This window comes from Apodemus sylvaticus, chromosome 10, assembly GCF_947179515.1.
Source record: "Apodemus sylvaticus chromosome 10, mApoSyl1.1, whole genome shotgun sequence".
In the NCBI taxonomy this organism is placed as follows: Eukaryota; Metazoa; Chordata; class Mammalia; order Rodentia; family Muridae; genus Apodemus; species Apodemus sylvaticus.
Genome location: NC_067481.1, coordinates 71488202 through 71627622, shown reverse-complemented (window position 1 = coordinate 71627622; position 139421 = coordinate 71488202). Strand labels below are relative to the sequence as shown.

General features: G+C 42.3%; 5 protein-coding genes, 1 non-coding gene and 3 pseudogenes across 10 annotated transcripts; 5 read left to right on the top strand and 4 right to left on the bottom strand.

Annotated features, from left to right (window-relative positions):
• The first annotated feature begins 2215 nt into the window (after positions 1-2215).
• Positions 2216-6239, top strand: LOC127694445 (stathmin-like; annotated as a pseudogene).
• Positions 6240-13623: 7384 nt separating this feature from the next.
• Zcchc10 (zinc finger CCHC-type containing 10) lies at positions 13624-21012 on the top strand. Its single transcript, XM_052197307.1, has 4 exons — positions 13624-13685; positions 16726-16884; positions 19744-19785; positions 20574-21012. Exons 1-4 carry the CDS (start codon positions 13645-13647, stop codon positions 20845-20847), a joined length of 516 nt encoding a protein of 171 aa, XP_052053267.1. The 5' UTR covers positions 13624-13644; the 3' UTR covers positions 20848-21012.
• A 15931-nt stretch (positions 21013-36943) lies between these two features.
• On the top strand, positions 36944-113083 carry Aff4 (ALF transcription elongation factor 4). Of its 4 annotated transcripts, XM_052197278.1 has the most exons (22): positions 36944-37313; positions 55429-55520; positions 56026-56152; positions 59574-60353; positions 64268-64312; positions 68951-69037; positions 81758-81794; positions 84203-84251; positions 87409-87463; positions 88558-88595; positions 88966-89128; positions 89725-90642; positions 92949-93037; positions 94054-94297; positions 98181-98275; positions 99267-99330; positions 99445-99581; positions 99802-99873; positions 101202-101295; positions 101557-101600; positions 103631-103851; positions 107168-113083. In XM_052197278.1, the coding sequence occupies exons 3-22, from the start codon at positions 56030-56032 to the stop codon at positions 107293-107295; spliced, it is 3483 nt and encodes a 1160-aa protein (XP_052053238.1). In that variant the 5' UTR covers positions 36944-37313; positions 55429-55520; positions 56026-56029; the 3' UTR covers positions 107296-113083. The 4 variants fall into 4 exon arrangements, with proteins under 4 accessions (XP_052053238.1, XP_052053239.1, XP_052053237.1 ...); XM_052197279.1 differs by lacking the exon at positions 55429-55520 and having other exon boundaries at positions 98184-98275; XM_052197277.1 differs by lacking the exon at positions 55429-55520.
• Positions 40670-46679, bottom strand: LOC127694443 (small nuclear ribonucleoprotein G-like; annotated as a pseudogene).
• LOC127694442 (60S ribosomal protein L10-like) lies at positions 53745-54585 on the top strand (annotated as a pseudogene).
• A 1258-nt stretch (positions 113084-114341) lies between the features above and the next one.
• On the bottom strand, positions 114342-115170 carry Leap2 (liver enriched antimicrobial peptide 2). The gene is made up of 3 exons (XM_052195965.1): positions 115114-115170; positions 114608-114744; positions 114342-114378 (listed from the first exon to the last, which is right to left on the bottom strand). The coding sequence occupies exons 1-3, from the start codon at positions 115168-115170 to the stop codon at positions 114342-114344; spliced, it is 231 nt and encodes a 76-aa protein (XP_052051925.1).
• A 5620-nt stretch (positions 115171-120790) lies between these two features.
• Positions 120791-122801, bottom strand: LOC127695271 (cytochrome b-c1 complex subunit 8). 2 transcript variants are annotated; one of them, XM_052197312.1, is made up of 3 exons: positions 122756-122801; positions 122498-122664; positions 120791-120988 (listed from the first exon to the last, which is right to left on the bottom strand). In XM_052197312.1, exons 2-3 carry the CDS (start codon positions 122649-122651, stop codon positions 120894-120896), a joined length of 249 nt encoding a protein of 82 aa, XP_052053272.1. In that variant the 5' UTR covers positions 122652-122664; positions 122756-122801; the 3' UTR covers positions 120791-120893. The 2 variants fall into 2 exon arrangements, with proteins under 2 accessions (XP_052053272.1, XP_052053271.1); XM_052197311.1 differs by lacking the exon at positions 122756-122801 and having other exon boundaries at positions 122498-122749.
• A 2721-nt stretch (positions 122802-125522) lies between these two features.
• On the top strand, positions 125523-130404 carry Gdf9 (growth differentiation factor 9). The gene is made up of 2 exons (XM_052197304.1): positions 125523-125919; positions 129169-130404. The coding sequence occupies exons 1-2, from the start codon at positions 125523-125525 to the stop codon at positions 130098-130100; spliced, it is 1329 nt and encodes a 442-aa protein (XP_052053264.1). The 3' UTR covers positions 130101-130404.
• On the bottom strand, positions 126837-126945 carry LOC127695631 (U6 spliceosomal RNA). The gene has a single exon (XR_007980014.1). It is a non-coding gene; the product is annotated as a U6 spliceosomal RNA (small nuclear RNA).
• Positions 130405-139421: the final 9017 nt, after the last annotated feature.

The following is a 139421-nucleotide window of genomic DNA, read 5'->3' as shown; positions in this document are numbered from 1 at the left end:
CATTTTCTACAGGGCCAATTGAGGTAGGAGGACCCAGCTCAGTGTGGTTGTTTCTGTGGGTGGGCATATGGGAGGAAGCTGCTCTCTGTGCACACTGTGAACACAAACACATCCAGAGGAAGGCTTTATCAGTTCTGGAGTCTGACCCAGGGAGTTTGCTAACTAACAATGGGACCTTTAATAGGGCCATATCTATGTCAACAAGCTGAGAACTGTGATGGCTCCGTGGTAAAGGTACCTGCCACCTCACTTGACAATTTGAATTGAATCATGAAACCTACATGATGGAAAGAGAAAACTAACTCCAACAAACTGTCCTTTAACTTCCCTGCATCTGTGTGTATGCAAGCACACACACACAGACACACACACACACACACACACACACACATGCACGCACGCACGCGCACTCACAAGTGCATACACAGGATTAAAATGCAAATTTTTTTTCCTTCTTGCTTTAGCCCTGTTAACTCTGACCCTGCTCCTCCCAGAGCAGAAGATCAGAAGACTTAAGACTTAGTTAGTTATTTAGCTAGTTATTTTTTTATTTTATCATTATTATTATTGCTGTTGTTGTTGTTATTATTATTATTTTGGTTTTTTGGATTTGGTTTTTTCGAGACAAGGTTTCTCCGTATAGCCCTGGATGTCCTGGAACTCACTCTGTAGACCAGGCTAGCCTCGAACTCAGAAGTTTGCCTGCCTCTGCCTCCCTGAGTGCTGGAATTACAGGCGTGCGCCAATACCACCTGGCTGCTATTCATTTTAAAGATTTATTAGCCCAGCAGTGGTGGTGCATGCCTTTAATCCCAGCACTTAGGAGGTAGAGGCAGGTGAATTCCTGAGTTTGAGGCCAGCCTGGTCTAAATAGTGAGTTTCAGGAGAGTCATGGATATACAGAGAAACCCTGTCTGGAAAAAAACAAAACAAAACAAAAAAAAACCCAAAAAAAACCCCCAAAACAAAAACAAAAACAAAAAAACAAAAAATAACCTAATGACAACAACAAATAAATAAATAAATAAAGACTTATTTTATTTATATGAGTACAAGGTTGCTTTGTCAGGGTTACCACTGCTCTGCTATGATGAAAAAGCAAAACCACAGGTCTATGTAGTAGTTTGGGCTGTCCCGAGTTTTGACATGTAGACCAGCCTGGCCTTGAACTTTGAGAGCTATGTCTGCCTCTGTCCCTAAGTGCTAGGATTTAGGACTATGCCTTCACACGCAACTTGGCCTTCTTTCTCACAGAACCCAGAACAACCAGCCTAAAGGTGGCCCCGCCCACACTAATCACTAAACAAATGCTCCAAAGGTTTGCCTGCAGCCCAGTCTTACAAAAGACTCACTTCTAAGGGTTCTCTGGTTTGCAGTTTTCTGTGTACCTGAGGCTTAGAGCTCGTAATCATGGGATTACAGGTGTGCACGGCCACACCCAGCCTTCCATTCTAATTGTCTTTCTTTAATGAATAGTGTTCATAAGGAAGATAGAAGGAAACCTTTGAGAGAAGGTTGTCTCCTCCGATCCCATGGGTTCTGTGGATCAAACAAAAGTCATTAAGGTGGGCAGCCAGAGCCATCCATCTTACCAGCTCTCTTGATACTTTCTATGTAGCCCGGGCTGACCACAAACTCACCATTCGCCTGAAGAAGCCTAAGGAACATTGGGATTGCAGCTATCGATCACCACAACCAACCAGAAGCTTTGGAATCAATTACTTGTTTTGTTTCAAGACTGGGTTTCTCTGTGTAGTCCTGGCTGTCATGGAACACACACACTCTGGAGACAAGGCTGGCCTTGAATTTACAGAGATCCAACTGCCTCTGCCTCCAGAGTACTGGAATTGAAGCAGCACGTTGGCTAATTCCTTCTTGGTAAATAAACTTGCACCACCATCACCACCATCACCACTACACACACCACACACACCACACACACCACACACACTTGTGCTCCTTCGCTTTTCTCCCCACCCCTCCCCCACCCCTTTCTTCTCACCCTATGCATTGGCTCCCAAAGTATATGCAGACCCAGCTCGAAATAAGCATGGAAATTGAAGACCTGTGATTGTTGTTTTCCTGGAAGAGGGTCTCACTCTGTTACTGCTCCACCTGACCTGGAACTTGGTATGTAAAGTGTAAAAAATGTAAATCTTTGCCTCACCCCCAGAACAAGTGAGTTCCAGTGAGAGAGTTTGATTCAACAGCGGAGATGAGTCAGGCTGGTCTCATCAAGTGTAAGTGGGGGTACAGGGTGAGCTACACTCAGTTTTGTTATCAAGAACTAGAAGAAGCCGGGCGGTGGTGGCGCATGCCTGTAATCCCAGAACTCTGGAGGCAGAGGCAGGTGGATTTCTGAGTTCGAGGCCAGCCTGGTCTACAGAGTGAGTTCCAGGACAGCCAGGGCTACACAGAGAAACTCTGTCTGGGGGGGAAAAAAAACCAAATCCAAAAACAAACAAACAAAAAAAGAACTAGAAGAAAACAACTCCAAAATGCGTGACAGTTACTTTAGGAAGAGAAAGGGTGTGCACCGGCTTTCAGCCAGCTAAGGAATCTAGACAGGCCTAAGCAGGCTCTGAAATAGCCTGGGATGGGATGGAGACTCAGACTGCCCTAAGATGTCAGAGGGGACGAGTGCAGGCAGAGGCCTGGGAAGTGGAGAAGACTTGATTGGAGGAGAAATACAGAGGGGCATTGAGACTCAGAAGCAGGAAGCAGGGGGTGGCATCTGCCTCCAGACGACCTTTCTCTGCAGCTCACATATAAAAACCATGCAGTGCTTGGATTTGTGAGAACAGCAAAGTAGTATCCAGCTTCATATCTGGATGAGACCTCGGATAGAAACAGATGCCTAGAGGCAGGCAGATTTCTGAGTTCGAGGCCAGCCAGAGTGAGTTCCAGGACAGCCAGGGCTATACAGAGAAACCCTGTCTCAAAAGACCAAATCAAATAAATAAATAAATAAATAAAATAAGCATGCTAGCTGGGCATGGCAGAGTTCGTCTCTAATCCCAGCACACCACAGATGGAGGTAGTCAGACCACTGTGATTGAGAGGCTAGCCTGGTCTATATTAGTGAGTTCCAGGACACCCAAGGATAGGTAGAGACTGTCTGGAAAAACCAAACATAAAACTAAGTATGATGATGGCTCATACCTGTACCCCTAGCATTTGAGAGTGGGAGATCAAGAGATTCGTGAGTTCAAGGACAACCTAGTCTAGAAGTGAGTACACACACACACACATACACAGAGAGAGAGAGAGAGAGAGAGAGAGAGAGAGCATTTGACAGGAAAGGCCTCCAGCTTATTACAAACACAAGCTCTTCCTCATTAGGTCAGCATGCCCTGGCGCCCTGCTGACCTGTGTCAGACTAGACACAGACACTCCAAATTCCCTTTCCTTGTCTCATAAACTGTGTAAACCATCAGCTGAACTGTTTGTCCTCTGGAACTGGCTAGACTTGAAGATAAATATTTCCTGTCTGGCTGACAGACTGAGACTCCCCCTGAGTACAAAGCAGCTAAGTTGCTTATAGCTACTAAAGAAACAGAACGTGTTAACTATCCAGAGCCAGTTTTGAGACTACACAGAGAAGCTCCTCTATGAACCCCAGACCTAGCACATGCTAGGCCAGGGCTCTACCACTGAGTCATATGGTCCCTGACCATCTAGAGTTAGCAGAGCTTCGTAAATCTATTTATAATGGGAGATAATATGCATCTTCCCCTGAACTAATTTCTCAAAAAAAAAAAGGTTAAAAATATATTTTCTTTGTATGACTGTTTTGCCTGTATGTATCACATGCTTACAGAAGTCCAGTAGAGGGATTGAAAGTCTTGCATATAGAGTTACAGGTTGTTGGCCACCACATGGGTGCTGGGAATCAAACCCAGGTCCTCTGCTAGGGTAGGAAATGCTCTCAACTGCCAAGCCATCTCTACAGCCTGCGGTTTGGTTTGGTTTTTATCCTAGCACTGAGGAGGCAGAGGCAGGCAGATCTCTGTGAGTTTGAGGCTAACTTGGTCTGCAGAGTGAGTTCCCGGACAGCCAAGCTATTTACAGAGATCCTGTCTCAAAAAACAACCAAACAAATAGTCACAGAGATGCAAATTAGAATAAAGTCATTAGATCTCCCAGGCTCACGTTGCCTTGGCGTGAATGACCAGTAAAGTGCAAAAACTGGGAATGAAATGTTCACAGACTTCAGTGAGCATCACATCCCTGATTTGGCAAATCAAATGCCTGGATAAGGCATACAGAGCTGGTTGTCCATGCCATGAGGAGTCATCAGGGGCTTCCCCTCGGTCAGCTGGCTTCCTCTTCTGCATGCCGGATTAAACGGTTTGACTGAGAAGCCTTTGCTGCACAGTGTCACCTCTCTGCCTTTGTCATTTCACACACACAGATTTCTCACAGAAAGGTCCTCTTCCAGCATACAGTGGGCCTCCTTGGATGTGTTGGACAGCATTTTAATCCTGACACGTTTCTATACTTTTCCACATTTCAGTAACCTGCTATTAAATGGAACCTCATGCCTTGCTATAGGATGAATGACAGTTTGAGGCAAGCCTGGTCTACCAACCTAAACTCTCTTTCCAAAAGAAAAAATAAATAAATAAATAAATAAAAATGGAGGGCTGGAGAGATGGCTCAGCGGGTTAAGAGCACTGATTGCTCTTCCGCAGATCCTGAGTTCAAATCCCAGCAACCACATGGTGGCTCACAACCATCTGTAATGAAATCTGATGCCCTATTCTGGTGTGTCTGAAGACAGTTACAGTGTATTTATATATTGAAGCAGTATTCAGCAAAACCAGAACGGGAAAGTGGGAAGGGGTGGGTGGGAGGATAGGGGGAAAGAAGGGGGCTTACGGGACTTTCAGGGAGTGGAGGGGCTAGGAAAGGGGAAATCATTTGAAATGTAAATAAAAAATATATCGAATAAAAAAAAATTTTAAAAAAATGGTGCATACCTTTAATCTCAGTACTCAGGAGGCAGATATCTGTGAGTTCAAGGTTACTCTGGTCGACACAGAGGGTTCCAGGATAGCTAGGGCTACTTCTCAAAATTATTTTCATTAAAACAAGAAAAAACAACAACAACAAATACAACAACAAAAACTGGGTTGGACACATAGCTCATCTGATCAAATGCAAGGCCAGCATGCAGGAAGCTCTAAGTTCAAGGAGGGAGAGATGGCTCAGCGGTTAAGAGTACTGACTGGTCTTCCAAAGGTCCTGGGTTCAATTCCCAGCAACCACATGGTGGCTCACAACCATCCATAATGAGATCTGACTCTCTCTTCTCGAGTGTCTAAAGACAACTACAGTGTATTTACATATAATGATAAATAAATCTTAAGAAATATTTTTTTGGGCTGGAGAGATGGCTCAGTGGTTAGCACTGACTGCTCTTCCAGAGGTCCTGAGTTCAATTCCCAGCAACCACATGGTGGCTCACAACCATCTGTAATGAGATCTGATGCTCTCTTCTGGTGTGTCTGAAGACAGTTACAGTGTACTCATATACATAAAATAAATAAATCTTAAAAAAAAAAGAAATCATTTTTTTAAAAAAGCCCTAAGTTCAATCACCAGCTCCAAACGAATTTAAAATCATTGTTGATTAAAGTAATCCAAGCCCAGGTGTGGAGGCAGGAGATTCAGATTTTCAAGTTTATTTTGGGACCGTCCTTGCCAGCGGATTGTGTGGAGTGTACAGTCACTCCCTTGTCTTCTGTCCGACGTGGCATCTTCTGATAATGAGGTGCAAGATCGAGAGAAGCATGCTTCAGGCCAGGCTTTGGAGCTGATTCTCAGCCCTCAGTCAAAAGAATCTGTCCCCGATCCCCCCACCCCCAAAGAAGAAGAAGGCTCTTTCCCTGGAGGAAATCCAGAAGAAAGTAGAAGCTGCAGAAGAAAGACGCAAGTCTCATGAAGCAGAAGTCTTGAAGCAGCTTGCTGAGAAACGGGAGCATGAAAAAGAAGCACTCCAGAAAGCCTTCGAGGACAACAACAACTTCAGCAAAATGGCAGAGGAGAAACTGACCCACAAAATGGAGGATAACAAAGAGAACCGGAAGGCGCAGATGGCTGCCAAGCTGGAGCTTTTGAGAGAAAAGGACAAGCACGTTGAAGAGATGCAGAAGAACAAAGAATCCAGAGACCCCAAGGACAAGACTGAGGCTAAGTCGTTCCGAGAACTGACTTTCTCCCCGACCCTTTCCTAAACATCCAAAGACTGTACTGGCCAGGGTCACTTACTTCATCCCTCCTAACAGGTATCCTAGAAACTGATGTAGGACCGTACAGGTAGATCCAGACCGTGAGATGTTTTAGGGGATCATGGGGAAAAGCAAAGTGTTTTACTCTTTTTTAAAGTGTTGGTCTTTCTAGCGTAGCTATTTTTCTCATTGCATCTTTTCCACTGGGGCACACTCAGTGTGCTGGGTTAATGGCTAGTACTGTATTGGTTGTGGAAGACATTTGTGAAGAGTATGTAGTGGCTTCTTCCTACCCATTAGATGCTGAATATCTGTTCATTTTGCAATTCTGTTCGTGAACCCAATCTCACCAGATGCTACTGTACTTGAATGGTTTATAAACAGCACGGTGCTGTTAAAAAAAAATGAAAGAAGAAATAATGTATCGTAAGGAAGTTGTGATAATTAACAATCACAGGACAGGACAACCAAGTTTAGGAAGATCTATGTCTTTCTGTTTCTTTGGCATGTCAAGCTTTGTAGATTTTTTTTTTTTTTTTTTTGAGGCTGGGGCTCAATTAGTTCCAGCTGGCCTCAAACTCAAGCTCATTATGCAGTCAAAGATGACCACGGATCCCTAATCTTTAGAGACCTGTATACCACCCGGGCTCCACAGACAAGCCCATCCTAAGCTCATTCCCTCTGTGCAATGCCTCTATGCCGCAGAGGGCTGCAATATAATTCAGGGACTCCGAGGAGCAGGAGCAGCTGCATCTGAAGAGGAGAGACTCGGTTACAACCTTTTGTGTATTTTGCTTCCAAGGCTCTCGTAGAAAGCAGAAAGCGTGGAAAGGCAGTACATGCCTTTAGTGCAGCTTCAGGAAGCAGAGACACAGATTTCTGTGAGTTCCAGGCGAGGGGGAGATAGAGAGCTGGACACCTTCTCAAATAAAGTACAGAAGGAAGGAAAGTGGTTAAAGCAAGATGTCACCGCACTCGAGGAGGTTCAAGTTCCACTCCACCTCTTAAGCCAGAGAGCCTCATCCCTACCCCAAGGCCCAGGATAGCTATCCATTTTCCATTTGCCTACCACTGCTTTAAAATTTATTAATTAAAGTCCTACTTAGGGTTTCTGTGGATGTAAGGAAACATCATGACCAGAAGCAAGTTGGGAAGAAAAGAGTTTATTCAGCTTACATTTCCACATTGCTGCTCGTGACCAAAGAAAGTCAGGATGGAGACTCAACAGGACAAAAACTTAGAGGCAGGAGCTAATACAGAGGTCATGGAGGGGTGCTGCTTTTTGGGTTGGTCAGCCTGCTTTCTTATAGAACCCAGGACTACCAGCTCAGAGATGGCAGCACCCGCAATGGGCTAGGCCCTCTCTCAAGCAGAGCTTGAAGCCAGCTGGAACTAATTAAGACCCAGCCTCAAGAAAACGCCTTACAGTTGGATCTCATGGGGACATTTTCTCAGCTGAGATTTCCTCCTCTGTGATGACTCTATCTTGTGTCAAGTTGACACAAAACCAACCAGTACAAATAATTAATTAAATCTTTATTTATCTGCATAAACAAATTTTATTTTTATTGTTTTACTTTATTTATTTAATGTATTTATATTTTATTTACACATGACTACAAGTGTCAAGGTGTGCTTGTGGAGGTCAGAGACTAATTTGTCAAATCTCTCCTTCCACCATGATTCAGGGGTCAAACTCAGGTCAGGCTTGTTGGCAGCAAGTGTCTTTAGCCTTTAAGAAGTGGGCTGGGCAATGGTGGCAGTGGTGGCACACGCCTTTAATCCCAGCACTTGGGAAGCAGAGGCTGGCAGATTTCTGAGTTCAAGGCCAGCCTGATCTACAGAGTGAGTTTCAGGACAGCCAGGGCTAGACACAAAAACCCTGTCTCGAAAACTAAACAAAACAAAAACATCCTATCAACCTCGAGGGAAGAGGTTGGTTGTGAATTCTTGAAGTTAATTCTTTCCTTTTCCCACACAGGGTGGCAGCAAGAATCTTTATCAGCTGAGCCTTGTTACCTTCTTCTGATCCTGGTGGTTTACACTGTGCTCAGGATCTCACAGGGTCATCCAGAAACTTCTTTGTATTAGGAATGGCTATATCACTTGTAGGGACTGCAAAAGTTTTAAAATGCAATGCCTCTTTCAATGGTGACACATGCCTTTGATCCCAGCACTTGGAAGGCAAAAACAGGCAGTTCACTGTAAATTCGAGGCCAGTCTAGTCTACAGAGTGAGTTTCAGGATACTCAGGGCTACACACTGTCTCAAAACAAAACAAAAAAGTAAGAATGTTGAGCTCCTGGGGCTGGAGAGATGGCTTAGAGGTTAAGAGCACTGACTGCTCTTCCGAAGGTTCTGAGTTCAAATCCCAGCACCCACATGGTGGCTCACAACCATCCATAATGAGATCTGACACCCTCTTCTGGTGTGTCTGAGCACAGCTACAACGTACTTACATATAATAAATAAATCTTTAAAAAAGAATGTTGAAGCCGGGCGGTGGTGGTGCAGAGGCAGGCAAATTTCTGAGTTTGAGGCCAACCTGGTCTACAAGAGTGAGTTCCAGGACAGCCAGGGCTATACAGAGAAACCCTGTCTCGGAAAAAAAAAAAAAGAAAAAGAAAAAAAAAAAAGAATGTTGAGCTGTATGGTACATGTCTTAATCCCAGCAATTGAGAAACAGAAGCAGACAGATCTGTGTGCGTTAGAAGCCAGCCTAGTCTGCATAGTGAGCTAGCCAGGGCTGTGTAGAGAGATCCTGTCTCTCTCTAACAAAACAAAACAAAATAAATCAAAGAGAATGACTAGGGGAAGGTAGCAGAACATCAAATAAGGTACAAGCATTCTTACTTCTAGGGCTCTCTTTGACTGCATTATTTACCTCTCAAGAAGACCTCCTGAAGCCAGGCCCAGTGGCCCATAACTCTAATCTGAAATCCCAACACTTCAGAGGAAGGCAGGAGGACCAGAAATCAAGGTCATCCTTAGTTACATGGCAAAATGCCAGACCCGCATGGACTTTAAGAGACCCTATGTAAAAATAAAATAAAAACCCAAAACAACAACAACAAAAATTGGCCTTTTTTTTTTCTATTCAGCTTTCATCCTAACCACGGAATGTGTAATAGGTCAGAAACGAAACTACCTGTCCCCAAGGCCTTTCTATCCTCACTCTGTTTTTATTAAGGTATCTTATAAAATCAGAATACACTTTAGGAGGCCACCCCCGAATAAAGAACGAGTCCACTTTATGTCTAGTTAAGTATTCACTCATGCTACACAGAAATTGTTTGTAGCATCTTCATGGGATTTTTAATTTTTTAAGCAGCATTTACAAAATCATTGTGTCCAAAAATTATCCTTGTTCTTCTGAACCAAACCTCTGGAAAACAGCTACATTGGGTTAGTTTTCCCCTGAGAATACACATAATTGTTGTGTTTGGATATATGTGTGGTTAACCTCTAGGCTAAACTGTCTAGGAGGGCTCTTAGTTAATTTTCATAGTCTTTCCAAACTGTGCAACTCAAATATTTTTTTTAAAGATTTATTTATTTATTATATGTAAGTACACTGTAGCTGTCTTCAGACCCGAGAAGAGGGAGCCAGATCTCATTACAGATGGTTGTGAGCAATCATGTGGTTGCTGGCATTTGAACTCAGGACCTCTGGAAGAGCAGTCAGTTCTCTTAACCGCTGAGCCATCTCTCCAGCACCCTGTGCAACTCAAATATTACAAGAACATCTGCCTCCTCTTTCCTATTTATTACCTCATTCTGTCTTTTGCATTCTCATACTTGCTTTAATAGAAATCCTTTTAAAACTGGCTAACAAGGAAGGGCTAGATGATTCAGTGGGTGAAGCTGGTCACAGCCAAGGGGGACAACAGAGATTAATTCCTAGGCCTCATGGGGTGGAAGGAGAGAAATGTCTATAGTAAACTGTACTCTGATACCCACACAAGTGGCAAGGCACATTTGTGTTCACACACATACACACATAATGAATAAGTAAATAAATAAATAAATACTTTTTAGAAATCAATAAGAGCAGGGTGTGGTGGCACATACCTATCCCGGCACTCAAGAAGCAGAGGCAGGCAGACCTGGACGATTTTGAAGCCAAACTGATCTACATAGTGAGTTCTAGGATAGCTAAGGGTACATAATTAAACTGTCTATAAAAAAGTCTTAATATTATTGTTAATATTAGTTGGTGTTTGTATTGCTATGAAGAGACACTATGACCACAGCAACCCTTATAAAGAAAAACATTCCGTTGGGGCTGGCTTACACTTTCAGAGGTTTAATCCGTTATCATCACTGTGGGAACCATGGCAGCATACAGGCAAACATGCTGGGGAAGGAGCTGAGAGTTCTAAAACTTGATCCACAAGCAGCAGAAGGAGACTGCCACACTAGGCCTACTTTAAACAAACGAGTTTCCTCCAACAAGGCCACACTTGCTCCAGCAAAGGCACACCTGCTAATAGTGCTATTCTATGGGCCAGCATTCATATACATGAGTCTTTGAGTGTCATTCTTTTTCAAACCATCACAATTATTTTATAGGAACCTTGAAAGTTTTATACTGGTGTGTGTGTGTGTGTGTGTGTGTGTGTGTGTTGCTAGGGAGATGAAGCCAGAGCTTTACACATTCTAGTGGCTATTCCTAGTTATCAACTTGACTATATCTCGAATGAGCTATAATCCAGAGCTGTGGAATATAGCTCACCTGTGATCCTAATCTGGAGGCGGGGAGATACAAGCTTCCGACCTGGATCTCGGCATGGAGATCTCGAGGCATAGTGACTATGAATCCCAGAAAATTAAATCAGGGAGATCTCTAAATTCCAGATCTTCTGGGATAAAACAAGTCACAGATCCAGGTGTGGTGGCACACACCTTCAATCTGGGCCATACCTTCTGCTGGAGACCTACATAAGGACATAGGAAGAAGGAAGACTACTCACTCTTCTTTGCCTGCTTGCTCTGTGGGACTGAGCAACTGCTAGATCCTTGGACTATTGTTGGGGAGTTGGACTACAGACTGGAAGTCAACAAATTCCCTTACTATATAGAGATTACTCATAAGTTCTGTGACTCTAGAGAACCCTGCCTCCTGCCTCCCAGCGCTTGGGAGGACAGCCAGAGCTACACAGAGAAACCCTGTCTCAAGAGGAAAAGAAAAACAAACTTTGTATTAATACAAGTTCTCGTGTAGACCAGGCTGGCCTCAGATTTGCTATATAGCCCAGGTTAGCCTTGACCTTCTTGTCCTTTCTCTACATCCTGAATCCTGGGGTTAGAAACTTGTGTCATAACTTCACAATTAGACTAGTCTGAGCTAAGTTTCTGGCCAGCCTGGAAAATTAAAGATCTTACCTTTAAAATAAAAAATAAGAGGGACTTGGAGAGATGGCTCAGTGGTTAAGAGCACTGACTGTTCTTCCAGAGGTCCTGAGTTCAATTCCCAGCAACCACATGGTGGTTCACAGCCATCTGTAATGGGATCTGATGCCCTCTGCTGGTGTGTCTGAAGACAGCTACAGTAATACTTATAAAGTAAGTTAATTCTTTAAAAAGAAAAGAAATAGGGAGCTGAGAGCTGGGTCAACAGTTAAGAGCACTTGCTGTTCCTGCAGATGTGAATTCAGTTCTCTGCACATAATCCATAATTCCAGTTGCAGGTAACCACTGCTCTGTTCTGACCCCCTCAGCACCAGCCATGCATATATGATGCACAAGCACATACATCCATGCAGACAAAACATCCATACACATTAAAAAAAGAAATCTAATAAATAAATACCAACAGTGAGACAAATACTGGTCTGAACAGAGCTGTAAATGTATTTTTTTTATTTACCAGCTGTGATGGTCATCTCAGAGGTTTACTTCTGAATAAACTCATCCTTTTTTTCTTTCCTTTTAAAGATTTATTTTATGCACTAGTACACCACCATTGCTCTCTTCGGACACACTAGAAGAGGACATCAGACCCCCTTGCAGATGGTTGTAAGCTACCATGTGGTTGCTGTGAATTGAACTCAGGACTTCTGGAAGAACAGTCAGTGCTCTTAACCACTGAGATGTCTCTCCAGCCCAAACTCATCCTTTCTAGTTCCTTCTGAACTCTGGCTGGCTGGTTCAGCCTAAACTCCTCTGAGCTGACAGGTTAACTTGCTTTTCTCAGTTTCTGACAGAATTGCTCTGCTTTGCCGCTTTGTCTCAAACTAACTCTGGCAATCTGTCCTAATCTTCTGGTCCTTCTTTCTCAGGCTCATTCTGTCTTCACTTGCAACCTGTCTCTGTAAAACTGCTCGATTCATCTCCACCTCTCTGTCTTTTTATCTCCCTCTCCACCCTCCCCTCTACCCCGCCCCCCTTAAGCCACTGACTCAACCAAACTGACTAGAATTCAGAGATCTGCAAGCCCGTGTCTCCTGAATGTGGAGATTGGATGCATGTGCTACCACACCTGGAACTAAATTTCTTTACCTGAAACTTGCTCTGTACCATGCTGGTCTGGAACCCAGGTCTACATTCCCACCAGAAAGAGCAATCTCTTTCTAGAGCAGCCATGTTGCTAGATTAAAATTCCTCTACAAAGATCTTTGAAGGGGGAAAAAAAACAGTAACAACAACAAAAACAGGATGATCCAGTCATCATGATGACACTTGTAATTTCTTGTGGTTTTTGTTTTGTTTTTTTAGAGACAATTTCTGTGTGGGTCTTGCTTTTCCTGGAACTTGCTGTGTAGATGAGGCTGGCCATGATTCTCAGCAAGTGTTGGAATCAAAGATGTGGGCCAATACTGCTTGGCCTTTTTGTTTTTGGTTTGGTTTGGTTTAGTTTGGTTTGGTTTGGTTTTGGGCTAAGGGCTTATGTTTGCCCAGGTTGGCCTTGAACACATAGCAATCCTCTAGCCTCAGCCTACAAAATCCTGGGATTACAGTTTATTTATTTATTTATTTATTTATTTATTTATTTATTTATTGGTTTTTTGGATTTGGTTTTTTGGAGACAGGGTTTCTCTATATAGCTCTGGCTGTCCTGGAACTCACTCTATAGACCAGGCTGGCCTCAAACTCAGAAATCCACCTGCCTCTGCCTCCCAGAGTGCTGGGATTACAGGCATGTGCCACCACCGCCCGGCACAGGATTTTTGAATACTACAGAATTCCACTGCATACAGATTACAGACCCCTGGTTTGAGATCACCCTTCAAAGCCCTATCATACTGAACACAAGACCCACATTAGAGAAGACAAACTAGCTAGTGACCACCAGTCGCCTCACCTGGGATGAGCTCGTCTGGCCCCGCCCTGGACCGCAGAGGTTTCTAAGGACCCGCCCACCCGTCTGAGTTTCCCAAAAACCCGTGCGGCAGACTCCGCCCGCTACAAGATGGCGACTCCCATGCATCGGCTCATAGCTCGGAGACAAGCGTAAGTAAGATGCTTGTGGGGTCTGCGGGAGGGCTAGGGGCGTGCAGACGCCTATCCGCTGGCTAGTGAGCGGCCTCAAGTTGCTGGACTGAGAGGGATCTGAAGAGATTCCTAAATGAATGCAAGAGTTGGTCGCTGGGTGGTTTGTGTGTCCCTGTCTTCACCCGTCAAGGGTAGCCTGGCTGCATGGTCCTCCTTCTCCAACTTTTCCCTCATTAGCGTTCCTTCTTCCTTCCTATCGCCTTTCCTAGAAATAAGGCTGTCTGCAATGCCTATTCATTTCCCATCTACCGTCTTACTTTCTGCAGTTCTCACAGGAAATAATTGTAGTATAATCACTCATTGACACTTTCTCTCTGAAGAAAAATGTATTCAAGTCACGCAGCTTACAGTTTTATTGTGGAACCTGTTGATACTCTAAATAAGTTCAGCTAGTGGTTTAAATAGCTTTGTAGGAGCCGGACGGTGGTGGTGCATCCAGCATTCAGGAGGCAGAGGCAGGCAGATTTCAGAATTCAGGGCCAGCCTGGTCCACAGAGTTTGAGTTCCAGGACAGCCAGGGGTACACAGAAAACCCCCGTCTCTCTAAAAACAAAACAAAATTAAACTTTATAGGAAATTAGAAGCTGTGATGGGGAAAGGCAAAGGCCCATTTCAAGTTAGTTGTCCTAGAAATGCATCTGCGGAGGAGTGACATTTGAAGACAGACTAAAAGCCATAGAAAGGACTGAGTCACCAAGAGGATTTGGGGAAAGATGCAGTGGTATAATTGCTCTGAGTCTGTTAGAATTGCGGGGGTGGGCAGTTTTAGAGATAGGATGTCTCTGTGTAGCCCTGCCTGTCCTGGAACATCTGTAGACCGGGCTGGCTTCAAACTCAAGCTATCTGCCTGCCTTCTATGTGCTGAGATTAAAAGCATGTGCCACCATGCCCAGTTTAACTTTTAAAAAAGGGGGTTTTTTGTTTGTTTGTTTTTGAATCTTAGTAACTCTCAGTCCCGGTGGCAGATGCCTTTAATCCGAACACTGGAGAGGCAAAAGCAGGGGGAGCACTGTAAGTCAAAGCCAGCCTGATCTATATGGCAAACTGCAGGCCAGCTGCGACTGTATAGGGAGACCTTGTCTCCAAAAGGAAAAAACAAACCAGCTCAGTAACTACCTGTTCAGTGGTGTGAGCTACGGAATGGGGTTGAGACCAGTTACTTTAACATGAGTTTGAGTCCAGCCTGGGCAACATAATAAGACTTCATCGTAAAACAAAACCCCCCAGCAATGTTCTACCCATTCTCTGTATGGTCGTGTGAGGGGGCATGTTGTGTTTCTCAAACCTATCAAAAGTCATAGGAAGTTGAAAACACTGTTTATGGGTCTAATACCTGCATGCTTTTGACCTGAGCTGTGGTTTGTAAGTTTAAAACCTGAGTGTTGGGCCTGATGTGGTGGATTATGCTTTTTAAGCAGTCAGGAAGCAGAAGCAGGTGGATCTGTGAGTTCAAAGCTAGGCCATCCAAGGCTACAAAAGAGACCATGTCTCAAAAGCAAAAAACAAGGAGTGTTTTCCAGTTAAAAGTCATGAGTCTTTCCTTGTTTCATATTGCTTCTCTTGTTGGTTTTTTAAGACCTACCAGCCTCTGCCTCCTGAGTGCTAGGATTAAAGGCATGTACTTGTATTGCTTTTCTTAACAGACTTATCTTCATCTTTGCTATTTTTTTTTTTTTTTTACAATATTGTTAGATTTAATTCAAAGTTCCATTGTCCAGGCCTTTTGGTTTCTGGCTGGTCACCCATCATATTCCCTGTCCCATCTGTTTTGTTTGCAACAGATCTCTATGTCACTGTGTTCCCAGTCCTGCCTCTCCCCTCAGGATCTTGGGATTATGGGAGTGCACCATGTCCAGCTTTAAAATAGCTTATATATAATAATAGCTTATATATAAAATAGCTTACATATAATAGTTATGTATATTATATAACTTTCTTTATATAATATTTCTAAACACTGAACGGAGGAGTAATGTATGCCAAGCAAAAGCTCCACCACAAAGCTGTCTCCCTGACTTTCTTCCCAATGTGCCAGTCTTTAAAAAAGTTTTTTAAAGACACTTTATGTGTATGAGTGTTTTGGCTGATTGTCATCTCTACAGCATGTGTGTGCCTGGTGCCCTTGGAAGTCAGAAGAGGGAGTCAGATCCCTTGGAACTGGAGAGACTGATGGTTGTAAGCCACCATATGGAATTTGGGACCCAAACCATTGGTCCTTTGCAGTAACAGCAAGTGCTCTTAACTCTTGAACCTTTTCTCCAGCTCTAAACATGCTTGTTTTTAGACTGTTGGGTATAAAGTTTTCCATTTGTGGTGTTTTGGTGCTTAAAAAAAAAGTGTTACATTTTAAAGTATTTAGGTTTGAAATGTCTGTATTAGGAATGTTCAACCTGTACTGCAGAAGGATCGCACCCATAAGGCTTTTTTTTTTTTTCTTTCTTTTTTGGTTTTTCCAGACAGGGTTTCTCTGTGTAGCCCTGGCTATCCTGGAACTGTAGACCAGCTGGCCTCAAACTCAGAAATCCGCCTGCCTCTGCCTCCCAAGTGCTAGGATTAAAGGCATGTGCCACCACTGCCCGGCAAAATAAAGATATTTATTATCCTTTGTATTCTGAGCTAAAAATGTTGGTCTGAATACATCATTACTGGAATGGAAAAACTTAAAATTTTTGTTTTTCTTATTTTGCTTTGTTGAGACAGGGTCTCTCCCTCTGCAGCTCAGGCTAACTTTGAACTCAGAGCCATCCTCCCACTTTGGCCTGAAAAGTGAAATAATCTTTCACAAGCATGAAATATGGTGCTAGGCTTAGAAAAACAAGTCTCAACTCCTTGAGCCCCGGGTTGCATGCATTGATCACTTAAGTATACTGTTTGTGTGCCTACTAGAATCAACATCACATGATACTTTATGCTCTTTCAGGTTAGAAAGTGTCCCAAAACAAAACTTCTAAGGCTTGTATTCTGTTTTTTTTTTTTTTTTGTTTTGTTTTATTTGTAGTGAAGCCAATAAGCAACATGTAAGATGCCAGAAATGCTTGGAATTTGGACATTGGACTTATGAATGCAAAGGGAAAAGAAAGTACCTACACAGGCCTTCAAGAACAGCAGAGCTGAAGAAAGCTTTAAAAGAAAAAGAAAATAGATTACTGCAGCAAAGGTAGGTTTACATGTGGTATCCAGGGGAACTTACAAAATATTTACAGAATCAGTTAAGGGGCTGGAAATTTCATTATAATGCTATCTGATGTTGTTGTTTATTTTGGGTTTTGGAGACCTTCTCACCACATAGCTCAGGCTGTCCTCAAGTTTGCAGTCTTCCTGTCTCAGTCTCCTGAGTGCTGGGATTACAAGTGTGCACCGCCACATCCTTCTTACAGTCCCATCCGCTGATTTTTAATGAATGTTACTCTGTGTCCAAACCCTATGTATGCTCTTTGTAAGTCTTAGCATATTTAAACCTAAAATCTCTACTAGTAAGGTAGCTATTATTAACCTCTTTGTATGCTTACATATATATGAACGTGTACACACACACACAAATTAAATTAAAAAAAAAATAGATCATTGAATTAATGCATGCTTTTTCCAAAAAGAAATCTGTGAGAACTTGTCTCTTGGTTTTCTTTTTTTGACTTCCTCATCTCCTACACCTTATTATAAGTTAAAAATCTGGAGCGGCTCTTAGTCCTATACCAAGATTCTATTGAGAACAGTGAAAGATGACATCCTGTAGGTACTGGTCCCACTTTTACAAGATAGGAAAATTCTCACATGGCCAGTGAACTGGGCTTATAAAATTAGTTACCATGCAGAATTTACAGGAAGGAATAAGAGTGAATTGTCCTTAGATAATACTCCTGACTGAATTCCTATGCTTTCAAGTGCAGAAGACACTGAGCATTTCTGTTTCATCCACTTAATCAAAGTCTCCAGAGTTGACAAATAGAGCCAGGTATGGTGGTCTGATCTTTAATGTTAGCACTTGGAAGGCAGAGGCAGGTGGATCTCTTAATTTGAAGCCAGCCAGTATTATATAGTGACATTCTATCTTCAAAAACACCCCCCTCTCAAATTGACAAGGAAGACGTTATAAAATTAAAAATCTTTTGGGCAGTAAAGAAAATCACTAAATGAGTGAGAAACAAAACAAAAAACCCAGTCTACCAATTGAGCCGGGATCTTTGCATGCTAAGAACTGATATTTAGAGTGTGCAAAGAACTAAAATCACTACACAAGAAAATATTTTTAAACTTGGACTAAGGAATTTAATAGTTACAAAAAATACCAATGGCTAATGAATATTTTTTAAAAGTGCCCAACATCCTTAGCCATCAGGAAATGCAAATTAAAACTAGGTTGATCTTCGGTCTCACCCCATACCAAATGGTCACCCATGATAGACAAAGCTGGCAAGGTAAAGAGCAGCCTTGTTCTCTATTGATGGGAGTGTAAACTGGTGCTGTGGTTACTGTGGAGATCAGTGTGGGCTCTAGAAGTAAAAAAAAAAAAACTAAATAGACTCTCCATGTGACCTAGTTATAGTATTCTGGGCATGTACCCAGATGGCCTTAATCCTACCTCAGAGATGCTTTAATTTCCATGTTTATTGCTGCTTCATAACAAGCAAATAGAATCACCAGTGGAGGAAGATAGATAGATAGATAGATAGATAGATAGATAGATAGATAGATTGATTGATTGATTGATTGATTGTATGGCTTTGATAAATTTTGTATCAAAACTTCATCTCTTTGGGCAAGTTATGTTTCTCACGAATTCATTCTCAAGAATGAATGTAAAAATTATAGTTAGAAACTTGAGTTAATACTAAACTTTGCCAGATTCTAACGATAAATATCTACCCATCCAGTATGGTAGTTCACACCTTTAATCTCAGCACTCAGGAGACAGACACAGGTAGATTTCTATGATTTCAAGGTCTAACTGGTCTGCATAACTAAATCCATGTTATCTGGAGCTATGTAGTCAGACCCTGTCTGGAATTAACTCATTAATCATCTCTGCCAGGTCTGATGTCTACACACTGAGGATAGTCTAATGTTTGACCTACAGCTGAACACTTTTTTGTAATGTGGTCTCTCACAAAACAAGGCAAGGCTGCTCCCTCACTAATAGAATCACCTTCTATTATACCTCAGAAAATGGAAACGGACACATCTCTGCAAACTTTGAATGAAAATTCTCTCATGAGATTGGTTAGAATGGAACATTACGTCTGCAGGGCCTGCAGTGGTTCTCTGTGGTGACTATGTCTGTGGCTGTGTCAAGCCTACTTTCCTAATCAAGGAGCAGAAACTTGTTTTGAAAACCTATAAGGTGCGAGCACAGGATAGGAGTGGGCTGGGATGTGGCTCGGCATGCAGAGTGCTTGCCTAGCGCACACAAGGCTCTGAGTTCCATCCATGACACTGCATAACAGGGAGCAGAAGAGTCAAGAGTTCAGTGTCAGCTTCAGGTAACAGATGAGTTCAGGCCTAGCCTAGGCTACATGAGACCTTGTCTCAGAGAAGAAAAAGAAGACATTTCACTATTTAGAATTAATTTGAAAAAGAAAAGAGTGAAATTGTTTTGAACAGTAACTAAAATTTTGGAAGCTATACAGAAATGAAAATTACTTTTTGTGAAAGTTTACACATGGAAATGGCCATGTGTAATTCTAGAAAGCCAGATTACAGCTGTTGTGCTGTTGTCAGCCTTGCTTGTTCATTAAGTAATGAAAGTTCTAAAAAAAAAAGAAAGAAAGAAACCAGTCTGTGTGTTCAATCATCTTACCTTCTAACCGGCTTTGATGGTACAGGAGATAGAGTGTGTTGCTGGAGCCTGAGGCCGGCCATGTGCACTGTGTACCTCCTGTCCTGGGAGCGGGACTTTCCACTTGGTCCGAGAAGGCAACCTGTGCCCTTGAGCATCTACAATGGACCAGGCTCTGAGGCTAGCAGAGGAGTCTGTGATCACTTTTATTAATAGGAGCTTTTGTTTCCCTTTGTCCCTTAGCGTTGGAGAGACCAACATAGAGAGAAAGCCCAAGAAGAAGAGGTAGGTGGCTTTCGGTGACACTACCTGGGGGAGGAAGGCTGCTCTGAAGTCTTTGTTTGCAATTTTTTTAAAAGATTTATTTGTTTTATATATATATATATATATATATATATATATATATATATATATATATATATATATATATATATATATGAGGACATTGTCACTGTCTTCAGACACACCCAAAGAGGGCATCAGATCCCATTACAGATGGTTGTGAGCCACCATATGATTGCTGGGAATTGAACTCAGGACCTCTGGAAGAGCAGTCAGTGCTCTTAACCACTGAACCATCTCTCCAGTCCCCTTCTTTTTTCTTTTCTTTTTTCTTTTCTTTTCTTTTTTCTTTTCTTTCCTTTTCTTTTCTTTTCTCTTTTCTTTTCTTTCTTTTCTTTTCTTTTCTCTTTTCTTTTCTTTCTTTTCTTTTCTTTCTTTTCTTTTCTTTTCTTTCTTTTCTTTTCTTTCTTTTCTTTTCTTTGTGTGTGTGTGAGAGAGAGACAGACAGACAGAGACAGACAGATTAGCCTTGACCTTACTGCATTGCTGAGGATAACCTTGACCTCCTAACCTTCATGCCTCTACCTCCCAGAACCCCAGGCTTGTGCCTACATGCTCAGTGTAACGTAGTATGTGAGGAACACCTTAGGAACTCCAAGAGAGCTGCCGAAATGACAGAGTTAGGTAATCCCCAAACATTAGACCTAGGACTAGCTGTAGCTCAGTGTGAGCCTTTCTAAGCACTGAGTTAAATGTCAGTTTCCCATGTGTGCACTTTGTCACTTCTATAGGTCTAAGAGTGTCACGAGTTCCAGTACCTCCAGTAGTGGCAGCTCAGCCAGCGAGTCTTCGTCTGAGAGCGAGACATCGGCCTCATCCTCTTCAGAGGACAGTGACTCAGATGAAAGCCTCTCTAGCTCCTCCTCCTCAGCCTCCTCCTCCTCCTCCTCTTCCTCCTCCTCCTCCTCAGACTCAGACTCCAGCTCCTCCAGCAGCAGCAGCAGCAGCAGCAGCACCGAGAGCAGCTCTGATGATGAACCAGTGAGGAAGAAGAGGAAGAAATAGAACTCCTACACTGGAACAATGGATCCACAGCATCTGTGACTCCCAGGGGAACTGAAAACCTGCTCAAGCAAGCAAGCTAGCTGGTCAGAACTTTCAAAGGAAGTATTCACCATTGTATAGGATATTAAAAAAAAATGTTATATATAAAGATGTTTATTTTAGGAATATGGATTTTTGCTGTTGCTTTTCTTTTTGTAAAGACTGGGTCTCATTTTGTAGGTCTGACTGGCCTTGAATTTAATATGTAGAACAGACTGGCCCTGATTTCAGAGAGATCTACCTATCTCTGCTTCTAATGTTGGGGCTAAAAATATGTGCCACCATGCTCGGCTTTTGTTGTTAACTTTATTTTTTTAATATTTGAAGTCTATCTGTAGTACATAATCAAAGCTGAAAACCAGGACAGACACTGCCTTTCAGTGACAGACAAAAATCATTATTTTTCCTGCCTATGAAATGAATGCTTTATATGGGTATATGTTAAGGTGTGTGTGGGACAGTCTTTGACTATACTGCATCAGAATGTCTTCTTGTTCTCTTTTGGCTGTGTTTATTATGTGAGATTTAATGTGGAGGAGGAGGCTGAGGAGGAGGAGCTAGAGAGGCTTTCATTAAATCTCACATAATAAACACATTAATGTTATTGTAGGTACTTTTCCTACTGTTAATAAATGTGCTCTATTTTTATGTTTATATCAGATAATTATTCTGATTTTTCTATTCTGAATATATAAATTCAAAGAACCCAAAACAGTACATTGGAATGATGTAAGTCTCAGGTTTTTCTTTTTTTTTTTTTTTCTTTTCAGATTTCCTTATTTGTATGTGTGTGAGCCTATGTGAGTTTGTATGCACCACACTTCTGGGCTCCCTGTAGTAACTGGAGTGACAGGTATTTGGAAACCGGATGCTCAGAAGCAATCCTGGGTCTTAGGAAAGAGCAGCAAGTGCTCCTAACTGCTGAGACTTCTCTCCAGCCCACGTTACGGTGCTTTATCATTCCTTTCCTTCTGGTTTCTTGAGTTCTTTTTTATGTGTATTTTTCCACATCTACCAGTTACATTTTATTAGCCATTAGTTCCTAGTAAGGATATGAAGATTGAGCCTTAGTTGAATTCTTCAGGATCGGAACTGGGCCTTTGGTTCTTCCGGAGTGCAGAGTCCTCTCTAATGACCCTTCTGGGACCTGCACATCGCTGATGTGTGAGTGTCTGCTAAGAAGACAGCCGCGGGAGAACACGTGGTGCCAGCACTGGGTTAACCCAGCCGTGCTCTTGCCTCTTGTTGATGGACTTGTTCGGCATAATCTCGGTGTATACTATTGGGTATATAAACTCTGCTCCACTGCATACCTTTGGGTTGGGATGTCTCCCAGTTTAAAATCCGTGAGTTTCTTTGGAGTCTTGCCTGAAGAACCACACATCCCAAGGAGACTCTTGGGACGTTTTTGAGGCAGGGTCTTATAACCCAGGGGGGCATCAATCCCCTCCATAATGGGATGACCTTGAACTCTCCCACCCACCCTCACCTTCCAGGATATGCCACCACACCTGGCATTCTTTTTAGTTTTGCTTGTGTGTGTGTGTGTGTGTGTGTGTGTGTTGCCCAGGGAGGCTGAAAGGAGATCGTGGGAACTAGAGCTGGAGTTACAAACTGAGAGCTGTGGATGCAGAACTGATGAACTGATGAACTGCCTCTAGCTACTAGTTACTTTATATTTAGAAGATAGGTTTTTTTAAAAAATTAAAAAAAAAGATTTACTTTATGTATGTGAGTTACACTGTAGCTATCTTCAGACACTCCAGAAGAGGGCATCAGATCCCATTACAGACAGTTGTGAGCCACCATGTGGTTGCTGGGAATTGAACTCAGGACCTCTGGAAGAGCAGTCAGTGCTCTAAACCACTGAGCCATCTCTCCAGCCCCAAAAGATAGTTTTTTAAGGGTGAGAACAGGGCTGGAGAGATGAGATAGATGGCTCAATGGATAAGAGCACTGACTGCTCTTCCAGAGATCCTGAGTTCAAATCCCAGCAACCATATGGTGGCTCACAACCATTTGTAACAAGATCTGATGCCCTCTTGGTGTTTGAGGACAGCTACAGTGTACTTACATATAATAAGTAAATAAATTTTTTTTAAAAAATATTTAAGGGCAAAAGCAATGTCTCAGTCAAGTAAAATGCTTGCTAGGCATCTGAGTTTGGTCCCCAGCACTCACATAAAGGGCACGGTCACCTCGTCTTGTAGCTCTGGCACCAGGAGGGATTGAGGTAGACAGCTCCCAGCACTCATGGGCCGACCCAGTGAGCTATTGGGTTCCAGCCTCAGTGAGACACTGCCCTGCACGAAGAGGAGGAGGAGAGCGGAGCGATTAACAGCATACAACACTGACCTCTGGCCCACACATCCTCGTGCACATGTACATACAAGTAAGCTTCCGTAAACATCAAATCTTAGAAATGGTTTTTCCGTGTTAGGGTTAGGACCCAAGGCCTGTCGAATGCCAGCAAGCCCTGCACCACTGAGACATCCCCAGGTTTGTCTCTTAATAGTTCCCATATGACAGTTTAGATGATCACTGATCCTATATGACTTTATAAATGTGAATGACTAGGGAGAAGATGGTGCTCCAGCCAGGACAGGGAAATACTGTACAATATTTTAAAAAGTAAGCTGTAATGTACTATAATGTGAAGTTTAGCCACATTATTCTGTGGCCTCAAGCTTTTTAGAAAAGTGGTATGGTTTGTTCAGCAGTCATGATTTGGGGACACGGATGCGGCTCAGTGGGTGGAGTGTTTGCCTAATATGCGGGAAGCTCTGGGATCCGTTCTTAGCGGTCATATACCGGGAATGGTGGCCTATGCTGGTTTTTGCTTTGTTTTTTGAGACAGTATCTCTCTGTAGACCAGGCTGACCTCCATCTCACAGAGATCCTCCTGCCTCTGCCTCCTGAGTGCTAGATTGCAGATGTGCGCCATCACATCCTTCTGCTGCAAGGCTGTGATGATCGCAGCACACTGGAGATGAAGACAAGAAGGCCAAGAATTCACAGGATACCATCAAATTAGATGTATACAGAATATAACAATGTAGTGAGAGCTTTGGGTTCTTTTAAAACTCAGTTAATGAGGGGGCTGGAGAGATGGCTCAACTGTTAAGAGCACTGCTGCTCTCCCAGAGGTCCTGAGTTCAGTTCCTAGCAACCACATGGTGGCTCACAACCATCTGTAATGGGATCCGAGGCCCTCTTCTGGTGTGTCTGAAGACAGGGACAGTGTACTCACATACATAAAATAAATATTCAAACAAAAAAAATCAGTTATGTTTTGGTTTTAATTCTATATAAGGATGCTTTCAGTTTGTCCACAGCCATTAACTATGATTATCTCCTGCCCTAGGGGGGGGACACGAGGGGGATGACTTTTACCAGCTGCAGATAGTTTAATTCTGACTGGAGGCCTGTGGCTTTTCTCCTAGGTTCTGCTCCAACTGCTATCGTTCCTGCCCTGCTTCCCCTGTTCCCCATTGCTGTTCCCCACTTCTACCCTCTACCCCCTCCTGCCCTCCTCCCACCGCTGCTGGTTCCTGTGGTTTCCATTGCTGGTTTGCTAGCCTCCTGACAACAGATGGGACTGGACAACCAGACAACCCTAATCATCAGGAAGTAGTAGCCCAGCCGGGCAGTGGTGGCACACGCCTGTAATACCTGCACTCTGGAGGCAGAGGCAGGCAGATTTCTGAGTTCAAGGCCAGCCTGGTCTACAGAGTGAGTTCCAGGACAGACACTACTACACAGAGAAACCCTGTCTGGGGAAAAAAAAAAAAAAAAAGAAGTAGCAGCCCCTAGAGGCCTAAGCACCCCCCACCCCCAATCCCCTCTAACCTTCTCTCTCTGCTACCTAGTGTTGTGGGTGGAAGAAATTAGGGTGGGTAAGTGTTGGAAGAGAGGAGGAGGTTTAAGAACCCAATAAAATAATGAAACAAATCTACCAAAGGAAGGAGGAATAAACAAGGTCATTTGTTTAATAAAGCAGTCAGGATTTTAGAGGTCTTGTCTTCCATTTAGCCCAGCCTTTGAGTACTAGGATTAACATTCAACACCACACCCAGCTTGGAAAGTTATGTTAAATAATGAATTAGAAAACTCAAAAGAGCCAGGCGGTGGTGGTGCACACCTGTAATCCCAGCACTCTGGGAGGCAGAGGCAGGCGGATCTCTGAGTTCGAGGCCAGCCTGGTCTACAGAGTGAGTTCCAGGACAGCCTGGGCTACACAGAGAAACCCTGTCAGGAAAAAACCAAATCCAAAAAAAAAAAAAAAAGTAGTAAAACGTATAAAACGTAGAACCCTGAATCTCATTTTTGGCTTTTGTTGTTCTTTTTGACCCAGGGGACTCACCCTCTTTAGTGTCAGGATGAAGGATATGAGCCGTTTTACCTGGTTGTAACTGTAAATTCTAGGGGGGTGGAGGAGGATGGCTAAAATAAATAACTTCAGTTTGTATCTTTAGAAATTAGGAAAATAAAAATAAATCCCTGAATAGGCAAAAGGAAGGAAATAATAAACACCTGATTAAGGCCAGGCCGTGGTGGCGCACACCTTTAATCCCAGCACTTGGGAGAGAGAAGCAAATGGGGCGCTAAGTTCAAAGCCAGCCTAGTCTACTACAGTGAGACCCTGTCTTGAAAATTTTAATTATATTAAAAATCAATTAAATAGATGAACTGGAAAGATAGCTCAGCAGTTAAGACTGCTATCAGTAGACATGAGGACTAGGGGTTCTGGTACTGGCACCCACATAACAAACCTCCTGTGTTCCTGTAAATGCCTATAGGTCTGCCTTGGGGAAGGGTACAGGGGCCTCACAGAGGCCTGCTGGCTCCAGCCTAGCTAAGACTCTGCCTTGGGTTCAGGAAGAAAGCCTACCTCAGAGGATCAGGTGGGAAGATGCAGGGGGGTCTCTGCATACATAGCATGGAGTGTACTTAGCAGGGTGTGTCTAGCATGCATGAGGTCCTGGGTTCAAGTTCCACCATCACATTCATCAACTGCGGTAAAGCAAACCAGTTATCCCAGCACCCTGAAAGAGGAGGGTCAGTAGTTCAAGGTCATTCTTGGCTCTCAAGACCAGCCTCAGCCTGGTGGTGGCAGCGGCTCAAGCCTTTAATTCCAGCACCCAGGAAGTGTATTTCTGTGAATCTGAGACCAGCCTGGTCTACAGAGCAAGTTCCAGGACAGCCAGGGAAACAGAAAAACCCTGTCTTGAAAAGAAGAGACCAGGCTGGGCTACATGAGGCCTTATCTAAAACGAAAGAGAGAGAGAAGAAAGGAAAAGTCAATAAATCTAAAGACGTTTTTATGGCTGGAGAGATGGCTCAGGGGTTAAGAGCACTGACTGCTCTTCCAGAGGTCCTGAGTTCAATTCTCAGCAACCACATGGTGGCTCACAACCATCCCTAATGAGATCTGACGCTCTCTTCTGGAGTGTCTGAAGACAGATACAGTGTACTCACATATAATAAATAAATAAATAAATAAATAAATCTTTAAAAGGAAGCTGGGTTGCTGATACTGTGAGCAGCTTTTCTGGTTGTTAATAACAGTATTAAATAATAATAATTAAAAATAAATATTTTTTGTTTTGTTTTGTTTTTTGAGACAGGGTTTCTCTGTATAACCCTGGCTGTCCTGGAACTCACTCTGTAGACTAGGCTGGCCTTGAACTCAGAGGTCCACCGGCTTCTGCTTCCCAAGTGCTAGGGATTAAAAGTGTGTGCCACCACTGCCCGGCAGTTCTGGTTTTTCAAGACTGGGTTTCTCTGTGTAGTTCTGGCTGTTCTGGAACTTGCTTTGTAAACCAGACTGGCCTCCAATTCAGATCTGCCTGCCTCTGCTTAGCAAGTACTGGGATCAAAGGCATGCCCCACCAAGCCTGACAATTGTTTTCCTTACAAGAGGCCTCTGGATACTACCTACCCTACCTTGAACTGCTGTGCTGTGATCTTTAACTGATGTGATCAGATGCTTCTCATTCCTCGCCCTCCGGAGTAGCTGGGGCAGTAGCTATGCACCTCTGTGCCTGGCCCTGGAAAAATTCCTCGAAAGACAGTCTCCCGAGACTCACTAAAACGCAAACAGGTACTGACCTAGATTAAACTCAATCTACAGTTTAAAACCTTAGCCACCAAGAGCTCCACTTATTACATGTAGTTTTGGAATTTAAAGTTAAACACACACGCAAACACACACACACACATTAAGAGGAAATAAATAAGCTTTGGCCTGGGAGTAATAACAATGTACATAGAATAAGCAGACACAGGTAGAAAAAGAAATAATTTGCTTTTAAATAAACCTCTTTGTTGGAGCCATGTATATGAAAGTCAATAACCAGCATACCACCATATAATCTAACATTTTCTTCATTTTTCCATTATCTATTTTTGTTACCTTTTTAAAAACATTTAAAAAAAATATTTATTCATTCATTATATGTAAGTGTACTGTAGCTGTCTTAAGACACACAAGAAGAGGGTTTCAGGTCTCATTACAGCTGGTTGTGAGTCACCATGTGGTTGCTGGGATTTGAACTCAGGACCTTCAGAAGAGCAGTCAGTGCTCTTAACTGCTGAGCCATCTCTCCAGCCCCAATTTTTCTTTTTAAGAAATGGAAAATAATCCTGACAGTGGTGATTCACACCTTTAATCTGAGTTCTGGGAGGCAGAGGCAGGCAGACCTCCCAGTTTGAGGCCAACTTGGTATACAAAGTGAGTTCCAGGAAAATCAGAGCAAGAAACCCTGTTTGAGAGGAAAAAAAAAAAAAAAGAAAGAAAGACTGTGGGTGTGTCTCTGTGGCTCCAATGGTTGCCTAGCACTCACAAAGGCCTGGGCTTTATCCCTCATATCTCATAAGTAGAGCATAGCATTGAGTGATAGAGACCAAGAGGATCAGGGGCTCAGGGGCCAAGTGGGCCCCATGAGACTGTCCCAAAACAACAATGGTGTTTACAAGTGCATCTTCTGTTGATTCACTTTCCTTCCTGGAATATTGTGGTAGATAACCTTTGGCGATCCCTGACCCCTGACACTTTCCATCCTCTCCCATACCCAGTACAGCTGACTCACACAACCAATAGGAAATAATGAAATGTGACTGAATCATAAGACTGAGAATTCTCATACAATGTCATAACTGAATTTCTTTACAAAAAGTAAAAAAGAACAGGCTGCTTTCTTTCTGTCCTTTTTTTTTTTTTTTGTTTGAGACACCGTCTTATTTTGTAGCCCAGGCTACCTTTGAACTTATTACGTAATCTAGGCTATCCTCAAACTTTCCATCTTCCTACCTCAGCCTACCAAGTCCTGGGATGACAGGTGTACACCACAGTAAGTTCCTGAATGACTCACTTGGTAGCCAAATAATGATAGCCATTTACTGATGCAGAGTTAATCATTAAATCATATTAGATTGCAACATCCAGAAAGTACATGTCCACACACAATATTCTTCTTAAAGGCAGGCCAAATGCAAAAGTGTCCTGGCAGAGTAGTTAATATATTTATTTTGAAACTGCTACTCTTTAGCTATAGAAAATAAGTGAGATCTGAAGTTCTTAGAGCTATCCCACCACTGTTACTGGATCCTAAATAATTGTGGAAATTCACTTTTGCTGAAGATGTGAAGTATTTGTTTAGGACTTCAGTCTACAAATCAAAATATTCCTCTGTGAAGCTTTTGCTGGGGTAATGAATGTCAGTGTAGCAGCCAACCAGTTTGACTCACAGGACTGTTGAGTTGCTGTATACGTTTCTTGCCACAGTCAAAAGAAGAATATGCCCATGCCACATACTCACTTCGGGCATATTTTTAGAGCATACACTATGGTGCACATAGCCGGTCTTAGGCATAAAGGAGGTGGCAACTGGAGAATCAGGAATCCAAAGCCAGGGGGAGCAACATAACAAATTTGAGGCCAACTTGGGCTATGTAAGACTTCTCATAGAATGAGAAAAAAAAAGTCCATTTAGCTATATATATATATATATATATATATATATATATATATAATATTTTTATTTTTATTATTATTTTTTTTTGGTTTTTCGAGACAGGGTTTCTCTGTGTAGCTCTGGCTGTCCTGGATCTCACTCTGTAGACCAGGCTGGCCTTGAACTCAGAAATCCGCCTGCCTCTGCCTCCCAAGGGCTGGGATCAAAGGTATGCACCACCAACGCCCAGATTATTATTAATTATGCACAGGTGTGTACGGCCACATGCATGTTGATGCCTTCAGGGGCACCCCAGAGAGCTGGTGCTGCCCCTGAGAAGGAGCTGCGTGGTGTGGGTGCTGGGAACTGAACCTGTGCCTTCTTGAAGAACAAACAGTACTTTTAAGTGAGCCTCTACTCTTTTTCTTTCTGATCCTGGCACTGAACATAATGATGTGATTGCAGAGAGAACTATAAAATGGATTTATATATCTAAGTGGAAATATATCAAATGGAAATCCGTCAAATGCAGTTATATGTACTTATGAGCCCCTTAGCCAGTATTTCATGCCTGTGATTGGCTCGCTGACTTATATCTCATTATTTTGGTAGTTAAGAGGTTTCCTGTTTGGTTTGTGTCTAGCCTTCTGTTCATGTTCAAGGTCAAGAACTTTTAACTGCTTCCAGATTACTACTAACCTCTGAGCCTTCTCTCCATCTCCCCACCAGTTTATATTTGGCGTTGATCATTTTGCCACGTACTATGTGCTGATAAGAAGAATCTGAGAGAGTTGGACATTTTTCTTTCAAGCAAGAGACATTCTTAGTATTGGATGCCAGTGGGTTAATAGTAGATATCTGGTGGTTTGTTTTTGTATATAAACCTATTTCAAAAGTGAAATGCAGAAGTTGTCTACGCTCCCGTGAATAACCACTCACCCATGCTTCTGTAAGCAACACTAAATTAAACTCATCAGGCCTCACAGCTCTCCTCCTCCCCCAGAAAAGGCCGTCAAAGTAAGAGGGAGGACTGCTTTGGAAGAGAAAGGCAATTAGTGAGAGGGGGAGGGTCACAAAAGAGGGGATATGGATGAATATGATCAGAATATACCCAGGAGTGAAATGTCATTAGAGATAATTAATTAGATATAATGTCTAATTAATACATGCTTATAAAACCTGTAGTGCTCTACATGTGGCTTAGTTGGTAGAGTGCTAGCCCAGCATGCAGGAAGCCCTGGATTACAGCCCACTATGTCAAGAGGGAATAGGGGTATGAGACAGGCAGTTGGAACCCCAGCATTCTGGAGCTGGAGCAGAGGTTCAAGATCCACCTTCAGTTACGGCAGGAGTTTGAGCCTGTCTTAGAAGAACAGTCTCATTGTAATTCAGCCTTTGTAGAAGAAATGAAATCATTTTTCTTGTGTGTGTGTGTGTGTGTGTGTGCACACGTGTGTATGCATGTTCCTGGGTATGTGGGCACACATGTGGAGGCAGAAGTTGAAGTTAGATGTTTCCTTTGATGCCTTCCCCACTTTATTTACCGAGGCAGAATTGTTCAACAAGTCTAGAGCTCACCAATTCCAGGCAGTCCGACCAGCCAGTCTGCCCTGGGATCTCTTGATCACCCAGGCCACCATGCTCACCTGTTCTAGGAGTGTTCTGGGATCCAAACACTGGTTCTTACACTTGTAGCAAGTTCTTTATCCACTGAGCCATCTCTCTAGCCTTGAAATCACTTTTGATGTGGTTGTTGGTGGTGGGGTGGTGATGGTGTGTGAGTGTGTGTGTGTGTGTGTGTGTGTGTAGGTACATGTACAACAACATATGAGTGGAGGTCAGGGGTCAGTGTGTGTGTGTGGGGGGTCAGTTCTTTGTGTTCACATGGATGGGATCCAGGGATTAAATTCAGCTTCCCTGCTTTCTCCGCAAGCTCTTCTACCCACTGAGCCATTTTGTTGCCCTTCCTTTTTGTTGTCGTTGCTTCTTTTGTTTGTTAGTTTTTATTTTGAGACAGGATCTTGACAGATGACCCTAGTTGATCTTTACTCAGTAAGTACTCCAGGATTTCCTCAGCCTCTGTCTCTTGAATATTGGGATTATAGGTACAAATGAACCACCTCCCTGATCTTAACATCACTTTCACTGATAGGAAACATTTTCTTGGAATTTTAATTAGTGGCATGTTTTCACCTGATAAAACTGCTTCTTTTTACTCGGTGGTCATACTGAATTACCAAGCTTAATTGGCTATCATATTGTGTATTTATCAATATAGATTTTTGTGGAACTGTTCACACTATTTATAATTAGCTGCATAAAAATCTTTGGTTTTTTTTTTCCACTTGGCTTTAAAAGTTTAAAGTATTTTAAAGCCGTTTCATGTGCATCGTGTATGTGATGTGTTGTGTATGTGATGTGTTGTATATGTGATGTGTTGTGTATGTATGTCTGTGTGGCCAAAGAGGATGCTGGTATCATTTTCAGCCTCCTGTGGAAGCAGAGTTCTTGTTCTGCTTGTGAGCCTATAACAGCTGAGCCACCTCTCCAGCGCTGGAGCTCATGCTTGGTAACTAGGTTGGCTGCTGGTCTCCTATGCACCCTCTTCCTTCCTCCTGTCTCAGTGCCAGGACTACAGACTTTGGTGGGACCATACTTAGCTTTTTACCGGAGTGCTGGGATCTGAACTTCCATCTTCACAATTGTGCTTCAAGTGCTCCTGAGTTCTCTCTCCAGCTATCATAAAATATTGTAGGCCCAGAGTGCATGGTGATACACTCCTGGAACTGACACTTGCCAGACCTAGTTATGAGGATTGCCAAAAGTTTGAGGCAACCCTGGAGTACAAAAGGAATCCCACACCTTACTGAATTACACCCTGTCTCAGGAAGATAAAAAACAGGACAGACTATACAATTCACCAGCACATATACAAAATAAGTAAGTAAATAAAAAGGTATAAAAAAAATTAAATTTGGGCCTGCAAGATGGCTCAGTAGGACTTGTTGGCAAGTCTGTCAACCTGAGTTCAATCCCTGGGACCCACATGGTAGAGAGAACTGACACCTGCAAGCATTTCTTCTATGTCTACACATAAACAGACACAAACACATAAACGTGCCTTTTTAAAGTTGCCCCGGATTTATTGAAAATATTGCTTACAGACTAGGTTCAAACAGCTTCACAAGGCATTTGGAAATTCATCCCAACTGCAGGCTGAGTGACCTGCAGGTTGGGGAGACCGCCCAAGTCATTTCAGCCATTCCTCAGAGTCAGGATTTACCTCCGCTATCTCTTGATCTAGGGCTGGAAGCCTGCAGAACATGCTAATGCCCCAGCTCTCTTTTCCTACTGCAACTTGAGTTCTCGCAGGAGCTCTCTGAATCTGCTTCATCAGCTGTGCGACAGCCTGCTATCTTGTTGTGGGAAGGCGGCTGGGGGGCGGGGAGGGAACAGGACGTGGCACACAGTATAAAGGCGATCTCCTTCCTCCCTGATAGTAGGGAGGTCATTCCTCAGGCTTGTTCTTGGTGATGACCCCCCCAGCTGCCCTCTTCACAGTCTTTGTGTGAACATTCTCTCACGTTGGTGGGTGGGGGGGGGGAGGGGGAAGAGTGTTTTTTTGTTTTGTTTTTTTTTTTAGAAAAAAAATGTAGAAGAAAGAGACACTACTGAGTCTCAAAGAAGTAATGATAGCATTTTAAAAAAGTACTAAAATTTTTAGGCCTTTTTTTTTTTTTTTGCTTTAGGCCTTTTTAGAAAAATTTTGCTAACCCTGGTATCTAAAGATAAAGATAACATGGAGGAAAGAGAAAAAGTCTGAAGATAAGGCCTAAGTCACCTCTGATAAATCAGAAACAGAGGGAAGAGTGCCAGCAAGTAAGAAGCAGTGGGGGAAGGCAAACGAACCCACAGGGTGTGGTACCCGGGCTGGACAGAAAGACCTGGACGGCTCAGAGGAATGAGAAGGAACAGGCTGGTTCATCTGAAGCTGCTTAAGCTGATCCTGTCATGGACTGTGAAGAATTCTGTCAGAAATAAGCAAAATCCACCATCAAGATTGTCTAAGTTGAGTCAGGATTTTTTTTAAAGATTTATTTATTTATTTACTTATTTATTTTAAGTATGTGAGTGCTGGTCACTGTCCTCAGACATACCAGAAGAGGGCATTGGACCCCATTACAGATGGTTGTGAGCCACCATGTGGTTGCTGGGATTTGAACTCAGGACCTCTGAAAGAGCAGTCAGTGTTCTTAACCTCTGAGCCATCTCTCCAGACCTGACAAGATTCTTTTTTAAATGAATGTTTTTAGTTTGGATTTCTTTGAACAAGTATCTTACTGTATATTCTTGGCTGACCAGAAAGTCATGGTGTAGACCAGACTGGCCTTAAACTTAAGACTTTCCTGTCTCTGCGTCCTTATTGCTGGGAGGCACTTGGCAAGTCTTGGCAAATAAGACTGTTAAAACAGCAACAATCACACTTGAGGCCTAACCTAATGTAATCTTTAACTCAATTACTTTCCCATTTGTGACCTTGTAACTTTCTGAAAATCTCACAATCAAGACTGCAGACTTTTTTGATGGTTGGAACACATCTGAACTGTGACCAAGTATGGCAAAGATTGCTTAGATCCGTGACCCATGGATTGCCATTTTTTTTAGATTGGTGAATGTGTGTGTGTGTGTGTGTGTGTTTGTGTGTGTGTGTGTGCGCGTGCACGCGCTATGAATGTTCTGCATGTATGTGTAGCTGTGCACCACAGGCATACAGGCAGGCCCAAGAAAGCTAGAAAAGGGTGTCAGATCCACTGGAATTAGAGTGATGGTAGTGAGGGGCTATGTGGGTGTTTGAAACCAAACCCGAGTCCTCTAAAAAGAGCACCCAGGGATCTTAAAGGTTGGCTGAGTCATTTCTGCATCTCAGGTCTGTAGTTTTATCTCATCAGACTCTATGTATATCTAGGGCATCTCAGGAACCAATCTAGGATCTGATTAACTAAATGAAACAAAGTTCCTTAGAAACTTTTTAAACAATGTATCTCTAGAAAATGTTGCCATTGTATATGCCACCATTGATAAATCTCTTAAAGCTAGGCATGGTGGGGTGTGAACTCAATCCCAGTCGCCAGGAGGTAGAGACTGAAAGATTAGGTGTTGTAATACCCGTACTACACAACTACAGGAGACTATTTCAAACAAACAAAAACCGTTTTCAATTAATTCACTAACTTGACTCTGAACTGATATCTTTAAAATCTCTTTTCTGTAGGAGGAGGTTAAGGTGTCTCTGATGACCTAACTTGCCCTTGAACTTACTCTGCACCTGAAGAAGACATTAAACTCCTGCTCCTTTTGCTTCCACATCTGAGTGCTAAGATTGTAGGCATGCAGTGTCGCACTTGCTTTTGCCTTGTTGGGGGTAGAATACATGACTTTCATGAGAGGCAAGCACTCTTCTCCCAGCTTTCCCACTATGCCTCCGTCCAGACTATCCAAGCCTACTGGAACTCATATGCGTCATTACAAGCTCTGCATGTGAACACGGAGCTGCAAGAGTTGACACTAGCTCTGCTGCGTTTTGGTCTTGCTTTGGTCTGATCCTTTCTTTCTGTTTTCCTGTTCCCCACTTCTGGAATGTGAGTGCTTTCTCCACACCACTGTTTAATGGAAGAATATAACTTATTTTTCACTTTACAGGAGCATCTAGGAAGACTAACCTGAAGTCTCAGATCTATGAACAATGTTAGAATTGTTAAGCCAAGCATAAGGATGCATATCTGTAATGCCAGCACAGGGATACAGAGGCGTCAAATCCATTCTCAGCTACATAGTGGGATCTAGGCTCTCCCGAGGCTGTGTTTCCCAGGTGTTGGGATTAAAGGTAGATACCATCACACCGTGCTGCGTTAATTTTTATTGTTAACTTGATTAGATTAAGAAATAAATACCTGGGACATTTTTGAGGAATTTTGGGTGTGTCTTTGCCTTATGTTTCCAGAGATGATTAAGTGAGGAACAGGAACCTTCATGAATGTAGCTGGCACCATCTCATGGGTTTGGGTACCAGAGTGAATAAAAAGAGGAAAATGAGACAGTAGCTGAGTCCCAGCTTTTCTCTCTCCCTCCTGATCTGCCTGCATATGCACAATTGCAATAGGCTTTAGCTACCACATCTTCCCTGGCCAACACTGTACTGTCTTAAATAATAAGCCAGTCATCTCATCAAGCTGCTTCATCACAGCAACAAGAAGCTTAACCATGGGAAGGCAGTGGTGGTACACGACTTTAATCCCAGCACTGTGGAGGCAGAGACAGGCAGATCTCTGAGTTGGAGGTCAGTCTGGTCTACAGAGGGAGTTCTAGGAGAGACAGTCAGATGAGCACAGAGAAACTGTCTTCAACTCTGCCCCCCAAAGTAGTAACTAGCCTCTTCTCGTGCCTTCTTTTTCCTTTTTTAGTTTGAAACAGGGCTTTGTTACATTACTCAGGTTGGCTTCAGACTTGCTATATAGATAGCTTAGGAATATTTGCTGAATTTGCAATCCTCCTGCCTCAGCTGCTGAGTAGCTGAGATTACATCCATGTGTCAGCATCCTCAGTTTGAAATCCAATTGTATCGTTCAGTGGGTGCCTATGTGTATGTGATATGCAGGTACACCTGTTGGGGCGTATGTGTTTGTGTACAGGGATTGAATCTAGGTTGTCAAGATTGTATGGCAAGTGCCTTTAAGATACTGAATCAATTGCCACCACCAATAGTTTTCATAAGAAAGTAAAAAAGATGGTTAGGCACACTGACACGTCTTTAATCCCAGCACTTGGGAGGCAGACAGATCTCTGAGCTCGAGCCCAGCATGGTCTACAAAGTGATATCCAGGACAACCAGGGCTACACAGAGGAAACCCTATATAAAACCCAAGATTTATTTAGGTTTTTTTTTTTTTTGAGGTCGGATATCATTATATATCTTTGGCTGGTCCAGAGCTGGACATGTATGTATATCAGGCTAAGCTCAGACTCAAGCAATCTTCCTGCCTCTGCCTCCAGAGTGGAGGGATTAAAGGTATGCACTGCCAGGCCATACCTATTTTGTGGTTTTGAGACATGGCTTAGAACTCAAGTGTGTAGCTGATTGGATTTCCAAGATGTGAGATCAGAAACTACAAACTCAGTTTAAAAATAATGAGTGGAGTGTTTCAAGATTTTAGTGGTGGGGAATCTTCATAAGGTGCCATCAAATAAAGAAAGCAGGTAAGAGACATGCCACACCAAGGATAGGATTGCATGTTTTTCAGATGTAGAGGAAGAGGACACCTTTCTTGCACTACTATTACTGCGTTCTAGGAGACCTTAAAACCTTGTCTGTCTAATCACTGATTCCAATTAAATTATGGCTTGTCTCGACTAGCAGGATGTTAAGAGTTGAAGGCGTGTATACGTGTGTGTGTGTGTGTGTGTGTGTGTGTGTGTGCGCGCGCGTTGTTTTGACAGGGTTTTGTTAGTAGCTCAGACTGGCCTTGAATCCACTAAGTAGCCCACAGAGGCCGAATTCATGGAGATCCTCCTGGCCTTGGCTGCCCAAGAGCTGGGATTACAGGCCTGCCACGACGCCCGGCTTCACCAGGGGTTTTTTTTTTAGATGATGCAGGGCCGGCTTATCCTCCCAACAGTAAGTCACACGCAGCAGTGGACGACGTGCTGCGGACATCCACGTCACCCTTCCCTCCCTACCCCTGCGGAGCGCTGCGGGACTCAGGCAGCCCGCCCGGCCTTCACCTGCACCCCAAAACCGGTCGGCCGGGCTGAGCCCCGCCCCGCCCCGCTCCGCGGCGCCTCCCTAGCGGGCTGCGCAGGAGGGCGTGTGCCAGGGGCCGGGTTCGGTCCAGGAGTCTGACGCGGGTGCGACCCCGCGGAATCTGCTGCGGCCTGTGCTTTGCATCCCGCCCCCGGCCGCGGGCCCAGGCGCCCCGCACGTCAGCCCGCACGTCAGCCCCGCGGACGCCGCCTCCGGAGCAGCCAGGCCCGCAGCCCCCGCGCTGCCTGCGGGAGGGGCGCGGCCTGGTCACGTGACGCTCGCAGCAGCCCGGCCCCGGTCACATGGGCCGCGGCCACTGCGTCAGTCCCAGCCTCGGCTGCGGGAGTCGAGTCGTCTTCGCCGCCGCCCCCAGCGGACGGGGCGGGGATCTCGGTGCCAGGGCTCCGTCAGCCCGCCCCCGCCTCAGTCACCCGTCCGGGGCTCGGCCGGGCCGTCATGGAGCGGGGCGGAACCGTGGCGCCCGTCGTGTGAGGTGCGCCGCCTCGGCTCGCCGTGGCCTCCGGATCCACCGCTGCCCCTCGCCCTAGGCAGCCGATCGCCGCCTCCTGGGCGGGCCCGAATGCGCGTCCGGTGAAGGTGCAGGCCGGGCGCCACCGCCACCGCCGCCGCCGCGGCCGGGAAATGGTTCGGGCCTAGCGGAGCGGGGACTGGAGGTGAGAAGCCGCCCGACTGACTGACTGACGTCTGACTGAGGCGCGGCCGCGCCGCGGGGAAGGCGAGGCTCGGGCCGCTGACGCTGGTGGAGACCCGCGGGGCGGGGGGCCGCTTGGTCCGGCTTCGCCCTCTGTCTTCTTGTCCCACTTTCTCTCCGAGATAAATTCCAAACAAGAAAAATAATTTTTCTTAAAGGCCAACCCCATTCCCACCCAACATTCTGGACGCCCATCATCTGGCCGTTTCTTTTTCTTTTTTGCCCCCCCCCCCCCAACCCTGTCGTCCCTTCCTCCATTCCTCTCTTAGATTCGATCGGCGGATTTAACCTTTGAAAAATGTATCCTTCGTCCGACTCAAGACATTCCTAGTTAAAGAGAAAATAGGCCCAGATTCTGGCTATCATTTCTCAACTAGTTCTCGCCTTCCTTCTCGCGATCCTGCGCACCTCCCCCCCCACCCCCACTCTCCCATCTCCCCTCCACCGAAAGAAAAAAAAGGGGGGAGGGAGGGTTGGGGGGAATTTCCGTCCTTGATGGTCGATGGGGTTTGAGTGAAAAAAAAATGGGAACCTGGGTTGGAATAGGAGAAAGCCTCCTTCCCACTCGGAACCGGCCCGGTACCTGGCGATCGCAATGGCCGGGCTTTGGGTATTGCTGTTTAGGCCTCCCCAGCTGCCTGTGCGCAGGGTTAATCTCGTAATTGACGTCAGGGCTTTGTTCCTTCCACTTTGCTGTTGCTTCCACTCTCTGAGAACGGATCCTGGGGTCTAGGAGTCCAGGGTGTTTGTGGGGTGTCCTTATTAGCCTTTTCATTCACGGATGACACCTTTATTGGGAGTCGAGAGCCCTGCTCTGAAAATGGTTGTGAGTGAAGTTCGAACCAAGAGTTCGATTTAGGGTTCTCCCGAGTTTCGTCAGTTGCAAGTCAGAATTCTGCTTTTTCTTCCCCGCTGAGGTTTTAAACTGAAGCTAGCCCCCCTTTCCAGTGCCGGAATCTAAGCCCTAGGTGCCCGTGAATAGGCTGTTTGTGTGACATTTAAAATGTGTGCTTTTTGTGGGGCCGAGGGGGAGGGGGGGAGGTTCAAATTGTGAAAAGCTTAAAGCTTTGTTTCCATGTTGATTCTCCGAAGCTTTATAAAATCTTTTGTTTGGACGGTCCTTTTAACTTATCAATATTGAAATGTTTATGAGATCCTTCTTAATTCGAGATTTGATGAGAAGCTGATGTGGACCAAGAGGAAACCTAGACTCTTTGGTCACATATGCATAAAGAAGTGTTGGCAAGTGGCCACTTGGTTCTTAACAAAGCTGGCTTCTTCACCTTCTTCAGGTTTATGTTCCTTATTATCACTACCTTTCTCAACCCTCAGTCTCCAAACAAAAAGTCTCAAAAAGTTATTTTTAAAAGTTATTTTCAAAAAGTTGCCTTTCATGAAGTTCCTGAAAACCTAGAAGCAGTCTTTTTTTTTTCTTTTCTTTTTTAATTAATACCAGCAGTTGTCATTCAGTTTGTAGCCATCTGCAGACTGATTTTTGTTGGCTCTGTAGGAAATGTAGGCACATTTTAAGTAAAATTTTGCTTCAAGTGGAGACAAGGTAGGGTGTATTGAGAATAGCCAAAACCCAAATCTCTGCTATTTGGTTGGGGTGGACTTAGCTGTGTGTGATTTGGATGGAGCTGGATAGTTTGGGGTTGTAAGGTGACTTACATTGCTTGGTGAAGATGTATGATTAATTCCTATGAAAAGAACGTTTTTATTTTCATTAATGTTCTGTATGTCATAGTTTTACATTTGGATTCATGTAGTCTCTTCTGTCTTCAGGTTACTGTATCCCTCTGGGAACAATGAATCCACTTGCATGTTGTAATTTTCTTAAAGATCTATTGTAGTGTCTTCAGAATGAGTTTATTCTAACTCTTTATGCGCTCCAGTATTTATGTTGTTAGATTGAATTTGATAGCATTTTGAGGTTGAAATTGTTTATCTGATGTAAGATTTTACAGATAACCTAAAGTTATATGAACAAGTGATCAGTATCTGAAAGGGGAAACTGGGGATTAGCTTCAGAAAGTGCTATGGAAGATGAAGTCTGCTAAAAGCTATAAATCTACTTTTTTTCGGAGGTGGTAAGATAGAAGTTATGTTTTTATGTGTACCTGAAAAGAACAAAGAAAACAGGTGTTTAACAGGTATTTCTTCTTTTTGACTATTTACTGGCTTAGAATGGAGTTCAAAATGCATGGAAAGTTCCCCCTTTTTTTTATAGTACCTTTCATAAAAATCAAAGGTTTTTGTTTTGTTTGTTTTTGAGACTGGGTCTCATTTTGTATCCATGACTGGATTGGAACTTGCAGTATGTAGACCAGGCTAGCCTTGAACTCATAGAGATATACCTGCCTCTACCTTTAAAGTGCTGAGATTAAAGGTTTGTGCCAGTATACTCAGCTTGTAATTTGGCCTCCCAAATTACAAGCATACATTTTACATTTCACAAACATTCTAGATAAAAACCTTTGCTGCATGTTATAAGGTTTTACAGCTTTCTGTAACTCTCATATTTTTACTGTTTCCTTTTTTATTTCCTCTGATAAATTGAAACAATGAATTCATTTCTGGGAGGGTATTTGCTAGTCTGTTACCGTGAATACATTGTAGTTAAAGGTTCAAATCTGAGTAGATACACTTCTTTGTTGTTACTTTGTTACTCTGTAGGCATCTCGGTGCATTTGGAGTGACACTGTCTAGTACATGGAGTAGCAATAATAAATATCCCTCTTACTAACTCTTGCTTTACCACCTGATCCATTTCTCTTGCTGTTCATTTTCACAGGCAGTTTTTGTCTTGTTTGTTTTGTTTGATACCAGTCTCCTGTGGCACTTTGACTGGCCTCAGACTTTCAGCTGACTTCCTGTCTCAGCCTCTTTTTTGAGTTGTAGGATTATAGACATGTACTACCATGCCTGACTGCACCTTGAAAACTTTAGTGATACTGACACGCAGAGAGGAGGAGCACCAAGTACATTTAGTTTCAGTTACATTTAGTTTTCTTTTAATGTTGGAATTAGCGTTTAATCTTAATTGTAAATTAAAAAAAATTTTTTTGAGACAGGGTCTTATATAGCCCAGGCTGTCCTCAAACTGGATGTGTTGCTGGTGCTGGCCTTGAATTTCTCTCTTCCTCTCTTGCTCTCTCTCTCTCTCTCTCTCTCTCCATTTTGCTTTTGTTCTTTGTTTCCCCCCACCCCCTTTGAGTATCACAAAAATATATTTAGTTAAAAGTTTCATATGACCCAGTTCTGTACCACAGTCTGATGGGCGCTTTGGGGAGGCTCTTAGGGCCCAATGGCCATTGTTTAGACTCTTTCCAAGGCATCTGACATGATGCTGCTGTCTCCTTGTATGACTACCATTCTGATGTTATCCTTCTGTCTACGAGGTGTCATATCCACACACTCAATCACAAGATTCAGAGAAGGGCCCAGTAGTATTTCTTGAACATGTCTGCCAGCATTATCTTCAATGATAACTCCTTATCTATAAATTTCTTCAGTTTGGGACAGTGGGTCTTGTTTATGGTAACTCACGGTTTAGCAAGATGTGGAAGGACTGATTGGCCTGACTTTGAATTTCTGATCCTCTTACATCCACCTCTTAAATTCTGGGATTACTATGAACCCCCATGGTTTAAGATTTGTGGATTTTTTTCTTTAAACATTTTTTTTTAATTGGTTATATTTAGACAGGGTCTCACTATACATGTTTGGTTGTCCTGGAACTCATGGAGATCTGCCTACTTCTCCAGCGCTAGGATTAAACATATTCATTACCAAGCTAGGCTTTTGAAATCCCACAGCTTGGGTTGTGCTGAATGTATTCCTTTGGTTTTATAAAGTATGTTCTTGTGGTCCCTGTATTTTCTATATATTATAATTATATGAATAAGCTAGATTTAGCTCACATGAGTTTTTTATTTTTCTTGGTGGCTTTTTGAGATCAGGTCTCATGTATATCATAGGCTGACTTGAACTCATTTTGTAGCTGAGGATGACTTTGAACCCTAATCTTCCTACCTATGTCTCCATACTTTTAATGGGCAGAAGAGGTAACCTTGTGCACTTCTCACTCCTGAGCCTTCAGGCTGGTTTCTCACTCACTCATCTACCAGTTGATTACCAAGCCCTGTAATCTTGTGTGGCCAAACTATGCGCTCACTGCTTAGACCCTAACTTCTTACCATCCTGGATCTCATCTTATTTCCTCTATAGTTGTTTTCTTCCTTCACTTCTGAGACTCCTGTTGTTCCTTAGAAGTCCCTCTCCTGTTTTTGGTTTTGTTTTTTTTTTTAATTACTTATTTAGAGACAGTATCTCTCTATATATCCCTGGTTGTCCTAGATCTTTATGTAGATCAGGCTGGCCTCAAACTTCTGCCTTCTGGTATTAAAGATATGCATCACCATGTCTACTCCTTTGTAGATTCTTCATTCTCTGATTAACCCTTTGATTTTGATAGGTCTGGATTTTTTAAAATTTCTTTTAACATTGATGTTCTGCCTTCATGTATGTCTGTGTGAAGGTGTGAAAGTGTCAGATCCCCTAGAACTGAAATTATGGACAGTTGTGAACTGCCATATGAGTGTTGGGATTGGAACTTTTTTTAAAAAAGATTTATTTATTTATTTATTTATTTATTTTAATGTACACTGTAGCTGTCTTTAGGCACACCTTCGGATCCCATTACAGACGGTTGTGAGCCACCAAGTGGTTGCTTGGAATTGAACTCTGGAAGAGCAGTCAGTGCTCTTAACCACTGAGCCATCTCTCCAGCCCCAGCTAGTGCTTTTTTTGTTTGCTTGTTTGCTTGTTTTTGTTTGTTTGTTTGTTTTGAGACAGGGTTTCTCTGTGTAGCCCTGGCTGTCCTGGAACACCCTCTGTAGTCCTCAAACTCAGAAATCCGCCTGCCTCTGCCTCCCAGATGCTCAGATTAAAGGCATGCGCCACCAGTGCCTGGTTTAGGAGTAGTTCTTTATCATGTGAGATGTCTTCAATTCTCTATTGCTGCAACCTGAATTTATCATCTGAATTTAAAATTTTAGATTTCCTGTTATCATAGTGAGAGTAGGCCTAGGTCTTAGTCCCAAATCCATTTTCATACTGTCCACTTATTTTAGTGGTCTGTCTTGTATTAACATATAGCTACATCACATGAAAGAAATAGCGTAAAAGGCATTCTATACCATTTATTTCTTATCTGTCCAATATACATATACAATCCTTTTTCCCATATGGAATAAATCTTTAACATATTCTATATGAATCAGCAAACTTCATTCTTTTGTAGGCTATTACCCAAATGTAACTTAACAAACACATTTAAAGGTTACTGTTCTCTTAGATATTGATGGTAATATCCTCTTAAGAGTTTATTTTTATTATTATTTGTTTTTGTTTTTGTTTTTTTGTTTTGTTTGTTTTAGAGACAGGGTTTCTCTGTATAGCCCTGGCTGTCCTGGAACTCACTCTGTAGACCAGGCTGGCCTCGAACTCAGAAATCTGCCTGCCTCTGCCTCCCAGAGTGCTGGGATTACAGGCGTGTGCCACCACTGCCTGGCTTTATTATTATTTTTAATTATATGTGTGTTGTGTCTGTTCCCTGAAGCTGGAGTTAGAGGCAATTTGAGCTACCCAACATGGGTGCTGAGAACCAAACTCTGGTCCTTTGGAAGAACAGGTAACCATCTCCTCAGAACCTGATGTCCTCTTACTTACAAGACTGAAACTGAGCTAAAATGCTAAGTGTAATTATTTCTGATATAGCTGATAAACAGTAGTGGGGGGAAATTTTGTTAGGTTGGATTGGGTTTGGTTTTACAGTATTGAAACTGCTCAGGATTTCTATATGGTAGGGAGGTCCTCTTCCTCTGAGCTCCCTCCACATTTCTGACATAATCTCTATCAGGGAATTATCTCTATCTGGTATTATTCTCAAGATCACACTGATCTTGATGGTAAGAAAGCCACCATGACATAAGCAGCAACTTTACTGACTTTCTTGCAAATAGAGTGACTTTGGTTAGTCAAGTAAAGAGTTTCAATTCTGTCAACTGAAAGATTTTCCTTGTTTTTGTTTTTGTTTTTGTTTTGTTTTGTCTTACATTAAAATTAACACTGAAAGGATATTTGGAAAGATTAGGTGAGTACAGTTCTATGTTGTTTTAGTAGTTAGCTGACAAGGGTCAGTGAATTATAGTCAGTAAACCCAATGTAACCTGCTGCCTGTTTTTGTGCTGCCTATGAGGTAAGAATGGCTTTTATATTTTTATTTTGTTTTGTGTTAAATAGAAGCAGAGTCAAAAAAGAATGTTATTTGGGAAGAGAATATTATAGGGAGCTCAAATTTCAGTGTCCATAAATAAGATTGTATTGGAACACAGTCAACCCATTTGTTTCTGTATTATTGACTGTGGCTGAGTTTTGCTGCTTTGAGAAGAGGGTTGAGTAACTGATCCTATGGACTGCCAAACTTAATACTTGGTCTTAAAAAGGTTTGGTGATTCTTACTTTAGCAGATCAAATAGGTTATAATGGATATATGGCTCTGAGGTAAGTTATCAGGTCCCTAATTTACTTTAGAGGCTGTTGGGGATTTTGTTTATAAGATATACATACACATATATACATATACACTATTTGTACACATAATATGTATCATGTAATATAGTAGATATCTTACATAATATGTAATATTGAGTATAACATTTTATACTAAATAGTATATATAAAATTTATAGCTATGTATCATAATAGGTATTACTATACCATATACCATATAAAACAGCATTGTTTTAGCTATCTGCTGTATTCTTAGGGTAGGGTCATAGTACATATGTCTGCTTTTAGTACATCTCTGTGAATTGGGTGCAGTCCGGAAAGCCTGAGGTTGAGAAAAGGCTAGAAGTGATCAGATCATTGTGTGCATATAGCTATTCCATCTCTTTACGCCTTCACTTTCAAATTCTCCTCTTTTCTTTGCTCTGTGGAATGCCACCGCTGTCATCATTTTTTCCTATAAATTATCCCTCTTCTGTCTTACTTCTCACATCTGACTGGAATCCAAGATTCTACTTCCTTAGCACACTTGAATTCAACATCTTTTCAAGATTAAAATAAGTTTTCATTTCTTTTTTTTTTTCTTTTTCTTTCTTTCTTTCTTTTTTTTTTTTTTTTTTTTTTCTTTTTTTTTTGGTTTCCCAAGACAGGGTTTCTCTGTGTAGCCCTGGCTGACCTGGAACTCACTCTGTAGATCAGGCTGGCCTCGAACTCAGAAATCCACCTGCCTCTGCCTCCCAAGTGCTGGGATTAAAGGTTTGTGCCACCTCCGCCCGACTGTAAGTTTTCATTTCTTAATATTCCTTTCTGCTTTTAAAATTTTTTGTCCAGCTATAGTGGTGCACACCTTTTATCCCAGTATTTGGAGACAGGCAGGAAGCTATGAGTTGGGGCCAGCCTGGTTCACAGAGTGAGTTCCAGGTCAGGCAGGGCAGAGAAACCCTGTCTTGAAAAACAAAACAAAAGTTTATTTTTATATGTCTTTGTTAGCATATTATCTAAGACTTATTGAGCATAAATAAGTTCTATGAAACTTCTGAAGAAAGACTTTATAGTCTCATATTCCCTCACAGCTTTTTTTTTCCATGTTTAGATTTTGTTATTGTGTTTGTGATGTCTTAGTGCACTGAATTAATGATTTTGTAGTGACTTCTACTGGGAAGGGTGTTGGATAAAATTGGATTATGACATGGAATGTATTACTTATTGCAGATAGAACAAGTCCAAATGAACCCTGGCATAGCATTTAGCGACATGTTTTTGATGTGTGTGGTATTGGTCATTTTTGTGTATAATAAACTTTGAAACAATTTGTTTCTACAAAGTGTTTGCTAACAAACTTTAGCAGTATACTAGAAACAGTCTGGCTCTTACTCAGAAGTGAAAAAGTGGAGCACCTCAAGTAACAGGTGAAGCCTCTTTATAAATAGGTGATTAAGAACTGCCAGCCATCCTGGCATGGGGTGCAAGCCCAGATGGAGGAAGTCAAGAGATTAGCAGTTCAAGGCCAGCTTGAGTTATGTGAAACTGCCTCAAAAGAACAAGAACAGACTAAGAATTACTGCTAAAGCCGGGTGTGAGGGTGAAAGCCTAGGACCCCAGTGCAGTGGAGGCTGGAGGAGGAGGCTGGGGAGCGTGAGGTCAGCCTAGAGTAGCAAGGCTGTCACACCGCCACCACAAAAAACCTTTGAAGCTGACGTGGTAAGGTCATATTAGATTTCCATGAACATGTATGTAGAGGTACAGTTATTATTGTTAAGACAGGGTTTCTCTGTGTAACAAACAGCTCAGGCTGTCCTGGAACTCACATTGTACACTATTCGAGGCTGGCCTCGAACTCAGAGATCCACCTGCCTCTGCCTCCTGAGTGCTGAAGTTATGCACCACCATGCCTGCCTGCCTGCCTGCCTGTCTAAGGCTTATAGCTACTAAACTTGTTTAATGCAATATTTATACATGTTAAATATTAATATTATTGAACCCAGGGCTAGGAGTATAGCTCAGTGATAGATTACTTTTCTTTTCTTTTTTTTTTTTTTTAAGATTTATTTTATTTATTGTTATATGTAAGTACACTGAAGCTGTCTTCAGACGCTCCAGAAGAGGGCATCAGATCTTGTTAGGATGGTTGTGAGCCACCATGTGGTTGCTGAGATTTGAACTCGGGACCTTCGGAAGAGCACTCAGTGCTCTTAACCGCTGAGCCACCTCACCAGCCCTAGATTACTTTTCATATGTGTGTGTGTGTGTGTACATATGTATATGTGGGAATATGTGTATATATATATATATGATATATAGATATTAAAATATATATTCAAATATAATATATATTATATATAACATTTAAAAATATAAAATCAGTCCTAAAGCTACATATTTTCATACTTAAATGTTGGTCTAGTTTTTGCAAATGTCATTTGTTACACTCTTATTTTAAACTTGGGTTGGAAGCTTAGTTATATAAGCTATAATAATGTATTTATGGCTATTTGAATATGTATACTATCTTTAATCATTGATGTCAGCACTTAGACTCTGGGATAGACAAACCTACTGGTCAGTTCAGGCCCTGAATGTTCTCATTCTTGTCTTTTGTTTTGCATCTCTGTTCCTCAAACCTATTTCCTACCTACACTTGGTCCCCATGCATTCTCTGGGTATGCCTTCCTTCCTGCTCTTCATATTTGTTGCACAGGTTCTGTGCTTACAACTCACATAGTTCTCCCTCTTCTTTCCTCATGCCTTTAATCATGCTAGCTGCAACCAAAGATGCTAGCTTTCATCTCAAAGATGAAAGGAACTTTTTTTCTCTTCTCTCTCTCTCTCTCTCTCTCTCTCTCTCTCTCTCTCTCTCTCTTTTTTTTTTTTTTTTTTTTGGTTTTTCGAGACAGGGTTTCTCTGTGTGGTCCTGGCTGTCCTGGAACTCACTCTGTAGACCAGGCTGGCCTCAAACTCAGAAATCCGCTTGCCTCTGCCTCCCAAGTGCTGGGGTTACAGGTGTGTGCCACCATACCCAGCTTCTCTTTCTCTCTCTCTTTTTAAAAGATTTATGTATATGAGTACACTGTAGCTGTCTTCAGACACACTAGAAGAGGGCATCAGGTCCCATTATAGATGGTTGTGAGTCACCATGTGGTTGCTGGGAATTGAATTCAGGACCTCTGGAAGAGCAGTCAGTGCTCTTAACCACTGAGCCATCTTTCCAGCCTCCAGAACGTTTATTTCTTAAATTTTTAGTTTAGTACAGTATTTGACCTAGTATATGCACTAAGTAGTTGTTGAATTAAGTTCAGGGTTAACACTGCTTTATATTTCCAGGCTGGGGATGTAGCTTGGCACTTCAGCCAGCAGAATGTAAACCAGGTTTGGTGATGCATGTTTAATCCCAGTTCTCCCACAATCTGAGAAGTGAAGGCAGGAGGATCAGAATTCAAGGTCTTTAACAACAAATCTAGTTTAAAGCTGGCTTGGATTATATGAGACCCTATCTCAAATAACAAATAATCCACATTTATCTGTATTCATCTATATATGTGTTAAATGTTCAGGTGTCCTGGAGAGGCAGCATTTATTTGTATTTAGTGAAGTTTTGAAAACTTAATTTTACACGGTTATTGTTTTTCTTTTTCTTTTCCTTTTCCTTTTTTTTTTTTCTCCTGTTTTGAGACAGGTTCTCTCTCCTCTCCATATCCCTGGCTGTTCTGGAATTCATTATATAGGCCACATAGGGATTTAAAGACATTCACTAGCATGTCCCAGCAAGCATAGGTCGTTAAGAAAAAGTAAAAATTGATTATTTGTATCCTTTTCTTTTTTCTCTAAACATAGACTCTGACAACTTTTGACTTTTTTATTGGTTACCCTGCCTGGCTTGAGTGCGTGTGATATCACACCTTACCTTACATGTACTTTTTTTTTGTACAGATGCTGATTTTCTATTAGGTATAATAGAAACTTTCAGAACAGTTGCCTAAAAAACAAAATTTGCAAATTATTATTGTCAATGCTTTTATTGGATAATAATGATTTTAGCAAAGCCTTACCTCTCTTCCTCAGGTGTTGTGGAAGAGAAGAAGAGTGACATGGTGTTCTGAACCCAGCCTTAGTGAGCACTCCTTACCTGTCTGACTTTTTGAGGCAGTAACCCTTCAGTTGTGACTTTCATAAAAATCAGTTGGTTTTTTTTTTTTTAATTTCTGTATGCTAGTTATTAAGTTAAGCATTGGAGGGAAGAAAGTAGAAATTAAAATAATAGCCACTTGTTCTCCAGAACCTGTGATATGGGAATGGGTTCCTACTAAGGAGATAGACTAATAGTAAATACAGTAACTCTACTGGCACTAAGTGTCATGTCAAAGAGATACAAAGAAATGCTTTGGGAATTAAGTGATGTTAGTGACACAGAAGTCTTCAAAAGGTTCTTAGAGGAAGAGAGTATGTGGTGTTTGTGGTGGATGTATTGGGAACTGGGAGGATGAAGACATTCATCTCAGTAGAGAGAAAAGTCTCAGTGCAGATGTGGAAAGGAATGGATGTAGGTTATTTTCAGACTCATACTTTTTTTATATTTTTTATTTTTCGAGACAGGGTTATTCTGTGTCACTCTGGAACTTGTTCTGTAGACCAGTCTGGCCTCGAACTCAGAAATCAACTTATCTTTGCCTCTTGAGTGCTAGGATTAAAGGTGTTCACTACCACTACCCAGCCAGACTCATAAAATTTAAAGGGTTTATAAAATAGGTAAAGTTGAATAATGAGAATTTTGGACTTAAGTTTTAGAGCAGAATAACTTTCTCGTTTTGATACAAGGTCTCACTGTATAATAGCCCTAACTGGCTAAGAACATGATCTTTCTGTTTCCACCTCCAAAGTAACTACATAAATTTGTGTTATAAATGTCTCAAATGAGACAATTTTTGTTTTGTGTTGTTTTTACTTTTCCTTTTTAGAGAAGATCTGTATATGTAGCCCTAACTGGTCTGGAGTTCTCTGTATAAACCAGGCTGGCCTTGAACTCATTGAGATCTGCCTTCTGCCTGTCCAGTGCTCAGATTAAAGATATGTACCACCATAAAGAAGAAACATATATTTAAATGCCTTTTAAAAGGGTTCAATAGAGAGAAAGACGGTGAAGTTGTTTCAGAGATGGCAGGAACTATTGAAGATCCAGAAGATAACAAGTTGGAGATTGTTTTGTTGTAACCTGGAAGAAAGAGGAGACCAGGCTCAGATGATGACACTTTGAGAACTGATAGGCGATAAGGTATTGTTCCAAAAAAAATTTTTTTTCAAGGCAGGGTTTCTTGTATAGCCCTACCTGTCATGGAACTGGCTCTGTAGACCAGGCTAACATTGACCTTAGAGATCCATCTGCCTTTGCCTCCTTGGTGCACCACAGCCTGGCCCCTGCCTTTTATTTTTAGTATTCTGTTTCTTGATCTTTGTCTCATAAGAGAAGTGATTTGTGGAATAAGTTAGGATCAGGGGAAATCATAGGACCTAATGGGATCCTTTTTGAAATAGGAAAGAGAAAGACTGTGCAACTTTGAGGAGGCCTTGAACCTGGCGGAGAAAGATTCATGCGATAGGCTAATAGAAAGTTGAGGTGACACACAGACATCTGATTAAGAGCTGGGTGTGGTGCTGCAAATGTGTTTTCCCAGCAGTTGAGAAGAGGATCAGGAGTTCATGGTCATCCTGAGTTCTGTAGCCATTTTGAGAACAGCCTGGGCTACATGACACCTGACTTAAAAAAAAAAAAAGAAAAGAAAAAGAAAGTAAGTTTTAATTAAGAAAATAGAAATGACATGCTAAGGAGATAACTCAGTGGGGAAGTTTCCCAGGATTGGGGAATAATGTAAAAAGCGATTGAGAAAGTCACCCAGAATTGACCTCTGACTTCCAAAGACACAAGTACAACACATACAATGGCAAAATACTATAGAATCATTATCTTTGTTTTAATATTTTTTATTGTATTTTACATCTGAAGGTGAGAGAGTAATGGTAAGCTCAGTAGTGGATTTTTTTCTTTTCTTTACTTTTTTTTTCTGAGCATTACTGAAGCACTAGGTTAAATCTCCAGCACCGAGAAGACAAAACTAAAGGCTGTAGACTTCTCAGTACTGGCTCAGTACAAGAGCCCTTCTGTATGAAATAGTGTCTTGGGACTTGATGTTTTGTTAGTTTGGCTTTGATCTCCAGGTGTGCGCTCTTTGTTTCCTTACCTGGTAGGAAGTGATCTCTTCACAAGTTCTCATGGGTAGAGAAATCCTGCAAATGAGGCCAAGAGGGGTTTTGGGTCCATAAGGCTTTGTGCTTTAACATAGTACTTTGTAGTAAAGTTAAAGTCAAGTAGCAGTTGTTTGAAAGTAATTGAAATAAATATCAGCTCAAGTCTCATTTTTGACATTTGGAGTTTAAATCATCAATAATCTGGCAGTTGAGTGGCCCTTTTATTAGTAGGATAATTGTTGTAAGATAGTAATGGGTTGGAGACATAACAGATTCTGAGCTTCATTTGAAAGGCATGTTAAAGCAATATTTTACTTGTTTGTTTGATTAGAGACAGGGTCTCTCTATATAGCCCTGTCTGCTAACTATATTTGCCATGCCAGCTGAACTCAGATATTCGCCTGCCTCTGCTTTCCAAGTACTGAGATCAAAGGCTTGAACTGCCACGCTTCGCTCAAAGTTATTTTAAACTATTTAAAATTTTTAACTTAAATATTTTATTTTATTTTATTTATTTATTTATTTATTTATTTATTTATTTATTTATTTATTTATTTATTTATTTATTTCGAGACAGGGTTTCTCTGTGTAGCCCTGGCTGTCCTGGAACTCACTCTGTAGACCGGGCTGGCCTCTAACTCAGAAATCTGCCTGCCTCTGCCTCCCAGAGTGCTGGGATTAAAGGCATGTGCCGCCACCACCCGGCAACTTAACATTTATAAAAAAAAAAATTATAAAATTAATGTCATTATAAAAAGTAGATTATTTCTGATTAATATGGAGTGCATATTTAGATTTTTATTTTTGCCGTATGCTTCTTGGATTCTTTTCAATTAAAAAAGCTTATTTTGGTAGTTAGAGTGATAGCTCAGGGGTTAAGAGCACTGTCTACTCTTCCAGAGGACCCAGGTTCAATTCCCAGCACTCACATGACAGCTTCACAACTGTCTATAATTCTAGTTCCAGGGGAATCAAGTGCCCTCATCGCTTCATAGGATCCTACTTGGCGTGGGCACTTAAGGTCACACAACCACACACATAAACACATCGAAATAGAGAAATTATTCTTTGGTAGTTTCATACATACAATGTGTTTCTATACATAATGTACTCACCCCTGTAGGATTAATTATGGGAAAACACACATAGTATAAAATTTCACTATGTTAGTCATTTTATGTATAGAATTCATGGTATATTCACGGTATTGTACAACCATCAGCACTGTCCTTTTCTAGAACTTTTTCATCATCTCAGACAGACATTCTGGCATATTATAGAATGGTATTTTCCCAGCGTTCTTACCTCTATTATTCTGGTTTTTATGAATTTGTCCATTCTGGGTATCCTATTAATTGGAATTATATGCTATATGTCTATCAGAGTCTGCCTTATTTCACACAGCCTAATGTTTTCAGGGAACACTTTTGTTGTAGCAGAGTTTCATTCATTCTTATGGCTGCAGATATTCTATGTATATGTCACAGTTTGCTTATGTTAATGGACAATTACCTTGCTTCCATCTTTTGACTATTATGAATGATGCTTCTGTGAATGTTAGTGTACAAGGATCTCAGTGTCTACTTTGTTTCTTAGAGTATATACCTAGAAGGAAAATTCCTACACCATTCTGAAATTCTGTTAAAGGCTTTTAAATTTTTAAAAAAATATTTATGTGTATGAGTATTTTGCTTACATGTATGTATATGTACCACAATATGTGCCTCATGTCCATGGAGGTCAGAAGAGGGATCGGACCCCTGAACTTGGAGTTATAAATGGTTGTGGATCTATTATGTGAGTTCTGGGAACTGAACCTGGGTCCTCTGCAAGAGCAGTGAGTGGTCTTCACCATGGTACTATTGCTCTCTTGCCCTCATATTAAAGTTTTGTTTTCTTTGTTTTTGATTTTTAGGTTTTATTTACTTTTATGTGTTGACCAGAATGTATGTCTGTGCATCATGTGTGTGTAGTACTTGCAGAGACCAAAAAAAGGACATTGGACCCCCTGGGACTGGAGTTACAGATATGTTAGCTGCAGTGTGGGTCCTCTGGATGAGCAGCTAGTGTTCTCCCTCTCCCTGCCAAGACAGGGTTTCTCTGTGTAGCCCTGGCTGTCCTGGAACTTACTCTGTAGACCAGGCTGGCCTCGAAATCTGCCTACCTCTGCCTCCCAATTACATGTGCCACCACTGCCCGGCCAGGTAGTGTTCTTAATGGCTGAGCCATCTCTCCAGTCCCTATGCTGAAGGTTTTAAGGGATCACTAAACATTGTTTTTCATAGCGGCTGCTTCGCTTATGTATTCTCTCACATCAGTGCACAAGGAATACCAGTTCCTCTGTATCTCATGAGCACTGACGTGGTCTGAATGAGAATGGTCTCCATAGGCTGGAATGCTTGGTCCCCAGTTGGTGGGACTGTTTGGTTTTTGAGGTTTCAAATGCCCTAGCATTTTCTATTTAGCACTCTTCCTCCTAATTGCGGATAGAGAGGAATGTAAGCTCGGAGTTACTGCCGCAGTCCCACGTCTACCTTTCTGCTGCCATGCTTCCTACCTGATGGAAGCGTGGACCCAAAACGAAGCCTTTGTCTTGGTCATGGTCTCTCTTCATAGCATAGAAAAGTGGCTAAGACACTTGACTGTTTTTGGTTTTTGGGTTTTTTGGTTTTTCTAGACAGGGATTCTCTGTGTGGTCCTGCTGTCCTGGAATTCACTCTGTAGACCAGGCTGGCCTTGAACTCAGAAATCCGCCTGCCTCTGCCTCCCAAGTGCTGGGATTAAAGGTGTGTGACACCATTGCCAGGCATGTGAAATTTTTTTAATGCTGTTTGATATTTAACGTTAAATTTGCTTTTCTTTTTTCAAATACTCTGACCTTTGTCTTTGGTGAGGAGGCTGAAGCCACAAGCTAAGGCATGATGATGTGCACTTCCCTGGTGGTCTCCACCCCAGCCTCATTTGTCAGGATTTGAATTTAAGAAATTGGTAGTTAAACTGCTCTTTAGACTCTAAATAGCTTTGTATTTGGGCAGTGCCTTAACTTAAGAGTCCTAAATGAAACTTGATTGTTAATGCAGTAACATCAATTTGTTAAAATATGCTAAAAGATATTTTCTTTGGTTTTATCCTTTGACAACAGTATTTATCCTCTATGACAGAATTTTTTTATACTTCAGTAGGTTATATATAAGCTACACCAGAATATTATACACAGATATAAGAAACAACTTGAGGGCCAGGGAAATGGCTCAGTGGGTAAAAGCACTTATTCCCAAACTTGGCACTTTTAAGGTTTATCTCTGGAACCCACCCAGTAGGAGAGAACTGACTCCCGTAAGTTGTCCTCTAACCTTTACATGTGTGCATTAAGCCCCCCCCCCCATGTAAAAAATCTTGTATTAAAAACAACTTTCCGGGCAGTGGTGGCACAGGCCTTTAATCTCAGCACTCGGGAGGCAGAGGCAGGTGGATTTCTGAGTTCTAGGCCAGCCTGGTCTACAGAGTGAGTTCCAGGACAGCAAGGGCTCCACAGAGAAACCCTGTCTCGAAAACCAAAAACCAAACAAACAACTTATCTCTTTTCCTCCATTGAGCCACTGAAGATCTTATTATCATGGGCAGCTGCCCTGCCCGTGTTAACTGGTATTGTAAGAACAGACCATGCCCAAAGTTTCCCTTCTGATGAAGCCCCTGATGCTAAGATCTGCATCTTTGACTTGGGACAGAAGAAGGTGAAAGCTGATGAATTTCTACGTTGTGGCCACAGGGTGTCAGATGAATAGAGCAATTCTCTTCTGAAGCCCTGGAGGTTGCCCATATTTGTGCCAACAAATACATGGTAAAGAGTTATTGCAAGGATGGCTTTCATATTCGAGTGAGACTCCAACCTTTTTATACCACCCAAATCAACAAGATGCTGTCCTGTGCTGGGGCTGAGAGGCTCCAGACAACTATGTGTGGTGTCTTTGGGAAGCTCCAGAGCACAGTGGCCAGGGTTCACATGGCCAGGTCCTTCTGTATGCACCAAGCTGCAGAATGAGGACTCTGTGATTGAGGCTCTGAGTAAAACCAAGTTCGAGATCCCAGACCACCAGATCCCATCTCAAGGAAGTAGGCTTTACTAAGTTTAATGCAAATGAATTTGAAGATATGGTCACTGAGAAGTGGCTCCTTCCTGATGCTTGTGGAGTCAGATCTATCCCCAGTTGAGGTCCCCTGGACAAGTGGCAGCCCCTGTACTTCTTAGGGATTCTACAGTGCTTTCCTGTACTCTACCAAACACAATTTGAAACCCTTGGAATCTCTCTCTCTCTCTGTCTGCTCCCCTCCCCCCCGCATTATTGTTCAGAAATGTGTGATTGTGTGTACACTCTGTGCAGTTGGTGTTTGATGAGGCCAAAAGAGGGAGTCAGATCCCCTGAGCTATAGGTGCGGACATTTGGGAAACACTGTGTGGATTCTGGGAACTGAACCTTGGGCCTCTGTACAAACAGTGCTGCTCGTAACCACAGAGCCTTCTGATGCCCTCCAATGGACTAGTTGTACTGCTCATCATAGATGAGTCAAGCGTCCCCGTATGATTGACTTCAGTCTTCTTTTTCCTTGCTCTCGTCCTTTCTGTCTCCCTAAACTCACCTATTGTTTGTTGTTTTGTTGTTGGTTGGTTGGTTTTTGTTTTGTTTCTTTTGAGACAGGGCTTCTCTGTGTAGCTTTGGCTATTCAGTAGACCAGGCTGGCCTTCAACTCAGAGATCTACCTGCCTCTGCCCCCTAAATGTTGGAATTAAAAGAGTCTGTCAGACTTGACTTCTGTTTTCTTATTTGGTTTAAAATAGGTTCCACAGATATATGCTGATTTCCCCTTTGCTTTGTTTCTTTGTGCCTCCCTTTTTTCTCTTTTAAAACAAAATCAAGATTAATCCCTAATTCAACTGCAGGGACAAGAGCAGCAGTAGTCCTGGTGTCACTTGCTTAGCATTTTATAATTTCTTTCATTATTGTCTATTCAGACAAAAGTTTCTGCTGTTCATAAATACATAAGCATTCCTCTCGGTTTATTCTGGTGACAATATAGTACTATCAGAAATTACAGTCCCATTTTTTTCCTTTGACCACAAATACGTTTTCGTTTTCCTTTTTAATACAGTTTTAGTTAAATGTACTAACACATGCTAATTTTAGATTCTATCACTGAAAGCCTCAGTTTGCCATTTATTAAGGCATTAATTGAAATAATATATTTAGAGCAGAAATGTCGTTTTTTAGGGAATCTAGAACAACAGCAGAGCTGAGGTCACACTGCCATAAGGATGGACATCAAAGGAGCTGTGTTTGGGACAAAAAGAAATCAAGATAAGGTAGATGCAAAGGAGAGCCAGGAGTCGGGCGTGGGCGGGGTCGGAGGGAGCCGGTTATAGGTTATACACCGCCAGGGTGCGGCCAGTCAGCTTATGAACAGGAAAGACTGACGGGGTTGGAGTAGGAAATTCTTTCCCTCTTAATGTACAGGTTTTAGCTCACTTTCAGATAGCAGAGTATTTGATAAATTGTCATGTTTAGGGTAGAGGCGTTGAAGAATGCTTGCCTAGAATGGGAGAGGCTCTGGGTTCAATTCCTAGCACTGGAAAAAAATGAGGTTGTTTTGATGGAGTAATGGTTTCTCATATTGTAGCTAATGTTTTCTTTCTGGGTGACTATTGAAGATGATAATGCTCAGAGCCAGAATCCCATTTCAGCACTAACGCCTGTTAGCTACCCAGAAGTTGACAGAAATTAAAACCTCCATTTGGAGTTAAATGGACAGTCAGTACAGAATGTTCAGTTTTTATTTTTGTGATGTAAAAATTGTGCTTCTCCTCATAGCAACATGAACCGTGAAGACCGGAATGTGCTGCGCATGAAAGAAAGGGAAAGGCGGAATCAGGAAATTCAGCAGGGTGAAGACGCCTTCCCACCTAGTTCTCCTCTCTTTGCTGAGCCGTACAAAGTAGTAAGTCATCTTTCTTTGAATAGTTTTTCACCCTACTCATTTATGCTTCTAGGGTTTTTTTTTTCTTTTTAAAGATTTATTTGCATGCATGTGCCTGTATGTGGTTTGGTTTTTTGTTTTTTGTTTTTTGTTTCTTGTGTTTTTTGTTTGGTGTGTGTGTGTGTGTGTGTGTGTGTGTGTGTGTCTTCCAGGCCTACTCTCAGGTCTCTGCAGAGGGCAGAAGATTTTATCAGGTACCCTGAATCTAAAGTTACAAGCAGCTTTGAGCCATCCTACATGGGTGCTGGGAACCAAACTCGGGTCTTCTGGAAGAGCAGAACATGCTCGTAACTATTGGGCCATCTCTTTAACTCAGTGCATGCCTTTAGTTGAAGCATTCTGTGAGGTGGAGGCAGGCTAGATCTCTGAACTCATGGCAAGGTAGGCTATATAGAGCAACTCTGTCTCAAAAGAATTTTTTTTTTGTCAGTGACTATATTATCTACTGTTTATTAGGTATTCTGTATTCTTTGGTTATAACATCAATCAAAGATATGACTTTCACAGATGCTGTGTTTCTTCCTGTTTCTTGCCTTTGCTTATTTAGTAGGTTTCATTGAGTGTTAGTATGTTAGAATATTTCTTACATATGTTCAACTATGTAATCATAGATTAAATTCTCTGATATTTCTTCTAATGTATTTACTCATTATCAATTACATTGAAGCATGTTGTTGAAGGCATTCAATAAATTGAAAGGGGGCTAAAGAGATGGCTCAGCAGTTAAGAGTATTTCATTTGTTCATTTTGTATGGGACTCAGGTTCAGTGCTCAGCACTAACTTAGAGGTTCATAACCATCCGTAACTCCACTTTAGGGGCTCTGAAGCACTCTTCTTCTGATCTCTGCAGATACCAGGCATGCATGTGGTACACATGCATACATGTACAAAACACACAACAAAATGAATAAATAAAATAAATGAATTTTTTTTTTAAGCAGGATCTCTTTATGCAGCTCTGGCTGTCCTGGAACTCACCATGTAGAATAAATCTTTAAAAACACATTAAAAAAATAAGTTAGAGCAATTGCTATTTTAATTTTTAAAATATTTTGCTTGTTTTGTTTTTATTTTATGTATATGAGTGTTTATACACCCAGTATGTCTGTGCACTCCATGTGTTTATTGCTAGAAGAAGCCAAAAGAGGGCATCACATATGGGACTGGAGTTAGAGACAATTGTAAGCTGCCATGTGGGTGCTGAGATTTGAACTCTGGTCCTTTGGAAGGACCAAGTACCCTTAATCACTGAGCCATCTCTTCAGACCCAATAGCTATTTTTTCTTAAATTCATTTATTTTATGAATATGAGTACACTGTAGCTATCTTCAGACACACCAGAAGAGGGCATCAGATCCCATTACAAATGGTTGTGAGCCACCATGTAGTTGCTGGTAATTAAACTCAAGACCTTTGGAAGAGCAGTCAGTGCTCTTAACTGTTGAGCCATCTAGCTAGCCCCTGATTGCTATTTTTAATTCCTATCATTGCCCTTAATTTGAAATTACTAAGAAAGAACACTAAATAGTAATAATTGTCATGACTCTGATGTAGCTTTAGTAGTGACATCTTTCTAGCATTTCATTTTTCATTTCAACAGTTGTTAAAACTTTAAAGGCTTATGCTATGCATGCTAGCTTTAGTACTTATTATACATTATGAAAGTAATGGCCATTGCTGGTTTATAATAAGAGATTGAAAGTACTTTGATTTCTCCTCTCCCTCCTTCCTTTTCTCCCTCTCTCCTCTCTCCTTCTCTCCTTCTCTCCCTCTCTCCCTCCCTTCCGGTCTGTTCATCTGTCTGTACTTCTGTTTTTTCAAGATTGTATATTTCTGCATAGCCCTTGCTGTCTGGGAACTCACTCTGTAGACCAGGCTGGCTTTGAAATCAGAGATCTATCCACCTGCCTCTACCTCTGCCTCCTGAGTGCTGGGACTTAAAGGCATGGACCACCCCTGCCCGGTTTAATTTTATTTTTCTGATGAAATATTGACAGGCTAGAGAGATGGCTCAGGGCTTAAGAACAGTTACTGCTCTTGTAGAAAACCTAGTACCCACATGACAGCTAGCACCCTTCAGTAATGCTAGTTTCAAGGGATCTGATTCCCTCTTATGACCCCCTTTTCTGACTTCTGTACATACTTAATGCATATAAATTCAGGAAAAAAAAGTCATACCTAAAATAAAAAAAGAAATATTGACAGTAATAACATATCCTTTTTACCCCTAGATGTTTGGTATATATAGAAACCCATTATACACTATATAAAGCCATATAGTCACAGCTTTTAAAGGCTATTCCAATTTAAAACCTGTCATTGACGTCATTTATTTGAGTCTAACACAAAGCTTATAGTATTATGGATTAAATCAGAGATAAAAAGCTTTTTGTTGGTTTGGTTTGATTTGGTTTTGGTTTTTTGAAACAGGATTTCTCTATGTAACCTCGGCTATCCTAGAATTCAATCTGTAGGTAGGCTGGCCTTGAATTCAGATATCCTTTTACCCCTGTCTTCAGATTGCTGCAACTAAAGATGTGCACCACCACTGCTCAGCTAAAAAATATTTGGAACAAATTAAGAGCTGTGAATCACACTACTATTCACTTCATAATTATAAAAATAATAAATTAGACTTGTTTTTTTGATGTTGATGTTTTCAGCAAGTAGCTGTATATGTATCTTGATTCTTCCAGATCTACATATTTTCAAACAATCTAAAGTTATTATTGTTTTTCCAGTCTCAAAATAGTGGTAGTTAAGTTGGCTTTTTTTGTTTTGTTTTCCTTTTTTAGGATAACATTGCCCATTTTCCAGGCCTAAAACTCACTCTTGTGGCCAGGGATGACCTTGAACTTGTGATCCTTCCTAGTGCTGAGAATATGTTACCAAATCAATCTATTTGTTGCTCGGGATTGAACCCAATCCAAGGTTACATGCATGTGGTGCAAGCCCCCTAGCATCTGGCCTTCATCCATAGCCTTGTTATTTAATCTTTGTTTTACTACAATCCTTAGACTTTCTTTTATATTTTAGAATGTTATTTTCATATACTTTATTGTGGGTTTTTAAATTTTAGATACTTTAAAAAAATTTTTTTCACTATGAAAAATATATATGTGGACTAAGAGTATATGTGGTAGAGTCTTCACCCAGTGTGTGAGAGAGCTCACCCAGTGTGTAAGAGGTTCTAATGTGTGTGTGTGTGTGTGTGTATTTAGTGATTATTTGTAGATGTTAACTTTGATATAAAAAGTGAGATTTATTTTTAAAAACACTTCTGTCTGAAGATTATAAAGTGAGTTTGGAAGATATTTTGTTTTACATAATACTAATTTTATATTTTACTTTTTCCTTTCCTTTTTTTTTTTTTGTTTGTAGACTAGCAAAGAAGATAAGTTATCAAGTCGGATTCAGAGCATGCTTGGCAACTACGATGAGATGAAGGATTACATAGGAGACAGAGCTATACCAAAGCTTGTTGCAATTCCCAAGCCTGCAGTACCAACGACCACAGACGAGAAAGCAAACCCAAATTTTTTTGAACAGAGACATGGAGGATCTCATCAGAGTAGCAAATGGACTCCTGTAGGACCTGCCCCCAGCACCTCTCAGTCTCAGAAACGCTCCTCTGGCTTGCAGAGTGGACACAGTAGCCAGCGGAGCAGTGCAGGTGGGAGTGGTGCTAGTAGTAGTGGCCAGAGGCATGACCGTGACTCCTACAGCAGTAGCAGGAAAAAAGGCCAGCACGGGTCAGAGCACTCCAAATCCCGATCCTCCAGCCCTGGAAAACCCCAGGCTGTTTCTTCATTAAGTTCTAGTCATTCCAGGTCTCATGGGAATGATCACCATAGCAAGGAACATCAGCGCTCCAGATCACCTCGGGACCCTGATGCCAACTGGGATTCTCCTTCTCGAGCACCTTTTTCAAGTGGGCAACATTCAAGTCAGTCGTTCCCACCTTCTTTGATGTCAAAATCTAGTTCAATGTTACAGAAACCCACTGCCTATGTCCGGCCCATGGATGGACAGGAATCTGTGGAAGCAAAGCTGTCCTCTGAGCACTCCAGCAGCCAGTCTCATGGTAACAACATGACTGAACTGAAGTCCAGCAGCAAGGCACACCTCACCAAGCTGAAGATTCCTTCTCGACCTCTGGATGTAAGTCTGACATGTATGGTGCTTACTTAGCCTTGTGTCTGAAAAAACAGGAGTTATACAAGTTTCAGTGAGTTGCACCTGTCTTTTTGCTTTAATAGTAAGAAACATAAAAATTTGTAAAAGCTTAAGTAGAAAAACTTTTAAGAACACCTTAGGAATTAGCCCCCAAGCGGATCCATATCGCTGTGCACTTTCCTTCTTGCATAATAGAGAAAATATTCATAGTTTCTTTTTTTTTTTAAAGATTTATTTATTTTATGTACACTGTTGCTATCTTCAGACACACCAGAAGAGGGCGTCAGATTCCATTACGAATGGTTGTGAGCCACCGTGTGGCTGCTGGGGATTGAGAACCTCTGGAAGAGCAGTCAGTGCTCTTAACCACTGATCCATCTCTCCAACCCCATTCATAGTTTTTCAAGTATTAAAATGACAAGTCAAATTATAGACTAAAAGTAAAATTTATCAATAGCTTGCTTTTATGGGATAGTATAGCTTATTTCTTTTTACTTAAAAAGAAAATTACCTTTCTTATTATAGGATTACAGATAAATGCAGTTTATCCTTTTTTGGTTTTTGGGTTTTTTTTGTTTGTTTTGTTTGTTTTGTTTTTGTTTTTGTTTTTTTTGGTTTTTTGGATTTGGTATTTTTCCAGACAGGATTTCTCTGTGTAGCCCTGGCTGTCCTGGAACTCACTCTGTAGACCAGGCTGGTCGAACTCAGAAATCCTCCTGCCTCTGCCTCCCAAGTGCTGGGATTACAGACGTGCACCACCAATACCCAGCTGCAGTTCATCCTTTATGGTGATAAATGTTGAACTTCTGAATCTACAGAAATGATAATACTGTGTAGTTCTGATGCTGCTTTCCCTTTCCCCCAGCTAAAAAGCTGAGACAGCCACCATAACTGTGTATAACAGTTGGCATTCAGAATGACCAAAGAATTAAGATGAAAATGTTCTTTATTAACATATACTAAATTGTTAGAATAACAGGTTTCTTTCCAGCTTCTGGCTATTATAAATAAGGCTACTATGAACATAATGGAGCCTGTGTCTTTATTGCATGCCAGGGAATCCTTTGGGTATATGCCCAGGAGAGATATAGCAGGGTCCTCCGGAAGTGTCATGTCCAGTTTTCTGAGGAACCACCAGACTGATTTCCAAAGTGGTTGTACCATCTTACAGCCCCACCAGCAGTGGAGGAGTGTTCCTCTTTCTCCACATCCTCACCAACACCTGCTGTTTCCTGAGTTTTTGACCTTAGCCATTCTGACTGGTGTAAGGTGAAATCTCAGGGTTGTTTTGATTTGCATTTCCCTAATGACTAATGATGTTGAGCACTTCTTAAGGTGCCTCTTGGCCATCCGAATTTCTTCAGGTGAAAATTCTTTGTTTAGATCTGTACCCCATTTTTTAATAAGGTTATTTGGTTCCCTGGGGTCTAACTTCTTGAGTTCTTTGTATATATTGGATATTAGCCCTCTATCAGATGTAGGGTTGGTGAATTCCCGAAGCTGGAAAGAACCCAGATGCCCCTCAAAGGAGGAATGGATACAGAAAATGTGGTATATTTACACAGTGGAATACTACTCAGCAATTAGAAACAATGAATTCCCAAAATTTTTAGGCAAATGGTTTGATCTGGAAAATATCCTAAGTGAGGTAACCCTGTCACAAAAGAATACACATGGAATGCAATCTCTGATAAGTGGATATTAATTAGCCCAGAAGCCCTGAATACCCAAGGCACAAATCTCATAACAAATGACTCCCATGAAGAAGTATGGAGAAGGTCCTGATCCTGGAAAGGATTGATCTAGCTTTGGAGGGAAATATAAGGACAGAGAAAAAAAGGAGGGAGGTCATTGGAGAATGGATGGAGAGAAGAAGGTTTATGGGACATATGGGGAGGGGGGATCCGGGAAAGGGAAAATCATTTGGAATGTAAATAAAGAATATAGAAAATAAAAATATTAAAAAAAAAGAATAGCAGGTTTCAGTAAAACATTGTCAAATAGGCAAGATTTATTTTATTTTATTATCTTATGTGTATGAAAGTCTCCTCTGTATGTATATTGATTCACCTTTGTGTATCCTGGTGTCCATAGAGGACAGAAAAGGCCTCAGATCCCCAGGAGCTGGAGTTATGGATGTTGAGAGTTGACATGTGACTGCCTGGAATCAGACTTGGGTCCTCTGGAAGAATAGGCAGTACTCGTAACCACTGAGACATTTCCCCAGCACTTCAGGGTTTATCTTTTAATGTAGTTTATACAATAAAAAAGTTGAAAAGACAACAGGCATAGCTCAGAGTTCAGAATGGCAGAAGAAGGAATCAAAGTTATAAAAAATGTTTGATAACATTTAGGAATCTTGGGTCAGCAAGCTAGCTCAATGGACCAAGTATAAACCTGATGACTTGTTCAGCACCTGGATAGCACAGGCACTGTTCTCTGCTCCACATGACCCGCCCTTACATATACACACACACACCACACACATATACAATAATAGAATTAAATAAAAAGAATTCTGGGGACTGAAGAGATTGCTTACTGGTTAAGGGCACTTTCTACTCTTGCAGAGGACTTGTGTTACTTCCCAGCACATCGGGAAGTGGTAATTTGTTCTTTCTTCAAACACATCAATTTTGGACTAAATTTGAGATTATTTTTTTGATTTTTGTTTATACCTTAAAATTATCAGCCTGCCTTCTACAGTTTATGAAATGCTAGGTAAGTATTATAGCCCATATCACTCACTAATCTTTCAAAAGTTCATTTTACTAAGTTTGTGAGGAACTTTGTCTCTACGTCATATTTTTAGGAAGTCTGATTATCTAAAAAAAGTTATATTAAAAACAGTTGTAGGGCTGGTGAGATGGCTCAGCGGTTAAGAACACTGACTGCTTTTCCAAAGGTCCTTAGTTCAAATCCCAGCAACTACATGGTGGCTCACAATCATCTGTAATGAGATCTGATGCCCTCTTCTGGGTGTCTGAAGAGAGAACTACAGTGTACATACAGCATGTTGTAAAAAGATTTGCAACATGCATAAATCTTTTTAAAAACAGTCGTAGGAGTTGGAGCGATGGTTCAAGGGCCAAGAACAGTGGCTGGAAGATCTGAGCTCAATTTCCAGCACCCGCCTGGTGGCTCATAGCTGTCTAACTCTATCTGGTTTCATGGGGTCATATTCCCTCCTCTGGCTTCCATAGGCACTAGGTACACATGTAGTGCACAGACCTACATACATGCAAAGCACTAGACACATAAAATAAAAGTGAATAAATCTAGGTCCTAGAAAGGGGCTCAGTGGTTAAGATCACTGGATGCCCTTCTAAAGGAAGAGGCCCACCTTCCATTCTCGGCATAAGCCAGGGCTTCACAACTGTCCACAACTCCAACTTTGGGGACTTTAGGGCCCTCCTCTGGCCTCTGCAAGACTAGGCAAGCACACAGCATGCATGCACACACATACATGCTCAGCCCTTTTTTTTTTTTTTTTTTTTTGTTTTGTTTGTTTTGTTTTTTGTTTCTTTTGGTTTTTTCGAGACAGGGTTTCTCTCTCGAAATACAGAGAAACCTCTGCATACAGCCCTGGCTGTCCTGGAACTCACTCTGTAGGCCAGGCTGGCCTCGAACTCAGAAATCCGTCTGCCTCTGCTTCCCAGAGTGCTGGGATTATAGGCGTGTGCCACCACCACCCGGCAATAACAATTTAAAAAAGTTTTGCATAGGAAAGCTATTTCAAAAATTCTAGCTAGTGTTCTGACTTAAAATAATGAAATCATAATAATTCCTTAAATTTTATGTAATTTCTAATAATGTTTTTAATATGTTTAGTACATACTAAAAATCTAACGACAAATTACTTCAAATTTAATGTCTTGTTTCTTTTTCTCTGTCTTAAGGCATCAGTTTCTGGTGATGTAAGCTGTGTGGATGAAATACTTAAAGTAAGTTTCTTTTTAATTATTTATTTTGATAATGTTTAATAATGATAATTTAATTATGCCTGTATTACCAACTATTTCATATTCCTAATTCCTTTGTAACATAGATTGCTTATATGTGTAGCTTGATTATGTCATGTCCATTATAAATAACTGACTCTTCTGAGGTTCTAGTCACATACTTTGTTGACTGGGTGTAAATAAAATAAATCCTAGTTTTACTCTTGAAAAGAGGAAGAAACACATTACCACTACATTTCTTTAGATTTATCAGCTAGTAATTTAAAGGCCTAAAAAATAAAACAACTCAATAGTTACCAAGCCATTGGTGACAGTAGTTTGGTTTGTAATTCATCTGTGCATTCTGGTCAGATTAAAGCTGTCCTCTGAGTATTCATCTGGAGTTGTTATTAGACACACTCGAAAAATTTATGATGACCAAAAAAGTGCATTCCGCTACTGGACAGAAGGGAAGAAAAGTTAGGGAGTGACAGACAGTGACTGCTTTTTTGCTCCTAAGAGAAAAACATCATAACTTGTACTGCTTTTTGGAAGCTACTGAATTATTGTCTGTACTTGGGTTTTACGGCATTTTCCTCTGAGACTGCCTGCCTTGGCCTGTTTCCTATGCTGTGTTCTTACCATTGACTGTCCCACTCCTTTCCTTAGCTGCTATAATCTATCTCCCTTTACCATTTTGCTGAACCTGTTTTTCTCATGTCCTTCTCTTGTCCTCTGCCTGGGGTATGATACATATAAGAAACCATGTTCTTATTTTCTTTCTTGTCTCTGCTGTTTGAGAGTTTTACATTTTTCCTTTGGGAAACTTTGTTCCTTCTTTGTCATTGCTTCATTGTCTGGTTTCCTGTCTGCCTTTCCCACTTCCTTTGGCTCGACTGTGGTTTCTCTTCTCTTTCCTAGCCTCTTCTCAGTCTCTTTACATTCTTCCTTCCCTTGTCCACCATCCTTAGCTTTATCAAATGACTAGCTATTTAGTCCTCCTCTCCTCCTTGAGCTAAAGGCTTTGGTTTATGTCTCTTAGGTCTTTCCTCTTAGTCCATTTGCCCATACTTATAAATGTAGAATCCTCATTATCTCTAAAGTAGGATTAGACTTAAAATTTCTTTGAAAATCTTTATTCTTTCCATTCTTTCCAACTCGAGCTTCAGTAGTTTTAAAAATCCTCACTTGGGCCAGTAAAATGGCTCAGCAGGAAAAAGTGTTTTTCACACCAGCCTGATAATCTGAATTCAACCCTCCAGAGTGCACAGTGGGAAGATCGGCCATTCTCACCGCCACGTGGCACTCTCTGACATCAAGTGTGTGCCGTAGCCACATGCCACACACAATAGTTTTGTTGTTTTTGTTTTGTTTTGTAGTACTTAAAGATGAGGTATGTAGCCCTGGCTGTCCTGAAACTTGCTCTGTAGATCAGGCTAGCCTTGAACTCCCAGAGACCCACCAGTCTCTGCCTGCTGCATGCTGGGATTAAAGGTGTGTGTCACTACTGCCCAGCTCACAAAGTGGTAGTAGTAGTACTAGTACTAGTACTAATAATAACAAAAGTTACAACAATCTTAATTATTTTTGTTTCTATCTTTAAAATCTCCCAACTGTCTTTTATATTGCCTCAAGTCTTCCCTTACTCCCTGGCCTACATAGCTTGACTTTTTTGCTAGACGTAATCAGTGGCTCATCTCTCTTGAGACTGAGATGGCTAAGACCACTATTCAGAGGAAGAATGTGATATCTCAGACATCCCATAGCCGCTCCTCAGGTCTCTGCTGCTGACTGACCACTTTGCCAAATTAGTTTTCCTAAGCCATACTTTTTCTTTTTTAAAAAGAGGCTTTTTCATAGTGGGGTGCTGGCTTTGACCTTCTGTCCTCCTGCCTCATCTTGCACTGGTAGTAGAGGCTTGCAATTCCGCAGTAGATTTTATACTCACTTCTCTCCTTTCTCTGTATAATAGTACATACTTAGTTATCTTCTTTTGAATGTCAGGGAAATTCTACTTCTTCCTGTGTCAGGGCCACCATTTTCTCCTATAATTCCCCCCTACTCCCTAAATTTATTTAATTGATGTCTTGTCTGCATATATGTTTGTGCATTGTGTGTGTGTGTTGCCCAAATAGGTCAGGAGGGGCTGACAGATTCACTGCAGTTGGAGTTACAGACAGTTATTAGTTGCCATATAAGTGCTGGAAATTGAACCTAGTACTTTGGAAGCAGAGGCAGTGCACTTAACCACTGAGCCATCTCTTCAGTCCTAAGCATTCACTTTTTGAAGACACACACACACACACACACTCACACACACACTCTCTCTCTCTCTCTCTCTCTCTCTCTCTCTCTCTCTCTCGTGCATAAGAAATGCTAATGTGTATGTATTTTGTTATTGTTTTTTGTTTGACTAGTTGTTAGGGTGTGGTGTGTGTGTGTGTGTGTGTGTGTGTATTCTAAGGGAACATACATGTTTCCTCCTTAAGTTTTAGCAGTATATGAAACTTTAGTACCTGGAAGACTTTCTCTGTCTCTTTGTTCTTACTAAATATTTGGCCTACATTTTATATGTATGACCTTGACACATGGCCTTGAGTGTTTTAGTGCCCAGCCAGCTTGATTATTGAAACAACCAGCAGTTGCACATATTTTGGTATTTGATTTATGAAATGCCAATACTAGAGAAGTTTCCATGTTCTTCTCATAGCTTTTGTTTCCATTCAACTTGCAACCATACCATTTCTATCAACTCTGTTATGAACATAAGGAAGAAATCTATCTAAAAAGAATAAATGCTTATTGAAAAAAATCCCTTGTCAGTTATTTACCTGTTCTGTGTCAGTGTTAGCAGTGTGGCAGTGATACTAGCTGTACTGTTCAAGCTGCCCTTCTAAGCTGAGCATAGGAATTAATAGAGGAATTTGAGGAGAATAGAGAGCAAGTCCTGCAAGTGGCTAGTGCTTCATTGCTGTTGGTTTTGTTTTTCTGCATTTTATTAGTTCTTTGTATATTTTGTGTAATGTATTTTGATCATGCTCACTTCCCAGCTTCCCCTTCCCCACCAACTCAACTTTAGCTCTTTTTTCTTTTTCCCAGCATGTGAAGTTTGCGCTGCTCATATACTTTTGGACATGTGGCCAACCACTGGGGTTTGGCTGACCTGCCAAGGGCCACACCCTTAAAGAAAACTGACTCTCCCAGCAGCAGCTATTTGTTGTTGGTAGCTCCTCAGCTCCCTCAGTACCTCCCTCTCTGCCCATGCAAAAGGCTGCTTGTAAGAGGCTGTAGTAGACACTGTTTCTTGCCCCTTCTGTCATTCTATTGCCTAAAGATAGCCACTGTTAGACACCCTTCCAGATGCTTGGCTTTTCATATATAAATATTTACTAGGGTGTAGACTGTGATTTGTGTTTGACACTAATATGCTATGGGTATCATTTCATATCATAGTTGAATTTCTCATTTTAATGTCTGTCTGGTGTTCCATTTTTTGTATGTCTGCTAATTTGTTTAACCAATACTGTATTGTTGGCTATCAGAGTTTTTAACATTTATTTTTAATCTACGAGTCCTTGAAATCTCTTAATGTATCTTTATATAACAGGTTATACCACAGTATAAATTTCTAAGTATCACAAGTCACCTTTAATTTACCTAATGGCTAAGCTTGAACAAAATGCTGGAAATAAAATACACCCTTATTCTAATTGTTACCTTTGATATACACATTGATCCTCTGATACACACTTTATTATCTAGATTTACTTGGGCCTTTCCCCCTCTTAGACAGGGTGTCATTAGCCCAGGCTGCCTTGAATTCTTCCTCTTAAGAGTTAAGGTTAGAGGCTCATGCCACCATGCTCAGCTGTTTATAGCATGATTAAATGGATAGAAGGCATTGAATAAAATCAGACCCAGAGGCTTGCTTATCTGTTTTGAAATTTTTTTTCTGTTTCTTCACATGACCAGAATTTTCAATCAGCATGTGAGCTTTGAAGTCAGACTTCCTATAATGAAATTCTATGTCCACTGTTTACTAAGCTACCTCAAGAATTGAAGAAATGAGTGACAAGCAAAACATTTATCATAGTTTCTGATCTATTAATAGTAAAGATTAATGTTAGCTGTTTTCCGTATTGTCATCATCTTCCTTCTATTCCCACAGCAAAATCTTTTGAGTAGAATTACATAATATGAGTCTGTTAGGCATGGTGGCTCATGCCTCTAATCTAGCACTTAGGAGGCAGAAGCAAGAGAATCAGCACAAATTCAAGGCTTCTTTGGTATACATGGCAAAGCTAAGGGAGCCTGGGCTACAGGATAAGACCCTGTTTCAAAAAACAAGCAAACAAACCTCTCAGACCTTGTATTTCATTACAGGCTGATTTCTATAACTGTCCACAGATTTTATCATTCTACCCACGGAGCCCTTAAAGTCAGAGAGGATCTGTTCTTTCCTGCCCATTGCCAGCCGTACCACTTGCACACAGTTGTGCTTTATTAATACCCATTGGCTCATTATGCATAGTTTGGAAGATTGATCATAAAACCAGTATTTGTAAGTAAAAATCTGGTTTTTAGCATATAGATTTGTAACCTTGTCCTGGTTGAAAACAAACTGTAATAATTACATTTCAGGAGATGACGCATTCATGGCCTCCCCCTCTAACGGCTATTCACACACCATGCAAAACAGAGCCTTCCAAATTCCCTTTTCCAACTAAGGTAAGTAAATAAAATATATCTTTGATGTAAGAAAACTCTAAATGACTCAACTACAATTACATAAGTTCAAAATTGTCTTGCCATTCCCTGCTGGGAAGCATAATAAACAAATAAAGAAGTAGTTTTAAGTAGTAATGATTTCTATGAAGACATTTTAAAATAATAATAGAATTGAGAGCATCTTTGACTGAGAGGTTCTTAAAAAACTTTGGAAGGCACTATGGGGAGAGCGTTAGAAAAAAGACATTGCTGTTATTGCCAGTTCATGCTGTCCTAGACCGAAGGTGACTAGGCCGATTCCAGTTGTTTTCTGAGGAGCCTTAGAACCTACCCTCAAACATAGTTTCATCTTACGAAAAAGAGCCCTTACACAACCGTTTTCAGCCCATCTAAACTCTGCAGATTAATTTTTTAAACATGAAGTTATATATAAACAATATAAAAATATATTAAAAAAATATAAAACACTGGGTGTGGAAGCTCATACTTGTGATCCCAGAACTGTGGAAGCAAAGTGAGCATCAGGAGTGGTGTAAGACCAATCTGGCTACATTTTCAGAATTCAAAAATCCCCCTCCTCTAAAAAAAAAAACCAAACATATATTCTTACGTAATAGTTTGTGAAGGACTCCTAATACCAACTCTTCCCATTCTTGTTTTCTAGATCATCTAATTTCATGTGTCTGTGAAAACCTTTTCATACCATTTGCATGCATGTGTACAACTCATAAGCCTGTGCTCACTCCATATCAATATGTTATTCCTATTCAGATAGACTGTTCTGTAGCAGTGGTCGGTGAGCAGTGCTCTTGGAGCCCTTGCCTTGTTGTTTACTTAGAAGGATTTAATAACTTTTGAATTCATCTAAAGTATAAATTATCTGAGATAAAGTATAAATTAGCCATTTCTCTTTAGTGTGTAAGTCACCATCAGTTTTCAGTACTATAAACTCTGTGTGTGTGTGTGTGTGTGTGTGTGTGTGTGGTGTGCTATGAACTGATTCCTTCCACCATCTGGTGTCAGGGATGGAACTTAGATTGTCAGGTTTGGCAACTGGCACCTTTTCTACTGAGCCATCTCACAAGCCCTCATTTTTTTTTTTTTTTGTTTTGTTTTGTTTTGTTTTTTGAGTCAGGGTTTCTCTGTATAGCCCTGGCTGTTCTGGAACTCATTTTGTAGACCAGACTGGCCTCGAACTCAGAAACCTGCCTGCCTCTGCCTCCCAAGTGCTGGGATTAAAGGCGTGCACCACCACCGGCTGGCTCCTCATTTTTTTTTTAAGGGCAATAACTAGTTTTGAGCATGTGTGTGTGTGTGTGTGTGTGTGTGTGTGTGTGTGTATAGGTGAAAGGGTACACATCCTGTGCTTTGGGGTGTGAAAGCTGGGGTTTACATCAGTGTTTTCCTCTAGTGTCCTCTTTTTTTTTTTTTTTTTTTTTACACAGAGATGAATTTTCACTTTGTAGCCCCAGCTCTCCTGGAATTTACTCTGTAGCTAGACCAGGCTGGTATTGAACTCAGATATAACTGCCTCTGCCTTCCAAGTGCTGGGATGTGTGCTACAACCTTCCGGCTGTTTCTTACTTCTTGACACAGTGTTTCATGTAGCCCAGACTGTTTATGAACTTTGTATAGCTTACAATGAACTTGAACTTATTTTTTTAAATGTATGTTTGTGTGTGTCCACATGATGGACAGGTATACATACCCATTCATGTGTGTAGAGGGAAGAGAGAGACAGCTTCCTGTATGGCTTTCTGCCTTACACACTGGTGGGAGGCTTTCTCTGAATCTCAAGCTCACTATTTTTCTGAGCAGCTAGTAGGAAGCAAACCTCAGTGATCTTACTGTCTTCATCACAACCATCCTCGTGTGTGTGTGTGTGTGTGTGTGTGTGTGTGTGTGTACACGAGAGGGCTGGAGATAAAACTCTGGCCAATGAAAACAAGCTATCTTCCCTGTTGTTGAGTATATCAGTAAGTTGTTTTTTTTTTTTTTTTTTCTTCTCCTAGGAAGCTTTTAATGAAAATACCAAATTTTTTTTATCCATTTAATTGTTGATGAATATATAAGTGATCTCTACTTTTACGCTATTAAATATCTATAAACAGTATTAGATATATTGTAGACTTATAGTTTTTTTTCTCATGGGTAAATGCTAGTAATGTGAAAAGAATTGCTGAATTGTGTGGTAAATATATATTACACTTGGATGATGCTAATAAGCACTGTTCTTTCCAGTGGCTGTTACACTCTTGCTTTCCCCTTCCTATCTCTCAGCAGCGTATGGAAGTAGTCCACTTGTTCTGTCTGTGCCTCCAGCTTAGAATTGTTGATCTATTTGTTTTTACTCATTTTAGCAGGTATATTAGAGGTATGTCATTCTCATCTTAATTTATATACTTCCCTTAAGACTGGTCATCTTGAGCTATCTTTTTTCTTGTGATTATTGGCCATTACACCATGGGTTGTATAATCAGTATGTTTGGAGTCAAAAGTGTTTCAGACCTTAAATTTTAAATTAAAGGTGCTTTAAAATTTTTGAAAGACTCCCATATATGAAATGGGCACCTTGAACTGAAGTATAAACACAACATTGATTTATGTTTTATATAGACCTTATACATACAGCTTGAAGGTAATTTTGTGCATCTTTATTTCATTGGCATTTTGACTGTCTCCATCATTTAAGTTTAGGTAACTGTATCCATCATATATAGGTATATAATTTTCCTTAAGTTGCTTTGGTCAGGGATTTTGCAACAGCAAGAAAAATCACCAGTGCTGGGTAGTGGCAGCATGTGACTTTAATCTCAGCACTTGGGAGGCAGAGACAGGTGGATCCCTATGATTTTGAGGCCAGCCTGGTCTACAGAGTGAATTCTAGGAGAGCGAGGGAGGGCTACACAGAGAAACCCCATCTAGAAAAACAAAAATCAAAAGTCACCAGTGTGTTTAACGTGAGAATATGAAAACAAGGAGTGAGGCCAATGAAATGGCTTAGTAGGTTAAGTGTTTGCTACCAAGTTTGAAAGCCTGAGTTTGATTCCTGGGACCTATATGATCGAAGAAGAGAACTGACTCCCACAGGTGTCATCTTTTTAGCTCTGTCTGTCCTGGATCTCACTATGTAGGCTGGCCTTGAACTCAGAGACCTGCTTGCTTCTGCCTCCCAAGCACTGGGATTAAAGGTGAGCACCACCACTGCCTGGCTCACAATTGTTCTTTTATCTTCACATGTGCAACATGATTTGTGTGTATATCTGCACAAAAGAAATAAAGGAATAAAGATAATTTTTAAAAAGGACTTAGGACTTATCCTTTGTTTTTACTAAAAAGCTTAAATTTCTTCCCTTGCTAGAAGGGTACCTACTCTATAGCTTTTTATTTCTCTGTATCCTCATCTGCACTGCCATAGTCTAAGCTAGAATCCCCCTTCTGGATCATGGAGGTCTACGCTCTAAAACATTCTTAAAAGGGCTGCTTCAGAGCCCTCCAACACTACTGCTTAGAACAAATGGGATGATATAAAGAAACAGGCTCCTGACGGAACACTGTCAGTGCATCTTAGTGAACTTGGTACAAACATCCAAGCCCCTGTGTTCACTAAGAAGGTTTCAAATCACCTGGATCTTATGTTGGTTTCTTCAATATTCTCTCAGAATCTACTTGTCTTCACACCATCCACTCATTGCATTCTTCCTCCTGTCAGTCACAGAAAACTCTCTTCATTCTCAAACAACAAGTTTCCCTTTATCTCAGGCCGCTCTCTACGGCTCCTGATGATTGTTGTTCATCTGCGCAGTGACTGTGTCTGAGGAGCGAAACTTCAGCTTTGCAAGAGCAAGTCAAAGGAGTTTTTTGTTTGACTTATTATTATGCTCAGAGTCTATGTGTATGTAAATCAGAAATAACTTTGTCTGTCTGTCTGTCTGTCTATCTATCTATCTATCTATCTGTATCATTTATCAATGTAGCTGTAGCTAGTCTGGAACTCTTTTTTTTTTTTAACAAAATATTTACTATTTATTATAGATAAGTACACTGTAGCTGTCTTCAGACACTCCAGAAGAGGGAGTCAGATCTTGTTACAGATCTAACCACCATGTGGTTACTGGGATTTGAACTCAGGACCTTTGGAAGAGCAGTCAGTGCTCTTAACCACTGAGCCATCTCCCTAGCCCAGTCTGGAACTTCTGTGTAGACTAGGCTGGCCTGGAACTCAAAGAGATCTGCTTGCCTTTGCTTTTAGAGTACTGAGATTAAAGGTGTATGCCACCACATTATTTCTTTTTGAATGAGTTTTGGTAGTTTGTATCTTCCAACATGTTTTTCCATTTTGTTTTTATTTTTCCTTTTTTATTTATTTCTCCTCCCCTCTCTCTCCTTTATTGAGATCCAATTTCTTACATTTCAGGCTGGCTCCAACTTGGTATGTAGCTGAAAATAACATAGAACTCCTGATCCTTGTGCCTCAACCTTTAAGAGTTGGGGTTATAGTCATTACTAGCATGGACTACCATGCCTTCCTTGTGTGGTAATCCATACATGGTTTGTGTGAAACTACTCTAGAACCTAGGACCTCCTGAATGTTAGACAAGCTCTCTACTGAGCTGTGTTCCTGGACTTCCATTTTGTGTATTAATTGCCAATAATGATAACAATTTGATGTAAGTTCTTCTTAATATCCTCATTTATTTAGTAACGTACATTTCTGTTTTTAATGTTGACAATTTGTTCTTTTCTGATAACTTTCTAGAGTTTGTTTTATTAATCTCATCAGTTTTTTCCCTAGTTTTTCTTTTTTCATTTCTACCATAATTTTTTGTGCTTTTCCTTTTGTCTTCATTTTTTTTTAATTCTTTTTTTTTTTAAATTGTTATATGTAAGTACACTGTAGCTATCTTCAGATATACCAGAAGAGGGCGTCAGATCTCATTACCAATGGCTGTGAGCCACCATGTAGTTTCTGGGATTTGAACTCAGGACCTTCAGAAGAGCAGTCAGTATTCTTTTTCTTTCTTTCTTTCTTTCTTTCTTTCTTTCTTTCTTTCTTTCTTTCTTTCTTTCTCTTTCTCTTTCTCTTTCTCTTTCTCTTTCTCTTTCTCTTTCTCTTTCTCTTTCTCTTTCTCTTTTTCTTTTTCTTTTTTTTTTTTAGATTTGGTTTTTTCGAGACAGGGTTTCTCTATATAGCCCTGGCTGTCCTGGAGCTCACTCTGTAGACCAGGCTGGCCTCGAACTCAGAAATCCACCTGCCTCTGCCTCCCAGAGTGCTGGGATTACAGGCATGTGCCACCACCACCCGGCTCGAGCAGTCAGTATTCTTAACCACTGAGCCATCTCTCCAGCCCTTCTGCCTTCATTTTTTTTTTTTTCATGAAGTGGAAGTAGTATCACTAAAGTGTGGTTTTTCCTTATACTTTTTATATATTCTTTTAAACAAAGATCACAAATTTTAATATTTTGTACTTTAATTAATTTTTAATGGTTTATTTTCAAGTTTTTAAAAATGTTTTATAGTTCTCAAGTATTTAAGAGATTTTTCCACATGTTACTGATTTGTGGTTTAATTTTGTTTGGGTCAGAAAGTCTAGAAACTAAGGTTTATAAAGTTGTGATATTTCTAGAAATTTTCAAGTTTATATCTGTGTAAGCAATAGGGCTATACTCAGAGTTCATGTATGCTCAGCCTGAAAATAGTTCATTGTGCTGGTGGTGGCAGTGGTGGTGGCAGCAGTGGCTTTTAATACCAACACTTGGAAAGCCAAGGCAGGTGGATCTCTGAGTTTTTGGCCAACCTGGTCGACAGAGTGACTTTCAGGACAGCCAAGGTTATATGGAGAATGTCTCCCACTCCCAAAAGGTTCTTTGCTATTTTAACATTTTTATTTGAAAATAGCTTTATATAAAGGAGTATTATTTCTATGTAAACAGCCTCCCAGTAAAAGTTGTTAATAGTGCTAGAATTATTGTTTCTGGTGAGAAACTGGAATGGGGTCTTTGTCCCCTTCCCATGTCCCTTTATTTCTCTTTGTACTCCTCTTCTCCCAACCCCACTCAACTCATCTGTGTCCTAGGCTGGCCTCAGACTCTATGTAACCAAGAATGACCTCGAAGGTCTGATCCTCTTGCCACAGTCTTCCAAGTGTTAGACTGTGTGTCCCACCATGCCTGGTTTATTATCTTTAGTCAGTATTAAATAAAGAATATAAAAATCCCCTTCCTATGCAGTTAGCATTAATTTGCTTGTCATTCCTTTTTGTTCATTGAGCTTTCTATCTAGTGCCGGTTGTTTCTGTGTTACCCAGCCTGGCCCAGAATTCCTGCGCTCAAGTTCTTCCCCTGCCTATTCTCAGATAGCTTCTCTAATCTGGGACTACTGGCAAGCACCACAGTGCTTGACTGTTTTGTTTGTTTAAATAGGGCCTCACTATAGAGCCCAGGCTGGCCTGGACCGCAAAGTCTTCCTGCTTCTGCTACCTCAGGGATTCAAGTATTACCATGTGTGCCCCTACCCCCACTCCGTTATAGAACTCTAACTTTTAGATGTTTTGGTTTGAACAGTCTATATGTGTGTTATTCTTTTCTTATACTTGAGGTTTGTTGAGCTTGGAATTGTGATTTATAGTTTCTACCAAGTTAGTAAAGTCTTTGCAGTTATTTATAACACTCGTATTATTTTTTGTTTTCTTCCTTCTTCCTCCTTCAAGGACTGGTATTACATAATGCATTCTTTTGTTGTCCCATTTTATCTTATTTTATTGCTATACCATAAAGTTCTGCAGTATTTTATATGCTGTTGGCCTCAGTTAATGTATTATGATTACAGATATGGCTTACACTTCTAAATTCTGGTTTTTATTTAATATAGTTATGTTCTATTCCAAGCATTAAATTTCACATCCATTCTTGTTGATGACCTTTTTTTTGGACTTGGTTTTTTCGAGACAGGGTTTCTCTGTATAGCCCTGGCTGTCCTGGAACTCACTCGGTAGACCAGGCTGGCCTCAAACTCAGAAATCCACCTGCCTCTGCCTCCCAAGTGCTGGGATTACAGGTATGCGCCACCACTGCCCAGCAGATGACAACCTTTTTAAAAAAAAGTTTTTAGTTTTCTTGTTTGCTTGCTTTTTAGAGAATCTTTTACTATGTGAGAAATATACTTGCCTGTGCTTCCCTGGTACCAGGATTAAAGAGATATGACATCATACCCATTCACAACCTTCTTAATAGAAAGTTATAGCAAAATAGATTACAGAGATACTGGGAGATGGTGGATATATAAAAGAAGATTGCCTTTTTTTTTTTTTTTGGTTTTTTAGATTTGGTTTTTTGTCGAGACAGGGTTTCTCTGTATAGCCCTAACTGTCCTGGAACTCACTCTGTAGACCAGGCTGGCCTCGAACTCAGAAATCCACCTGCCTCTGCCTCCCAGAGTGCTGGGATTACAGGTGTGCGCCACCACCGCCCGGTTTGAAGATTGCCTTTTGAAGCACATTTTTATAAATGGTACCAGACAAATAGCTAGAAGCAGCATATTATGTTGAGAATGAGGCCATAGAAACTTGCTTTTTGGCAGTAGCCTTTGGGCAGTTTTCTGGGTGCTGTAGGCAAAACTAAATGGTTTAGATACTGTTTTTCTCTATCCAAAAAAATAACTTTCTCTAATATTTAAATGCAAAGGGTTGGAGCGATGGCTCTGTTTAAGAGCACTGGCTTAGCTGGGCGGTGGTGGCTCACACCTTTTCACAGCACTCTGGGAGGCAGAGGCAGGCGGATCTCTGAGTTCGAGGCCAGCCTGGTCTACAGAGTGAGTTCCAGAACAGCCAGGGCTACACAGAGAAACCCTGTCTCGGAAAAAAAACCAAACCCCCCCCCCCCCCCCAAAAAAAAAAAAAAAGCACTGGCTTAGCTGGGCAGTGATGATGCATGCCTTTGATCCCAGCACTTGGCAGGCAGAGGCAGGCAGAGACAGATTTGAGTTCGTGGCCAGCCTGGACTACAGAGTGAGTTCCAGGACAGTTAGGGCTATACAGAGAAACCCTGTCTTGAAAAACCAAAACCAAAACCAAAACAAAACAAACCAAAACAAAACGACAAAAAAAACCCCACTGGCTTGTTATCCCAGAGGACCAGGTAACAACTTCCTATAATAACTCCAGATCTAGAGGATCTTACATCCTTTTTTGGCCTCCATGGCCCCCAAGCATACAAATAGTAGTACATAAATATACATGCAGGCAAAACACTTATTAAAATATTAACTTTCTTTTCTGGTTGCTTTTGGTCAGTGTTTTATCATGGCAGCTGTCTTAGTTAGGATTTTCCTGCTGTGAACAGACACCATGTCCATGGCAACTCTTATAAGGACATCCTTTAATTGGGGCTGACTTCAGAGGTTCAGTCCATTATCATCAAGGTGGGAGCATGGCAGTGTCCAGGAAGACGTAGTGTAGGAGGAGCTGAGGGTTCTATATCTTCATCTGAAGGCTGCTAGCAGAATACTGACTTTTAGGCAATTAGGATGAGGAAATTAAAGCCCACACCCAGAGTGACACACCTGCTCCAAAAGGCCTCATCTACTAATAGTGTCGCTCCTTGGGTCAAGCATATATAAACCATCACATCTCATTCCCTGGCCCCTATAGATTTGTTCAAACACATGGGGCCATACCTAGACATAGCATAATAAAAAAGTACATTTAAGCCGGGTGGTGGTGGCGCACACCTGTAATCCTAGCACTCTGGGAGGCAGAGGCAGGTGGATTTCTGAGTTCGAGGCCAGCCTGGTCTACAGAGTGAGTTCCAGGACAGCCAGGGCTATACAGAGAAACCCTGTCTCGAAAAAAACCAAAAATAAAAACAAACAAACAAACAAACAAAAAAGTACATTTAGTCCAATTTCAAAAGTCTCCATAGTCTATATCGGTCTCAACAGTGTTAAAAGTTCAAAGTCTCTTCTGATATTTATCCAATTACTTAACTGCAATCTCCCAAAGCAAGACAGGAAACCAGGTGGGCAAACTCCCAGCTCTGCATCTCCATGTTTGGTGTCAAAATGGTCTTTAGATCTCTACTCCTTTTTCATCTTTGATGACTACAATAAAGTTCTTTCTTCTGGGCTAGTTCCACTCCCTGTTAACAGCTTTCCTCAGCAGGTATTCCATGGCTTTGGCATCTTTAACATCTTTGAGTCTAGTCTCCAAGGCAATTTCAACTTCACATCTCCTTGTTCCAATGTCTGGGATCTACACATGATCTTCTGGGCTCCTCCAAAGGGAGCCCTCTCCAGCTCTGAGGCTCTGGTTTTCTCTGCTGGAAACTTGCTTTGTACCAGGCTAACCATGAACTTAGAAACCTGCTTGCCTTTGCCTCCTGGGATTAAAGGCTGTACTACCATGTCTGGACCTGAATTCAGCTAGATGGGATCTTGTCCCAAGGTCACCACGCCCTTAATTCAATTTAATATCTTTGAACACAAGATTTATCTCCATTTAACTTGCTGGTGAAATGCCCCTTTAATACTCAAAGGATATATTTTATATTTTTTCTTTCTAAGCTTCAGTCACTTGTTCAAAACACTCTTTGTGAGATTCAACCAGAGAATATCTCTGCTGAGCTTTTTTGAGACTTCCTTTGTCAATGCTATTAATATAAATCTTTTTACCTTAGCCATGTAGACTCTTAGTCATGTAGACTCTACAGACAAGGGCAAAAAGCAGCCATATTCTTCACCAAATACCACAAAAACAGTCTCTAGGCCACATATGGAGATTCTTCTCCACTGAAACCAGGTCTGCACAGTTCAAATCATTCTCAGCAACAAAGTCTTCCATATTCCTACTAGGATAGCCCATTAAGCCCAACTTAAAGTATTTCACTGCTATCCAAATCCAAAGTCCCACAATCCACATTCTTCCAAATAAAAGCATAGTCAGGCCTATCACAACAACACCCCACTTCTGATACCAACTTCTCTCTTAGGGGTTTCCTGCTGTGAACAGCCACCGTGACCAAGGCAACTCTTATAAGGACAACATTTAATTGTGACTGGCTTACAGGTTCTGAGGTTCAGTCTATGATCATCAAGGTGGGAGCATGGCAGCATCCAGGCAGGCATGGTGCAGGAAGAGCTGAGAAATCTACATCTTCATCTGAAGGCTGCTAACAGAATACTAACTTTCAGGCAACTAGGATGAGGGTATTAAAGCCCACACCCACAGTGACACACCTCAACAAAGCCCTACCTAGTCTAACAAGGCCACACCCACTCCAACAAGGCCACTTGTCCTAACAATGCCACTCCCTGGGCCAAGCATATACAAACCATAACACTGGGTCTTCCTTCCTTCCTTCATTCATTTATTGAGATTGGGTTTCTAGCTGGGCTGGCCTTGATCCTCTTATCTCTACTAACCAAGTTTGGAATTAAAGATGCGCACCACCATCTCACACCTCTGTTTGGTCTTCTTTAAACCAACCAATCTCCTTTCTTTTCCTCCTCACCCCTCCTTGCCCACTCCAGGATATGGTTTCTCTTAGTAGTCCTGACTGAACTGGAACTCACTCTGTAGCCTGGCCTAAACACAGAGATCTGCTTGCCTTTGGGACCAAAGATTTGTGCCACCATTCCTGTGCATGGCAGGAGTTTCCATATAAATGATTTTTTCCCCTTTGGTTTTCCCGAGACAGGGTTTCTCTGTGTAGCTCTGGCTGTCCTGGAACTGTCTCTGTAGAGCAGGCTGGCCTCGAACTCAGAAATCTGCCTGCCTCTGTCTCCCAAGTGCTGAGATTAAAGGCATGCACCACCACTGCCTGGCCATAAAAATGATTCTTAAAAATTATTTCTTAGCTGCTTCTCTATTTACTAAGGTAGTTCTTATAGTAGTAGTTTTGTTATATCTAAAAGTAATAATTTACTGACAATATAATTAATCTATTTAGTATTATAGTTCAGCGGTTTCAACATACTTACAAAGATTTATTTGTTTAATTATTTATCTTATGTATATGAGTACACTGTAGCTTTACTGATAGTTGTGAGTCATCATGTGGTTGCTGTGAATTTGAATTCAGTACTCTTGCTCTCTCCAAACGGACCCTGCTCGTTCTGGCCCAAAGATTTATTTATTATTATATTTAAGTACACTGTAGCTGTCTTCAGGCATTCCAGAAAGGGCATCAGATCTCTCTCTCTTTTTTTTTAAAGACTTATTTATTTATTATATGTGAGTACACTGTAGCTGTCTTCAGACACAGCAGAAGAGGACATCAGATCTCATTATGGATGGTTGTGAGCTACCATGTGGTTGCTGGGATTTGAACTCAGGACCTTTGGAAGAGCAGTCAGTGCTCTTAACCACTGAGCCATCTCTCCAGCCCCTCAACATATTTATAGACAAGTGCAGCCATTGCCACAGAAGTGGCACAGACCATCTTTATCATGTTTTTTTTTCTTTTTTCTTTTTTAATAGTATAGAATAGAATTTATTCAGGGCATGGGGAGGGGAGTTGAGAGGGTAGTAGAGGCAGAGAAAGAGAGAATTACAAGAGAGAGACACACACAGAGAAAGAGTAGAGAGGTAGAGGCAGGCCATGAGCACATGGAGAAAGAGGAGGGAAGGCATTAGGGAGAGAGGGGAGAAGGGAGAAGGAGACAAAGTTGGAGCAGGAAGGCAAGAGCAAGAACCAAAGCCACCTTTTTCTTTCTTTCTTTTTTTTTTTTTCCTTTTTCTTTTTTTTCTTTTTTTTGGGGGGGGGGGGTTTCGAGACAGGGTTTCTCTGTGTAGCCCTGGCTGTCCTGGAACTCACTCTGTAGACCAGGCTGGCCTCGAACTCAGAAATTTGCCTGCCTCTGTCTCCCAAGTGCTGGGATTACAGGCGTGCGCCACCACGCCCGGCATGAGCCATCTTTTTCATAAAGAAATCTCATGCCTTCTGACTATTTTTTTTTAGATTTTTATTTATTATTATTATTATATGTAAGTACAGTGGAGCTGTTTTCAGACACACCAGAAGAGGGCATCGGATCCCATTACAGGTGGTTGTGAGTCACCATGTGATTGCTGGGATTTGAACTCAGGACCTTTGGAAGAACAGTCAGCGCTCTTAACCTCTGAGTCATCTCCCCAGCCCAACTATAGCTTCCCTTCTCTGCCCTAAATAAGTGAAATCTAAGAATACATGATCTTCTTCTATAGCTATAAACCTATTGAGTATAGACTTCTACATTGAAATAAATGTTTACAACTCTGTATAGTACAGATAACCAATACATTATCAAAGAGAGGATTTACATATATGTTTTCCCATTCTGTAAGCTATCTCTCCACATCCTCTTTTCTTAATTAGGGGCAGTCTGACCTTGAATTCAATCCTCCTGCTTCAGCATCTTGACACTACAAATATATGTCATATTTTTTTCACTTTCTTAATATGTGTGTGTGTGTGTGTTTGTGTGTGTTGCTTGAAATTATGTGAACTCACTAGGTCTGAATTTGATTATGAGTATCATGGATGCTGCTAAAAAGAAATGGAGACTCTTTGGTGGCCTTGAGCTGTTTCCATAAGCGCCGATAGTCTGTAGATGGGGCCCTCACATTCTTCCGGTGTTTTCTCTTTCACGTGTGTTGAAGCATTTTTATCACTTGGAGGTTTTCTCACTGATAGATCTTCCTCTCATGCCATCACTTTGTATAACTTCATGTTCCTTCCTCTTAGGAGTCTCAACAGTCTAACTTTGGCCCTGGAGAACAAAGTAAGTATTTCTTTTCTTGTTGATTTTCAAATTAACCTATATATTGGGTATTTTATTCATATAGCCATATGTAAATAGTGCTTTTTAATAATTTTTATATGTGTCTTACCCGGATTTTATGATCTGGTAAATAACAATCTGAGCTCATTCTTTTCTTTTCTTTTTCTTTTCTTTTCTTTTCTTTTCTTTTCTTTTCCTTTCCTTTCCTTTCCTTTCCTTTCCTTTCTTTTCTTTTCTCTTCTCTTCTTTTCTTTTCTTTCTTTTTTTTTTTTTAAGATTTATTTATTTATTGTATGTGAGTACACAGTGTCTGTCTTCAGACACACCAGACGAGGGCATCAGATCCCATTACAGATGGTTGTGAGCCACCATGTGGTTTCTGGGAATTGAACTCAGGACCTCTGAAGAGTAGTCTGTGCTCTTAACCACTGAGCCATCTCTCCAGCCCCTGAATTCAATCTTAAGAAAACTTAAGAACTGTAGGTCATTAAAAATGAAAATAAGCTGGGCATAGTAGTGCATGCCTTAGATCCCTCCTGGAACTTACGAGCCAGAGGCAGGCAGATCTGTACGAGTTTAAGACCAGCCTGCTCTACATAGTGAGCTCCAGGCTAGCCAGAGCTGTGTAGAGAGACCCTGTTTCAAAAACAAAAACAAAACAAAACAAAAAATCAAGCGAACAAAAAATCAAAATAAGCTTACTTATTTGAACTAACTTACTTATTTGAATAAACTTATTTTATTGAATTTCATAAAATCAATTTGGTGGGCACCAAATGAAGTAAGAACCATTCTTCTGCCTTCCCACTTCCCTCCTGGTATCTGTTTTGTGGTGATAACGGTTAGCACTTAGCACACTCTGGGTTGCTCGCTCAGGTTTCTATATATATATTCCTTACCTTTTCTTCCTGAGTCTTCTGGTGTGGATAAAGAGATAGCCTGGGCTTCTCCGCAGCCTCCTGACACCTCCACTCTTCACTTCTCAGTCAAGTGGAAGATGGCTGGAGAGAATATGTGCACTGAAACGTGTGTAGATTGACACTGGTGAAGTGAGGTCAGCCATTGCAGATGTCTGAGTTACCATGAGGCTCTGGAACAAAAGTATTCTTGGAACAACCACTTAGGAGATAGATCTATGCTGACTTAAGAGTATTCTGAAAGACATAGAAAAAATTGACCTTTTGCTAGTTGTGTGTGTGATCTTAATGCAAGAGATGAAACAAGAATTTATCTATGTTTACTTATTTGTCATGTGGTAGGGGGCATAGGAAAGCTATAGTACACATGTGGAGGTCACAAGACAACTTACAGCAGTCAAACTAAATCTATTTAGTTCTAGCTTATAGCTGTAGTTTTAGATAAATAAAAGTGAAATGAAAGTGAGGTTTGGTTGGTTGGTTTTTGTCTTTGAGATTGCATTTCTCTGTGTAGCCCTGGCTGACCTGGAACTTAAGCTGTAGACCAGGCTTGTCTTGAACTCACAGAAATCTGTCTTCCTCTGCTTCCTTCATGCTAAGATTAAAGGCATTCACCACTCCTGCCTGGGTCTGACAGTGGTTTTTAAAGTAGGCTCTCACTATGAGCCCAAACTGGCTTGGTACTCAGAGATCCTCCTGTCTCTGTCTCTGTCTCTGAACGCTAGAGTTACAGGAGTACATCACCGCACCTAGCTTTGAGATTTTGACATTTCTAAAGTAGCTGGCTAGAAACCCTAGCCTTTTTATTTTCTCTCACGAATGTCTCCTTACTTTTACCCCACTCTCATTTATTTCCCCAGTGTGTAATTATGGCAAATGGGATCATAAATTTCTTCTGATTTGTTAATACTAGGTATTTTTCACTGGATTTACTCTAAGTGTTTACCAGTATGTAATTCTAGTTCACTCCTTTATAATATTAGACCATGTTACATGAAATAATTGCAGTTAATTAGCCTTCTATTAATGAACATGTATTTTATTTCCTAGCATTTGTTGTTAAAAGCTGTGCTATTATAATGCTGGATGTGGTGACACATACTTGTATCCCTGACTCTGGGGCAGCCAAGCCAGAAAGATTGCAAGTTCAAGGCCAGTCCAGGCTCTGCATTGTGAATTTGGGCCAGCCTGGGCTGTGTAGTAAGAGCCTGTCTCCCAAAAAATATACATAAAGCCATATTATTATGAACACCATGTCTGTATGTATTTCTGCAGATACTGGGTAGATTCCTGTCCTTGAACTAGATCAGTAGCAGCACACTACAGTATTGATAAGGTAGCGTACGCACACTGCCTTCTGAGATTGCTGTGGAGCATCCTTGCCTGAGGACCCTACGTCTTTTGTCCACCTTGTGCAGTGTATGTTATTTATATATTTGAAGATAAATAAAGAACTCAGTTGCTTACTTCTATAATTTTTTTTTGTTTCAGAAAGGTACAGTACTTCTGCTAAAACGTCAAATGGACACCAGTCAAAATCGTAAGTTTATTCCTTAATGGATGTCTTTTTTTCCTAGAAATTATCTGTAATAGCTGGATATTTTAAATGCTAGAAATATTACTATTTTGTTTTTTAAAATTTAAATTACCATGAATGGGGGGGTGGGCGGAGAGGCATGTAGTAGTCAGAGGACAACTTGTGGGAGTCAGTTCTCTGGTCCTAGAGATCAAGTTCAGGTTGTTGGCTATAGTGGCAAGCCCTCTTACCCTCTGAGCCATCGCACTGGACTCTAGTTTCACTGTGAAACTAGAGGCCTTGTGCACACTAAACTCATGTTTCACTATTGAGCTACATATATTCCCATGCAGAAACACTAATGTTTTAAGGCAGACATAAGCTAGCTTTGCCTGTAAAGAGGTAGAGATTATAGATTTTAAAGACCATATAGCCCATGTCCTAAATACTCACTTGTATCATTTAATATAAAAGCTATCTAGACTACAAACATTAACTTTATTGTTTTGTCTTTTGAGACTGAGTCTCATGTACTCTGGGGCTGTCCTCAAACTCACATGTAGTCAAGGATGACTATATGTAGGCACATGTTATTTCTCTGTTTTCTTTCCTTTTTTGGTGGTGATAGAGGTTGAACACAGGATCTTACACATGCTAGGCAAGTATCATACTACTAAACAATATCTCCAGCCTCATAACAATTTCTTTACAAAACAGCAGTGGAATACTGGCTATGGAAATAAACGTCTATCATCCTATCACTCAGAAGGCTGAGTTGGGAGGATTACTATTAGTTTAAAGCCAATCAGGGCCAGTCTGGCCTATGAATAGTAATACCCTTTCTCCAAAACAACAAGCATCTCGAAAAAAGAAAAGTAAAAGTAAAAACACTAGTGCCTAGGTTCACCCACCCTTACTCTGAGTTCACAGTTTACATTTAATAAAGAAACTGTGTTAAAGATAGGATTCTTCTCAGTAAACCTTTCATTTAGTTACTGAGTGCTGTATACTAAAGCAACATTGTTTATACTTAAGTGTTCCTATTTTTATTATATTTTATAGGTAGAATCAGAAATCTGTATCACAGTAGAGGTAGGCTATTAGAAGTTAGTAAATTACAGCTAGAGAGTAAGCACCTGAACTCCTAAAATCACAGGTTAACACAGTGGTTAGAGCAAGTTCCTTAGAAACAGCTACTATCTGGCTTCCTGTGCCATAGCCACTGACCACAGAGCTACCTCAGTCTAATAGCCTCTTCATGTAACAAAAGGAGGACTGGAAAGAAACACACTAATAAAAGCATGTCCCATACACTGCTGAGAAACTCAGATATTCCTTTTAACATATCTGTATGCACAAACTAATAATGCATGTCTGCTGTATACCATGTGTACCATGGGCATACATACCGCTTTGGTTGCTGAGGAAACTAGAACATATGCTGGACCTGGAGCAGTGTGATAAAGGCTTTGACATACTCACATATGTAAACAGCTCATTGAGCTGCCATTATTAAATCATAAGGGCTGAGAGAATTCAGAGTATGTACATTTTCCCTACTGGAAATAGTCATAGAGATACACTTAAGCCCTTGTACAAAAGGAGACTTTCTAAAATTTTCATTTACTGAACTAGTTTTAAAACACTTGTCATATTATATAGTCATATGGTTGCTTTATTCCCAGGTGATCTTTGTGTATGTTTTGAATTCATGGTCAGATTTAGAATGCAGATTAGTCTTTGAGAGGAGAGTGCAGGTAGTTACTGCAGTAAAAGAAGACTTCTTCCCACTGCCTGGAGACTCAAAACGCTCTAAAAAGAAAGGTAATGGAGCGCCCGGTGATAAGAGGGAAACCCTGTCTAGGTACAGGTCTCCCAAACTTCTCGTTAAAGAGTTATTTCATGTAAAACAACACAGTGTTTTCTGTTACTCTGATTTTTAAGTTTAATGATTTTAGACTTAAGGAAAACTTCAATCTTTGACATTACTTTGAAAACAAATTGCAGAAATTGTCAGCTTATTGTATTTATATATTTTAAATTCAATTTGAATTTTGGTAAAGGGAGATTAGAAGTTGAAGTTTGAAAATTTGTACATGGTCATTTCTTACTCAAAACTCTCCTGCTGGTGTCTACTTGTCTCCTTAGCCAGGCAATTGTGAACCAGAACTTTGACTCTGGAAACTGTGTTGTGGTTTTCTAAGTTATCCAATTGCTAGAAGTTACTCAGGTCCCTCTCTTTGTGGATTATTGGAGACAAAGAAGGAATTGCCTGTGCTTTGACTTTATCTTGCTTCTCTTTAGGAGTCTTATCTAGTGGACCAAAGCTCTATTAACATAGATGTGTACAATTAGAGACAAGTATTTTTGTAACAGGAATGTATATGAGTTTAACTAAAAAACAAAATTGAATGTTTTACCTGTGGAGCCAGCAGTTCTTCTGTTCCTACAGCCACTGCTGTCTTTGCAGAACACTAAATTCTGTTTTCTTTAAAAGTAATTTTTGGGGTTGGAGAGATGGCTCAGAGGTTAAGAGCACTGACTGCTCTTGCAGAGGTCCTGAGTTCAATTCCCAGCAACCACATGGTGGCTCACAACCATCCATAATGGGATCTGATGCCCTCTTCTGGTGTGTCTGAAGAGAGTAATGGTGATGTACTCATATGCATAAAATAAATAAATAAATCTTTTAAAAATAGTAATTTTTGGCTAGGCAGTAGTGGCACATTTCTTTTACCCAATCATTTAGGAGGCAGAGGCAGGCAGATCTCTGAGGCCAGCATGGTCTGTGGAGTGAGTTATAGGACAGCCAGGCCTACACAGAGAAATCCTATCTTGCAAAAAAACCAAGCCAAACCAAACCAAAAAATTAAGTCCCACCCCTCAACCCCCAATGACAGGATTTCCCTATGTAAGGCTTGGCTGTCCTTGAACTAGTTCTATGGAGTAGGCTGACCTAAAAAAAATTTTTTTTAATGTATGGAAAGTTTAAGGCTTATAAAAATGGCTGATTTCCTTTAAAATGTTTTAGTATAATGTGAACAATTCCAAACAGAGAAAGTGTGTGTATGTGTGTTTCAATTAAATTTTTGGCTAACAATGATTATTCCTAGAATTATTGATAAATAATTAGTGCTCTGGCCTGCTGTGACTAATGCTCCTTTCTGCATTTTTCCTCTAGTATGTTAAAAGATGACTTAAAACTAAGCAGCAGTGAAGACAGTGATGGGGAACAGGTATGTCAGTCCTTTACGTTACTGTTTCATTGTGTCTTGGTTTAGGATCCAGTACCTTTTCTTTTAACAAGCTTTCTGACACTGGATGATTGTAGCCTGCTGTAATGTCTTTGAACTGCTGTTGCTGCTGCTGCTGCTGCTGCTGCTGCTGCTGCTGCTTCTCCTCTTCCTCCTCCTCCTCCTCCTCCTCCTCCTCCTCCTCCTCCTCCTCCTCCTCCTCCTCCTTCTTCTTCTTCATGTTTCATTAACACTTATTGTGAATCAAAACATTTTTGAAGCAGGAGATTACTTACAAGAAATATTGATTGATTGATTGATTGATTGTGAGTATACTGTAGCTGTCTTCAGATATGCCAGAAGAGGGCATCAGATCCTATTACAGATGGTTGTGAGCCACCATGTGGTTCCTGGGAATTGAATTCAGGACTTCTGGAAGAGCCATCTCTCCAACCCCAGGTTTTTTTTTTAAACAAACAAACAAACAAACAAACAAACATTTTTTAAAATATGCATGGGCCCCCTGGAATTACAGATGGTTGTAAGCTCTATGTGGGTGCTGGGAATTGAACCTGGATTCTCTGTAAGAGCAGCCTCTGCTCTTAACTGGTAAGCCATCTCTCCAACCCCAATTGTTTTTTTAAGAATTATCCTAGAGATTCTTTTTTTGTTTGTTTGTTTGCTTGTTGTTGTTGTTGTTGTTGTTGTTGTTAGTAGTGTTACTGAGCATTGAGCTAGGCAAACTCCACTTCTTTAAATGAAAACAGGTTTCGGGTTTGTAATTGTTTGTGGTGTTTTGGTTATTGGTTTTGTTTTGGGCCAGTTTCACCAAGGCCCAGGCTAGCCATGGATTCATGATCCTGCTGCCTCTGCTTTCTGGGTGCTGTGGTATACTGTATTGTTTCCTTAAATCACTGTGTTAATATTAATTCATCTGTTAAAGGAGCCAGCTTTCTGACTGTCCTGGAACTCACTCTGTAGATCAGGCTGGCCTCAAACTCAGAAATCCGCCTACCTCTGCCTCCCAGAGTGCTAGGATTACAGGCGTGCGCCACCACCGCCTGGCTCATTAATAATTTCTTATGCTTCATTTTTAGGATTGTGATAAGACGATGCCACGGAGTACACCAGGAAGGTGGGGATCCTTTTACTTTGTGATTTGTTGTTGGTTTGATGGCTGAGGTCAGTCTGATTTAACATTGTGGTGGTATCATTAGCAGCCTTATAAATAATGTCAGTTGTGATGGTGGTTGTATAATTCTTGAAATTAACAGAAATAGATTAAATTATATACTCAAACTGGGTGAATTTTAAAGTATGTTAAAAGTGAGTATTAGCAGAATGGTACACCAGAGACGTTTGGGGGATGTCTACTTCATTTGTAAGAAAACTTTGGATTCCTTATCTCACATCGTTTAAATAAAGTTGGTTGCCATATTTGAGTGTTGTCTTGTTGCCATGGTAAAGGAAACATTTGTCATTTCTCTCTTATCTCTCTCCTTCAGTAACTCTGAACCTTCACACCATAATAGTGAGGGAGCAGATAACTCCAGGGATGACTCCAGCAGCCACAGTGGATCTGAGAGCAGCTCTGGGTCTGACTCAGAGAGCGAGAGCAGTTCCAGTGACAGTGAGGCGAATGAGCCGTCCCAGAGCGCATCTCCTGAGGTGAGAGGGGGACTGCTTCCTCTCCAGCTCTCCTGACAGACACTCCAGCCGGCACTGTGCATTGTCATCAAAGATACATGAACCATGTGTCTTATAGAAAACCTAAACTTTTTTGGTTTATGTATTATTTGAAAAACTTTTTTTTAAAATTAGGATTTGCCTCTATATAAAATAGGACTTATATAGTCACTGTGACTAAAGTGAGTCTTCTGTTGTGTAATTAATTGTACTGTAGATTGATAGAGTGCAGCTGAAAGTCTCTCCTAGTACCTACATCATATGTTTACTTTCTAGAATTTAATCCTTTGCAATAGTGCCTTTCAGGTTGAACTCCTAACTGGAATAAAGATTATTTAAAGGCCATTTGTAATAAGCTCTTCTTATTGGTTCTACCTGTATACTCCAGCACACAGGCGGCCAAGTGACTAGTGCTAAGAATATTTTACCTATGTTTTGATCTTGGCAGAAACATGATAAACAAATGCTTGCCACCTTAAGCATTTTTCTTTTTCCTGTTGCTTGACTTTATAAAGAGAGGGGAAGCTTCAATATTGAGAAATCCCTACATCTATATATCTGTCTGTTTTCATTTTCAGCCTGAGCCACCACCCACAAACAAGTGGCAACTTGATAACTGGCTGAACAAAGTGAACCCACATAAAGTCTCCCCAGCTTCCTCTGTGGACAGCAACATCCCATCGGCTCAAGCCTACAAGAAAGAAGGCCGGGAGCCAGGCGCTGCCAGTAACTACACGGAGCCGGGGGCCCCGAAAGAAGCGAGCTCTGCTACCCCAGGGCGAGACTCTAAAACCATCCAAAAGGGGTCAGAGAGTGGCCGTGGGAGGCAGAAATCTCCTGCTCAGGGCGACAGCACCACACAGAGGAGGACGGTAGGCAAAAAACAACCCAAAAAACCTGAGAAGTCAGCTGCTGAGGAGCCCCGAGGAGGCCTGAAGATAGAAAGTGAGACCCCCGTGGACATGGCTGCCAGCATGCCCTCCAGCAGGCACAAAGCAGCCACCAAGGGCTCAAGGAAGCCCAACATCAAAAAGGAGTCGAAATCTTCCCCTAGACCTACAGCAGAGAAAAAGAAATACAAGTCAGCAAGTAAATCCTCCCAGAAATCTCGGGAAATCATAGAAACAGATACCTCGTCCTCAGATTCAGAAGAGAGTGAGAGCCTTCCTCCCTCCTCACAGACTCCTAAGTACCCTGAAAGCAATAGGACTCCTGTCAAACCCTCCTCGGTGGAGGAAGAAGATAGCTTTTTCCGGCAACGAATGTTCTCTCCCATGGAAGAGAAGGAGCTTCTTTCCCCACTCAGTGAGCCCGATGACAGGTATCCACTCATTGTGAAGATTGACCTGAATCTTTTGACTAGAATACCCGGGAAGCCTTACAAAGAAACAGAGCCACCCAAGGGGGAAAAGAAAAATGTTCCAGAAAAACACTCGAGAGAGGTGCAGAAGCAAGCCTCAGAAAAGGCTTCCAACAAAGGCAAGAGGAAACACAAGGTCTGTAACAGGCTGCTGGCTTTTTCTTTTTTAGAAATGTTTTTTCCTACTTTCTATATGCTTAAGCATCTTAATATTCAAATACTAGCTATTTTTAAAATAATTTTATTTATGTGTCTATGTGTGTTCTGTGTGTCTGTCTGTCCCTCTCTCTATTGTCTGTTTACCTGTCTGTGTCTGTGTGTATCTGTGTCTGCTTATGCATTCAGGCTGTTGTATGCTCCTGTGGAGACCAGGGGAGGGTGTCAAATTCCTGAAGCCAGTTTCAGCCAGTTGTGAGCTGCCTGACATTGTTACTAGTATCTTACCTTTGGTCCTGTTTGAGGAGTAGCAAGTGTCCTTACCTGCTGAGCCATCTTATCCCCAAGTACTTGCTGTTTTGCTGGTACATAGTCACTGTTGCTTTTGAATTATATTTTATTGATTTGTGTGTGTATGCACACATGTACACTATAGTCCATAACTCAAAACCAGAGAACAACTTGTGGGAGTTGATTCTTTCCTTCTGCCATGTGATTCCTAGGGACTGAGCTGCTAGTCTTTAACATCTGAGACATCTTGCCAGCCCCTTTTGTTGTTCACTTTTAGATACAAGCATCTGAAATGCCATGGAAGTATACTTTGTGGATCATGAGCTATAAGGGAAAATAGTGATTGAGCACAAGGCTCCATTGAGACTACATGTGGAACAGTTTTTCCATATGTTCTGTCTCCTTAAATAAAGCAGGATAGTTTCTTCTTAAATAGGATCTCTGAGCAGAGTGTATGGTGGCCAGGTAGGTTAAAAGTGGAGTTTGAGTGGAGTCCATGCATCCTTTTCTGTCTTAGTCTCAGGTTAACTTATACTTTTTATTACTATCCTAAATGTGAGCACAGCTCACTCACTAATTTTGTAACAGATACATCCATAAGAATTTCACTCACCCAGTATTTACTTATGTGCCTAACAGGTCAGAACTGAGACCATTCCCAAGGGCTAAGTGTGTAGCTTAATGGTAGAGCTCTTGCTGAACATGTATGAAACCCTGGATGTAGTTCCAGCATGGAGGAAAAGGCTGTGGGTTCATAGCCTGCTCTCATCTTTTTTTTTTAAAGATGTATTTATTTTATTTATATGAGTACACTGTAGTTGTCTTCAGACACACCAGAAGAGGGCATCAGATCCCATTATAGATGGTTGCTGGGAATTGAACTCAGGACCTCTAGAAGAGCAGTCAGTGAGTGCTCTTAACCATTGAACCATCTCTCCAGCCCGCCTACTCTTATCTTAAATACTTCCAAGATAAAGATACAGCCTGGTATAAGATCAGCTTTATACAGAGCCTGTGTATGTGTATATAAGATCAGCTTTGTACAGAGCCTGCATATGTGTATATAAGATCAGCCTTGTACAGAGCTTGCATATGTGTATATAAGATCAGCTTTGTACAGAGCCTGCATATGTGTATATAAGATCAGCCTTGTACAGAGCTTGCATATGTGTATATTAGATCAGCTTTATACAGATCCTGCATATATGTATATGCACCATCTTGTGCCAAGAGATCAAAAAAAGATATTGGATGCCCTGGGATTTGAATTACAGATGGTTGTGAGCCACCATGTGGATGTTTAGAACTCCTACATGTTCTCTCTACAAGAGCAGCCAGTAGCTTTTAACTACTAAGACATCTTTCCAGCCCTCCCCTAGAATTATAATTTTGGTAAAGTATCAGGGGCAATTCCTGGAGGCTACACTTACAGTACTAGGAGGAAACCCTTAGTACTGTAGCAGTCAGTAGGTGACTTTTTCTCATGTCTTCATTTATCTGAATTTAATCATTTAATGGCAAACAGACTCTTCTGTTACATTAGAAGTAGAATATTTGTTTGCCTTCTTATTACTTATTACTTGAAGCAGTAGGAAAACTTAGATTCATCTGTGGAAGTAACATCAACAGTAGATAGGTTTGCCACTTGTAGTTCAGCCAAGAAGTTTTTCAGAGATTTTTCAGGCTTAGCTGTTAGCGAGTAACAGTATGTTCAAGTGCTGATGAAACTACACAGTTGGAACTTCTATGCAGTGCTAGCAGAAATGTGAGATGCATTTGCTTCGGATTACCGTTTGGCAGTTTCTCAAAAAAGCTGAATATACAGTTACTTTAGGATCCACCAGTTACAGTCCCAGGTATATATCCAAGAAAGAAATAGAAATATATGTCTACACAAAATTGTTATAGTGCTCACAGCCACATCATATCACACTGTAGGTCTAACATAGGACACCCTTGTCGTGCTTAAGACCTATTGTTTCTGTTTTTGTCCAGAATGACGATGATAACCGAGCCAGTGAGAGCAAAAAACCCAAAACGGAGGACAAGAGCTCATCAGGCCACAAACCATCCAGCAACAGAGAGTACGTCCCCAAGTCATGGTGCATGTCTGTATTGGCTGTGTTATCATTGGTTGTTTGGTACTTCAATGCTTCAGAGTATTCTTTTTAGTTGACTGAATGTCATACACATGTATGCACACGTAGGGAGTAGTAAGAGCTACGCATTTAGCTAATAGAGATGGGAAGCTGTTACTCCTTTTTTTTTTTTTAGTGAGATAAGAATATCTCCTAGTTAGGGTTACTGATGCTGTGATGAAACACCAGGACCAAAAGCAGCTTGGGGAGGAAAGGGTTTATTTGACTTATTCTTCATATCACTTCAACTGTTTATCATTGAAGGAAGCCAGGACAGGGACTCAAGCAAGGCAGACACCTTGAGGTGGAAGTTGATGCAGAGGCTACAGAGACGAGATGCCTACTGGCTTTCTCCTCATGGCTTGCTCAGACTGAGTTCTTATAGAACCCAGGGCCACCAGCCAGGGATGGAGCCACCCACAAGGGCTGGGCCCTCTCCACTGTCAACCACTAATTAAGAAAATACTCTACAGGCTTGCCTGCAAGCCCAATCTTATGGGAGCATTTTCTCACTTGAGGATCCCGTCTCTCAAATGATTCCAGCCTATGTCAAGTTGTTATAAAACCAGCACAGAAGATGAGAGAAGCAAAGCTTCGCTGTTTTCTGGGTAGCTTATCTGCGACTTGAAAGAGACTAGTAACTTGAAAGCATTCATCTTTTCACAATTTATCTATTTACTCAATTGATTCAACCAGCATTTTATTAAGTGTTTATTTTGTGGCAGATTGTTCTAGGCACTGGGCATGATTGTGGAAAAGAGAAAACAGATAAGAGAGGCAGGCAGAGGAAGAGACAGATGCCTACTTGATAGACTTTACAGTCTTTTTGTTTTATAATCAGCATATGGAGAATGTCTTTGCAAATTTGTCCTAAAAGCAGGTGAAAAGAGATGGAAAAATCCATCACTCCTATATCACTCTGTGCAGACATGAGAGCGCTTGGGATTTTTTTTTTTTGGCAGGTCATCTAAGCAGAGTAGTACGAAAGAAAAGGACTTGCTGCCTTCACCAGCTGGGCCCGCTCCTTCAAAAGATTCAAAAACAGAGCATGGCTCTCGGAAGAGGACTGTCAGTCAGTCATCATCCTTAAAGTCCAGCGGTACCAGCAACAAAGAGAACAGTAGCGGCAGCAAGAACAGCTCCTCCTCTGCGGCAAAGCCGAAGAGGGCTGAAGGGAAGGCCTCCAGCAGCACCAGAGAGGCCAAGGTGCGGCGGGGCCTGAGCCTTGAAAGTCACCCTCATGTATCCTGAGAGAAAGGGGCGGGGGGGGGGGGGGGAAGAGAGAGAGAGAGAGAGAGAGAGAGAGAGAGAGAGAGAGAGAGAAAGAAAGAAAGAAAGAAATACTTTGTCTGTCTGAGAAGACATTTTCAGGAGATCTACCTCTCTCTGCCTCCTGAGTGCTGGGTTAAGGTATGCGCCACCACTGCCTGGCAATCCTTTTTTTTTTTTCCTTTCTTCTTCTGACAGGATCTCAGTATGAAACCTAACTTGGATGTGAAAAAAAGGTGAAAAAAACCCTGACTCACCTGTTGCAGCCTCCTAATGACTAGGTCATTCATACACTTTCTGAACTATCCATGGCAGGAGCAAATCCATGACATTACAGGATTTAATATTTAAGTGACAATTAAGAATATATTTTTTAAGCCGGGCAGTGGTGGTGCACACCTTTAATCCCAGCGCTTGGGAGGCAGAGGCAGGTGGATTTCTGAGTTCGAGGCCAGCCTGGTCTACAGAGTGAGTTCCAGGACAGCTAGGGCTATACAGAGAAACCCTGTCTCAAAAAAAAAAAAAAAAAAAAAATCAAAAAAACAAAACAAAAAAACCAAGAATGTAGCTGGGGGGGGGGGGTGGGGGTGGTGGTGGTGGTGGTGGTGGTGGTAGTGGTGGTAGTGGTGGTAGTGGTGGTATATACTTTTAATCCCAGCCCTTGGGAGGCAAAATCAGGAGGATCTATGGGTTCAAGGGCAACTTGGCCTATAGAGTGAGTTTCAGAACAGTCAGGGCTACATAGAGAAAGTCTGCCTAAGTAACATTTTATATATGTGTGTGTGTGTGTGAGTGTACATATATATGGGAATGATATATTTATGTATATGATATATAGTATAATCATATATGTATATATGTATATAAAATTCACTAGATTGTTATTAAGTCAACAAAAGTTTGGAAAATGAAAAATTTTAAAAAGATTTATTTATTATATGTAAGTACACTATAGCTGTCTTCAGACATTCCAGAAGAGGACAGCAGATCTAATTACGGGTGTTTATGAGCCACCATGTGGTTGCTGGGATTTGAACTCAGGACCTTCGGAAGAGCAGTCAGTTCTCTTAACCGCTGAGCCATCTCTCCAGCCCCAAAAATGAATATTCAAGACTGCTACATGCTGTTACAGCCTATTAAATGTGGTTGTTAGAGTTTTTAAGTTTAAGTAAGTCAAATCACAAGCTTTTCAAGCTGAGTTATACAGATAGATTTGCCTCCAAACAAGCAACCTGTGTATTTGGGAAGTTGGGAGCTCACCCAGCAGCGCAGGGCTGGTGTCTGTTGCCAGTCTTCTTCCTTGTCCTCTTCTTACTTGCTTACCGGCTCTTCTGCTGTTTCTCAACCTGTTTGATACAGAATTGGAAGCTTCCATGTTTTTTCTTAAACTGCTGCTTTTTTAAAAGTTGCATTAACTCAGCTCGCAGCTCATCAGCTGTAGATAAGTCACTGTGCTTCTTTATAAAGGAGGCTTCCTTCAATAACTGTCTTCAAAAGCAGGGATTTGTGTCTGTCTTAATGTTTTCTCCAGTGTTTAACTGCCTGAGAAATTAGCAAATACTGTAGGCTCCTATTTTGGATCATACTTGGTATTTAGTGGTTTTTCTTTTGTTTTGCATATAAGATCTTTGGATCTTACTGAGGAGCCCAGGCTGGCTTAGGAGTTGAGATCTTCTTGCCTCCGCCTCCTAAATGCTGGGATTATATACATGTATATGTTCACTTTACCTTTTACTTTACTGATTTTCCTATAGAAAATCTTAGAATGGGTGTCCATATTAGAGTCATTGAATTTTTCCAGAGGAAGTGAAGTTTAAAGAAAGCCTAGTTGGGAGTAGAGCTTAACTGCTGACTCTGTGCTAGCCCTTTGTGTACTTACCAGTCCATTTGCCGATGCTTTTTTTACACTGTATTCAGTATATATGGGGTTAGCTGAAGACATCAGTACGCCTTTTTTGCTGTATAAACGCATACAAGTAGTTCATTGGTATCGGTTAACAAGAAGCAGACAGACACTGGGATGGAAAGAACAAAGCTTCATAGCTTTGCAAATCATATTGGAAGGTCACCTCAGGTGTCTAGGGAGTTTATGGTTGTATTAGTTAGCTAAGGATGCCATGGCATTAGCATATACTTGTAAGCTCAAACAACAGAACCTGATTAGTTCTAGGGGCTAGAAGCCCAGCATCAACGTTTTGAACATTTTCTTCTCAGACCAAGGAAAAAGCTGAAAACCAGTGCCACACTGAAATGCTACAGTTGTGGACTCTCTTAATCCTTCAGGGTATAGTATTGCCTCTGTATCCTAAGGAACAGTCCTTGTATTCAGACTGTTTTGTTTTCCTTTTTAAGTTTTTTTTTTCATTTTAAATTTTGTGCATAAATCTGTATATTTTATGTAGACATGAATATAGTGCCCTTGGAGGCCATAGCCATCAGATACCCCCTGGAGCTGCAGTTACAGGCAGTTATGAGCTGCCTGGATGGCACTCAAGTCTTCTAGATGAGCAAGAAGTGCTCTTAGTCACTGAGCCATCTTTCCAGTCCCTTAGACTACCTTAAAACAACAACAGCAACAACAACAAAATCTAATACTAATACTACTAGTTAGGCTTTAGTAATGAGCCTCTTTTTGTTTTTCTTTTGTTTGCTTTTTGAGACAGGATCTCACTATGTAGCCCAGAACTGAGTGCTGGAATTAGAGGCATGTGCCACTACACCCAGCATCTATTTTCCTGAGTGGTACTGCTCTCGCGCTCTCTCTCTCTCTCTCTCTCTCTCTCTCTCTCTCTCTCTCTCTCTCTCTCTTTCTCTCTCTCTCACTCACTCTCTCTCTCTTTCTCTCTCTCATTCTCTCATTCTCTCTCTCATTCTCTCTCTCATTCTCTCTCTCTCATTCCCTCTCTCTCTCTCTCTCTCTCTCTCTCTCTCGCTCTCGCTCTCTCTCTCTCTCTGTGTGTGTGTGTGTGTGTGCAGGCACTTATGATGCAGTACTACCCCCACTTGTGTTCCCCTGTATGTATGCAGAGGCCAACAGAGGCCTTTGGTATTGTTTCCTATTCAACTTTATCTTCTCTTTTTTAGTTTTCAAGTTTTTTGTTTTTGTTTTGTATTTATGAGTGTTTTGCAGGTATGTGTGATATGTACCACTTGTGTGCCTGGTGCCAGAGGTCAAAAAAGGGTATTGGATCCCTTGAAGTAGAGTTACAGGTGGTTGTGAGACATGATGTGGGTGCTTGGGACCAAACCCAGGTACTGTGCAATAGCAACCAGTGTTCTTAACTGCTGAGCCCTCTCCAGCCCTTTGTCTTATTGAGACGGTGTCTTTCTTTGAACCTGAAGCTCACTATTTCAGCCCTGCTGCTCCCTGCCTGTTTCATCCTCACAACCCTAGTGTTGTTGGAACATGCAGGCATGTCCAGCTCTTATGCAGAGGCTGGGGATTTGAACTCAGGTTCTCTTGCTTCAAAGCATGTGTGTTTGCCCACTCAGCCATCTCCCCAACCAGTACTGCCATTTTGATACTCAGTTCGTATCTTCTGTATGTTTTAACAAGTACCTAGCCTAAGTGTCTTACACACAGTAGACTCTTAATAAGTATAAAAATAAATATTTTGTTTATATGAAATGAACCCAGACTGTTTGGTAATATAAAATGAATTCAGTCTTATGTTGAGTAGAAGCAGTATAAAATTTAAAACAAAGAAATTTGAAGACTGTGGAATTTTGTTTCTGTTTTAGCAGGTTGAAGAAGTGCAATTAGCTTCATTTTTAAATTCCTGACAATTTTCAACTTAGTTGTCTCTATTCTTTTGGTCAGGAGAAGGCTCCAAATAGCTCCTCTAATTGTCCTCCATCTACACCAACTCCTGAGTCTTCAAAACCTCGGAGAACAAAGCTTGCCTTTGATGACAGGTGAGATGAATTTTGTGGGTTTTGGTTTTTGGGGTTTTTTTTTTTTTTTTTTTGAGACAGAATTTTCTATGTAGCCTTGGCTGGCCTGGGGCGCACTATGTAGACCAGGCTGGCCTCAGACTCTTAGAGGTTAGCCTTCTTTAGCCTCCTGCGTGTCTGGATTAAAGGCATGATAGCAGCTGTAAAGAGATAAACTTCCCTTTATGCATTTTAGAAATTCCAGTCAGCATATAATAAACTCACTTAAGTACGCCAGGTCCTATATGATTAATACTTGTATCTGACTTACAGAATATTCAGATTTTAACATGAAAGGCATCTTTAGTCCAGCTACTCTTTTAACAACCAGTGGCTCTCCAGAGTGACAGGAAGGATGTTCGTCCTGGAGCTGTTCCTGTTGTCAGTACCGCTGCTGATAGCAGGGGTCTTCTCAGACAAGCAATGTTACTTTCTCTTGCCTTCTGTTAGAAGGTACTTCTTCCTGTCTGCATCTAATTTATTCATGGTTTAAAATTTTTTTTTGAGTAAACTAATGTTTAACACACTTGATCTGTGTCCTGGAGTAGGAGACTTGCCATAGGAGCCCATAATTTATGGTTTTAATCTAGATACATTTGTTAGGAAATTGAAATGTTTGTTAATAGTTTATTATTGCTTTTTTGGTTGGTTGGTTGGGGGTTTTTTGTTGTTGTTGTTGTTTTCTTGAGGCAGAGTTTCTCTATGTAGCTCTAGCTGTCCTTGGAACTCACTTCACTCTGTAGACCAGGCTGGCCTTGAACTCAGAAATCAGCCTGCCTCTGCCTACCAAGAAATGGGTTTAAAGGTGTGTGCCACCACTGTCTGGCTAGTTTATCATTGTTATAAAATATTTAATAATCATTCACTTTTTGAGAATGTGAAAGCTATAAGATACTAGAAACTAAAACAACTCAGTAATTTTCTTAGGAAATTTTGACCATTTTTATTTACAAAAAAAAATTATATTTTGCAGAAATTATTCAGCAGACCATTATTTACAAGAAGCAAAAAAACTCAAACACAATGCAGATGCTTTGGTATGTAAACATTCTTCCTGGTGTGCTTGCTTCCTCAAGCTGATACTCAGGTTTTGACATGGGTTCCCTTCTGTTTGCAGTGGGTCATTAATCGGTGCTGTTTTTTTTTTTTAGTCTGATAGGTTTGAGAAAGCCGTTTTCTACCTTGATGCTGTAGTGTCTTTCATTGAGTGTGGGAATGCATTAGAGAAGAACGCCCAGGAGTCCAAGTCCCCATTCCCTATGTACTCAGACACAGTGGAGCTCATTAAGTAAGTGCGGACTTGACTTTGGACTATCTTTATCATTATTGTTATTCAGTTTTTTGATTAACTGAATATGGTGAACTGAGAAAATACTTAATCTTCCATTTTTCTTAGGGAGGATTTTTAGTAGGTATTTTATTTAGAGTTGTTATGTTGAGAACATAAGTTCTAAGATCAAGGTGAAATATTCTGTTCTACTTGGTTTGGTTTTTATCTCAACTCATAGATACACTATGAAACTAAAGAATTATTTGGCACCAGATGCTACAGCTGCAGACAAGAGACTCACAGTACTTTGGTAAGTGTTTTGTCTACTAGCCTTTGCTTGGGAGACAGGCAGTTCCTTGATGAATTGTGCTGTGTGTGCTTTTATGAATATTATCCTTGAATCAGTCTTCTACAACCCCTTCACAATCCTTAACAGTCAAATAGGAAATAGTTCAAACCCCAACTGAAAGGTTTTAGTTCCTGTTTCTAATCCAGTGCCCTCTTGATGAACGTGCTGGAGTAGGACCAATGTTAGACCCCTCCATTGAATTTTTTAAAATTGTTTTTAAAGAGCTTTTTAAAGCTCTTCTTTCTATACATGCCCCTTGTCTTAGTTAGGGTTTCCATTGCTGTGAAGAGACACCATGACCAAGACAACTCTTAAAAAGGAAGACATTTAATTGGGGCTGGCTTACACTTATACAGAGGTTCAGTCCATCATCATCATGGCAGGAAGCATGGCAGCAGTGAGGTAACATGGTGCTGGAGAGGGAGCTGAGAGTTCTACATTTAGTTCTTGATTGGAGGCATCCAGAAGGAGACTCTCTTCCCACACTAAGTATAGGACCTCAAAGCCACCCCAACAGTGACACACTTCCTCCAACAAGGCTACAACTCCTAATAGTGTCATTTCCCATGGGCCAAGCATATTCAACCCATTACACCCCTGTTTGGTTTTTCCCAGAGAGGTATCTATCTGTTCACTTGTTTGAGTTGCATACTTGACCAGGCACTGTGTTTACACTAGGAATGCACCTGTGAACTGTCTGATATTACTTTACTCTGTACATTATGGAGTCTAAACTCCAGTAAGAAGAGACAGAAACTAATCAGTCACATGAATATGTAAACAAATTCTGTGAAAGGAAAGAATACTCAGACCAGGCATGGTGGCCCACACTTTTAATTCCAGTACTCAGGAAATAGAGGCAGGTGAATCTCTGAGTTTCAGGTGAGTCTCTGAGTCTCTCAGCCTGCCCTACATATAGAGAGTTTCAGGATATTTAGGAAGATAGAATAGAGAGACCGTGTCTCAAAAAGAATCTTCTACTCTAAGAGTACATGGTTGGGAGATTGAAGACTTGCTCTGGAGGTGACAGCATAGGCAGGGGCAGGATTGTAGGGAAGAATGGGAAACTTGTAAGGAACTGAAAGGCCAGTGAATGCGAAAGTGGCCTTTACTGGGTGTGTGGGCAGGAACAGTAATTGTGTGGACTGAACCTCTTGGTTTTGTTTAAGAGGTAACATTGATGCTGGGCCATGGCTGCTCACATGAAGCCAGCCCTATGTTCCTACACAATGGAAGACTGCTTGTAGAGGTAGCCATGTCTAAATACAGTGCCCTTCTCCATTGCCTAGCCTGAGATGCCAGTCATTGTTGTACCTGAGGCTCTTCAAGCTGAAGAAGGAGAACGCTCTGAAGTACTCCAAGACACTGACTGAGCACCTAAAGGTAAGTATGTATAACCCAGTCCACTGCCTATGAGGCAGAATGTGCAAACCTTCCCATCCCTGTCCCAGAGGTGCTCTCATATGTAAGCACAATGTAACAAGAGAAGAACAAACTAACTGCTGCTTGGAAACTCTCAGATATGTTTGTGCTTTCTTTAGAAAGCCTTCAAATACATATATTGAATTACAATTTTCATAGCTGTAAACAATAGCCATGACTATATATATTGCTCTTAAATAAATTTACTTTTTCTCCATACAGAATTCTTACAGCAATTCTCAAGCACCTTCGCCTGGCTTGGGGAGGTAGGTACAATTTTGTTCTCTGAAATATTTTTGATTAATTTATTCATGGATCAGAGTAGAAATGGACAGCAAAATGGTTGCTACTTTTAAAGTATTACAATCTCTAGTTAGGTATTTTAATTTTTTTTTTTTTTTTGATGTTTGGAATTGAACCCAGAGCGTCTTTTGCATGCTTTCCTACTGTGATTTGCCTCTAGAAAAGTTGTTGTTTTTTTTTTTTTTTTTTTTTTTTTTTTTTTTTTTTTTTGTGGACTTGGTTTTTTTGAGACGGGGTTTCTCTGTGTAGTCCTGGCTGTCCTGGAACTCACTCTGTAGACCAGGCTAGACTCAAACTCAGAAATCTGCCTGCCTCTGCCTCCCAGAGTGCTGGGATTACAGGCGTGCGCCACCACGCCCGGCTAGAAAAGTATCTTTTAATTATTCTTTCCAACTTAATAGTTTTAAATACAAAGAATTTTAGAAAGGTTAGGAAGGAGACATGTCAACAGCTCAGACATCTGAGTTGGCTTTTGGTTGGACTTTCTTTTTCCCTCCTGCCTTTCTGTTCATAGATGCTCTTATATTATCAGGGTCTGTGGGAAGCACCCTTGCCCCGGAGCCATCTTACTAGCCCCCAGATACGTTTTTTCAGGTTGATTTTCATAGTTATTTAGATTTGTTACAATGGTTTTAACTACCCTCAGACCTTTCATTGCTAGAATATAGTAGCTTGGTTTTGATTTATCTTCCATTTCAACCTTAACCTCTTCTTATACCCAAAAGGAGAACAAACACCCTACAAACTTTTCCATTTTCTTTTCCTTTTTTTTTTTTTTTTTTTTTTTGGTTTTTTGTGACAGGGTCTCTCTGTGTAGCCCTGGCTGTCCTGGAACTCACTCTGTAGGCTAGGCTGACTCTTGAACTTAGAAAGCCACCTGCCTCTGCCTCCCAAGTGCTGGGATTAAAGGTGTGTGCCACCACTGCCCAGCTCTTTTTCATTTTCTGAGTCTATCTATGGAGTCTTTTTGTTAATGTGAGTTGACATTCTTTTTATTTCCCTTGTCCACCCATTCTCACGCCTGATGTCAAGCCCAGAGTCTTTTGCATGCTAGCAAGTGCTCTCCCACACTGAGCTGTGTACTTTTTTTTTAAGTCAACCAAAAAGTTTTATTTGGGTTTTCTACAGGTGTATGGATGAGGGGTTACTAACAGTAGCGCAAATGCATGAAAGTCAGCTATGTCATCAAAACCCACTCCAGCAATGGGGTTAGTTCACTCAAGCTGGAAACCAGGAGCACACTGTACAGCCCGCAAGAAGCTCAACTGGTTAGAAAGTTATCTTTTCTGCTTAGATAAGTTGGTCTGAATCTCTTCAAGGCAGCTCAGTTGGTTTCTTCTACTTCCACAAAGCTCAGGTCATTTATAGGGTTTCTTTTTTTTCTTTTGTTTTCTTTTGTTTTCTTTTGTTTTCTTTTCTTTCTTTCTTTCTTTCTTTCTTTCTTTCTTTCTTTCTTTCTTTCTTTCTTTTATATATATATATATTTGCTTTATTTATATTTCAAATGGTATCCACTTTCTGCATTACCCCTCCCTATCCCATCCTCCCTCCCCCTGCTCATATCCCATCCCCCACAATTTCCTGACTTACATTCCCTTATTCTGGGAAATTGAGCCTTCACAGGACCAATGGCCTCTCTTCTCATTGATGTCTGAAATGGTCATCTTCTGCTACATATGTAGCTGGAGTCACGTGTACTCTTTGATTGGTGGTTTAGTCTCTGGGAGCTCTGGGGGTACTGGTTGGTACATATTATTGTTCCTCCTGCAGGGCTGCAAACCTCTTCAGCTCCTTGGATCCTCTCTCTAGCTGCTCCATTGGGGACCCTATGCTCATTCTATTGGTTGGCTGTGAGCCATGGGTGTTTTGATACATTTTCCAATAAGGTTCTTTTGAGATAGGAGCCCAGGGTGAGTTCCATCCTGTAGTATGCTGATTTCATAGTATTCAGTATGTGTGTGTGAATAAGCATCCTGTTTCTCTTTGTGTGTAGCAAAGCTGTTGGGATGCCCTCCCCTGTTTCTCCAAAACTGTCACCAGGCAATTCTGGAAGTTACTCATCTGGTGGAAGTAGTGCCTCAGCAAGTGGTTCTTCAGTGACCATTCCACAGAAAATCCACCAGATGGCAGCAAGCTACGTCCAGGTTACATCCAACTTCCTCTATGCCACAGAAATTTGGGACCAAGCTGAACAGCTTTCCAAAGAACAAAAAGGTTTGTTGGGCACTGGATAAACATTGATAATAGAATAGTTAAAAGAAACGTTTATAACTTAGTTAAGTATGTGGAGACCATTTACTTTATTTTGTGGTTTAAAGGCAATCATAACCAATTTACTAATAACCTCCTTTGCTTAACTGCATACTAAACATGACTAGATGTGGTTAAAATACCCTTGGGCTGTGCATGGCTCCTGGTTAGATTACTTTCCCAGCATGCATTAGGCCCTGGATTTGGCCCCTAATGTTAAGGATGGGGAACAGATGGACCAATGATGGGGAAAGGACATAGACAAACAGTTTCTGTGGTACTGCTGACACAAGTCAAACTAAAAACAGTTCTTGGTGTAAGATATCTCTCTATTCTGGCATGTTTAATGTATCTCAGGGGGCTGTGCCTTGTCTACCATCAGCTGTCCCCTGTAGTCTCAGATACCTTAAACAATACAGCAGTTGGCATTTGACAGATGGCTCAGTGGGTAAGCCTGAGTCCAAGCCCCAGGACCTGCTGGGTGGAAGGTGAGAAGAGAGTCCACAGAGTTTTTCTCTGACTCAACACAAGTACACTGTGACACATCCACAGACAGATAAATATAAGAGAGAGAAACCATTAAAAAATACAGCAGTTGGATTTGTTTTATATAGTATTCAAGCAAGGTCTAAATGCTGCATTTTGTAAGTGTCTTGAGTAGCTCTCCCCCTTATTTGGCGATGTTGTGAAGAAACTGAATCACAGATGATGTCATTCTGCATAGTTCTTCTTCATGCTGCCATTACATTTGTTATTTTATCTTTCTTAGCTCCTTTCTGTTGATTAGATTCAAGTTTAATATTTAGATACAAAGCTGTAGGTGGTTCATCTTATTAGGATACACCTAGTTAACTAAGGTGTTATGTTAGTCTTCTGTTGCTGTGAACAGATACCATGACTACTGAAACTCTTATTAATGAAACCATTTGATTGGGACTGGCTTACAGTTCAGAGGTTCAGTCAGTTTTCATGACAGGAAGCATGGTGGCACACAAGCTGACATGGTGTTGGAGAAGTAGCTGAGAGTTCTACATCTGGTTCTGTAGGCAGCAGAAAGAAACAGTGATGCCACTAGGCCTGGCTTGGCCTTCTGAAACCTCCAAGCCTGACCACATGGATAGACTTCCTCCAAGAGACCACATTTACTCCACCAAGACCACACCTCCTGACATACTCATTATGGGCTTATGGAATCCATTTTCAAACCACCACAGGTATTTACCCTGTGTTGATATTAAGATTCATCAGACCTGAGCCAGTTGGTGGTAGCACATGCCTTTAATCCCAGCACTTGGGAGACCAAAGGCAGGTAGATCTCTGAGTTCAAGGCCAGTCTGGTCTAAGAGCAAGTTCCAGGATAGCTAAGGCCATTACAAAAAGAAACCTTATCTCAAAAAACCCCAAATAAGTAAATAGGTAAGTAAATAAATAAATAAATAATCATCAGACTGAGCATGGTGAAGTAGAAGTAGGCCTATCGTCTCAGAAGAATTCCAAGTTGGAAACCAGTCTGAACTACATTGCAAGACACTGTCTTTAAAAAAAAATTTTTTTTTAATTTTTAAAAATTCAAAAATTTAGATCATTATGTGGTGTCACTTTGATGAGCATGATATAACATTTCCTTTTAAACTTTAACTTTCACCTTTTGACATCCATGATGACTATTGCCTAGGTCCATTATTAGGAAATAAAATTCATTATATCCCAGGCATATGGTGCCTGCCTTTAGGCTTAGATTTTTTCAAAACCTCCTTTAATAAGGGTTCTCAAACATTTCAACCCGTCTTCTAGCCCACCGTCCAAAGGTGGGGGAGAAAAGATGGAAAATAGGACAAGGGGATGAGAACCTGTTTGGTAGTGATTCTTTGGGGCAGTTCCAATCTCTGTTATCAGGATGCCAGCCCCCCAGTTCAGTGGTGTCAGGATAACAGCAGTCCAGTTCAGAAGTGTCACCAAACGGCCGTGTAGGCACGATCCAGCAAAAACTGCCAGGCCCCTGCCAAATCAGCATGAGTTAGCTGGAGTGACCAGGACCCTTAGGAATGCCAGGAGTTCTCTACCATGCCTCACACATTGAAGTGAAGATTAGTAAAGATGAGAGACAAAGAGTTACACAGCTATCTCTGCAAGCTCCCCATCACTGTCGATTGAGTCCTACTTCCATTCTCGCCAGACATCATGTGAGTCTGCATCATATGACACAACCAGAAAATTGCACTTCCTCTGCCTGTAATTCCAGGAATCAGGAGCCCAAGGTGTGAGGATCAAGAGTTTGAGGTCATCATTGGGAGTTCACACAACCTGAGCTGTGTGAAACCCTACTCAGGGAGGGAGGGAGCAAAGAAACCAGCAGCAGTGTTTTCTTCTGGCGTCCTTTTGCATTTATTAGTTGGGATTTCTGTACAGACATTTAACCTTAAGTGTCTGATCATTTTTTGCCTTATTTGATTATTGGGTAGTCTTTAACAATCCTTTTTTCCTGCATGGCTAAAAGCTTTCTTTTCAGAGAAGTATCCAAATACTCCATCCCTGTCTGCTCCCAAAACCACACTGGAGTCAAATCGAGGACATTGTTCGCTCTTCCCATTTCCACCATCCTGATACAGAGCCTCAGCTGCTCACTGAAGAAGAACCTCTTTGTTTCTGTCCTTTCACTTCTTAAACTTCTGCTAAATAGAAGAGATTTATTGGTGGTTCAAGGCATCTGATAATAGCAGAATGGTTTGTTACAGACTTTCATGGAGTTATACAGGGTGTAGTGTGGGAACACACAAACACTATTTCCTGTTTTCTTTTAATGATTTATTTATTCTGTTTTATGTGTGGTGGTGTTTTTGCCTGCATGTCTTGTCTGAGGGCATCATATGCCCTGGAACTGGAGTTAGTTATAGACAATTGTGAGCTGCTATGTGGGTGCTGGGAATTGAACCTAGGTCCCCTGGAAGAGCAGCCAGTGCTCTTAACCCCCGAGCCTTCTCTCCAGCCTTACTACTTACTTCTTGCACAGAAATAACACATAGAGAGTGCTTTTGAGTAATTCAGTGGGGTGCTTGCTGCACATGTGACAATGGGACTCCATTTGTTACGGTGTAGTAGCGGTTGACTATTTTCATCAGTAATACTCACCTGGAATTCATTACCATGCATTCTGTTTAAAATGTATTACTTCCTAAACCTGAGACCTAAACCTGTAGAAGCCTTTAGTGTGGGAGACTGCTATTTTACAGTAAATCAGTGATGAATGTGTGATACTTAATGAATGTTTTTAATTTTCTAGAATTCTTTGCTGAACTGGACAAAGTGATGGGCCCTCTCATCTTTAATGCAAGCATCATGACAGATCTGGCTCGTTACACCCGGCAGGGACTGCATTGGCTTCGGCAGGATGCCAAGCTGATATCTTGAACTGAACATACTCTCGTTGCCTCTGATTTTTTTCCACAACACTGTGTCACATCACAAAGGAAAACTGCCATAACACACCACCTAGTCGACACTAAGAATGAGGAATGGTTTTCTCCTCTTTGGTTTATGTTATTGTTTCTATAACCCAAAGCTATCATATCAATTGACCCTTTGAATATTTCCAATGTGACAATTATTTAAATGCTTCTAAACCTGCAGTACATCAGCAAGATGGTTTTAGTAATTGGAATTCCACTTGCAATTCATAAATAATCAAGTAAAATTCTATTTATTTTCATTTTATTCAAGTTCCCAGATTGGAGCTTGTTTAAAGCTTAGTATTTCTGCCTATAAATTTATTCTGTTGAATATTTAGCATAAATTTAATGTAGGCATTTTATTTATATATTTTGGGAGCTGTGTTACTTAATGTCTTCTAAGATAAGAGTTCGCTTGTCCAAGACAGGACTTGTTTCTTTCTACAGTTACTCACCTATGTTCTTTCAAGTCTTACTACAGTTTTATTATTGTAGGATTTTTGCTTCGTATTTGGGATGCTCTTCCACATGTGAAAAGTCATTTGAGCATGAGAGGATGGCATTCTATGTGGGTGCAGAAATGGAGTGGGTCTGGTTTGGTATGCATTATTTCAAAACTGTGAATGTGTGTTAGTAACACTAGCAATCGCAAGGTGACTACATTGCATCTAATGCATTACAAAAAAGCAGATAGATTTTCTGGGGAAGCACATGATACTGAATGGCTTCATAAAGGACAATCTTAAACTATGAGTTTATTAAAACCTTATATACTTTTTTTGTTTTACTCATTTAACACTTGACTGAAACAGAGCAAGTTACTCCTAAAAACAGTGATCCAGTTTCTGAAGGCTGCAGCCTGTATTCATTGATAATGTTTGAAGGTTAAAGTCTGTGGATTTCCCCTATGGTGGAGAGATTGTGATGGCAGATATGACAGTTCAGTAACTGGAGCTTGAAAAGAGGTGTCCCAATGTCTAATGTGGAGATAATGAATTTCTCTTTCCAAAGATCCTCATCAATGATTTATGCTTTTGAGAGGATCAGAAAACTCACAGTAGCAGCTGGGCATGGTTGTGTATATCTGTAATCCCAGCAGAGGCTGGGCATGGTCGTGTATATCTGTAATCCCAGCACTGGGAAGTGATGACAGGAGGACAGTCAGGAGGTCAGAGTTATCCTCAAGCTACATAAAGCTAGACAGTGAGTTTGGAGCTAGCCTGAGCTACACGATCCCCTGTCACATTAAAGAAAGAAAATTTATACTAGAAAAAGTACCTAACTTGGCTCAAAGTGAGCTTTCTTGGAAAGGGGGAAATAATAGGGTTAGTGCTTAGGAAGCCAGCTCTGTAACTATTCCTTATCAAACTACTGTTCCCGACCAGGTGCGTACAGCAGGGAAGGGCAAGGACTGTCCCTTCCTCTATACTTCTTTTTAGTGACCCCGTCATGTCTGGTGTGCCTTAAATCTTAACTTTAAATGATAACTCTGTGGATTGTTTACAGATAAAGTTTTATGCTGGGACCAGATTAGCCATGCATGGTTGGTCCTCTACAATAATAATTTCAAATTCTCTTTGATTTTAAATCTTCCTTTAGTCACAAGATAGATTCTTTCAGAAAAGCTAGTACTTTGGTACCTGACTTAGTGTAATCAATTGGGTATAATGCTGCTTCAAAAAATGGCTTTTCCTTCTCATTCCAAAATCCATCCAATTAGGGAGAGAAATCCCCTATTAGCATATGATTGTTCAGACTTGAATGGAAAGGGGGGAAGAAGGATAGAAACTCTTCATGAAGCGGTGTTGCAGATCCTCTCTGACTCTCCTTCACTACCTATTTTTGAAGATAGTGAACTTCGTCCTGCAGTCCCAAATCTATAGAGCTTAACTGCTTTGTGTCTCATTATTTTTACTTAGCGTTGAGGGTTGATATCTATAGCTTATGCTGAATTTAACATTTTTCCCTTGGAGAAATTGCCTCTGTACCTTTCTAGTTTAATTGTAGTGTATTTAAGGACTACTTCAGAGGCCATCGGTTCCTCTCGTGTGCTAGTAACCTCCATGGTTGTGTGTCCTGTCCTTGCCTCTTCTCTCTCACTCTGGCTCCTTCATTTTAGGGAGGCCTTAGAAGTAGAACGAGCCCCCTCTCCCTCCCTGCGCTTTCAGCTTCCAGCAGCTGCAGGGCCGGGACCCTGCTTTCCAGCTCTGGTCTGTGTGCAACACACTCTAGAGTGCTCTGATGTCATGCTAAAGCAGAGTTTCCTACGTGTTTATGGTGCTGCTTTAAGATGTTTTCCCTTTAAAACTGTCAGTTCTTGGAGAATGAAACTATTAAACCGTTCATTGTGGAGGATTTTCCTCACTAGGTAGAAATGGGCAATGGATCAAAATCTGATCCTAAGTGATTACATTTTTGACGTCATAGTGTGTGAGAATACGCTGTGTGTCTTGTCAGATGTTTTGTCAGTCATGTCCAGCACATACCTTGGACTCCTTTACAAGTGACCATCCCTCCCTCAGTAGGTGCCCTCAGTGTTCTTTAGCCATTTAAAGCTGATTTGACAAGTGGCTACAAACTTAGTCTGAAACTTTTACTCACTGTATAGTTAGGAATAGAAATAACAACTATCCTTAATGCTCAGTTCACTGCTCTTAAGATCACATTTCTATGCCAGGAGGCAGCAGCATGCACCCCTGGACTCTGGACAGGCACCTCACACGATCACAGTGATGCAACTGTCACAGTAGTCCTGCCAGGGAGAGGCTGGGCTGTGGGGAGCACTCCCCTCCAGGCCTTCAAGACTACACAGCCTAACCCACGTCCCATTCTGGCTGGAGAGCACCCAGCCCTTTCCTTGCTCAGTGACACCTTTTTCTGGGCAAGAAGTTATGAAGTCACTTTATTATCAGTTAAGTGCTTCAAATAAAATCACAGATATAGCTGCTGAAGGGAGAAGATTGACCACTACTGATTTAATTCTCCAATATAAAAGCAATTCAGAATAATGTGTGCACGCGTCCACAGTTGCTGTTTTTTCTGGGAAGCTCTTGCACTAGGGATTTATAGGCATCTGGGTTGCACTTTGAATGACACACTTGTGGCTTTAGAGTAGCTGTTGTTCTTTTGTTTTGTTTTGTTTTAAAATTGTTCTTTGTTTCTTTTCTTTAAAGGTTTAATTAGCTAGATTTGAGAGTATCATTTGTATTTAACAGCTGAAACTTTGGTACATTGACGTCTAAGGAATGAGCTTGCATTGTGTAGCCAGGGCCTACAAAGGCTCTTGTCAGGAATACAAGCACCGCCTGGGGCTGGTGCTCAGAGGAGTTTTAGTGCAACCAGTGATAGCTCCATTGGGCGATGCCTGGCTCAGTAGAGAAGGGGATGCTGTACACTCTTCTAGGTATGAAGGTATGCGACTTTGGATCTTAAAAATTATGTACACATACACACTTTATATATATGTACGTATGTATGTATGAAAACATGGAATTAGTTTGTCAAAAATGTGTGTGTTTAGTATTTTAGCTTAGTGCAACTATTTCCACATTATTTATTAAATTGATCTAAGACACTTTGTTCTTGGCTCCTTGAATGTTTACGTTCAAGGATGCAATGTGTGTTCCTTTAGATTGTTAAAGCTTAATTACTATGATTTGTAGTAAATTAACTTTTGAAATATATTTGAGCCCTTCTGTAGTATAATAGGGCTCTTACAGGGTGGGAAAGATTTTAATTTTCCAATAGCTAATTGAACAAAATGGCTTCGTTGTATATTTTGATTTATAGGAGTCTATAGGTGTCTGGGTCCCAAGGCCATCTACTGAGGAGGACTGTTTTAGGCGGGTGGGATGGTGTGTAGATTATGCCTAAGTGACTTGGAAAACCAGAGTACCTTGTTCAAATCCAGACTCCTGTAACTCATTCCTCTAGAATGTGGAGCACAAATCCATCCAGCTTCACATTGCAATTAGAGAGGCAGATTTCTTTTCCAGTACTATTGTACACCTAGTGATGCTATGAGTAAAATCAGTAGAAAAACTGCTGAATGAAGGTCTGGGGAGATGCACTGAGGAAGTCAGCTGTCACATTTGTAGATGTACCTTTCCCATGCCTTCCAGTGGAGGCGTTGAGCTGCGAGGAACATGCTTAAGGTCAGAGGAGGCCAGGAGTGCGGGCGCATGCCGAGGCAAAGGTCAGCCTTTGCTAGCTAGCGAGCCCGGGATACTGAGACCCACTCTCCACATTGGTGAGCCAGTGTGGTAGTGCATGCTTTCATTCTAGTGCTTGGATTGTCAGTTTGAGACCAGCATGCACTGCACAGAGAGACCGTGGAGAAAAGCAAAGTGGAGTAAGAGGAGGCTGTTCCGCAGAACTCCTGTTTACATGAACCCCGTGGGTAATTAAAAAGAACTACAGTGTCCAGAGCCGGGGGATAGAAAAGAAGCTACACTTGTCTTGTAAATGGTATTTAGAACAAGGTGTTCAGGTGAAGTCTCAACTAGTCAGAGGTTTCAGCGGCTTACATTGCTAATATTTAAGAAGTTGATTTTCAGGACTGCCTGCATGTGCCTCTCTCTCTTCTTGCTGCCCTTGTTCAGCTCAGCAGAAACTATCATCCTAGCAGAAACCATCATCCTAGCAGAAACCATCATCCTTAAACATGGAGAGAGCTCTCAGATGAGCGTGGACAAGCTCCCACCCAGAAATCCTAATAATATTTGGTTTTGACTGTGCTGCTTCTGTGTTAGGTTTCTTCTCAGCTTTTAGCCACTGGGGTTTTCTGCCTGTTCTGTACCTCTCTGGAAGATGTCAGTTTGGAAGCTCTGCCTTTCACCCACTGCCACAGCGTCCATGTGGCCAATCTGGCTGCCCAGAGGTGTCCCCATTGTGCTCACACCTGGCACAGCCCTGGCATGAGCATTCGACAGTATGTGGGTGAGGGTAGGGTGGGGCTAGCCAACAGCCCTGGCTCAATTGGCAGGGCCTGCAAAGGCCCCACTAAGGGCCAGACAATAGGTTGGTAAGCACAGTTAGGGAAATTTCTACCTAGCCTCCGTTTTGAATGATTCTGAGAAATTTTATATATGGAGGATGGAAATGCTTATATATTTATTGAAGATCTTTTTATTTGAAATTAAAATCATTTGGTAAATAATGGTTTGATATTTGGGGAGGGTTTTGGAGGGGAAGTAACACGGTTGATAAAGTACGGGCCTGATGACTCTTCTGAAAGGTGCTGTTGCTGATAGGAGAGAGGCCTTTATCTTGTACATGATCCAATCTTTGTCTTATGTTTCTTTTATCCAAAATATCTAGGCATCTGACACTTTCAACCAAAATTTCAATTCTATACTGTGATTTTTATTTGTTGCAATACATTAAATTTCAGAGGTACTTTGGGGCTCAAAAGCTAGGATTTCTAAGTCAGTATGTGCATTTCACATAATAAGCTGTTAATGGTGAGCAAAGTATTATATACTAACTAGATTTTCCACATCTGTATAGTATATTATATGTATTTTGTGGTATTGAGATTATAGAAAGTTTAGAGTGTCAAACATGCGTTTAATGTGTATTTTTAAACAAATTTATGGCAATTAAAATATTTGGAGACAAGGGTATCACATTTCAATTTGTAAAACTCTTTTTAACTCTACTGTGTCATTACGATGCTTTGTATAATGCCAAACCATAGCTGGAGAAACTAAGTTTAATAAATATCAGCTAGCTTTTCTGTATAACGTTTACATGCACTGTGCCCTCGCTTCTTCAGCTCCTGCCGTGATCTTTTGTGTAGTTGTTCTTTGTGTCTTTAGGATCCAGTCTGACTGTGCAAAGGTCTGGTCCCACCAGCACAGGTCTCTGTTTTTGGTTACAGAAATTTTGGACTCAGAACTGGAGAGATGGCTTAGAAGTTAAGGCCTGCTCTCCAGAGGTCCCATATTCAAGTCTCAGCACTCACATGGTGGCTCTCAGCTGTCTGAGTACAATTCCCCAGGACTCAACACCCTTACCCAGACATGAATACAGACAAAACACCAATGCACATAAAATACATTTTTAAAAAAATTTTGGGCGCATGGTCATGGGTCCATGTCTGTGAACCTCAGTTGTCCTGCACCAACAGACATCTTCAATCTTGATGCTCTTAAGACATAAATTAGTATTTATTTTTACTATTTCTTTATTGGTTCTTTTTGTTTTTGTTTTTTCTGAGACAGGATTTCATTATGTAGCCCTGGCTAGCCTGGAACTCACTGTATACACCTGGCTGTCCTTGAACCTACGGAGATCAGCCTGACTCTGCCTCCACTTCCCTGATACTGGGATTAGGCATGTGCCACCATGCCTGGCTTATTAAGTCAGACCATTTGGGGGGGAGGGTTGTATTTCATTCTCATAAAGCTATAGACAGACTTTCACACATCCTCAATGTGGCACGTGCCAGCCTAAAGAGTTCTTTGCAAAGATCTACGATGACTTCTCACCAGGCGGTGGTGGCGCAGGCCTTTAATCCCAGCATTTGGGAGGCAGAGGCAGGAGGATTTCTGAGTTCGAGGACAGCCTGGTCTACAGAGTGAGTTCCAGGACACCCAGGGCTACACAGAGAAACCCTGTCTCAGAGAACAAAAAACCAAAACAAACAACAAAAGAGCCGTGACTTCTGCTCTGCTGAGACTCTAGCATGCCACCTCTAGCATGAGACTCTGCAGACTGGGTGCTCGCCCAGTGGAGTGACTCAGTCAAGTGTCAATTCCAGACTGCCAGAACTTAGATTTGAGACTTTTAATAGCATTTATAAAAAAATAAACTCTGACAAAGTTAACGTTTATGTACAGATCAACAACATTCTAATAAGAAATGGAGACCAGTTTAAAGCAAATATCTGTCTTTAAATATTAAAAACACAAGATTGCTTCATTTAAGTATCTCCAACCAAAATGTAGTTAACAATATTCCATAGAACGGAGCACTGTTGGAGGTGACTCTCCCTCAGCATGAACATCACTCCTGGGCCACACTTAGGGAACACCGTCTTTTTCTAGCAGGGGGAGAAAAAGATTAAGTGATTAAGATTGGATGTAGAGCTAAGGAATCCAGGACACCTCTGTGCCTCCACTGTTCCTTGTTTCATCTGTCCAGGGTTATGGTTCTTGGCTGTCAAGGAACTCCCCCCCCCCCCCCTCAGCTTTACCCTTGGATCTCTGTTTTCTGATTTCATCTCAACCAGCTTCCCAGTGCTCTCTGGTCCACCCTGCACCCAGGTTTACCTGCATAATTTTGTGATGCACTCCGAATCATCCCGGCATGAGGCACCAATGGGTCTGAGGGAAACCCCTCTCCAAAATGGGGTCATTCTCCGGGATCTCTTTGCAGAACTCAGTTCTGGTACTGGGGAGCTATTGACCTGTAGAGCAAAGGCATACTCACTTTAGCCGAGGAGACACCCCCTCTGCTGCACCCACAGAAGAAGGGCCCTTTCCAGGTTGCAGGAGATTGAACTGCATTTCTTTTTCTTTTCTTTTTTCTTTTTTCTTTTTCCTTTTTGGTTTTTCGAGACAGGGTTTCTCTGTATAGCCCTGGCTGTCCTAGAACTTACTCTGTAGACCAGGCTGGCCTCGAACTCAGAAATCCGCCTGCCTCTGCCTCCCAAGCACTGGGATTAAAGTCATGCATTACCACTGCCCGACTTGAACTGCATTTCTAAGGACTGAGTCTGACTTTGAATTCTACACCACTTCCAAGCCCAGCATACATGTGTGTTTGCCTTTCTTACCTGGCTCAGCAGCAGCAAGCAAGTCAGAAGCACTGCAAAGAGTTTTAGCTGTAGCATCTTGGCAAAAGGCAGGTGTTGGAGCCTGAGAGCCAGGGGGCAGTTCCCGGTTCCTTTTATAGACCGACACCGGTCTGCCTTTCTCATGGGTGCCAGCTGAGATGGGGCAAAGTTTGTTTGTAATCAGGATCAATGTAATGAGTTAATGTGTACCCAGGGCAGGTCCTCAAGGACTCCACTGCAGGCACACTGTGCCTGCTGCTTCCTCATGGACTTTGATGGTGTTGATGGTGTTGCTGGTCTGGACCCTTACACCCATCTTATCAGAAACCAGCGTTGTCCCACCTCGCCTCTGAGAGCCGCATGAATCCGTGAGGGAGACCAGGAACCTTGCCACACTTAAAATAACTCAGCAGGCTGGGAATGTAACTGGGAGTGTGTATGATGTCCTGGGTTCAATTCGCAGAACCAAGAAAAAGTTCCTAAAATAGCTCGGTGAGATGTTTATAATCAAAATAGGATTCTAATAAAGTCTTCAGGAGTAATGCTGACCTCTGAGCTTTCCTAGGCAAAAACCATTGACCATTGTGTACAGGCCTTTGTTCCAGTTCCCCCATCAGTCTGCACCACCATCTTAGCAAAGACCTGCCTATGAAGAACTCAAACTCTACCCTTCCTTGGGTTTTTGGTTTTAAAAACTCTAGAGGGAGGAGGTAGCACAAACTCTTAAATTGGTGTCATTACAGCGTAGATACTGACAACGCCAAAAGAATCATGTAGTTTGGGCTTTGGCAGAGCACTTCCAGTAGCTTCAGGGCAGCAGATGGTAAACTGAGTCAGAAGCCCAAATACTGCTTCAGTATGAATGAATCCCTGTAGGTTCCTAGACTAACACTTTACTGAATGTGAGTACTTATGGACATTATATGGCAAGACCTTTGATTTTGGGGAACATCTTACCACATAGCACAGGCTGGCCCAATTTTATAGTCCTGCTGCAGTCTTGGAAGTGGCCCACTACATTTGGCCATGGGAGTTTTAAAATTTTGAAAGGGAAAGCTGAATTTAAAGTCAGGATATGCATAGGAGCTTAGATCTCTGACTGTAAGAAACCACACACACACACACAAACAAACAAACAAAAAATTACAAATAGATTTCTCTCTCACTGGTCTGATATCTCACATAACCCTTCCAAAGGCCCTTCTCATCTTCATGATTGAACATTTGGACACAAGTTGTTTTTTTGTTTCTTTGTCCCAGACAAAAATGGAGGAACTGCCAAAGTGCTGAAGGTAGCAGTTGATCACCAATCTAAGCAAAGCTAATGTCACTTCTTGCCAAGGGAGAAGTGTGGTGGACATCAGAGCTGTGGGGTGGGGTGGGATTTAACTGCAAAGATCTAGGGAACTCCTCAGTATAATAATAAGGAATATTATAATAAGGCTGAATAAGGCCAGGCTGTGGTTGCAATGCCCCTTTAATCCCAGCCCTTGGGAGGCAGAGACAGGTGGATCTCCAGGGTCAAGGACAGTCTAGTCTACATAGTGAGTTCCCTGAAGGCTACACAGAGAAACTCTGTGTTTTAAAAAAAAAAAAAAGTCTTTGAGTAGACCTGCCTACTAAACAACCAGTAAATCCTGCCAGTTCAGGACTAGAAGACTAATGGGAACTTGTGCAGAGTTGGAGAGAGGCTATGTGGTGACCCAGTGAGCATTGAGTAAGAACACAGATGTGATTAGGTAAGCAAGACGGAACAACGTGATGTCCTAGAATCAGGCCTGTGGGCTCAGTGCCAGCCTCTCTCACCAGGGCTCAGACATGCAACCCATCCAAAAGATGAGTTCTTCTTCCACTCTTCTAGTGCTGCCTTCCTTTGCCCCGAACAAAATCAAAATAGCCTTTTGTGTTGTTCCTTAAGTTCATCATAGCCCAGTCAAGGGAAAGGGCCTGAAGCCTCATGCCCTTTGCACAGGAAAAAGATCATTCATCCTCATGGGGGCAACACTGTCCAAGGCCTCCAGAGTCAAACCATCTGCAGGCCCACCCTCTTCCCCAAGGAATGAGGCGGTAGGCGCAAGTTATTCGACATTCAACAAAACCTGCATTTAAAGGGAATGTGGGAGCTATGCTCTGCCCCAAATATAAACAATCCATCTGCTATCTCCTATCAAATATGTTGCTAAATGAAGAGCTATGAGCTCCTTCCTCATAGGCCTTGGCTGCTCTACTTTCAGCCATAATACAAGAATTCTTGACTGGGAGTCAGAAGCTCCACAGGCCAGCCCTTCCTGTCTTTAGGTTTAGTCTTTTGTTCTGACGTGAGATGAGAGTAGGTCTCAGGCCTCGTGGACACATTTTGGGATTCAAATGGTTAATTGACAAGAGAGACTACTAACAGGTTTGCAGGCGAGAGCTTGCTCACTCCAGGTACAACCCCAGGGATCGTTCAGAGAAGAGTGCTGGAAAAAAGGAGAAACGGGAGACACTGAGTAACTAGCTGAATGCCTTCCAGGTCGGGGGGGAGGGGGGAAGATCGTGGCAGTCATGGGACACTTTAGTGTTATTCCTGAGCAAGAGGTGCCTATAGAAGGTAAAAGACTTTGAAATAGAAAAATGTTTCCAGGTAACATTTCAACAAAGGGTCAAAGTGTATTTGCTTTCTGGCTGGAACTGGCAGGTGTCTGGGCCTGTCCTATGTAGGTCTGCCTATGTCCTGACTACAATACTGGCAGGATGAAGTGAGCTCTCTTCCCCAGACTGCAGCCCATATGGGAGAGCTGTCTGGGGACCGGAACATAGGCCTTGCCAAGAGTTAAATGGAGCAAATGCTTGCATCACAGCAGACGGAAGAGTCGTATCTTAGGTCTGGAGGCCGTGGGTATCTGAGACATGGGCCATAGCATGGGCCTTTCCTTCTTCCTTAAAAGGCTTGACTCAAGGAGATAGGGAAATGGCTTACTTGGTAAAGTACTGCCACACAAACAGGAGGACCTAAGTTCAGATCACCAACACCCACGCCGGCGCCCATGCAACAAGCCAGGAGTGGCAGCATGTTTGCAATCCTAGGGCTCGCTCTTTGTGTCTGTGTGTGTGTGTGTGTGAAGGGGGGAGGTTGATTTATATTGTCCTTTGTGAATCTCTATAAACAGAACAAGTTCCTAGGGCTGGAAAGATAACTCAGTGGTTAAGAGCACTGGCTCCTCTTCCAAGGACCCATGTCCAACTCCCAGCAGCCACATGGCAGCTCACAGCTGTCTGTGCTCCAGTTCTAGGAATTCTGACACCCTCCTCTAGACATGCAGGCATGCAAAACACCAGTAGACATAAAATAATAAAGAAGTTTGTTTTTAAAGATTTATTTACTTATTATATGAGAGTACACTGTAGCTATCTTCAGATCTTTCCAGAAGAGGGTGTGAGATCATTACAGATTGTTGTGAGCCACCATGTGGTTGCTGGGATTTGAACTCAGGACCTTTGGAAGAACAGTTAGTGCTCTTAACCACTGAGCCATCTCTCCAGCCCCCAAGAAGTTTGTTGTTTATTTAAATGTAGCCTTTAAATAAAAAGAACAAGTCCCTAAAGTAGCCCTAGGTCCTACATCACATAAAGTCAGAGTCACCGGACACCTGTCACACATCCCAGGCTCCTGCCTCTAAGCTCCAAGGGGAAAGTCTGTGAGGGACAGGTCGAAAATAGCCTTAACCATGTCAGCCTTGAGCAGAACTTCTGAACATCAGAGCCCTATGGCAGTCATCTCAGCAGATTCACAGTGGTCAGAGGGGTGGCACTGCCATGAGGTGCTTGCTGTCCAAGCCCAGCCGCCCAGGTTTGATTCCTGGAATTCAGTTAAAGGTGGAAGGAGAGAACTGACCTCACAAAGCTGTCCTCTGACCTCCACATACAATAATATATATTTTTAAAGGGTCAAACCAAAAGACTCATCTGCTCTGGGCTAAGAAAAGCTACTTTTCTGAGCTGCTGTGTCCAAAGGCATGATGGATGCAGCTGTGCCTCCACCTCCTGGGGCTTTGCAGCTTATTTCAGGTTTTTTTGTTTTGTTTTGGTTTTTGGATTTTGGTTTTTTGGATTTGGTTTTTTTTTTTTCTCTGAGACAGGGTTTCTCTGTGTAGCCCTGGGCCCTGGCTGTCCTGGAACTCACTCTGTAGACCAGGCTGGCCTCAAACTCAGAAGTCGGCCTACCTCTGCCTCCCAGAGTGCTGGGATTAAAGGCATGTGCCACCACCGCCTGGCGAAGCTTCTGTGTGTAATAGCCAAGGCTGTCTTGGAACTCTGCCTCCCGAGAGCTGGGATTAAAGGCATACACCACCAAGTCTAGCTATTTCAGATTCCTAAGTCTGTGACTTGTGTGTTTTAAGACCATTCAGGATAAATCTGGACAGAGCCAATCAGGGAAACTGGACTGGATGTGATGTACAGCCCTGGGGTCATTCATTTTACCATCTCCGATAAAGACAACCCTAGCACTGTCTGTTGATACATTTTATAGATAAGACACTGAAGGCTGCAGACACGACAGTTTAAGGCAGTGGCTCTCATCCCGTGGGTCACAAGCCCTGAAATTGAACAACCCTTTCACAGGGGTCCCTAAGGACTACCAGAAAACAATTTACATTATAATTTATAACAGTAACAAAATTAGTTATGAAGTATCAACAAAAATAATTTCATGATTGAGGTCACCACAACCTTAAGAATATATTAAGGCTTGCATTAGGGAGGTTGAGAACCAACGACTATGTCAAACACAGCTATTTCCCATCCTGCCTCATAGTCTAAGTAACTATCATTGGAAGTAATTTGTTCTCTTCTGAGAACTTTTGGTACTAGGTAGCCATCAGGCAAAAAAGTCTGAGAGTCAGGCATTGAACTGTGAGTTGCTGTAGTCTGCAATTTGTCCTTAGCCAAATGACAGGGCCAGCTCTGGACTGCCAACCATAGCCTCCCTATCATCTCCAGGTGAAGAGAAATTAGAGACATCCAAAGCCTCTAGAGCAGGTGGTATATCTTTCCCACAAAGGGACAGATCTTCTCAGCCTCTGTGGTCCACAGTGACTAAAAGCTACAGCTGGATTGGCTCCACCACACAAAAGCAACCATGGTTCCCAGACCTTGGCTGTAGCAGTCAAGGGATTGCCTCATGTTCTCCTTTCAAAGATGAAATCCCTCAGGCTAAGGAAGGTAGCATGGCTTGGTTTTAAGATCACACTGGTACCTGGCTCTATCAACTCACTGTCATATGATTCTGGGCAAAGTACTTAAGCTATGATTCCTCATCAGCAAAGGGATTAGAATGCTTACTTCAAAGGCTGCCGTTGAGTTAAAAGTTCATTTGTGTCTAGAAAATCCACCTGACACCCTAATTACAGTGTCATCTCTAGACCTTATGGTTGTGATGGTAGCAGAGGGGTGGGAACCTGCACTCCAGGTTCCACGCCACAATTACCCAACCCCCTTCAGGAGTGGTTTGCCATGAACTTGAACATTACCAGTCCCATCAAGGACTCTGCTTGTAAAACCAAACAAAACAAAGTTGTGCTGTGCATGGTAGTGAACACCATGACTCAGAAGGCAGAGGCAGGCAGACTTCTTAGATCCAGGCCATTCAGGGACACACAGTGGGACCTTATCTCAAATAAGCACACAAAGTCACAAAGGAAGTCCATAAGTAGTTTATTGTCCTCAAGACTACAGTGTAGATTCCTCTCCCAGAGAAGGGTCTTTCAAAGGCAGGGGACTGTCATCCAGGTGCAAGTCGCTCACTTGTCATTTTCGTACATGGCTGGATTCTTCCTTTTGGACTGCTCAAACTCCTGGTTTCCCCATGTATAGATCAGGTAGACCACTACAAACGCTGTAGGAATCAACACAGGGAGCTGTGAGCTACAACTTTTTACAAAATTTCTATTTTATTAGTGTGTGTGTAGGGGTGTGTGTGCACGTATGATTCTGTACCACATATGCATGTAGTGCCCTGGGGGCCAGATGTTGGATGCATGGAACTAGAGTTATACAGATGGTAATAAGCCACCATATGGGTGCTGGGAACCACACCTGTCATCAAGTACATGTGCCATAACCAATGTACCAGCTCTCCAGCTCCCAGTCCTTCTTTTGTTTTTGTTTTGTTTTTGATATGGTCTCATTATGTAGACAGACTGGCCTCAAACAAGAGATCCACCCACCTCTGTCATGCACCACATCCTCATTTCTGACTTTCAACCCATCCCGGAAGCCCATCCTTCTATTATTCCTAGCTTTAACTTTTTGTTTGGTTTTGGGGAAAGAGTTTCTGTGTGTAACCCTGGCTGTCCCTGAACTCAGGGATCCGCCTGACACTGCCTCCCAAGTGCTGCGAGAAGGGTCTTTTTTATGACTTATGTGGCTCAGACACTGGAGACCAGGCTGTCTGCAGCAGAGATCTGCCTGCCTCTGCCTCCTGAGCACTGGGATTAAAGGCGTGCGTGCCCGGCCTTTGCTTTCCATATTTTATGAGCATTCCCACCTGTATGTGTGTTTGTGCAGCCACATGCACGCCCTGTGCTATGGCTCAGGGCATACTGAGGTGACTAAGGTAGTAAGAGAAGAGCAGATCCCTTAGGAAGGAAGTCACAGGTGGTTGTAAGCCACCATATGGGTGCTGGGAACAGAAGCTAGGCCATGAGCCATCCCCAGCCCTACGTTTCTATTGCTGTATTGAGACAGGCTCTCAGTATAAGGCCCTTGCTGGCCTGGAACTCCCTCAAACTATGTAGATCCACCTGCTTCTGTCTCAGGGATTAAACGCAGGCACTATTATTATGACCAGAAACTACTTTTAAAACGAGGTTCAAAATGGTTATATTTCACAACCATTTTATAAGCAACCAAAGCTAAGCTATCAACCCAGGAAGATGTCTCTCTCCTACTTAACACCAAATAAAAATATTTTCATAAAATTCACCTAACATAATCTTCACCATTTAAACAAACAAAATGTTGTGCTGGCGCATGCCTACAATCCCAGCCAACAGTCCTGAGGACAAGGCAGTAAGATCTTAAGTTTGAGGCCAGCCTGGCTTCTACAGCAAGTTCGGGCCTCAACCTCTCCATCAAATTTAAGGGCACCTTTCACGGGTTCTTGCCATATCCACAAAGCCATGAAACCGTCAGCAAAATCGGCTGCATATCTAAATCTAACACAAGACATTGATTGCATCAGCCTTTCATCACCGATAGTGGACAGCGATGACCTCAGAGGGAGACGCTGGAGTCACCCAAGTGACCTTAGGCCAGTCATTTCGATATGATAAGAACTCCATGCCTGTCGAAGATGTTGGAAAGAAAGGTGCGCGCGGCCGTACCCCGCCCGCCCCGCACTCACGCGGCGCCACGCGCAGGATGCGCTCGCGAGTGCGGCGCAGAACGTTGGGGATGCCTTTGCTGAAATAGTTCGGGAAGGCGCGCTGCTCAAAGGGCGACAAGCTGTAGGAGATCACGTGCCGAATCCGCGTCAGGTTCCCAAACTCCCGGCCCATGGTGACGGCGGCCCTGAGGTACAGAAGATAGGCGCGTGGCTCAGTCTCGCAAAAAAAAAACACTCCCACGGCCTCACACCGACCCTCTACCCGGTCACCTCTACCTCCACAGCGTTGAGCCGGCTTTTGCACGTCACTTCCGGGAAGAACGGAAGCCATCCTGGAGATCGCGACGTCATTTCCGGGAACTACCATTTTCTTTCTATCTCGAGGGGGAGACGTAAAGGGAATGGCAGTTGACCTGGTGGACGTGGCCTGACCGTCCGGGTAGCTGCAAAGGATCAATACCAAGAGGGTGTAGAACCGACCCTAAGAGAGACACGTGGGTGGAGTTTATAGAGATGCTTGTGGGCTTACGGGTATGTGGTGCAAGCACGGGAGGGGTTGATCTTGCTAGGGGGCGGGGCTTGAAGAGGAATGGGGGCCTGGAGGTGAGAGGGCGGGGCTTTGGGGAGCAAGTGGAGGCTTAGAGGTCCCCTAGGGATCTTAGGCAGATACGCCCGCCCGTAAGGTTCTTGTCTGGAGTGGGCACGGGGCGGGGCCTATAGGTGCAGAGGGCGTAGATTAGGATTATGGGCGGGTCTTAGGAGCACCTGGGCGTTCCAAGAGGCGGTCCTTTTCGCTCTGTACCAGGCCTGTGAATAACAAAACGGAGAGCTGCTCAAAAATAAAGAGAGATGGCTCAGCGGGCAAGAGCACTGACTGCCCTTCCAAAGGTCCTGAGTTCAAATCCCAGCAACCACATGGTGGCTCACAACCATCTGTAACAAGATATGATGCCCTCTTCTGGTGTGTCTGAAGACAGCTACATTGGACTTACATATACTAAAAAAATAAAAAAGACTTGTTCTGGTTCTCCTGCTGTTCCTTAGTGGTCCCCGTAATCAAAAGGGGGCTGGGCCCTCACTGACCGCAGTACAAAATTAGAGACACAGATCTGGAGCTAGACACACTGCCTAGCAAGCCACTGGCAGGCTGTAGATAACATAACATAGGTTATGTAGGTAACATAAACGTTTCTGGTTCAGCCACGAGTTTGGCAGTTGTCAGACAAGTGACAGGAGCCAAAGAGAAAGTGGTGGGATTGGGTTGTGTGTGTCATCAAGCCCAGACTCTGTAAGGAGCTGTTGTGTTTTTTCTAAGGCGCGTTCTCCTAACTGATAGTATCCCGTGGGACTCAGAGTATCCGGTGGGACACAGCGACCTTTTCCTCCTCTCGGTGGTTGAAAATGGATGGCTGGCTGTAAATAATCTGACAATCAAACAGGCGGTTTGGCAGTGCGCTTCAGTTTTGCAAGGATACGTCAGGTTTATCAATCTGGTGCTGGGCAAACTGATTTTTTATCCTGTGTTATTAGTGTGTTTTGACTTTCTCCCAAGAGAGATAGTCTCCTTCCAAGGGGAGCTAGATAGCCCCTCCTTTTATGGTGCACCTGCACCCCCTAGCCCCACTCCCGATTTTCCTTAAGCATTATCCAGCTTGACCTCACCTCCAAGGCAGGAACACAAACACTTTAATCAAGAACTAAAACACTGTCGTGATTTCTGCCATCTGCGTGGTTGGTTAAAAAATAAATAAGACGTTTTATTTATAGCACTTGCTGATGTCTCAAAACTTTTTAACCAATGGTCAAGTGAGTTGTAGACCAAAACAAGGGCATCAAGATATTGTACTGCCATTACATTTTAAAATATGTATTTGGTATACGAGGGCTAGGGGTGTAAGTCAGAAGATAATCTGTAGGGGTCTCTTCTCCCCTTTTACCTTATGGATCACAAGGGTTGAATTCATGCATTTTGGACTGAAATTTTTGGTCATTAGGCTTGGAGGCAAGTTGCTATCTTGCCATTCCAGGTAGATATTGTGAATTTTTATAAAAAGATTTGTTTATTTTCATTTTATATTTGGGCTTTGCATTCCTAAGGATGCCATAGAAAAGCATTGGATTCCCTGGCAGTGGGATTACAAATGGTCCTGAGCCAAATAGTTTGTTCTAGGAAGAGGAACCAGTGCCCTTAACTGCCAAGTCTTCATCTCTCTGGCCCCAAGATATTGTATTTTTTAATTGGTCAAGGTTAAAGATGATGTCATCTTTTTATTTCAAGACTGGGTCTCCACATTATGTAACTGTAGCTGTCCTAGAACTCTCTATGTAGACTAGGCTGGCCTTGAACCCACAGAGATCCACCTGCCTGTGTCTCCTAAATTCTGGGATTAAAGGCATGCACCGCCACACCTGCCCCCCCACAAGGGGCGGGGGGGGGGGCGGGGGGGGGCATCCTCTTTTAAAGCACACTGCAAGCATCTGTTGTCTTGTGCCAACTTTTGGACAGGCTGAGCAGCCTCACGTCACTGGAACTTCGGAACCCATCGTGACTTTCTGTCTCTCTGATTCACTGTGCAGTAAGAGATCAGTTATTCTAAGCACCTAGAAGTGGGAACTATAGAGATAGATGGTGAATCAAGAGAAAAAAAACCAAACCTAATATTTCTACAGTTACATCTCCAGCCCTAAGAGGTTTTGTTTTATAATTCCTTGGGTTTCTGTCAGGCTCTCAGCTGTAAAAGTAGGCCATTAGGGTGATGACGCTTGGCTTTGAAGTCAATGTCAGGAGAAACAGGAAAAGAAAGCCAAATAAGTAGATAAATCTGTATCTAATGAGACCAAATTGGATAAAACCGTGTTGTCAGCTGACTGCTGTAGAGCTGATAAAAAGTGATCTACAGCTAGGCATCCTTGAGGTCTGATTACGGAAGTGAAGTTAGTCTTCCACACCTAGATTTTATTTAAGGACCACGCCAGGGCCTTCCTGACCTTTCGAAAGAAGACTGACATGGGGAGATGCTTTCCTTCTTAGTTCTCCCAAGCCATGGCACTTCCCAGCAAATTCCTGTTGGGGGTTTGCTGCTTGGCCTGGCTGTGTGTTCTTGCTAGCCTTAGCTCTCAGGCTTCTGCAGGAGAATCCCAGGCTGGAGCCAGTGAAAGCGTGGAGTCTGAGGCAGACCCCTGGTCCTTGCTGCTGCCTGTGGATGGCACTGACAGTTCCGGCCTCTTGCCCCCCCTCTTTAAGGTTCTATCTGATAGGCGAGGTGAGACCCCTAAGCTGCAGCCTGACTCCAGAGCACTCTACTACATGAAAAAGCTCTATAAGACGTATGCTACCAAAGAGGGCGTTCCTAAGCCCAGCCGAAGTCACCTCTACAATACCGTCCGGCTCTTCAGCCCCTGCGCCCAGCAGAAGCAGGCTCCCAGCAACCAGGCGACAGGTGGGTAAGAGGAGCTTGCTCTGCTGCGCTGGCAGACAAGACCGGAGCTTTCCCGTTTCTGTTACTAGACGGAGCCAGGCTTTGATTTGGGTTTGTTCTGAGGCAAGACCTTACCCTGGCTATACTCAAAACTCTGCATCCTCCTGCCTCAGCTCCTTGAGTATTGGGAGTCACACAGGTTTTCACCATCATGTGAATTTTATTTTGCAGGATTCTCAGTATCTGACTGAAACAAAAAAAATTTTTTTTTAAACTTGGCACTTTTAAAAGAGTTCTTTTTTTTTTTTTTTGGTGTGGTGGTACTAAGGATTAAATGGGTGTTGGGGGGGGGCGTCACATATGCTACCTACACCCTCTGCTACTTTATCCCTGGCCAATAGCATTGATTACAACACTTATTTGTTTCCTAAACTATGTATTTGTTCGTTTTCGAGACAAGGTTTCTCTGTATAGCCCTGGCTGTTCTGGAACTAACTCTATAAACCAGGCTGGCCTCGAACTCAGAAATACGCCTGCCTCTTCCTCCCAAGTGCTGGGATTAAAGGTGTGTGCTCCACCACTGTCCGACCTAAACCATCTTTAGTTAAGAAACTAATATGATAGATTTTTATCTTGTTGAAGTTTCCTTATTTTTTGAGACCGTCTCAAACTTGCGGTGGCTGCTTCAGTCACTCCAGGGCTGGGATTACAGGCACACAGCATCACACCAGCTCAATGCGTTAAGGCTAAAAGAGACTAATGTCTTGAAAGGCCAAAGGAAGTTCTGGAGGTAGTTAGCATCTCTTTTATTCTACCACGCTGCTGGCCTAGCACGGAGCCTAAAACCTGCCTTTGATCCGGTGGTGGGTGGTGTGGGACATTTCCCCTTGTTTTCCTGGAAGAGGAAAGTTTCCATCTGCACAGTACATCTTAAAAAAAAAAGTATGGCTGAGATATGTTACCATTTATGTTCTCCCTTGCGCAGGGGCCGCGCTAATCTTCTCTGTATTGTTCCAGTTTTAGTATATGTGCTGCTGAAGCGAGCACCCATTTAGGTTCTATATACCAGGTGCCTGGAGTTTGACCTCTAGTACCAACAAAACTCACGTGGGGTTCGGTGACACATGACTTCAATTCCAGGAGCAGGCTAATCTCTTTGAGTTCAGGGCCAGCCTGGTCTACAGAGTGAGCTCCAGGATAGCTAGGGCTCCACAGTGAGACCCTGTCCCAACAACAAATGAGCAAACAAAACCCCAAGTCTCCAAGCATTAGCCAACAATGGGGGACCTGTTTAGTAAGAAAGAGTTGTGCTTTTAAAAACCAAAACAAGCAAACAAAAACCTCAGGGCATTGGAGATAACTCGTTAGATGAAGGCTTCTCCCACCAAGCCTGACAAGAACCAGCTCCCATGAGCTGTCTTTCAACCTCCATTTGTGCTTCACGGAGAAAGAGTGTCCATTACCACCTCCAGACACACACACAGACACAGACACACACAGACACAGACACACACACACACAGACACACACACACACAGACACACACACACGGACACAGACACGGACACAGACACGCACACAGACACACACACAGACACACACACAGACACACACACAGACACACACACACAGACACACACACACAGACACACACACACAGACACACACACAGACAGACAGACAGACACACACAGACAGACAGTCAGACAGACACACAGACAGAAACACGTATATATCCGCCACCAGTTCATCCAAACCATCATAACCGTACAGGGCAGTTGTGGCTGTTCAAAGCCACCCTCCCCACCCCCCGCCCACTTTACTGCGGCAGCCTTATAGCCTCCGTGTGTTTCCAATCTCAGAATGTGTGATTACCACAGCAGCAGTCAAATGTTCTCAATTGACTACTTTTATCCAGGGCTAGAATGTCTTGGGGTGGGGGTGGGGCAGGAGAGACGACTCAGCGGTTGAGAGCACTGACTGCTCTTCCAGAGGTCCTGAGTTCAATTCCCAGCAACCACATGGGGGCTCTCAACCATCTGTAATGGGATCTCATGCTCTCTTCTGGTGTGTGTGAAGAGAGCAATAGTGGTGTACTCATATGCATAAAATAAGTTAAAAAAAAAAAAAAAAGGCCCGGTGGTGGTGGTGGCGCACGCCTGTAATCCCAGCACTCTGGGAGGCAGAGGCAGGTGGATTTCTGAGTTCGAGGCCAGCCTGGTCTACAGAGTGAGTTCCAGAACAGCCAGGGCTACACAGAGAAACCCTGTCTCGAAAAAACCAAATCCAAAACAACAACAACAACAACAAAAAAGAATGTCTTCTGGGCTTAGTGAGTGCTGCTCTCCGTGGTCTCCTGGGAGTAGACCATGGCACACAGGGAGAGCCTCTCCTCCGCTGTCTGTTTGGAGCAACCTGGTGGGTCTGAAACCAAAGGGTGTAATGATTCTCTGGCTTCTCTTCCACATCAAACCTGTTCTCACTGGTTTTTTTAGATGAAATTTACTTGCATTTGTGAACTGGGGATGAGGGTTCCGTGTGGAGAGGTTAGAGAAAAGTTTTCAGAAGTTGGTTCTCTTCCTCCACTGTGTAGATCTAGGGTTCAAACTCAAGTCCTCAAGTTTAGGGGGGCTTCGTCCTTACTCACTGAGCTCTACCCACCGCCCCGCATTCTCGATAGCTTCGCTGGTCTTGAACTTAATCCACAGCCAAAAGAGCCGTTCAACCTCTGGTCCTCTTTCTTGCCTCTACCTTCCAAGACTTGACCCATCCTGTGTGGGTTTGGGGTGTGTGTGATATTTTAAAGTGCGCGTGGGGGCGGGGGTGGTCCTCATGTAACCAACTCAGGCTGACCTCAAACTTGCTGTATAGCCAAAGATGGCCTTTACCTCCCAAGTACTTGCTGTATAGGCGTGGATTACCAGGCCCAGGTGTGTGCCTGAGCGAGTGTGTCTGAGGCCATCTCATTAGGTAGTGGTGGCCGGTGGCAGTCCATCTGCCTTAGCCTCTAAAGTGATGGTATGACAAACAGAGCGCCCTACCCAACCCAAAGCATGACCCTGGGCCCTTGTGCACACAAGCAAGAACTCTACCACTGAGTTATCCCCAGACCCCCTGTATTTTCTCTATTTGCTCCCTTCTTCCCTTGGTTTTTTAAGGCTTAAGTAGAGGAGGAGGGAAACTGCCTATGGCAGAGTACGAATTCCTGTCTCACTCCTGCTCTCTTCAGTTTGTTTGCGAGCGTTACTTATTGGCAACTTCTCTTCTCAGGGCCCCTGCCGATGGCGGACCTGCTCTTTAACCTGGACCGGGTGACAGCCATGGAACACTTACTCAAATCTGTCTTGCTCTACACTCTGAACAACTCCGCTGCGTCATCCTCCACTGTGACCTGTGTGTGTGACCTTATGGTAAAGGAACCCATGGCTTCCAGCAGGGCACTGCCAAGAGCGCCATACTCATTTACCCTGAAGAAACACAGATGGATTGAGATCGATGTGACCTCCCTCCTTCAGCCCCTGGTGGCCTCGAGCGAGAGGAGCATCCACATGTCTGTCAATTTTACCTGCACCAAAGACCAGGCCCCGGAGGACGGAGTGTTTAACGTGCCTCTCTCGGTGCCTCCCTCCCTCATCTTGTATCTCAACGACACAAGTACCCAGGCCTACCACTCATGGCAATCCCTTCAGTCCAACTGGAGGCCTTCACAGCATCCCGGCCAGGCCAATGTGGCTGCCCGTTCTATGAAAGAGGAGGCTGCCGCTACGGTGGAAAGATCTCCCCGGCACCGTCGGGGGCAGAAAGCCATCCGCTCAGAAGCAAAGGGGCCACCTCTTACAGCATCCTTCAACCTCAGTGAGTACTTCAAACAATTTCTTTTCCCCCAAAACGAGTGTGAACTCCATGACTTCAGACTGAGTTTTAGTCAGCTCAAATGGGACAACTGGATCGTGGCCCCGCACAGATACAACCCTAGGTACTGTAAAGGGGACTGTCCCAGGGCGGTCAGGCATCGGTATGGCTCTCCTGTGCACACCATGGTCCAGAATATCATCTATGAGAAGCTGGACCCCTCAGTGCCAAGGCCTTCATGTGTGCCCGGCAAATACAGCCCCCTGAGTGTGTTGACCATTGAACCCGACGGCTCCATTGCTTACAAAGAATACGAAGATATGATAGCGACGAGGTGCACGTGTCGTTAGCATGGGGTCTGCTCCAACGCCTCAAGCCTGCCTGGCAGAGCAATGCTGTGGGCCTTAGAGTGCCTGGGCAGGGCGCTTCATGTGACCAATCTTTCCGTGCCACTCGGTGCACATTGTGTGAGCCGGGGGGAAGTGTGTGTGTGTGGATGATGAGCGTGCTGCGTGCAGTATCCATAGGTGTAAAGGACACACTCACTGGTCGTTGCCATAAACCAAGGTAAATGTAGCTCATTTGGAGATTTCTTCCCACAAGTGTGGTTTTCAATGGACAAATTTGTTAGCATAAGTCTTGAGCAGAGATGTAGCTGTGGACACTTCAGAGTGCTGTGGTTTTACGCAATGGAAGAATAAACTGTTGATGGCATAAATTGTGTGTGTTCTATTAAAAGACCACTTCTATATGATGGTTTGAGAATGGGGGGGGCATCCTGATAGCCAGCCTTGGCTTACCTTTAGCAAAAGGGAGGTGAGCAAAAGGTTGCTGAGTGCTGGGAAGAGAGCCAGTGGGACTATAGTTAGGACAGATGGCAGTGCCCACTAAGGGTGCCTTGCTTGAGTGACGACAGTCTTAACTCTGCCCATGGCCAGCTTATAGCAATCAGTTGAGTCACATGAAATAATATAACCTCTGTCCCATACATTTAAGGGTAGTTGGCTTTCTAGTTTTTCCATGAAAACCTGTGTTCAGAGTTTTTAAATTTTGAGAGCGGGTCTCATAATGAAGCCCTGGCTGTCCTGGAACTCGGATGTGTAGATCAGGGTGGCCTCAAACTCACAGAAATCTGCCTGCCTCTGCCTCTGCCTCCACTTCTGCTTCCCAAGGGCTGAGATTGAAGGTGTGCCCTATCACAACTGGCTTCAATGTTCAATTTATTTTTTTATTTTTTATTTTTTTGTTCTTTTCGAGACAGGGTTTCTCTGTGTAGCCCTGGCTGTCCTGGAACTCACTCTGTAGACCAGGCTGGCCTCAAACTTAAAAATCTGCCTGCCTCTGCCTCCCAAGTGCTGGGATTACAGGCGTGCACCACCACCGCCCGGCTTCAATGTTCGGTTTTTAAAAATGTGCTTTGGTATTATGCCTGAATGTGTCTGTCTGAGGTACTAACCGCCCCCCCCCCCACACACACACACAACTGGAGGTACATTCACTTGTGAGCTGCCACATGGATACTGGGAATTGACCCGCCCCCAGTCCTCTGAAAGAGCAGCCAGTGCTCTTAACCCCTGAGCTGTCTCTCTAGACCTCAATGTTCAATATTTTAAAAATACTTACTTTTAGCCGGGCAGTGGTGGTGCACACCTGTAATCCCAGTACTCTGGGAGGCAGAGGCAGGCGGATTTCTGAGTTCGAGGCCAGCCTGGTCTACATAGTGAGTTCCAGGACAGCCAGGGCTATGCAGAGAAACCCTGTCTCGAAAAACCCAAAAAGAAAGAAAAAAAAACCCAAATAAAAATACTTTTGTTTTTTCAGAATTTTTATACATAGGTATAATGTATACTTTTATTGCCCTAAGCTTTGGTTTGACTTTAGTTAGGGTTTTTTTTTTTCTGTTTTGTTTTGTTGTTGTTTACTTGCTTTCTTTTTGTTTTTGTTTTTGTTTTTTGTTTTTTGAGGTAGGGTCTCATGTAGTTTAGGCTAGCCTCAAACTCCCTGTGTAGTCCTAGATTGCCTTAAACTCCTGATCCTTCTGCCTCCATCTCTTGAGTGTTGAGATTACAGGCGTGTGTGTGTGTGTGTGTGTGTGTGTGTGTGTGTGTGTGTGTGTAGGGCACACCCCTGTCACAATGTACACGTGGAGATCAGAGGACGATTTTTGGACCCGGTTTTTGCTTTCCGCCTTCTGGGTCCGGGAGCTTGAGCTTGGCTCTTCAGCATTGCACAGCGCGGGCTTTGCCCTCTGACCCTCCCCCTCCCCCCTGCACTGATAATTGTAAAAGTGTTTCCATCTGTATCTCTAAATCTCGTAGCCTGATAGGAAGAACCGAAGGCCGTTTTTAGGTTATTTGTGGTTTATTTTCATCTCTGATGGTTTTCACTTTGCCACTTTGCCCAGTGCATGGGGACTTCTTCCCTGCGGGCTCAGCCCTGTTCTGCTAAGGGAACCCTGCAGTGACTGTTCTAATTCCGACCCAGGGGCTTTTGTGGGATTTTCATTAGGAGGCAGACTTAGAGGCACGGGTTTCTTTTAAAAATTTACATTTTATTTATGTATCTGAGTGCTTTGTCTGCATGTATAATGCACTACATGCATGCCCGGTGCATGTGGAGTTCAGAAGTTCATCTCCTAGAACTAGATGTACTTGGTTGCGAGCCACCACGTGGAAGCTAGGTATCTCTGCAACAGTAACAAGTGCTCGTAACCTCTGAGCTTTCTCTCCAGCCCCAGGTTTTTTCTTTTCTAACTATTTATTTTCTATGTGTGGGAGCTTTGTCTGAATGCATGTCTGTGCACCATGTGTGTGCCTGGCGCCCACTGAGCAATGGACTCTGTCAAATTGGAGTTACAGAAAGTGGTGATCCACCTGGCTGTGGTTCCAACCCCATTTTTGCCACAGTGAACGATGACGTCTGTGCTTCATTTTCCTCGGATCTGTCCCTAGGAGAAGCACTGTCTTATGTCTTTCATCCCCCTCTTTTTGTTCTTGAGAAGACGGGGTCTCATTATGTAGCCCAGGCTGGCCTCAAACTCGGAGATATCCCTGCCTCTGCCTCCCGAGTCCTAGTATTAAAGGTGTGTGCCACCGAACCTCATGTAAAGCACTCTGGCCTCAAACTCATCATCCTCCTGCTTCAGCTTCTCAATGCTAGGATTAAGCAGCTTCACAGCTGTACAATGTCTTCGGCCATTTGAGTGTGTGCTGCGCTATTTACCCCAAGCAGCCTCCACAGTGTAGGAAGGACCTACTGTCCCTACATCTTCTTACTCTGAGGCTTTTAAAATTCCAGCCATCTAGGAGGATGTGTAACAGTATCTCAGTATGATTTGGGTTAGCACCTCCTAAAGATGATGTTGGGGTGTCTCTGTGTACTGTTATTAGCCATTTGTATATCTTCTGGGGGGCCAAGAGCTCTTGCTGTTCTTTTAGAGGACCTGGGTTTAACTCCCAGCAACCATGTTGGGTGGTTCACAGCCACCTGTAAATCCAGGGGATCCCACAGACATCTCTGGTTAAAAATAAAATCTTAAAAAAAAAATGTCTGTTCAGGTCCTTTACCTGCTTTCTAATTGGATCATTTGTGTCTTAGGAGTTGAATTCTTTCTTCAGACACACACCAAAAGAGGGCATTGAATCCCCATTACAGATGGTTGTGAGCCGCTATGTGGTTGCTGGGATTTGAACTCAGGACCTCTGGAAGAGCAATCAGTGCTCTTAGCTGCTGAGCCGTTTCTCCAGCCCATGAGTTGAATCCTATCTTTTCACTTTAAATTTTTTATTTTTTGTTTTTTGTTTTGTTGTCTTTTTTTTTTTTTTTTCAAGACCGGTTTCTCTGTGTAGCCCTGGCTGCCCTGAAACTCACTCTGTAGACTAGGCTGGCCTCGAACTCAGAAATCTGCCTGCCTTTGCCTTCCAAGTGCTGGAATTAAAGGTGTGCGGCACCACTGCAGGGTCTTTTCACTTTAAGATACAATTTAATTGATTTATTGCTAAGGGTGTTTTGCGTGTGTGTGTGTGTGTATGTATGTCCATGTACCACATGAGTGCTTGAGCAAGAGAGCAAAGAGGCCAGAAGAGGGGGCTGGACTTCCTGGGGCTGGAGTTACTACCACTTGAAAGCCAGAAATGGAACCCAGGTCCTCCGGAAGAGCAACTAGTGCTCTTAATTCCCAGTCACCAACCCAGCATTTGTTTGGCAGATCTGTGTTTGAGGCTAGCCTGGTCTACACAGTGAGTTCCAGGCCAGCCAGAGATATATTACAAGATCCTGTTTCAAACAAAATACTTTTTACCCATTGTGTGTGAACATCTGAGTGGGCACACGGTGCCGCAGCCTGTGTGAAGGTCAGATGGTAACTTTCAGGAAGTGGTTCTCTCCCCCTTTGTGGGTCCCAGGGTTCAAAACAGGGGTTGTCAGTCAGCAGTACTGCCTTGACCTTCTAAGCTGTCTCCAACCCTCTTGATTCACTTTTTTTTGTGTGTGATAAAATACACAGAGCATAACAATTACTAGGCTGTAGGTAGGGTCACCAACATTAGCATTTACCACATTGTCCACCACCACCATCACCAAGAGTTTCCTTCATCCCAAATGCCACTTGTGAAGGGCTAGCCTGCCCCTGTAAGCCCTATTCTATGCTGTCTGTGAATTAGCCTCCTCTGGGACTTCCTGGACATGTTCTCATCAGGATTCTTTCAGTATCTTATTTAGTGTGACATTTTCAGTGCACTCTACATCAGCACTTTGGGGATTAAGTGGGTTTGAGACAGAGTCTCATGTAGCCCAGGCTGACCTCCAACTTACAATCTTCTGCCTCAGACTAGTTCAAAGTTAGCCTAGGCGGTTTAGTGAGTCTAAGGGCAACCTGGTGAAGACCCTGCCTCAAAACAACAAAGTTAGAATTCATTTGTACATAGTAGCTTTGTTCATATTGTAGGGCAGCGTGATTCTTCGGGGCTGTTACAGCTCCTAACTTTAAACTTCGAAGTTTCTCATACATTAAGGAGAGCGCAGCAGCCCCCACCTCCTGACTCTGTACTAAACCTACTTCAGTTACTCTTTTAAAAGCCACGACTTTAGAAAACAGATGAGAATGGACAGTGGAGATTTCAATCTGAAATTCAAGGAGGAAGCCTCAACTGCCTTAAATAGATGCCTTGAGCTTTGGTATTTAGTCCAGATGAGATAGGCGGTGTCACCACGCTGTGAGGAGGGCCTCGGAAGGCAGAGGAACAATGCTTGGGGACTGAGCTGCGGATACCTTCAGTTTCCTGCTCTTATCTCTGCGTGGATGTTTTGTGTCTGCTGGAAGGCCAGCGGCCTCTCTTAGTTTAGGGCTCAGTGCAGACAGCCCGTGGGGAAAGGAGGAAAGTATTTAGTTACACAAACCAAGCAGGGAACCAGCTTGGAAACTCAACTTCTGAAAATGTTTCAGTAGGCAACTTTCGTTTTAACTTTGTAGGCATAGACATATATAAAATGACAAAGTGAAATTAATGTATTTTTATTTATTTGGGTTTTTTTGAGACAGGGATTCATGTAGCCCAGACTTGCCCTGGAATATAGCCAAAATTGACCTTTAATCCCCCTTGCCTCCACCTTCCAAATGCTAGGATTTCAGATACATAATCTGTGTTTTAAACTCAGCATTGAATATTGTTTTAGAAGGCATCACCCCTTCAGTTGGTCCTAGGTATATAAACTGGGCTGAACAGAGTCGAAGATAGCAAGACCTTCTGCGTTACCTATGGACTGTTGGGCTTTTTGTTTGTTTTTTGTTTTGTTTTGGTAAAGGGAAAAAAGTCAAGGACTATAGATGCCTCACACTTCACCAGAGTGGAAGAGTGGAGCAGTCTCTTCACCTGGGAGCCAGCCTCCTCAGCTGAAGGTTTGAACCTGTCCCTCAGCCCTGGGAAGTGAGCCCCAAGCCCACAGTGGAGACCCAAGACCACATGTAGCACTGAACCTGGTGTGACCTGTTGGTTTCCCCCTATTCGTGGTATTCAGGTTTGTTCATTTGTTTTAGTTATCTTAATATTCATTTGTGGAGGCGAGAGATGCGTATGTCGGCCTCACATGCGCACATGTAGGCCCTGAGAGGAAACTTGCTGGGCCTCCTGGGGTCGGTTCTCTCCTTCTACCATGAGGGCTCCGTGGACTGAAGCTAAGCCATCAGGCATGGTAACGAGCACCTTTACCCCCCTAAGCCTTCTCACAGGATCAGTGATGTTAATGTGTTTAAAGCCTATCTTATGTGTATGTGTGTGCCCGTGTGTGCATTTGTATGTACATGAGTGCAGTTGCCAAGAGAGGCCAGCAGAGGTTGTTGGGTCTCTGGAGTAGTGTGTACCTTGAACGACTGAGCCATGTCTCTCTAGACAGGTAACACTGAATTTAACATTCAATTCATATGAGGCACAAAAGCTGGGCCATGGTGGCACATGCCTTTAATCCCAGCACTCTCAGGAAGAGGCAAGGAAGACATGTGTGAATTCGAAGCCCGTCTGATCTACAGAGTGAGTTCTAGGACAGCCAGTGCTACACAGAGAAACCCTGTCTCCAAACAACAAACAAACAAAAACAAATGAGACCCAGTGGCATGGTAAGAGATGAGCAGTCATTTACAGTAAAAACAGGATTATTTCTGGGCGGAAGAGATGGCTCAGCAAGCAGATAAGAGGCCTGACTGTTCTTCAGAGAACCCAGGTTCTATTCCCAGCACCCACATGGCGTCTCAAACCATCTGTAATTCAAGTTCCAGGGGATCCAGTGGCCTATTCTGGACACGTGGTTCATGAATATACATGCAGGCTAAACACCCATATACATAAGATATAAATAAATCTCAAACGCATGTTTTAAAAATAGAATTATAAAAAAAAAAAAAAGGAAAGAAAGAAAGCTGGGCGGTGGTGGCGCACGCCTGTAATCCCAGCACTCTGGGAGGCAGAGGCTGGCGGATTTCTGAGTTCGAGGCCAGCCTGGTCTACAGAGTGAGTTCCAGGACTACCAGGGCTATACAGAGAAACCCTGTCTCGAGAAAACCAAATCCAAAAAAACCCAACAAATAAAAAAATAAAAATAAAAATAGAATTGTAACTATATTCTGTAATCGCTATGTGAATCCCTCTGTCTGTCTGTCTGTCATCTGTCTCAGGGGCCATCTCAGTTAACTGTGGCGCTGTCCCACTTGCTTGTCCTTAGGGAATGCTTACTTAGTCATAGTTCTGAAGGGTCTGAGAGGCTGGGAGTGCAGGGCAGGTCCTAGCAGAGCTGCTGAGGAAGAGGGGGATGCCCTTGACACAAGCAAGGAAAAGAATCACACGCTAAGGTTGCTAAGACCCGTGGTGAAAACAATTCTTCCATCTATGAAATTGTAAAGAGGGAAGAGCTCACGCTGTTTGGGGATTTTGCATGTGGAGAGGTGGAGGCCAGAGGCCATGCTGGGTGTCCTCTGTCCTTCTGAAGTAGGAACAAGGTCTCCCACTGAGCCGGGAGCTTCAGATTCAGCTGGACTGGCTGTCCCGGAGCTCCAGCGACCCCCTGCTTTCACCCTTGCTCCAGCTCTGGGATCACAGGTGGTGCATCAGCAACGCCTGGCTCGCCACACGGATCGGGGTGGTTAAGGTTCTCAAGTTTGCAAACCAACTTCTTCAATGGCTGGCCATCTTACCAACTCCCATTTGTTTGTTTGTTTGTTTTTTGTGATTAGTCTTACTGTAAAGTCCAGCCCTACCTGTTGCTACAGGCTGGCCTCTAACTTTCAGTGGTCTCTTGCCTCTGCCTCTGCTGGGATTTCAGTTGTGTTCCCAGCCCTTAATTGATGCCATCTTTGCTGCCTTACTGACTAGAGGTCATTGAAACTGAAGAAAGCTAAACTGTAGATACAGAAGTGGTGGCATTCCTGACCCAGCAAGGCCTTGGGGTCTGTTGTCTGTACCCCACAAACTACATGTGACAGTTCACACCTATAAAGCATTTGGGAGGTGGAGGCAAAAGGTCAGGCATACATGGTCATCTTTGACTACATGGTGATTTTAGGGCCAGCCTGGGAATATCAGAGACCTGATATTTTAAAAGGGGGGAGTTGGGGGCAGGAGAGATGGCTCAGCGGTTAAGAGCACTGACTGCTCTTCTAGAGGTCCTGAGTTCAATTCCAAGCAACTGCATGGTGGCTCACAACCATCTGAAATGGGATCTAATGCCCTCGTCTGGGGTGTCTGAAGACAGTGTACCCACATACATTAAATAAATAAATAAATAAATAAATAAATAAATAAATAAATAAATATTAATTTAAAAAGGGAGTAGTAGTGGGGCTGGAGAGATGGCTCAGCAGTTAGAAGCACTTGCTGCTCTTTCAGAGGACTTGAGTTTGGTTCATATTAGGTGGCTTACAGCTGCCTGTTACTCCAGCTCTGGGGGACCCAGCGCCTCCTTCTGGCCTCTGAAGACACCCACAGATATATGACACTCCCACATATGTACTCTACAGAGGTACATACATATGCATGAATAAAAATAATAATTTTAAGGAAAAGGGATTACTGCATTCATCAATTTTTGGCAAGAACCTTAAGACCAGGACTATATCAGTGTCTATCAGAAGAGCAGGATTTAAATTTTCTGTGGTACAGGAGTTTGACCTGCATGGGGGTCTTGTGCACCATGTGTGTCCAATGCCTGCAGAGGTCAGAAGAGGGTGTAGGAACCTAGAGTTACATACAGATGGTTGTGAGCCACCATATGTGTGATGTGACTTGAACTCAGGACCTCTGGAAGAGCAGCAAGTTCTCTTAACTACTGAACCATCTCCCCAGCCCCTAAAAGAGCAAGATTTTTTTTTTCTTTTTGATTTGGCGTAGCCCTGGCTGTCCTGGAACTCACTCTGTAGACCAGGCTGGCCTCAAACTCCGAAATCTGCCTGCCTCTGCCTCCTAGAGTGCTGGGATTACAGGTGTGTGCCTCCACCACCCAGCTCTTCTTTCTTTCTTTCTTTCTTTCTTTCTTTCTTTCTTCTTTTCTTTTCTTTTCTTCTCTTTTTCTTTTCTTTTTCTTTTCTTTTCTTTCTTTCTTTTCTTTCTTTTTTCTTTCTTTTTTTCTTTCTTTTTTTCTTCCTTCCTTTCCTTCCTTCCTTCCCTTTCCTTCCTTCCTTCCCTTTCCTTTCTTTCTTCCCTTTCCTTCCTTCCCTCCTTCCCTTCCTTCCTTCCTTCCCTTCCCCTTCCTTCCTTCCTTTGTTCTGGAACGCTCTGTAGACCAGGCTGTCCTTGAACACAGAGACCTTCCTACCTCCGCCTCCTGAGTCCTGGGATCAGGGCTCATGCTTTCAAGGCAAGTGCTTTCCCAGCCGCGCACTCACTCTCCCGCTCCTCTGCCCAGTTTTCTGTGCAGGATGTCCTCAAGGGAACTGCACAAGGGTCCCGCAGGGACCTCTGCGTTATTAGTTTTTTGAGATAGAGTCTCAGAGATCTGTCTACCTCTGCCTCCTGAGGGCTGGGATCTGAGGCATGCACTGTCACGCTTGGCTCTGCATTATCTCTTGCAATGACCTGAAAACATCCATTATCTTACAGTTTAAGGTTTTAGGAAGTCAAATCTAAAATGAGATTCATTAGTCTTCTTTCAGTCTGCTCATGTAGGATCATCATAAAGTGCATCCTTCT

Excerpts from the sequence above, each read along its gene's own strand:
- Zcchc10 (XM_052197307.1), top strand. The coding sequence starts at position 13,645 with ATGGCGACTCCCATGCATCGGCTCATAGCTCGGAGACAAGC. Across the intron at positions 13,686-16,725 it reads CTCATAGCTCGGAGACAAGC|TGAAGCCAATAAGCAACATG; the intron begins GTAAGTAAGATG and ends TTTTATTTGTAG. Across the intron at positions 16,885-19,743 it reads AATAGATTACTGCAGCAAAG|CGTTGGAGAGACCAACATAG; the intron begins GTAGGTTTACAT and ends TTTGTCCCTTAG.
- Aff4 (XM_052197277.1), top strand. The coding sequence starts at position 56,030 with ATGAACCGTGAAGACCGGAATGTGCTGCGCATGAAAGAAAGGGAAAGG. Across the intron at positions 64,313-68,950 it reads GTGTGGATGAAATACTTAAA|GAGATGACGCATTCATGGCC; the intron begins GTAAGTTTCTTT and ends ATTACATTTCAG. Across the intron at positions 84,252-87,408 it reads AATGGACACCAGTCAAAATC|TATGTTAAAAGATGACTTAA; the intron begins GTAAGTTTATTC and ends TTTTTCCTCTAG.
- Leap2 (XM_052195965.1), bottom strand. The coding sequence starts at position 115,170 with ATGCTACAGCTAAAACTCTTTGCAGTGCTTCTGACTTGCTTGCTGCTG. Across the intron at positions 114,745-115,113 it reads GCTTGCTGCTGCTGAGCCAG|GTCAATAGCTCCCCAGTACC; the intron begins GTAAGAAAGGCA and ends TTTGCTCTACAG. Across the intron at positions 114,379-114,607 it reads TGCATCACAAAATTATGCAG|AAAAAGACGGTGTTCCCTAA; the intron begins GTAAACCTGGGT and ends TCCCCCTGCTAG.
- LOC127695271 (XM_052197312.1), bottom strand. The coding sequence starts at position 122,651 with ATGGGCCGGGAGTTTGGGAACCTGACGCGGATTCGGCACGTGATCTCC. Across the intron at positions 120,989-122,497 it reads CATCCTGCGCGTGGCGCCGC|CGTTTGTAGTGGTCTACCTG; the intron begins GTGAGTGCGGGG and ends TGATTCCTACAG.
- Gdf9 (XM_052197304.1), top strand. The coding sequence starts at position 125,523 with ATGGCACTTCCCAGCAAATTCCTGTTGGGGGTTTGCTGCTTGGCCTGG. Across the intron at positions 125,920-129,168 it reads TCCCAGCAACCAGGCGACAG|GGCCCCTGCCGATGGCGGAC; the intron begins GTGGGTAAGAGG and ends TTCTCTTCTCAG.